Raw genomic sequence first — 141197 nt, forward strand, 5'->3', positions numbered from 1 at the left:
AAGTTGGTAAAACATCAAAAGTTGCCCAATTTTTTTGACCACAAATAATAAATACCCAAATAATTATTCATTGAATTATCGTTTTCATAATCTATTTTTTTGTACTTGAACTTCTGCATCACTTTCTCCACCGCCACCTTTTTCTTTTTTTCTTTTTTTTTAATTTTTTCCCTTTAAATTCAAAAATATTTGTCATCATCTGAATGTAGTATATGGTATGAATTTTAAATTCAACACCTATATTGAATTCTATTGATATAGGATTGAGCTAAAAGCATAGAAACCTGTCACAACATTTGCCAATTGGTAAATTGATAGATCAACTAAATGAAATTGAAATGACATGAAAAGGATAATGATGCTACTTGACTGGACATGCAATCCATGTTGCAGATTCAATATTGATTTTATTTTTTCACCCCACCATTAATATCCTTATCTATGATGCCGTCAAGAATCAATTTTACATTACTGATCCAACGATTCATATGATATTATTAAGGGATTGAATAAAAGAACTCTTTTGATTATGTATGAATGATGAATAATTAAGGAGAAAAATAAAGATAAAAAGATTCCACATGTGTGCCAAGAATCTCATTTTCGTGGAAAATTTCCCATCTGTCGTAGTTTCTTTATCTCTATATATTACAGTATGATTGAAATGATCACTAATTAACAAAATTGCCTTATAATAATTAATTATTTATAGTGGTAGGTTGCTTGTACTAAAAATATGATCCACACAAGCTTAGATTTGAATTCTAAAATAGAATACTCTCCGCTTCACTTGCTATCTTTTAATATGGAATAGGGCATATAGGTCCATTCCAGCTGCTTGCCAACCAGGCTAAGCACACGCTTGACAGGATCATCCATATGTCATAGACTACATTGGAACTCTTGAAAGAGTTCATTTTTATCTGCTATTTGAATTTGATTACCTGTTTAAATATTACTACACAACAGACACCACCTCGTAAATTGATCAAACACATGCCCTGCAACTCTGCAGGCCTGCAGCAGGAAACTGATCCTTTGGGATCTTCATTCATTTCTGCTGGTGCTAGTTATTGCATCAACTTGCTTGCTCATGCATCTCACAGCCTCCTGATTGAAGAACCAGGACAACAGAGACACACTTGAAGGTTAAATTAATTATTAGATGGACTTTGGTGTGTTGCTCAGAAATATATAGTTTCTGCTACATCTCAGTATTAGTTTACTGGATCCATATTTGTGAAAATAAATATTGATATGCTTTATTTTATATGGGAATTTTTTGAAAGAAAGGGAAATGTTAAGAATAATTAATGTGAATTTAATTCAAATATGCTTTCTGCCACTGAATTAAATCAAGGCAGGTCTATATGCTGTTGTTACAGAGTTATTAAATAGAATGTGTCTGAGCAGAAATTTTGAAGAGGAAATTTGTAATTATAGAAAAACCCCATAAAATCATGATCCTTTGCCTCAGAAGAATCCATCAGGCTGCCAACTTGGCAATGCATTTTGCTGCCCTTTTCTGCGGCATGCGGCTTTGGCCTTAGGCACAGGCACCTAACTGTATGAAATACAACTAAAGTTAAAAGGCAATAATGGCATTGGCCTTCTTTAGCCTGTGAAATTATTTTCTAGATTTTATAGTTCATCAAGAAATGAATATCTTTAATTTACCATTATAGAGAGTTCCATTAATATAAAATTCTTATCTTTTTATGATTTTCTTGTTTTCCTAAAACGAAGATAATTTCCTATGTAACTTTACCTATAATGTTTGTTAATATTTCACATCAGCTTGTATTAGAATTATGACTCAAAACATCCGAACAAGATTTGGAGAAATTTTTTTCTAATTTGAGTAGGAGAAATATTTCTATATAAAGTAAAACTCTTATTTTAGTGTTATTCATATATTGAATGAAATTTCTAATTAGATTAGATTTGAGGGAATTAACACTATAAATTGAAGAATTGTGAAAAAAGTTATTTGGCTTTCTGTTCATGGAATGAGGCTGTTGCCCATTGTAGAGAGGGGCTTTGCTAATTGCTAAGCGGCTCCTGCCCATTGCAGTCCCATTGAGAGAAAGAGGCTTTGGGCTAAGGTGAAGAAAGGGAATAGAATTCAAGAGAGATTAATTCTTATCCATTGGTGAAAGGACTCTTGCCCATATAGTTAAAGACACCTTTTGTGGTGTAACAGTTAAAATAGTAAATATATTATATTATGTCTAAAAGAGACTAAGATGAACTAACTACTATATTTACGATAAGCAGTTTGATATAATGTGAGTTTTTTTTAAGTGTAATTGAGTTTATGGGTAATATAGTTTTAAACTTATAATGATGATTTATTATTGTTGATAGTGGAAGATAGGATGCCAGTGGATGTAACCCTATATTGAGAGGGTGAACCATGTAAATATTGGTGTTTTATGTGTTTACTTTATTTCTTTACAATTTACATACTTCCGCAGTGTACAACAGCTTGAGATACAGGTAATGTGTCTTTGTCCTTATAAGACTTTGGACACCCTTCCTTTCTTTAACTAGTATTTGGGACAGAAAACAAAAGACATAAGACTATACCAACTATACAAATTGATGTTACCAAATTATATAAATTTATGTATTTTTTATTTTATTTTATTTTTTAATTCTGTCGTGTGATATATTTCTTCAACAAAGTCAACTTGCCGATTATCTACATCATCTTTGGCTTTCCGACGTAGACATAAAATTCGTATGGAAAAATGCATTAATTTTTATGTATACATATATCCAGGCGAAGTGTTGTGAATTTCTTGATCTTTAACTATGTTGTGAAATCAAATGGACAAGGACTGAGACAACGCTCAATTAATGCTCATCTATTATTTATTTTCCAAGCTGATTTGAGTACAAGGCAAGTGATAGATCGCTTGAATGTTGGGCTTGGAGCCTTGTATTGAAAGAAGTAGACTCAGCAGGCCGAATAAAAAACATTGGGCTTGGAAGTTGAAACAGTAGGCCTAGTTTTAGAAACCCTCCCAAGTCCTTTAAGATGAGAAATGTCTCTTGCCATCTTTAATTATTTATATTTTAATTTTTTATTATTTTCAAATAAAAAATTTTAATTTTTTATATTATATATATATTTTTTATTTTGAAACATTTATGTTAATTTACAATTTTATCCAAACATTCACATTCATTTTACCTATAGTTCATTCATCAATTTAATTTTTCTTTTTTCAAAGCAAAAGCAAAAGGAAATCATGAATCTAACCAATTAAAAAAGGATTATGTAAATTAAAATTTACAGTAATTCCTTCTTAATTTTTGCTTTAATAATATTGTTAGGTGTCGATACTGGCCCTTCTTAAATAAATTTTCACACTCCTTCTATTAATTTTATTATTGAAGTTTACCATTTTATTTTTATAATATAAAAACTTTAAAATACGAGACTTCACATTTTTAATCTAAAAAACTTTTAAAAAATCATGTTTTGAGTTTTCTTTTTTATTATAATATTTGACTTAAAAAGAAAAAGAAAAAATAGTAATGGCCGGCTATGGTTTAAAGGTTCTTAGTATAGTTTTTAGGCCATTTAAAAAAATAAAATATTTTATTTTTCATTAAAAAATACCAATAATTAAATACTATGCCAAGAATTGATTTTAGTTACATACATAATTTTAATTTAATTTAGTTTTTATATAAAGCATGCCGTTTTCTTATTAAAACAATTTTTAAAAAATAAAAAAAAAATGAAAATGATGTTTGGATGCGAAGTTAGGTGTGTGCTAGAATTATGAAGGAAAAGAAGCCTTGAAGGTTAATTTTTCTCATTCTTCCTTTAATTTTGGAGTTTGTTACATTTTTGTCTCTCGTCTTTATTTTGTTATTATAAAATCTCTCAATTTAAAAAGTGTTATATAAAAATTTTTCAACTTAAAAAAAAAGTTAAATAAAAGTCTCTTATACAAAAATCTTATTATATCTCTGACTAATTTAATACGTGGTAATATCACATTGTAAAATAATAAAAAAAAAAATTAAAGAAACGAAAGTGTTAGATATATGAAATTCATATTAGTCTCTCTCCTGCAACCTATACCTCATGTTTATTAATTCTACTCAAAAGTTAAAAATATTATATTTCTTATTCAATTAGAATTGGGTCATCAAATCACTCGAAATACAGACATCAATTGAAATTCTACAATTTCATACCTAAATATATAAAATGAGATATATTTAATATAACAAATCGTTCAACCCATAAAAATTCCAATATTAAAATTAGAAAACCCATATAATATTCTTACCTCATATTTTTTACACTTAAAACAAGTCTTTAAACCTGTTTGTCAGAAAGCGCTTTTTAGAAAAAAAAAAAAAACGTCAATCTAAATATTATTGGAAAAAGTAGTTTGAAAAATTTTGTTTTGTTTATTTTGGTATTCTTATGCTAAAATATGTCAAATTTATTTTTAAATCAAATTTTAATACTCTGTAACTAATATATATATAACATTTTTCTTATATTGATGGACTTTTATATAACATTTTTTAAGTTGAGAGATTTTATAGTAACAAAATGAAGATAAAGGATGGAAGTGTAATAAACTTTAAAGTCCTGAAGAAAAAGAATAAAAAAGTCTAAAAAAAAACAATTTTAAAAGTAAAAAAAAAGGCGTTTTTGTGAACAATAAACATGGGTATTGGTTAAATACATTTAAAAATAATTAAATAATTTTAAAAAGAAAATATATTTTTTTTTCTGGAAAATTGAATTTTATAGATTAGATTGGCAAAGGGCCAAAAACATACATCTGTTGAGCCATTAAATTGCAAGAAAAAAGAAGAATCATGGAGAAATCTAGTAGCTAGAGCATGTGCTGCATGATTAGAAGATCTCTTAACAAAGGAAAAAGAAAAAAAGTTAAAAGATCTTGCAAACTCTTTGACATCATGAATCGCTGCTTGAATGCCCAATAGAACAACAGTCTCCTTCAGGGCATTAATCATTCCCAAAGGATCACCTTTAATAATAACTGAATCAAAACCTCTATTGACAACAAGTTGGATTACATCTCTACAAGCTAAGCTTTCCAAAAGCAAAAGGTCTATCATAAAATCATAAAACTTACATACCCAATCCAAAGGCTTTCCATTATAATCATGAACTACCACCGCAATAGCTCCCTTATTTTGCCTTGCATCAATTGTTGTATCAAAGTTAAGCTTGGTGACATGAGGAGAAGGGGGAAACCAGGCCTCAGAAGTGATAGTAGGGGCAAGACCTATAGGTATGGATTGTCGAAATGCAGTAAAATCTTGAAAATGGTGAATAGCTAGTGCAACAATTTCCTATGGAGTTCGCTGCTCCTGTTTGAAAACTAAGGCATTTCTTCCCTTCCTTAGGTGTTAGAGAAAAAAAAACAATCATCCGTATAAAGAAAAGCTTCTCTGGATGATTAAGCAGTGGATTCATTAAAGCAGTCTAACAATCCTGCATTGTCACACCTTACCCCTCTGTAAGGTATAACATGATCCCGTAGAATACCTAATGAACTACCGAATTTCACCTACCAATAACTCATTAAGTACCCTATAAGGGATTTTAAAACAATTTTCTTATTTTTGATAAGTGGTGAGCATTTTCCAATAGGTATTTAAAACATATGATTAAAAGTAAATCTAGTTAATATTTTTGGTCTATTTTGTTTTTACGCAAATTTTATAAAAATTTTGACAGAGTTCTCTCTGTATTTTGAGAAACCAGTTCTTCAAATACCTGAAATAAAAGCACTTCCAATAATTTTCTAAGCACTGCTTCAAATTCATACTCAATCTCAACCAATTTCTCAAATTCACAAGTTCAATAATTCTCAAAATACTGTCAATCAATATCATTCATATTTCCTTAGAAACAAAACAATTTAGATACATCATTACAAGAAATTTACATTAAGAAAATCCAAACTAAAATTTATTACAACTTTATACAAACTTTATACAAATTTGCTCAAGACCGATTTTACATGTCCATACTATTACTTGCAATATATACATCAAAAAGAATATTTCTGATCGTGGTATAAAATTATACCCGATAACTTCTAGCAGGTAGCTCCCCTGTCCTCAGCAGCTCAATCTGCTGCTCCTCTAGTCTCTATATCTGCGACAGCATAACAAGCTATCGCTGAGTAGTGAACTCAGTGGTACACAAACTAACAATTTAAAACTTAATACAATTTATGCTTGACAATTCATAACAAATAGAATTTTTAAATTTTTAAATTCTTCAAAATCCATGACCTTCAGAAATCAACATTTTCATTCATGCAAATTATTCATTCGAATAACATTTTGATCAAATAGTAACTATTTATTTACATTTCTTTTAAATTCCGAGACAATGCAAAAATTTTTAAATCATTGACAAATTATTTATTTCAATCACAATTTATCAAATCATGTATAATTTAAAGAGCGTTGCCAACAATATACACAGTCGAACCCATGACCCAAAATTCGAATAGATGCCGTGTTGTACACCACGACATTTCACATACTCCCAATAACCGAGGCTAAAAGGGAGAAACAAAGACTAGCTAGTATATACGAGTACTCATTCACATCATTCCCCAACTGGCAAGCCAGAGAGGAAGAAACTCGCCCCATCAAGTGGAGGAGTTATCTCACTAGACAAGCTAATGAGAATTCACAACATATTTTGTCATGTCAACTGTAGTTTCAAATCATATTCAAAACAATTTCTATTTATAAAGCATTTACAAATCAACATTTTTAATCATCATAAATTCATGCTCAAGGTTGGCAACACATCAAACTTAAAATTTACAATCCTCAAAACAATGCAATAATTCCTTAAATGCATAAGAAAATTTGTATTCAAATTATACAATTTTATTCAATAAGTTAAAATTCTCAACACAACAAAATCATAAATCATACAATAAATTTATTTCAAATCAATTTGGAATTGAAAAGTAACAAAAGTGTTAGTTGTGCACAAACCTCAAGCGAGTCGCCTGTTGGCCTTGACTCGACTCCTCGGGTTCTGTTCCGGTATTCTTTTCCACTGAAACACACAATTTTATAGTGTTTCAGTATCATAATTTAACATAAATCCAAAAATAAATTTAACTTCACTTATACCTAGCTCTAACGTGCTAATTTCGACGTTCTTGAAATTTTTGTGTTTCAGGTTACTATTCACTGCACTATTCAAGTCAAATAGTTGACTTTCTAAGGCTTAATAGGTATGGGAACTCCAACTTCACCCACATACCATATTTTGGTCATTAAACTTGTTGGTTTTGGTCATTTTCTCCAAGCTTAAGTCATTTTGGCAAAATTGCCAATTTTCGGTTTTGGTGCTCCGAAGTTACACTGTTCCATTGGTCAATCTACTGTTGGAATTTGGCAAAACTTCCTTCATAGAAAATGTTCCTTATTGTCTTAAGTGTATTCTCATTTTTGGATCACCCCAATCGGAGTTTTGTAGCTCAAGTTATGGCCAAAATACAATTCTTGCTCACGCAATGCTCATTCATCGTATTTTGGTTCTGCATTTTTGGTCCAACTTTGTTCAGTAATTTGATCAAGTTAAGTTCATAATTTGGTCTAACTTTCTTCATATGAAATGTTCTACTATGTCTTAGGTTTCCATCGGTTCAAGAATCACCTAAATCCGAGTTTCCTAGAGAGAGTTATAGCCCTTCAAACATTACTGCTAAATGGCAATTCTGCAGAATCACAGGTACAGTAACTCAACTTTGTTCAATGATTTGAATGGGTTAATGGCATAATTTGGGTTGGTGTTCTTCATGAAAGTTTTAGATCTATATCATATCTAATTGCTGGTAAAATTTCATGTCATTTTGACCTTCCTAACTCGAGTTATGACCAAATGAACAGTTTGGTCAGTTTGGTGCAGTGGCAGCCTGCTCTCGTTTCACTTTGGTCAATTGGTTCACCCAGTTTTGGTCAGTTTTTGGGCATGGTTCCTTCATGAAAATTGTGCCCTTTAATGTATATTTTCATCCCCAATTGGTGGCATATCAATTGGGCTTGTAAAATTCCCATTTTGGTCCTTCAAAGTAGGTTTGGTCATGCTGCCATTTGACCTACGAATTTGGTTTTCATTCCAACAATTCCCACACATCTCTTTTGGTCATTATTTATTTTTCATCTCATAATAGACCAAAGTCATCATTTAAGCATTTCTCCAAAATTTGGTTCACAAACCCTAGCCTCTTAACCCTAATCTCACTTAATTGTTTCATTTAACCAATTCAATGCCTATATACATGCTTCTTTAACTCTATCAAGCTCATATACACCTTAAAGTCCATCAAATTCATGCACACACATCAAATCCTAGCTAGCCTAAATTCAGCTTTGATCCCTCACAATTATTTTTGTTTCATTTTAAGTTACTTTCTAAGTTAATTAAACTAAGAACATATAAATTTAGTAAAAGAATTCAAATTTATATACTAACCTTTGTTTGATTTTCCAATCACTAATTTTCTTCTCTTTTTTCTTCTTTCTTGCTTCTTCAATCTCCTCTTCTAGTAGCCCAACCAAAGCTTAATCATAATTTAGTAGAATTTTTGGGGAATTTATGGGGTTGATTCAAGCTTTGAAAGCTTGAATTTCATGGTTATGGAGAAAACTAAAGAGAAAAGAGAGAGAGAGGAGAGATACACGTTTTTGAAGAAGAAGAATGATTTTTTTTTTCTTTTCTTTTATGTTTTTATCCCTTTTTGAAGACCAAAATTCCCAAATTAATAAAATAATTTAATTAATCTTTTATGACATCATTCATGATGTCATCACCTTTGACTTTTCTAACTTCTTTCTTTTTTTTTCTATTTATTTTTTTCTATTAGTTCTTTAATTTAATTCTCGATTCCGAAATTTTCTTTTCTCTGATTTTATTTGACAGTTAGGTCAGGAGTCAGCTCTCGGGGTCAATTGACCAAATTGCCCTTCGCCGGTTCAACCCGGTTTGCAAATAATCCAATATTTCTTTCGGCTCTCTGACCTAATTATTTGACTGGCTTAACAGTTCTTTTTCGTGATTTTCTCTTTTTCACTGTGTTTATAAGGGTCCTAAGGACCGCAGCGTCACTTTTTACAGTTCAAAATTTGAGTTTAAAACGACTAAACGACTTCGCAGTCGTTCCCGAGGAGGTCACTCATCGCTGTGACTCTCGGCTCGTTTAACCTCTTATGTTCTGTTTTTCTTATTTATAGTTAACTAATTAAATATTACTAATTATTTGTGTTTATGGCTTCTCTAGTTGTCTTAAGTATGGTTCTAATCTCCTTAATTGTCCGGACCGACACCGGTCACCGGAACAGTGAAATATACTAGGCTATACAAATAGGAGTGTTACATGCATATTAGTCCCATTGATTAAGCTTGATCTAAAATGAAAGAGAGATTCAATCCACACAGCTGCATCTCTAGGACTAGTAAAAAACATATGCTTTGAAGATTTAGTTTCACCACAGACATAACATTCAAGTCCTATGTGAGGGCTTCTGCTATGTATTAGCTCATTCTTAGGTAGTTTGCCTTTTAACAGGGTCCATAAAAAAGATAGAGAGTTAGAGGCTAGGCAATTTTCCAAATATTATTCCAAAAGGATTCAGTTGGTGTTGATGAACTAGGAATAGGATTGTGTTTGCAAGGATGAAGATAAAAACCTCTTAATGCTTTGAGCTATATAATAGCTCGATTTAATAGTATAAATGCCTCATCTATCAAAATTCCAAATAGGTTTATCCTCTTGCCGAAAAAGAGCTAAAGGGATGGATAGCATATTTCTAACCTCCTCCTCTTTAAAATTTTCCTGCAGGATTCTTATGTTCTAAGAAGGGGATTGCTCGTTAATTAACTGACGAACCCAAGCAATTTAGGATTGTGATCCCTTTTCACTCTAGGATGAAGAGGAAAAGAAGTAGGAATTTAGTTTTCCTCCAACATAAAATCGAATCCCCCCTTCCTACTTGCCATCTAGTGCTTTAAAGCAACACTTGTCTACCCCATAAAATGCTCTGCCATCTCCAGGATGGTTTACTACCAAGAACTGCTTGCATGAAGATGAAAAAAGAAAAAAAAATTGTTATCAAACACAACCAACATAAATATTATTTGAACGAGCTAACAAGGAGGCGATAGGTGGCCAACTGATGAATTTAAGTGACAGATGACAAAACTATGAAAGAAGCTCATAAACTAATTTGGGCTCATAAATATTTAAAATTTTAAATTATTATATATTTGGTTAAAGTATTTATAAGTAACTGCTAAACAGTTAATGTGTTTAGGAAAAAATAACTTATAAACATATTTATTATTAAAATAATTAAAAAATATATTAAATAAAATTTATGATTAAATTTTAAAAAATAAATAATGATAATATAGTAAAATACTTGATCAAATTAGTTTAAAGTACATGATTTATAATAACTAAAATGAAAAATTAAATCTCCCAACTTATTTTTTTAATATACAAAATTTATAAATTTAAAAATTATTAAAAATAAACTAGTCAACTTATATTTAAAATTTATAAATTAATTAAATTAATTTATAAATTAAAACAAATACCCTTCTAATTTAGGCTTCTGTGGGCAGGCTGCCTCTATTAGGCAAGGGAGGTCGGGAGTCACAAAAATAGAGGAGGAGATGGAAGAGGAGAATAAAAAGAAAAGAAGAAGTGGGCTTATGTCCACAAGAAGAAGAGGAATTGAGCAAGAAAGTGAAAATTAGGTTTAGGCTGACACCAGCCATTTGTATGAAGAGAAGTGAGCTGGGCTTTAAAATTAGATTAGGTTATAGAAACAAGCATTTTTGATTTCGACTTCTGGATTGGGCTATGAAAGGCTCATTAATTCTTTATTCAAATGGTTTATATATATATAGTAATTAAATCGAATCAAAAATTAAAATCTTAAAAAAAGTTATAATTAAATTAAATTAATACAATAAAAAAAATTAAATTAGATCAATTTGGTAAAAACATAATTTTTTTTTATTCGATTCTTTAAAAGATTTATGCAAGTGACGCTGGGAAAATTTGAACTTGATCATCGTTTTAGTTTTAAGGTTATTTGAATTATATAATATTAAGTTTAATCATTTTATATTATTATAAAATTATGAATAATTATTAATTAAAATATCTACATAACAAATGATTTCGAATACTATTATAAATAAAATAGTCATTACTATAAAATAAGAAATTAATTATACTTAAATTGAATATTTATTAATAATTAAAATTATATAATATATTTAAAAGATATTAAATATATATATATATATAATTAATTTCTATATATGCTAGGCTACTTTAAAAAGGCCTTTGCATTTTTATTAGGCGAACTCAAGGGAGCGAAACCAAACAGGCTCGAGTTGCATCATCAGACGACGAGAGTGTATAACTAAGCAAAGCGGGCACTCCTGTCAACGGAAATCGGTAGAGAAAAGCCGTTTCTATGGCTTCATCTTCGTCTCCGTCTTCTCTTTCTCCCCCTAAAGTCCCGACGGAGCTTTACGTCACCAACCGCGAAAAGCTCCTTAAATCCCTCCGTCAATACCTCATCGAAACCTCCCGTCCTCTCCACGGCTTCGTCTTTCTTCAGGTGCATACATACGCTTCTACATATTGATACATTTAAGATGCAATCGTCTTTTGATGATTCTTTTTGTGTTTATCTGGGTTGATCTCATAGGGAGGCGAGGAAAAATTTCGCTACTGTACTGATCACATCGAACTCTTCAGGTACTAATGTTGATGCTTTTGAATTTTTCTTTGGAGTTCAGTTTATAGCTTATGATATTTGTAAATGGACGATTCATTCTATTTTCTAGGCAGGAGAGTTATTTTGCTTATCTTTTTGGAGTGACGGAGCCTGGCTTCTGTGGAGCAATTGTTAGCTACTCTCCCTCTCTCTGTCTCCTGTTCTTTAATCTATATATGCAGTAGTTGTTTACTTATTGAATTGAATTTCTGTGGTTTCTCGGTGGTGTTCTGTTGAAGGATGTTGCAACAGGGAATTCTATTCTGTTTGTTCCTAGGCTACCTGCTGATTACGCTGTTTGGTTGGGAGAAATAAAGCCATTATCTTATTTTCAGGTTTTCTTTCTTAGATGCTATGGTTTGTCAGCATTTGAAGCATGTTTTTCAAATCATGTTTGCATCTTTCTTTTGCAGGAAAAGTACAAGGTTAGCATGGTCTATTATACAGATGAAATTGTAGGAGCCCTGCATAAAATCAGCAAGGAAGTTGACAAACCTCTACTGTTTCTCTTGCATGGACTCAATACTGACAGCAGTAACTTCTCTAATGCAGCAGGATTTGAGGTTCCTGTGTCTTTTACGATGTTCTTCCATTATCACTTGTTTGTTTCTTTTCTCAGGCATTAACATTTGTGTAAATCCTTGTCCAGGGGATAGAAAAGTTTGAATCAGATTTGACTACATTACATCCTATTTTGACTGAATGTCGTGTTTTGAAGTCCGATCTGGAGCTTGCTGTTGTTAAATTTGCTAATGACATCAGCTCTGAAGCACATGTGGAGGTAACCATTCGTGCAAAGTGCAAACATCTCACTGACTGGTGACTGCATTTATTTGACATGGCATTTTACTTGTTCTTGCACTCTTCCTGTTATGAATTTAAATTGATAGATGGCAATTTGCATATGTTTCTCTGCATACCATTCTAGGTTTTTACTTTGTGATCAGCTACTTGTGCTTGCAATTAGGGTTCTTATCTAATAACAATTGCCAGTGTACATTTTTAGTTTCATTTCACACACTCACATGTCTGGAATTTAGCTCTCTTTCTGATGATCAGTTTTCTTCTGAAACTTCTTTATAAATATTCCAAAAATAGCTGATAGTTTTCTTTTTGGATGCTGAAATTTGTAAATTTGACCAGGTTATGAGAAAAATTCAGGTGGGCATGAAAGAGTATCAGTTGGAAAGCATATTTCTTCACCACACATACATGTATGGTGGCTGTAGGCACTGCTCATACACATGTATATGTGCTACTGGTGAAAATAGGTGAGGTTCATGAATAGCTTTCAACTATTTCTGTGTAGCTTATTTACAGGTAAAAAGGACTAAATTTAATTTAGGCCATTATTTAATAGGACCTTAATGCAGATCTGAATTTTCTTTAGCTTTAGCTAACATCATTGCTTTCTCATAATTCAGCGCTGTACTCCATTATGGGCATGCAGCAGCTCCAAATGATAGGGTACGGTAAATTAAAAATATTTTGTCCTTTAATGCTTTTGATTTATAGCCGTTGTTCCTTATTTCTGACATTTAATTATTGAAAATAAAATCAAATAAGCCCCTATATTTTCAGTTAAGATCCAAATAAGCCCAAAATCAAGTTTTAGGTCAAATAAACCCTTTACTTTCAAATTAAGGCTAAATAAGTCCATACCTAACAAAATATTATTTTTCTAATAATAAATATTATTTTTGTGATTTTTTAAATAATAAAATATTAAAAATAATAATTTTAATATTAAACAATATTTGTTCACTATGTTTTCAATTTCTTTTTTTTTTAAATTTTAATGTGTAAAATTATTAAAAAAAATAATATTTTATTAAGTGTAGACTTATTTTGCCTTGACTAGAAAGTACAAGGTTTATTTGGCCCAAAATTTAATTTTGGCCTTATTTGACCCTACATTGAAAGTTCAGGGGTTTATTTGGTATTTTTCCTTTAATTATTTGTTTGTGCAATTAATTATATTTTTAACTTTGAATTTGTGACAGATGGGAATGTGTGTGAGAGGTAAACATGTTTGGTTAGATGTTCTATGCATGTAACTGGAAGTGGCTCGTGGGACTGGAAAATCTGTTCATGTTCAGTGTGTGCTTTTTGGACACCTATTTGCTTGTCATGATAGTGGTAGAGCCTTTGTTGTGGTGTGTGGTAGTGTTGGCTAATGGAAGCCAATCCATTTAGGATTGAAAAAAATCACGAAATAAATTAAATGTTTTAGGCATTTATCATTAGCCTTCATTACATCATGTATATTGGTTATCTTAACGATTGCAAACTTATTAGCTCATCTAAAAAAACTGGAATTTCACTGCTTGATTTTTACAAAAAGATTGCCTGGAGAGCAAACAAATAGTTTAATCTTCTTTAAATGTGTGAGATGCAAAAAGAATTCATGTTTTCTGATGAATATCCTAAATTTAAGAACTCTCTGTTAAGTCCACAAAATCTTCATGATGTGTTTCATGCAGACTTTGGAAGATGGAGATATGGCATTGTTTGATATGGGAGCTGAATATAATTTTTATGGGTCTGACATAACTTGTTCGTTCCCTGTAAGTGTACATTTTTCTAGTTGTAGCGGCTTCTTTTTTTTTTTTTTTTTTTTTTCTCTGCCTTTTGAATGATATATATGGTCTCTTTCTTATTACTCCAATTGTTATTTGTTATTATTATTTCCAATTGTTCTAGTTCTCCTTTTGAGAGGAAGTAAATGCAAGCAACATAAATGATATGAGCTATTTTTCTTATTTGAGGATTGAAATCACCAATATCATTGGATGAATCAAATATTAGCAAGCCAATAAGAACTATCTTTTTTCCTTTTGCCCCAGTTGTAGATTTTGTTCTGAAACTGCCCTTTTCTACATGCAGGTGAATGGTAAGTTTACAAGTGATCAGTCTCTCATATACAATGTAAGTGTGTCTAAAGTTCATGACAAAAAAAATGCTCCCTTCTCTTTTTTTTCTCACTTCACTTCCTAAAGGGAAAAAACTATGAGGCAAGAGCGCTATTAAGACCTTTCAAAAAATTTAATCTTATGTTACTTGGCGTGTTTGTTCTTAATGTCTCTTAGCAGCTACATTGTTTAGAATTCTTGTTTCTAAATGGATTTTGCAGGCTGTGCTTGATGCTCACAATGCTGTCATATCTGCAATGAGACCTGGAGTTAGCTGGTTAGACATGCACAAGTAAGGCTGACACTGAAAATATTCTGTATATGATTGCCAAATATTTTATTGTGCCATGTGAGTTTTATGTACAATAGCTTTTCTTTTGCAATAGTTGCTTTATAGAACAATTGGTCATGGGTTGCAGCTGATTGCCAATGTTGTTAGAAAAAATATGGCTGTATGGTACAGGTAAATTATTTGGTTCATTTCCCTGAGAGAGCAAAGTGGGGAGGGGGGGGGGGGGGGGTGGGGTTGGTGAGAGATGTTCATTTATCCAAATAGCATGATGTGACAACATGATATGTTCGTTTTATGATGCTTTGTATTGTGAAAAACAATTCGGATGGAAGAAGAATAATCAGGACACAAGTATAAAAAAAAAGGTATTATGAAAAATGACTTCTTATCAAAGTGCTTGAATGGTTTCTTCGATTAAAAAAATGTACAAGAAATACTTCACACTGGCAAGCAGAAGCACAATCCAGAAGCTAGGACACAAGAAAAATGTTTACTCATAGATGGTAGACACCGCAATACCGTTTTTGCTAATCCCAAATGGCAAGTTCAGAAACTTGCCTGGGATGTTTTGCAGGACTCAACATACATGCATTACTTGGATATATTTCATAATTGCATTATTTTAGTATATAAATTGTGGTTTTAATTTAAAAAAAATTACAACATCTAAAGGTCTGATTAAAGCTTTTCATGAAATAAAGATGGTGTATAGAATATTCAGTCATGCCAGTGATCCTTCATTGTGATTTTTGTGACTTTTCATTGTTAATCTACTGTGCACGTTTATTTTCATTTGCTCCTTATTATTTGCAGATTAGCAGAGAAAATAATTCTGGAGTCATTGAAGAAAGGGTGCATTGTTGTTGGGTAATTTTGCTTGCTTGATAACATATTCTCTTTCACTTGCTACTATTCTTCAATTATCAGGAGGAAAAGAAAAGTCAATGTTAATGTTGGTGCTTTTCCTTTGTTCTAGCAATGTAGATGATATGATGACTGAGCGGTTGGGTGCTGTTTTCATGCCTCATGGCCTGGGGCATTTATTGGGAATTGACACCCATGATCCTGGTGGCTACTTAAAGGTACCTATGACAAATCATTTGTAGTTGTGGTTCTCTTCAAAGCATTTGGGCTTGATGGACTTCAAAGAGGTGGCATGATTTGCAGGGACCGAAAAGGTCTAAGGAACCAGGATTGAGGTCTTTACGCACTGCCCGAGAACTTGAGGAGGGAATGGTTAGTGGTGACCCTTTTAGTGAAAGGAAAACTGTATCCTTTCTGTTTATATTTTTGACATAATATGAATTATGAACACTCATGGTTCTTTCATTTGTATTTGAAATGAGTTTACATGGTGTGTACATGAATGATTATCTTGAATAAGTTTCAGCCTTTATCCATCCTTGCTGTCTGCTGCTTGATGTCGCTAAGATCACTATAAAAAGTTGGAAATGAAATTGGGATATGGGGTCAAAATACATGCATTTTTTTTGTGTTCCATTTGTTTTTTGTTGTGTTCTCTTAACCCCTAATGCTTGGGTACCCTTATACCCTTCACAATCAAATCTGTTAATTTTATAATGCTATATGCTAGAGTGGTCTACTTCACTATTTATGCCATTAGTGTGACGCAATCTTGTTATCTGCTTTTCTGCTGCATTGTGATCCAGGTCACTTTTCATGGGCTTTTTCTATTTTTGTTTCTTGCTTTGTAGTTGCATATGGTTGGTTTCTTGTTTTTACTTTGCATTGCACAGGGAAGTTTATTCAGAGTGTGTGATACTTTATATATGTCCTGGTATGGATGTTTGATTCTATCTTGGGTCACTGTTCTATGTAAATTTGGGGTTGTTTAATGAGTCTGAGCCATCCTGGGAGCCTAAGCTGTTTAGGTTGTTGCTAATTTGCAGGCAACAGCGGTTACATGATTTAGGGGGTTTGTCTGCTTGAGAGTCCTATAATTATTGTAATTGAGAAAGGAATTACGTCAGTAAAAGTTTTATCCAATTATTTGTGTCTTTGGATGTTGGTTTCCCTCGAAAGAAACTGATATTCCTCTTCTATCATTCTAACTTGGTCAGACTTTGACCCGACGCTCTATTAACCGTTAATCTGCTTTAAGCTCCATGAATCAAGAAAGGCCTAGACAATTGACAAGAGGCACCTACATGAGTTGCATATTAAAATCTTCAATTTGGGTGTTGTTGGCATTTGCTATATCTGATTGGCTTGCACGACTGTATGGCAGATATAATTCTTAATGATGTGTGATCTATCAAATATGATTATTTTCATATTCTTCATTCACTGATAGATGACTATTTGTATCTTGCGCCATTAGTCACATTTTTATGTCTGGTATGAATCATATTTGTTTTCATGGAATCCATTAGATCTAGTGCCAGTATAAACTCATTTGACTAGTCCCATCAGGTGTGCTTCTTTTTTTATTGGGAGGAGAGAGGGTTGCCAATTGATACAGATTTGTGGTTTTTCATTGAAACTGATCACATCATGTTTAGTTCAGTTATTCCATGTTGTCAATCCCTCATAATCATTGAGATTATTCTAAACTTGAGATGTCTTCTTTGAAGGTGATAACCGTGGAGCCTGGTTGCTATTTCATAGATGCTTTATTGGATCCAGCCATGGAGAATTCGAATACTTCCAAGTTTTTCAATCGCGAAGCAATTGGCAGATTTAAAGGTTTTGGTGGAGTTCGAATTGAAAGTGATGTGGTACTTTGCTGAAGCCTGAATCCCGATAGCTTTTACTTTTGTGACTTGAATATTTGCAGTATGATACTCTGATTTAGACTTTAAAAAGGGAAATCATATAACAAAATCTGAGTCATTACAGTAACACTACTTTCTCAGCAAACTTAAGACTACAGATTTATTTTTCCTTATTTTTGAAGATTTGCTGCAAAAATTGCTTAAATAATTCCTTTTGTCCAGTTCAATTCTAACTGGATTTTTATGAATCAGCAAGATCTAAGAGTTAGTTTTATGTACCTGTTAAGGAGTACAATTTTAAAGACTAATGACACACAATGTAAGAAGTATCAAAATTCACTAGTAGTGTTGAGTGTAGTAAGCAAATTTGTACATCAGAGGCAATTTGCTCCTTCTCCCCCTTCTCCCCCACACATCAACACACACACACACACACACACAAAAGGATAGCCTTCTAAGGATCATGATTTAAATCATGTTGACATTTCCTGTCTCAAGGAATTAAATGTTGTTATGTTCTTCTCTTACACATCATTTTGTGGTAGTACATGTTGTGTATTTGCTTCTCTCATGCATCAAATCTGTTGTATTCCTGTATTTTTTTCTGATATTCTGTCTTTTCTTGTTGCTTGTGGAAGCATGTCACTGCCAATGGTAGTAATAACATGACTAATGTTCCCCGAGAGGTTTGGGAGATTGAAGCGGTGATGGCAGGAGCAGCATGGCCTCTTGATAAGGCCTCAGCGTGCAGTAGAGAGAACAAGGTTAACAATGGACCATCTTGTTAAGGATTAATGAGGGTAAGAGCAGTCCTCTCAGGTCCTGTAATGTCTTTGACATGAACTATATGTACCAGGCATGACTCAAAACATTAGCTTGAACCAAACGCTTGTAGACGTTGAAGACATATTGCTGAAGGCGTTTTGCTGCCTGGCTACCTAAAATAAATGGATTCTTGGAGGCTGCCATCTATCTTTCTTTCATCTATACAGCCACTTTTCTTCTGTGAGAATGTGTGCTGTGCTGAATTATTATATATGAAAGCAAGTTACATGGTCATTTTTCCCCTATTCTACTTCGCATACTGTGGTAATTGAGGTCTTTTTTTTTTTTTTTTTCTCACTTCGTGGTTGAATGGATTATTATAAGAGAGAAGAAAAGAATTAATATTTTCATAATAATTAAAAAAAATTATATTTGAAAAATAAATTATATTTTATCAATTTAAATCAGTCTTAATATATTTCTTGAATTTAACTAAATAGATGACTATTTATATTTAAAAATTTCTTTTATGATGATGTAAAAATGAGAAAATTTTGTAGTAATAGTGTAACAAAACTAATTTCATATTATCAATTAAAGTCATAATTCATTTCAATTAATTTTTTAATCTTTATATATATTGCAAAACTAACGATATATTTTTTTTACAATTAGTTTTAAGTAAAACTTAATTCAAGACTTCAATTTCGGAGATGACTCCAATTTCCAGTTTCTTTTTCTTTCTCTTATATATACTCTGGTTTTTTTTTTATTTTTGTAGTTAAGGAATTAGTTAGGAAGGCATAAATAAGGTAAAGCAGGGAGATTAACAAGTTATGTTGAGTCTCAGAGGTATTTTAATCCATCGTTGATTTTTATGGATTGATATGTAATTTACCTTTTTATTTGAATATTGTATTTTTTTTTTGTCAAAAAGATAAATTCATTGATATGGATAGTGGTATAGCCCTGTGTTTCTAATACAGCAGGCAAGAAAATCAAGCCAACTGGGTCTAGGTCTCTAAATAAACAACCCACCCAAAAAGCACAAATCCCAAGCCCCAAACCTAGAAATCCTAGTCCTGCCAACCTAACATTGGCATCAAGCAAAAGTGTCACCGGTGAGCCTAGCGAAGGAAAAAAGGCGCCAATTGGGAGAAAATAGTTAAGGCTTTCTCTGGTAGAAGAAAATATGCATTTCATCTCAAAGACAAAGAACCATTAAGCTTGCTGCTCAGAATCGACCAATACATAACCTACAAAACCATCAAGGTGGGATCCAGAAGGGGATGAAGGCAGCTTGCCGGCTTCTCTCCTGAGCCTTGATGGTTAGCCACGTAATGTTTGGAAATTTTCCTAAATGAAAAGGAAGCTACAAGGACGAAATTCCTTTGATCTAGTTCATTATGTACTTTATTTAATTCCTTTTCCACCATTAATCATTTTGATTCTCGAGACAAAAAATTAACATTTAAATAATTTATAGATTAAAATAACACTATAATAAATAAATATATTTCATAAAATAATTAAATTATTTAAAATATAATAAAATACTCTTTAATTTAATTGAATTATTTTTTATTTTTTATAATTATGAGAGTAAAGAAATATAATAAAATGTGTTTTAAGAAATTATAAAAATAATTATTATATTTAATATAAATAAGGATAAATTAAAAAAAATAATTAATATTCCTTACAGAAAAATATATTCTTGTTTTATTAAGAAATTTCCTAATGTAATAGCATAAACAAAATGCAAAAGCTAAAGCTAAAAAGCCTCAGCTTCCTAAACCCATACATAAACGCTATTTTCCCTCTTCCGCATCCAGAACCAAAAACCCTAATCCTCAGAATGGGCCATCGAAAGAACAGCAACAATAACAATCAGGGCTCTACGGGCTTCACTGAGGCGCAACAGCAGGGCACCACGATTCGCTTCCAAGATGAAGACGAAGAGCTGACCAAAGAGAGAGCTCTCAAATATTGACGAGTCGACTGTAGCCAACGACCAAAAAGCCATTGCTATGGTCGACGACTCCATGTGCAAGCCTGATGTGTCCTTTGTCGATGATGATGATAATAAGACTAGCGCTGATTATTACTTTGATTCCTATTCTCACTTCGGTAACTTTCTTAACCTTTGCCTTTTGTCTTATTTATACTGTTTTCTTTTTTGTTGCTGAGATAAATTTAGTAAAGTAAGTCCCTGAATTGTGGATGCTATTTTTTTTTTTCAATTTACATATTGTTTGGTTCAATTCTATTACAAGTTTTGGAATTCATTTGAAATGAATTCTAGCTAGAAATGAATTCCACTATTTGATATGACACAACCTAAAATGCAGAATTGAATTGAATTACATGTGATTCATGTTTGATATATAATTCATTTCTCCTCATTTCCTAAACTACCTAATCTACCTCAAGGGTAAAATTTATAAATTATAATTTTCTATAAAATTCAAAAAAATATTATACCCAAAAATTTATAACCATTAACAAAGATATAAATGAACTAACAATATAGTAATATATAACTAACTTCACATGTCTCATTATATAAGAGATTTATAATAACATGTAAATAATATCATTACTAAGTACATAATAAGCTTAATATTAAAAATTTAGGAAAAATATAATTTGACCAAATAGGATCATCCAGTTCCTATAGAACCTATCACTAAAATACCCTAAGAGGGGGATAGAGCTAAGTGGAGCGAAAAGTGTTTTTCATGAGATGGGAAATAAAAACTATTCACTTTGTGAATAAGTGGTTGTCTGATAATAAGTAAGGAATATGATAAATTTTTTGAAATTATTGGTTTTAGTTATAACCAAATTCTAGAATTGAATTCTATTTTTTTTTTCAAACCAAACACACCAAACAATGAATTCAATTGAATTTCATAAAATTTTGTGTTTTGAAATTGAACCAGACAAGCTCTTACTAAAACACAAAGTGGACTTGGTTTTGCTTAAAATTTAGAGCTTTGTTCGAAAATAGATATTTACACTAGGTTCAGATTGATTGAAAGTTTCAAGCTTTACACTTGTTAGCTTATGAAGTGTCTCTTGATACATAAGGTTTTAAATGAAATTTCAAGTTGTACTCAATAACTTTGTTCTTCTTCAAATGGCTCTGTGTGGCGTTTGGAATGTGTGGTAAATTGGATCTGAAAATGTATTTTGGGTTTTATTTTAATTGTATGTATTTGATGAGCATATCTTTACCAAAATTAAGTTTTGTTTTCTGTCTGTTATTGTGTTCACAGGTATTCACGAAGTAAGTGTGTGGCCCCTGCATGCAAAATGTCACCTATTGGAAATGCAAATGGCTGATTTATTAAATTCCTTAGGGCCTGTTTGGTATCAATTTTGTTTTGTGTTTCCGGTTTCTGGTTCCTATTTTGAAAATTTATGTTTTTGAAAAACAAGTCGATGAAACCAGGAAAACCATACCATTTTATGGTTTTCTGTGTTGCAACAACCTGTTTTTCTGTTTTAAAACACCAAAAACAAAAATAAACATATTTTATTTATATAAATTTCTTTGATAATTGGACAACAAAAACCAAAAACAAAAGGGATACCAAACAGGATTTTTTCTTTTTGATCTTAGTTCGGATTGGGATTAGCTTTTATGAGAGTATGCATATACAATATGGTGATGCACTCATAGTACAGAAGTACTTGTAGGTTTGTGCTAGCAAGATTAGCATTTATTGGTCTCTCGATTAGTACCTCACAGAAACCACTCCAAAATTAATGCTTCTCTCTCTTTCTCTAACTCTCACTCACTGTGATAACTGCTTTTCAAATGATGATTGGGTTTACTAATGAATTCCTGGCTTCATTACAATGTATGTGTAAATTTATTGTTTAATCTTCATGCATATGTATTATTTCAATATTATCTGCTGAGGACAGGTTTTCTTGTAGTATTTCTGTTGTATGTAGATGACTCTGTAAACTGTGACATCTGGATTTCTTGAGTATTCATGGAATAGATTTATCTTATGTGATGTAATTTTCCCTTGTTACTTAAAATTGGTTATCAATTGATATTCACTTAACCATCTTTACATTGCAGGAAATGCTGAAGGATGTAGTGAGAACTAAGACATCAAAATGTTATTTATCAGAATAAGTTTCTATTTAAGAATAAAATAATACTTGATGTTGGTGCTGGAACTGGAATTCTATCCCTATTTTGTGCAAAAGCTGGGGCTGCACATATTTATGCGGTATGTGTTCACTTGTTTCCCTTTGTGTATTCAGTAAGGAATTGACTCAATCAATTTGCCACTTTTTTTTTATTTGATAAGCAATCAATTTGCCACTTATCATGTGGTTTGGTTATTTTTCATTAAATATGGTTGCTGGCGTCTCCATTTTTAGGTTGAGTGCTCTGATATGGCTGACATGGCGATGGAGATGGTTGAATCAAATGGATTTTCAGAAGGTAATGTGTTTGTGTTATGGTGTTTTGCTAATTCTACCTTGTTTCAATATTCCTGCAAAATTAATTAGTCTCTCTAATTTTTTTTTTATTATTACAGTTGTGACGGTTTTGAAGGGAAAGATTGAAGAGATTGAGCTACCAGTTGCTAAAGTAGATATTATAATTTTAGAGTTGATGGGATATTTTTTATTGTATGAGAATATGTTAAACTTGTTCCTCTATGCATGAGATAAATGGCTTGTGAGTTGTACTTACATTTCATTTTTCACTTTGTTCTCTGTGCAAAACATTGTTATCAGTTGTAATTCTTTGATATAAGTCAACTTTTCTTATCCTTTGCTTGTTTTCAGGTCAGTGATGGAATTCTTCTACCTGACAAAGCTTCCCTCTATTTGACAGCCATCGAGGATGCAGACTACAAAGAAGATAAGATTGAATGTGAGTCTATTGAATTTTTCATGCATGCAAGTAGATTTTTTTTTCTTTAGGATCCACAGGGTGTGTACTTTGGGAACTCATTCGCTCGCATCAGTTTCGTGCATGGGGTTTCACTTGTTCTTTGAATTTCTTTTCCTCACATTTGTTTCCGTAGGACTGACAAGCTATTGTTTCTTGATTATAATGTTTGTTTGTTCCCCTTGGCCGTCATGCTACTCCAGTTTGGAGTAATGTCTATAGCTTTAACATGAGCTGTATCAAGAAGCAAGCCATGATGGAACCTCTTGTTGATACAGTTGATCAGAATCAAATTGTCTCAAACTGCCAGCTACTCAAGGTGGGATAGGCATGTGCTTGAACACACACACAGGCATAAACATGAAATGCATATTTAATCAATTTTTCTCTACTATTGTTGGATGTCCTTCACCTTTTGGCTTATGTGTGTTGATTTACTTCACCTCATTTCAGACTATGGATATCTCTAAAATGGTTTCTGGGGATGCATCCTTCACAGTTCCTTTTAAGCTTGTGGCAGAATGTGATGATTACATCCATACTTTGGTAGCCTACTTTGATATGTCATTTACCAAATGCCATAAGTTAATGGGCTTCTCTACAGGTCAATCTTTTTGTTCTTTATACTTTATGTTCTGCTTGTCTTTTGAATTAGAGGCTTGTCTTGGTAAAATTCAATGAACTGGGAAGGTTTAGGGAGGTCTGTATAACTTGTATTTGCCTGGCATTTCAAATCTTACCATTCATGCATTTGCTAGTGCTTCAGAGTAAATTTCATTACTTTGAGCACCATGGTTATGAGCCAAATATAAGCTATAAGTTAGATCAAAATAATGAGATTTAGTGTAGTTCTGGTGAATTGGTTAGTTTTGCAGTAAGTTCAAATTGGTTTTATTTTATTTAGAATGACAATACAAGGGGGATTGAACTAGGCCTGATGGGGTGTACCTGAACACTGCTCTGTCTAGTGTCTGCATTTCAGTCTTGGAAATAGCATATTGGGAAAGATTTGAATGCTTCTCTGATGATCTTGAAATAATGCAGGGCCAAGATCACGGGCTACACACTGGAAGCAAACATTTCTGTACCTAGAAGATGTGCTAACTACATGTGAAAGGGAAGCCCTAACTGGGAACATGACTGTAGCACCAAACAAAAAGAATCCTCGGGGCATTGACATAATGATCAAATATGCATTGAATGGGCAGCGTTGTGTGATCTCAAGAACTCAATATTTTAAGATGCAATGAATTACATCTACATGTTATCCAAATTTCGAAGAATCAGTGGCAAAGATTGATGCTTTACCGCTACCAGCATCTAGTGAGTTGCTTCTATTTGGAAGTTGAGTGTATTTATTATCTGAGGGAGTTGTGGGGTTGGGTTCCCTAAATTGTATCTTGCCTGTAGTTCTAATCCCTTGTGACGCAAGTGCAAAGGTGGTTATGTAGTGCTGAAATTTTGAAATTTAATTTTCAGGACCTTAAATTGAATTGTTTTTAAGTAATTAGAAAACTGAATTTTACAAGAATTGCAATTGAAGAAGTTTTCTTGGTGTATCAAAATGAGAGGAAATTAGGCCTCCTGTATTTGTATGTTTTCTTTTCCATACAAATGGAAGGGAATTGAATAATGAATATTTAAACTACAGATGAGTTTAATTAATTAAAGACCCAACAAAAAGAAGCCCCTGAACCAGTAAAACATGGCTGCAAGTGGATCATTCTGGTTGATGAATTCTAATTTCTGGTCGCAAAATTATTATTTATTATTCTTTAATGTGGATAATTCTGAAAAAGACAATGCGTTTGATTAGCCAAAAAAATAAAAAAAGACAATGCATTTGGTTTTTACTCAATTCCTACAAGCTAACCTCCACTTTTTCTTGGTGATCTTAAGCCTAAAACAACACAATAATAAAACTGTGAAGAGATCTGTTCAATAAAATGGTGCCTAAAGCTCTAATTTGCCAGCATTTGAATTCTTATTTGTGCGTGCTGCCTTTATTCTTTTCCACCATTGTCGCAACCTGTTGGAGACCTTGTTTGCATGCCTCTTCAATGTCTCACCCGTGTTTTTTAATCCTTCGGTGATCTTCTGTTTCCAGTCATCATTTCTGCTTTCCTTCCCTCTCATAACTTTTGCCTGCAAGAAGTTGGTTTTTTACATTAAGTGAAGTTGTTAGATTTTGAAAAGAAAGTTTAATGCGTTTAGTTGGTTTATTGTACCAAATTTGAAGGGAAGTGTCTATCATCAACCTCATCTTCATCGTCATTTTCATCGCCGTCTTCATTACCAAAATTTTTCATGTTCATCAAATCTTCCCTTGAATACATTTGCATGTTAGGTGCTCCTGGCATACCCTGAAGCAAATTAAAACAAATCAGAAGCTAACTCAATGTATCGCATACACCGATGGAGCTTTGGGAAAGGAAACAATGACTACCTCCATGGATCTCAAAATCTTCTCCATCTCAGCATCTTTGGCTGGTTTTGGCACAAATGGTTCTCCTGGAGTTCTATCCTGGAGAGAGAAAAAAAAAATTAACAAGGATTGAACTTGATCTTTATTTTTCTTTAAATGGGATTTGCAAACATATGCAATATTGATAAGAAATGGTCATATAAGGTCATGAGTGTTCTGCACTTTAGGAAGACGATAACATCTTCAGCTGCGCATAATTTTTGTTGATATGGGATTCATGAGTAACCAGACAAGCACAGCAGATGAGAAGCAGAAAATTTTAATACAGCAGATGAGAAGCAGAAAATTTTAATACAGAGAAAAAATGAATTGGATGAAAAAGTAAATGCACGGAGAATTAATAAAATTGTCAAGAATATAGAAACTGGGTTGATAATTTCTTCACTAACATTTACCATATGGTTTTCATCTTCAATTATTACATTCTAATCACATTTAATCCCAAACGCAATATGAGAACTTCACAAGATCGGTATGTTAAGATATTCTTTAAATAATGATCCTCTTTAAATAATGATCCTTAAAGATACCTCATATAAAGAATTGAAACTATCTTACAGCACATATGGTTACCTTGGGAACTGGAGGTGGCTTCTTTCTACATGAATTAGTCAAGTCTTTGCACAAATAGTTTACCAACGAATCAATATCAGGCTTGGAACTAAATATGTATTCAGCAATATCAGTATCAGAATACCCCACAACCTGCAAAACCCCCAAGTGGTTATACGATTATGTTAAAACAAAGAAAGCATTCAACATTACAATCTAGAGAATTTATATGCAGCCAAATTGACCTGCCATGGAAACCCACAATACGAAGTTGAAGTTCCAAAAATTCACCTGCTCACAAGCCTGCTCTATTGTCTTGCATTCTGAATTGCATTGACCATCAGTGTCTTGTTCTACCAGCTAAAAGATGAGCAAATAAGTTAGCAAGTCAATGAGACATTGAACAACAGAACGAAGTATCTAAATCTGTCGATTGATTTTCAATACAAGTAATTCTCCTCAATTTCCACTTATTTTACTTGTAATTTCAGAATTGCGAATCCATATACAAATAACAACCCCATGAATTATATTCACAAACTATTTTGATCAAAACCCAATTGAGTTGCGCACAAATCTCACCTCCAACTTATCCCCTTGCTCCACTATATCAATCTTCATAATCCAATCAGCTTCTTCCTTCTTCAAATTACAAACATTCTCCGCCAACTCAATGATTTGATACTCTGTGATCTAGCAACCCCAAAAAAACACAAAAAACAGACGCTCAAATCAACAATCAAATCCGACCAAAACCAATAAACCCCAACATAATTGAAACCAAACCCAGTTGATCAAATTACCTTCTTGGGCGAGATCTGAGCCTGCTTTTTTGCTGCTTGCTGGGACAACTCCTTTGCCAACTTTTCACATACTTGGCACTTGATGAATGTTATGTCCTCTTTTCTTGCAGCAAAAACAGGTTTCTTGGCGGAAAAAGAAACTGGCACCCATGTTGAAACTACCAACAAAGTCACTAAAACGATCAGTATTTGCTTCATATTAGCCATGGCTCCCTCTTTATAGCTTCAAAATCACAGAGTTGCTGCTTGGATCCTTGAAATTGTATCTCTTATGCACAAGGAAACGTTATGTATAATTATATATGTAATGGAAGGGGGTGGAAGTCGGTCAATTTCCCTTGTTTCAGACTTCAGAGTACCGGCTGATACGTGTTTCGCTGTCTCTGATTGGTTCCTTAAGGGTTTGTTTGTGGGCCCACAATTTTTCTACCAATAGGATGAATGATGACACGTACTTCCAATTTGTATCTGCATTAGCCTATTAGGATTAACGATAATTTCATATTGAATTAGGAAATTAAGACGGGAAAACGATGTCGTCTACGTTTCTGCTAAACCCTACAAGGGCTCTGGCTTGCACTGGAAACGGATGGCTTAGGGTTTTGAATTGGCAGGGTTACTCTCTTGAATCTGGCTGATCTCATCGACATCGACACAAAATTCCGAAATGTTCAAGAATGAGCATGGCCTCGTCTCCAAAACCCAGTCTTTTATCGGACAAAACTACGGGCTTGTACTACACCAAGCAATGCAACATCTCGCAGATGAAATCTACGAAGAAACCTTAAATTTGTCTCATTTCGTCATGTTCTACCAATTAATGCAATAAAAATCGATCCTCTTGTAGAACCATCTGGGTTTACTCTGCATTGTCCTTCAGGAGCTGGAAAACAACAAAAGAGGATCTTTCAAATCATATTTGATTGCAAAGTAGCTGTTTCCACCTATATCGGGACGCTCAAGTCCGTGTAGTGCTTCAAAAAGCATAGCATTGCTAGCTTCGGATGTTTTCCAAGTATATAAATTGGTTGCTGAGTTCTTAAGCAAAGATTTGGGAGCTAGGAGAGTGGAGAAAGCCACTAAATAGGTTAATTCTTTGATTGGGTGATTCTTGTATGTATACAAGTGTGTGTTATTGCAAGGAGATGAGTGTGAAAAGTGATTCAAAGTTAATTTATCGTTTTCAGATTTGGTTAGTGTCTGGAAGGATGGGCTTGAAGGCTTCTTGACCACTCACGAGTGATAAAATATGTAAGGAGATTAGTGTTGGAGGGTCAACAGTGATATTCTTGGCTGGAGTTGTTATTTCTGAGATATTCTTGTTGAAGCTGTGCTTGGATTTACGGATGGGTAATTGGGGAGTGGAGTTGGAGAAGGAGCTGAGGAGTTGGATTGTTGGCTGGGGTTGCGGAGCTTCTTCTTCTTGGGTTAGTATGGCTTAATCTTCGGTTTGAATTTTGAGTTGTTTGTTAGAAACTGGTGAAGAATAATGTTAATATTTATTATAATTTGGTTTTTGGTATGGTCGAATAGCATAGAATTTAAATCAAACTGAAAATGTAGATTGATTATATTCAAATGGCTAAAGAGGAATTCTGCTGTTCAGATGACATTAGCCTTATCTAGTTTGTTCAAGCAATGCAATTAAGTTTAGAACTCACTATTTTGGGTGTTACTTTCACTGGCTTTATTTTTTATGTGAGACCCTCGTGTGGATTCTGTTGGAGCCAACCTTACCTGTGACTTCACTGTTGGCTATTAACATTTTTCCCGTGTTTAATACCTTAGACTAGCTGTACTGCTTGATTGTTATTGTAAGAGCACCATGTGGGAAAATTTTCTATGCACAGATTTGAAGAAAGTTCTTTGAGAACAGTTCTGTATGATGCTGCTATATTGGTAGAATATTCTTTCCACAGTCCTGATAGAGCAATCAGTGTGCCAGGCAATTGGGAGAGAGATGTTGCAGTGAAAAGATTGATCACTACAAATGAAGCCGTAGAGCTTTTCAGGTAGGATTAGTATTTTAGTTGGTGCTGTGGGTGTGTGTGTGTGTTGTATAACTAAAGCCAACTCTTATTGCAACTCAATACAGGACAAATAGGGACCAAGAAAGAGCTATTGCTTATACTATTTCATTCTCCATTTTCCAGACCATCCCAAATTATCAAGTGTGTCAACAGCCAGGTTGGAATGGAGGAAGAAGCAAGTAGATTGAAGAGAGCATCACCTAAAGCTCTGATAAGTTAGTTATTGTTTCTTATTGTTATAGGTATCTGCATCTTGTAGTTCTTGCTTCAAAACAATCTGTTCCTGCATCTTATATTTCATGCTTACCTCAACACTTCAACACTAAGAATCGAGATTTGAATCAAAATCAGACCTTTTAACCAAATTGAGAATTGAGATTTTGTTGAACTTTCAATCACTGTGATTCTAATTTTGATTTAAAATTATATAAAAAAAAAAGCGAACGATTCTTGTTCATCCAGGAGCCGAACGCAACCTAACTTTGACCCCTCTTACCTATCAGATGTCACATGACATATTAAAGGATTTTATGTATCGTACATATCTTCTATTCGTCTTGTCTAATTCTGGATATTAGGCCCATCTCTTTTTTTTTTTTTTTTTTTTTAAATCATTTCATTTAAGGTTTTGAATTTTCTTTATAAAATCTTAGCTAAGCTTATATATAGAGCTATCTCTTCAGTCTTCTCTCTCCACTCAATATGGCCAATGCAAGCTTTGACCTGGACGAGGCACTCTCTTCTCTCGCTCTGAACTATATGGCCAATGAAAACTTTGATTTCGAAGAACGTCCAACTTTGCCGCAGGAGCGAATCACAGCGTCAAATTCTCTGGTGGATGGGATGCCAACGGTAGTTACAGATGATGTTTGTATGGTTTGTATGGAGGGTTTCGAGTCAAGTATAGGTGGAAAACGAGTCCCATGTGGCCACGTCTATCATTCTGTGTGCATCTCCTCCTGGCTCTCCCACAGTAATTCTTGTCCTTTGTGCCGCTGCAACATCACCGGTGAGCAATGAGCATATGTTATTTAAGGCTGTGGCAGTTGTTAGTTTAATCGTTGAATAGAAGTTTCAGTTTTGCTTATGTAATTGAGGGTTTTGTTCTAAAATAAATCTTGACACAGTTAAATTTGATACAATTTTTTCCAAATAGCAGAGGTGAGCACTGGAAAGTGGAATAGTGGCTGATGCCGGTCCTTTATGTTTTCAGTTTATTTCCATTTTCTCACGTAGACCCCAGAACTTTTTACTTTATTTTTAGTTATGTACTTCAATAATATTATTTTAATTTTCTAACTAGTGCTACTATTAACATTTTTAGTCTCCTTTTCTTTTTAATTTATTAGGATTAAAGGATATTTGATTCACCTATTAGATATAGCTGATAATAGGTAAGTTTAAAAAAATAAAACTGATAACTGATAGTAATTAGTATAATACTTATCAGTGTATCAATTCTATTTTTAAAATTATTTCTCATCATCTAATAGTTGATTTTATTTTATTTTTTATTTTTATCATATTATTTTTTATTTAATTTAAAAATTAATATTATTAATATTTTTATTTTTTTATTTATAATTTTAATATTTTAATTAATACATTTTAATTTTGTTAAATTATTTTTTATTAATAATATAAAATATAAAATATTTATATTTATTTAAATAATAAAATAAATTATATGATATATATTTTTATTAGATATTTTATATTATAATAATAATAATAATTAAATATAATTTTATTAAATATTTATTATAATTAATTATATAATGAATAAATGATGTGACATAATTATTATTTTTATTTTTATCTTTAATATTTTTTTTAAAATAATTTAATGATGATATATTTCATTGGTAAATAAAGCAAACGTCATCGTTAATATCATTATCGGTTGGTTGACTAAAGGCATACACCGACAGAAAATTTATGGGCAAGTTTTTTCATATTTACAATTTAATTTAATTTTAAACTTAATTTTATTTTTTAATTTACTTTTTAAGTTTAAATAAATTTTAAAAAATAATAATTGGTGGGCAAATAGTGAATTCTCAAACTTGAGGAGAGGCTTCCCTTTCACAGGGAAACCAATAATTAGACTATATTTACCACTTCATTTAGCAATATATAATTGTTGTCGTTAATGATTCCCTAACCATTTCAACGATCAATTGTTAGTAATTATTTTTTTTAATTTATTTTTTTATTAATGTTAAATTACCTACAAACATTTTTTAAGTAATTTGATATCAATAAAAAAATTAAAAAAATAAATATGATTACATTTTTATATATTAAAATTATTATATTTAGTAAAATATAACTAATTATATAATATAATTATAGTTTTATTGTATTAAATTTTTATTATATAATTAAATAAAATAATAAAACATATAATATAATAATAAATTAATTCCATATTCTTAATAAAATTCGACTTTATAGTTTGGACACAATAATTCTCTAGATGCGTTATTTTTTATACATGTGAAATTAAATAATTTAATTTAACAAATATATTGAAAGAAAAGTATATAAAATTGGGAGTATCTATTTTCACGACTTAATTGATTAGGGCTACAATTAATTTAATAAATAATTCATAAATAAAACATCCTTACGTAATTTTTTTATTAATAAAAAAAAATTTTAATCAAATTTAAAATAGCTCTCCACATTCAATATCCCATATTATCTCTTCTTTAATTTTTATTTTTAAATGAAAGAAAAAATAAAAAATAATAATTTTTCTTTATTTATGTTTTTTAAAAAATCTAAATTTTATAATCCTTCAAAATAGTTGTTTTTAAGTAATACGGATATTTTATGATCAAATTTTATAAAATATATGCATCAATTTCTAACTTATTAACGAAGTATGTATATATATATAACCAGTTAATTATTGATTAAAGTTCCCAATTTGTATATATTTATAAAAAAAATTAATATAAATATCTTAATTTCTTTAACCAGTAATTAATAATTATGTAATATTTATTAAAATATTATAATTTTCATTCATTTTATGTTTTTTTAATTTTTTTAAAGGATTATTCTAAATTTTTTTTTATCATGAATGATTAAGGGTCCGATTGTTTCATGAAAAATATTTTCCTGAAAAATATTTTTCATATTTTTTAATATTTAGAGCATTTAATATTTGATTTGTTAATACAAAACTTAAATTCATGCAAATCCAGAGGGATTTATGCTACTACTAGTACATGCAGGTTCTATAAATTATAAATTTAATATAATATATAATTATTATCATTCATTTTTCATAGAGAAAAAGGGACAATAGTTTAAAAAAAAAAATGTCTCCTCACAAAAAATATGAAAAATATGAGCGCTGGAGTAGAGTAAAATATCAATTTTAACCATAATCTCTATAACTATCTAAAACTAATGCAAGTGAAATGCAACATAATTTCACATCATAACATCAAAAGGTAATTTGGAGCACTCACGATCAATCATAATATATTCTCTTAATTCCAAGACTTCCACTTAATAACCAAATCAAGAACTCAGCGTGTCTACCCCCAGACCGACCGGTCCAAGAAGATCTCTCAGCTGCCGTACATCCATCCATAGTCCACACCACATCACACCCAAATTACCACAACAACACACATGGCACTTTCACGATTATGAATGCAACATAAATACATACATATAAGTGATTCATGGGCATGCATATAATAATATCGAAATTACAATTAAAATTAATATTTTACTCATTTGTTTTAATTGACTTGGTAGCGGCTTGGGAGAGGAGGAAAAATATTCCACCGATCATACTATATATTACAATCATTTAATAAAATAATAAAAAAGAAAATAAAAAAGAAAAATACGTCAAATTCGCGCGAAAATCCAAAATCCTCCTGTAGTCTGGTGACTACCTACCCCAACCCAACAAAAAAAACTTCTATAAACACATCTATATATCCACAACACCAATCCATCTCATCATCCTCCAAATCCCCCCTCACAATCAATCAAATCAATCATCCATCAAAAATTGTAAAATTTCTATTTTTTTTATAAATTTGCAAAAAAAAACAAATCAAAAAAAAATTCTAAAACTTTGCCTCATTGCCAAGCTTAATTAAACTATATTATAATAAAAGACCAAAAAATTGAACAACGAAAAATATTTTTTTATCAAAGAAAAAACTAAATATTTTTAAGGAGTCATTTTCCATTTTTAAACTTTGATAATCTTATTAAAATATGAACGCACTTGAAATAAACATATATTATTAATTTAATATTGTAATCAAACAACGAAAAAATATTTTAATGAAAAATATTTTTTAGAAAATATTTTTCATTAAAATATTTTCTATATTAAATTATTTTTCTAAAATAAATAGAGCCTAAATATTTATTAATATTAAAAATAATTATATAATGAGTTAGTAATCCAAATATAGAGTGTATTATTAACATTTATTGTGGTAAGAATTATCATTTTGTATTTTTATGAGTCATTTATCAATAGTTAATAATTTTTTTTTTAAATATTGGTAATTTGTCGCGATCCAATTTCTAGGCTGAACCGGCATTAGAACTTAGGTTAACATAAAACCCCTAGTAAGCCTAATTATTTCTAGTCGAAATATAAAGCCTATAAAAGTAGTCCAATTCTAAGAAAACAAATGGATAGAGTCTAGTCATAAATTAAACTATCCAACCGGGAGCATTACTCATCCGGCTTGTAAATAAATAAAGACAATAATATGGAGAGTTCAGCTCATTATCACAATCCTCAATATAAGTAAATCAATAATTGGGAGTTCAACTCCTTCTATCAACAGTAATAAATATCACATGTATCCAAGCATTCTCACATAAATAAGTTTACAATTCCAAAAAATTTAGTTATTACAAATCCATATAAAAAATAATACAATTACTGGTACATACGGAGTTCTAGAATTATACGAAAGATAATAAAAATAAAATTGAACTTTTCTGGTTTAACCTGCAAGAAAAGAAAGTATGTTATTTTCAATAAGTCTACCTGTCACCTGAGGAAAAATAGTTGAACAGGGGTGAGTGTTCGACTCATAGAGTAAGATATTGATTTTAAATATAATTTCTATAATTATTTAGATCTAATGCAATTTTTATGTATGAAATACAGAATAATCACATAGTATCAAACAATTCAAACAATACTTGCATAAAAGATAATTTGAAGTATTCACACACTTGTGTGCTACATCAATATATATATATATATGTGTGTGTGTGTATGTGTGTGTGTGTGTGTGTGTGTGAGCTGATCCCCTATACAGCTCACTTAATTCTAATGCTTGCCAGTGAGGTCAACTTAATCTAGACTTTCTCTTAATAATCTAAGTGCAAGGGTCAACGAGATTAATTCAAAGTTGTATTCAACCCGACTTATCTATATATAAGGATCGAGTCCCAGCGAGTCAAGCTCCAACCTCGACTACCCGTCCTACTCAAGTCCACATCCATACCATTAATATATGCACACAGCTCCAAATTACCTTAGGCAAAATTCACAAATTAGTTCAATAAAGTATGCAACAAAAGAGCGTACCTAGCATTTAATTATATATATATATATATATATATATGAGCATGCCTTGAATATAAATTATTAATATTAAAATTATAAATAAATCAATATATACTCACAGATTAACCGAAGATTACTGAGGCGACTGAGAAGAAGAAGAAGGATGACTAAGATCACCTAAACAATTATATTTATGGATTATCAATAATAATACCAAACAAAGAGCTTAAAGAATTAAAGACACTATAAATTTTATACCAGAAATCCAGCAAAGTTTTTCTGTATCTAGGACCTACCCAACCTGCAAAACAGTTCAAATAACACTTCCTAATTCAAAGGTCTCAAGTTCACAATACAACAACAACATACTGCCCCTCCTAGGCCTGTCAAACCAATCAAAACTCATATAACTACACTATTCAGTTATTAAGCTTAAAAATAATCATTTTGCAGAAACTATTTAAACTAACCCCAAAAATTCTGTAATCATGCCCCGCAGTCCTTAGTAATGCTATTATACTAATATAATTGGAATCATAATTTTTTAGCTACCTACGAATATTTTATGAATTTTATTCTAAACTCAACTTTAAGTAAAATGGTGTATTTGGAGTTTGGATTTACCTATGCTAATTCTCACACCTATAACTCGTTCAGGGCATCTGAAAATGGTGGAAATCACTGTAATATTGACCCACTTCTGAAGTGAATCCGGCAGCCCGTGTGTCTAGCCTGAAAATGTAGTCCTGATCATTAGTGGAATTTTCTCAAAACAAAAATATCTACGCGAAGCCTACAACACTAGGAGTTAAAATATAATTTTATTTTATTAAAAAGACCCATTAAAGACCTGAAAAATCATTGGCAAGCTTATGAGATCCACCAAATTTTTGGTGTCAAAAAAATTCCAAATCGGTGTCGTTGCGAAGTTCTCGACGAGTGGAGCGTGCTGGTGGCCTAAGAATTTTAGTGGAGTTTATGGTTTAGGAGAAATCTAGCCCAAAGTTGAAAAGTGCTAAAACTTTTCGGGTTCGATTCGCACAAACCGCTGGATGAAAATTGGTGTTTGTAGAAAGCTCTCGAGGAGAAGAACACAATGGGGACTGGACCTAGTCCAATTGGTGGTCGAAATCACCGAAAACGGCAAAAGAAGTCAAAAGGTTGAGCATGAAAGGAGGGAGACTTTGGGCCGCGATTCTGGCCGGACATAAGAGTGGCGGCAGTGGGGTAGGCTTACCAGAGGGGCGCTGCTGAGGGAGGAAGAAGGGAGGAGGGGTGGTCGGCGATGGGATAAGGGAGGAGAGAGAAAAAGAAGAGAGAAGGGAGGGAGGTGCAACGCACGAGTAAGAGAGGAAAGAAAAAGGATCAGGATCGATTCGATTTGATTTGATCGATTCAATTCAAGACACAAAAAATTTATTTTTTACTTGCTCTGTGACTCAAAATGAGACCTAAAAATTTTAAAAAAATTATATAAAACTCAAAAAAAATTTATGGGGTCCAAATATATTTTTAAACTTGCTATGTGGTCTTTAAATTAATTTTTAAAAATCATTACAATTAATTATCTTAAAAAATAAAAATCCAGTTTTAAAAACTCAAAAAAATTCAAATTAAATATCATAATATTTAATACATTATAATATCAAAATTTACATATAAAATAATTATTTAAAAACTCGAGATGCTACATAATTTAAATAAAAAATTTAATTTATTTAGAAAAATATTAATTTATAAGAATAAAGGTGTAAGCTTATTTTTTTTAGGCTACAAAGTTTTATAATTTAATTAATTTTTTTAATAATTTACTTGTTACCATATTTATTTTATTTAATTGATAAATATATTTAAATTTATTATAATAATTACTAATAAATTTTAACTTAATAGTACCATAATTATCTTTAAAATTCTGAGGTTTTCGATCTCGGTCACCACAAAAACAAACTATATGAAAAAAAAAAAAATACCACAATGATGCATATATGATTATTCATAGATTGCATAAATGCTTTATCAGGAATTTGTAGAGGTTCTTTCTAAGCAAGTTTGTTCATGGTATCGGAGAGCAAGTTCAATTCAGTTTTTTTTTTCTTTAAAGAAGCAAAAAGAGATTGAATTGAGACGAAAAATGGAATTATAGTATAAAAAAATAATATCTTTTAGAAATTGAGACTTTTAGTAAACTCGGTTTTAATTAAAATGTAATTAATTTTTAAAAAATAATTTCGTTAGTTAACAACTTAGGAAGATGAAATCTACGAAGAAAGCTTAAATTTGTCTCATTTCGTCATGTTCTACCAATTAATGCAGTAAAAATCGATCCTCTTATAGAAACCATCTGGGTTTACTCTGCATTGTCCTTTAGGAGCCGGAAAACAACAAAAGAGGATCTTTCAAATCATATTTCATTGCAAAGCAGCTGTCTCCACTTATATCGGGACGCCCATGTCCGTGCAGTGCTTCAAAAAGCATAGCATTGCAAGCTCCGGATGTTTTCCAAGTATATAAATTGGTTGCTGAGTTCTTAAGCAAAGATTTGGGAGCTAGGAGAGTGGAGAAAGCCGCTGAACAGGTTAATTCTTTGATTGGGGTGATTCTTGTATGTAAACAAGTGTGTGTTATTGCAAGGAGATGAGTGTGGAAAGTGATTCAAAGTTAATTTATCGTTTTCAGATTTGGTTAGTGTCTGGAAGGATAGGCTTGAAGGCTTCTTGACCACTCACGAGTGATAAAATATATAAAGAGATTAGTGTTGGAGGGTCAACAGTGATATTCTTAGCTGGAGTTGTTATTTCTGAGATTTTCTTGTTGAAGCTGTGCTTGGATTTACGGATGGGTAATTGGGGAGTGGAGTTGGAGGAGCTGAGGAGTTGGATTGTTGGCTTGGGTTGCAGAGCTTCTTCTTCCTGGGTTAGTATAGCTTAATCTTCGGTTTGAATTTTGAGTTATTTTTTAGACACTGGTGAAGAATAATGTTAATATTTATTATAATATGGTTTTTGGCAAAGTCGAATAGCATAAAATTTAAATAAAACTGAAAACGTAGATTGAGTATATTCAAATGGCTAAAGAGGAATTCTGCTGCTCAGAAGACATTAGCCTTATCTAGTTTGTTAAAGCAATGCAATTAAGCATAGAACTGACTATTTTTGGTGTTACTCTCACCGGCTTTATTTTTTATGTGCTTTCATCCTGATAAACGATGCCATTCAGAGACCCTTGTGTGGATTCTGTTGGAGCCAACCTTTCCTGTGACTTCACTGTTGGTTATTAACAAATTTTTCCTCGGTGTTTAATCCCTTAGACTAGCGGTATTGCTATTGTAAAAGCACCATGTGGGAAAATTTTCTATGCACAGATGGGAAGAAAGTTCTTTGAGAACAGTTCTGCATGATGCTGCTATATTGGTAGAATATTCTTTCCACAGTCCTGATGGAGCAATCAGTGTACCAGGCAATTGGGAGAGAGATGTTGCAGCGAAAAGATTGATCACTACACATGAAGCCATAGAGCTTTTCAGGTAGTATAAAGCCAACTCTTATTGCAACTCAATACAGGACAAATAGGGACCAAGAGAGAGCTATTGCTTATACTATTTCATTCTCCAGTTTCCAGACCATCCCAAATTATCAAGTGTGTCACCAGCCAGGTTGGCATGGAGGAAGAAGCAAGCAGATTGAAGAGAGCATCACCTAAAGCTCTGATAAGTTATTGTTTCTTATTGTCATAGATATCTGCATCCTGTAGTTCTTGCTTCAAAACAATCTGTTCCTGCATCTTATATTTCATGCTTACCTCAACACTTCAATACTAAGAATCGAGATTCGAATCAAAATCAGAACTTAAGCCAAATTGAGAATTGAGATTTGGTTCAATTTTCAATCACTTCGATTCTAATTTTGACTAAAAAAAAAACGAACGATTCTGGTTCCTCCAGGACCCGAACATAACCTAACTTTAACCACTCTTGCCTATCAGATGTCACATGACATATTAAAGGATTTTATCGCATATATCTTCTAATCGTCTTGTCTAATTCTGGATATTAGGCCCATCTCTTTTTTTTTTTTTTTTAAATCATTTCATTTAAGGTTTTGAATTTTCTTTATAAAATCTTAGCTAAGCTTATATACAGAGCAATCTCTTCAGTCTTCTCTCTCCACTCAATATGGCCAATGCAAGCTTTGACCTGGACGACGCTTTCTCTTCTCTCACTCTGAACAATATGGCCAATGAAAGCTTTGATGTCGAAGAGCGTCCAACTTTGCCGCAGGAGCGAATCACAGCATCAAATTCTCTGGTGGATGGGATGCCAATGGTAGTTACAGATGATGTTTGTATGGTTTGTATGGAGGGTTTCGAATCAAGTATAGGTGGAAAACGAGTCCCATGCGGCCACGTCTATCATTCTGTGTGCATCTCCTCCTGGCTCTCCCACAGTAATTCTTGTCCTTTGTGCCGCTGCAACATCACCGGTGAGCAATGAGCATATGTTATTTAAGGCTGTGGCAGCTGTTAGTTTAATCGTTGAATAGAAGTTTCAGTTTTGCTTATGTAATTGAGGGTTTTGTTCTAAAATAAATCGTGACATAGTTAAATTTGATACAATTTTTTCCAAAGATTAGAGGCGAGCACTGGAAAGTGGAAATTTGGCTGATGCCGGTCTTTTATGTTTTCAGTTAATTTCCATTTTCTTACGTAGACCCCAGACCTTTTACTTTGTTTTTAGTTATGCACTTTTCTTTTTCTTTCCTTACATAAAAGACACGCAAACACTGATCAGTGATAAAAATAACTTATTATTAAAATTATGATAATTTTAATAAAATTTTTAATTATGCACTTCCAATCCAACAAAATTTTAATTTTTCTAGCCAGAACTATTATAATATTTTTAGTCTACTTTTCTTTTTAATTTATTAGGATGTGATGTTGCCGTTAATTTTTCATGACTAATCGTAACACAAACGAGAAAATGAGGTCGGAAGCCTATTGGTTAGTCACTTCAATGCTCAAGTTAGAAATTGATCTAGGTGAAAATATTAAATGACAAAATACTTTTAACAGAAGTTTTAGTAGAGTAGACGTATCTAATTAATATGTAGTTCTGATATTTATAAACTAAAGACTAAAGAGTTGTTGTAGCTAATTGTAAAAATCTCGGATGCTTGATTGTCATTCCGAGATTTCCAACTACAAATTTACCTTAATTGTTGACTGGTATTGCTAATACTCGACAAGGGTGATGCTCAGTTTGTTAGGCAAGCATCCACTCCCATTCTTTGCTCTGGTATCTTCATTCGTGTTTATTTGGTTTCAACCAGTCCAAGCCTTTCTATGCTCGGCCTGCATAGTTCGAGCCTTGGACATTCGGACTGGTTGATCCAAGCCACATGATGCTCGGACTGCTCTTTAATCATAGTTTTTTTCTTTGTTTGACCTTAACTCTTTGACTGCCAATTGGCTCTTTGAATGAGCGTCTTTAACTTAATTTTAGATGGATTGTGATTTTTATTCAAACTCAAAATCTTTATATATATATATATAAAAGGATGGCCTCTGAGTCAGTTTGGACTGATTTTGAATCAGAATCAGTGATCTTAATTTAAAGTTGAAGAAATCGAAATCAAATTGTAAAATTCCTTTGATTCTAGTTTCAATCAAGCTTTGATTCAATTTTTATTTTGATGAAATTTAATTATTGAGATATTTTTAAATTTATTTAATTCTTTTGTTTTAAGTTTTATCACTCTAAATTTGATGCTGAAAATTATTTAAGAATTAATCCAAATAAGGAGGACATTCCTTTGAACGACTCATCTATAAAAATGAACTGATTAAAGTCCGTATAAATTTAATCAGAATATCATTTGAAGTAATAAAAGAAATTCAATGTTCAAATCAAAATCTCGAAATATCAAAGGGAAGACGTGTGAAACTCTGGCTTCATCACTGCATTTGGTTAAGGCTATCCATTCATGAATTCAATTTTAGACGGCCCTTAAATAACATATCATCAATTTTTAAGCAGCGGGACAGTGACATATAACCAGTTAATTATTGATTAAAGTTCTCAATTTGTATTTATTTATAAAAAAATTTTAATATAAATATCTTTATTTCTTTAACCAGTAATTAATAATTATGTAATATTTATTAAAATATTACAATTTTCATTCATTTTATGTTTTTTTAAAAATTTTTTAAAGGATTATTCTAATTTTTTTTTTTCATGAATGGTTAAAGTTCTATTTATTTCACGAAAAATATTTTTATCATTTTCTGGTGTTTGAAACCTTCAGAAAAATTAATTAATGAAAAAAAAAATATTTTTTTTAAAAGAAAAAGTAAATCATTTTTAAAAAAATGACTTCTAAAAGAATAAATCATTTTCTGTTTTTAAATTTTGATAATTTTATTAAAATATTAACACACTTATACATGTATGAAATAAACACATATCATTAATTTAATATTGTAATCAAATAAAAAAAATATTTTCATAAATTTCTATATATAAATTATTTTTCATGAAATAATAAGAACCTAAATATTTATTAATATTAAAAATAATTATATAATTAGTGAGTAATGCATATATAGAGTGTATTATTAACATTTATTGTGGTAAGAATTTTCATTTTGTATTTTTATAAGTTATTTATCAATAGTTAATAATTTTCATTAAAAAAAATATTGGTAATTTAAATAAAAAACTTAATTTATTTAGAAAATTATTAATTTATAAGAATAAAGGTGTAAGCTTTTTTTTAGGCCACAAAGTTTTATAATTTAATTTATTTTTTTAATAATTTACTTGTTACCATATTTAGTTTATTTAATTTATAAATGTATTTAAATTCATTATAGTAATTACTAATAAATTTTAACTTAATACTACTATAATTATTTTTAAAATTATGAGGTTTTTGATTTGAGTCACCATTAAAATAAACTGTATAAAAAAAATACCACAATGACGCATATATGATTCTTCATAGATTGCATAAATGCTTTATAAGGAATTGAGACTCAAAATGGAATTAAAGTATGAAAAAATAATAATTTTTAGAAATTGAGACTCGTCGTAAATTCGATTTTAATTAAAATATAGTTGTTTCTAAAAAAATAATTTAATTGGCTAATAACTTAAGAATTGTGAGCGTATCAGATACTGAATGTATCAGATGTGTGCTCTTCTGACATCTCTCAAATGATGGTGGGAACTTGATTAAACTGAACGCAATCCCATCAAAATCTCACTTCAAATAAAATAATTAAAATAATAAAAAATTATATTAATCTCTAAAAATTTGAATATAAGATTTAGAAAATAAAAATATAAATAAAGTTAAAGATAAATAAATTATTAAAATTTGTTGTTGATTGATTGATTAAGTGGTCAGAGTTTTAAACGTTACACAATAGAATATATTTATAATAACACGTGACTGATTTTGTAAAAATTTTAGAACTAACACTTGCTTCACGTTGCACGTCCAGCCTATTTTTGTAACTTTCAAATACTTATTTTTTAACCGCTGATAACTTACTCATTATCTAGTAACTTTTTATAATTTAATTAACTCCTTATAACTTCCTTCTAATAACTACTAAAAATAATATTTAATTATTTAATTTAGCCTTATAATTAAGTTAATATAATAAAATTAATTAAATTAATTTTATAAAAAATTGATTTAATTAATTATAGACTTAAAATAATTAATAAGCTAATTAAATTATTTTTAATGTAAATAATAATAAATTTGTTTTTAATTATGAAATTAAAATTCAAATTAATTTTTATTTTTTTTAAAAAATGAAATCAAATATAACGTAATCATGCCATCTAACCTATATATTTGTATAATGCATCTCACATCAGCATATAAATAAGGTCAAAATAGCATGATTTATGAATTGAGTCAAGTCAATGGCAAGCAACAACGATTTGTGACTTCAATGGCCTCTCTTAACCAAAATAAAGGAGCATGGGCCCATGTGAGGGCCCAAGAAAACAGCATCCAATGACAGATATACAAATCGTTTCAAAGCATACAAAAGCAACAATACACATGGCAGTCAAAGCAAATGATATGTGTCGTATGCCCACTTATCATTTCTTTTTTTCTTTTCATTAAAGCTGTCCTCACCGTCACTGCAATAGTATTTCCTCCACGTATTTATCAGAAAACAAAGTTTTTATTTTACTTAAAATAAATACTTGAAATAATTTTTTTATAAATAATTTATTTAATATTTAAATATTAATATAAATATTATGTAGTAAAATAATATAAATAAAAAAAAAATTAACAATTTTTTACGGAAACGCTTTCTTAAAATTGTTGCTGCACAGCACCTAAGACAGCCAGTCGGTTAATATTGGCGGTTTTGACCACGGTAAAATTTAAACAAAGGTCGGAAAAGGTTAAAAGTCTGTTAGTACGGACAACAAGAGCGTCGGTGGAGGTTGACCGCTACCTTATTTTTGCAGTTAGAGAGAGAGAATTTTGGGGGAGCGAAAGAATCGCTTGGCATATAAGCCATTGAAGCCAAGCCTAACCAGAGAGGCTTCTGGAGAGAGAGAGAGAGAGAGAGAGAGAGAGAGAGCGGGCTCTGAGGTTGGGGCTTTGTCGAGACAGAGAAAGAGCCTCGGCCATGGCAGAGTCAAAGGATTTCGTTTCCGTCGATATGGAGAAGATCTATCTAGGTGGAAAGGTTCGATTTTCGATGCTGAATAGACGAACTGAGAACACTTATTTTTAATTTTTGGTTCTCGGTGAAACTTGAACTTTTTTTTCCCCCTTTCCTTCTGTTATTAAGCAAATTTTTTTGTTCATTCAATGTTGCTAGATTGAAATCGGGCAATAATGACTATCAGATCCGTTCATTTCCTTATTTGTTAAATATGCCTCTCGTTTTCACCTACTTCTAAACATTCATGGATTCCATTTTGGAATCAAATTGTTATTAGAGGAATCTGGGTTCGGTTAACTTTTTTTATGGGTATTTTTGAATTTTATCAATATTTGGTTCACTTCTTGTGGCGCAGCTGTTTTGGTCTTCTCCTTGTTTTTCTTTCTCCAGTCGAAATGGTATCCGTGTGTATGCTTAATTTAAAAGTGATGAATTCATGTTATCTATTCGTTTGTTAAGATTTCAGAAGTTTATTTTGGTTTGTTTTGTGCTTTGTGAAAATCAGATTTTGGAAATTTTAACTTTTCTAATAATCTTTTGTTGTTGTTGTTATCGCTGGTAATTTATCCTTCTTTGATCTTCATTTTTTTTGGGGTATCCCTTAATTGGTTGATATTTTTTATGGGGAAACTTTTTGGAATTTTTGTTGAATGCATTTCTTGGGTTTTATTCAAAGTTCACTCCATTGAAGAAAACTTAGCTATACTTTTCTTGTCTTATTTCTTCTTATTATATTAAGATATCCAGCTGTTGATTTTTCTTTCTTTTTTTTATTCTTTCTTTTAAACAGTTTTAGGTCAATGTCTTCTTTTAATACACGAGATTCCAGGCTCTATCTTTTGAACTGTCATCCCTTTTTTAAGAATGAAATGATTGAATTTGGGAACAACTTATTATTTTCATCCTACTTTCTGCAAAAGGTATCTTAATACAATGTAGCAAGATGGTTTGGCATGTTACTTGGACAGGGCTAAGGGCACATGGGTAGCCTTTCTTGGGAATAAATTTATCTGGATAAAGTTGGTGCTTTGTCTATTGAAATGGTGTACAGGAAACAAACAATTGCTCTTATATTATCTGAAGGCATTTCTTGTTGAACGAACAATGAGTTATTGGAAAATATTATTATGGTGAAACATCTCTGATTGCACCTTTACGACAATCTTTTAGTAACTTAGCTTTGTCACTTAAAAATTTTCTATTATCTGTTTATGATGTGTTCTGTACAAACTCTTTCAGGAATATCATGTAAGAACTGGCCGTGGTTCTGTGTCTGTTATAGTCTATGGAGACCAAGACAAGCCAGCATTAATTACTTATCCCGACTTAGCTCTAAATCGTAAGTGCAAAATGTAAAATCCCAAAGCTTTGTTAAAATTCCTCTCTGTTCCCTTTTTTTTTTTTTTTTTTTTTTTTTGCTGTCTCTACATACCATTCACCCAATTGTTTGGAAATCTATAATGATATATCTGGAATTTGTGTTTGCATATGAGAAGTTTGCTCCTTTCCTTTCTTCAATTTTTCATCATCGTTAGTTTTCAATGTTGCATTACATTTTAGATACATGTTCACAAGAAAGTAATATGTAGTTTGAGTTACTGTTCTGCATAATTCTTCTCGTGTTTTGTCTATTTTCCTTTGGTGTCAAGGTGCATCATTAGCCAACATAAGTGCAGCATAGTACTAAAAGGTTTTTTTGTCCTCCCTTTCAATCAGTACATTTTGGCAATCTAAAATCGTTGTTCTTTATGTTTGTTTATCAGATATGTCTTGTTTCCAAGGATTATTCTTTTGTCCTGAAGCGGCTTCTTTGCTGCTTCACAACTTCTGCATTTACCACATTAGTCCTCCTGGACATGAGGTCAGTAAATGGTCGACTGAATGGGATTGCATGATATATTAGCTGTTATCATAAGTTATTTTACCTTTTAACAGCATCATGCATCCTGTAACTGGTAAATTAGTCACATTTTTTTCTTTTCTGGCACTTGTACAAGAGTTCTTGCAGTTGGGAGCTGCTCCAATTTGCCCCAATGATCCTGTGCCTTCTGTTGATGACTTAGCAGATCAGATCATTGAGGTTCTCAATTTTTTTGGGTGAGTTTATGGAATTTTTTTTGTCCTTGTTAATTTATAGTATTCAGAACTTTTTCATTGGTAGTTCTATGATTATGCATGAACTAATCCTCGTTACTAGCTTAGTAAGGAGGTCATTTAAGTCATGATACTAAAATAGTTTTTGGTGGGGTGAAAATTTATTGTTCAGGCTTGGTGCAGTGATGTGCATGGGGGTGATGGCCGGTGCGTACGTCCTTACCCTATTTGCCGTACGTTCCTTCCTGGAATGTTGTGAGTAATATTTTCTACATGTCTCCTACCATTTTTAATTAATCAAGATTTTGCATTACAGATGAAATATAGAGAGCGCGTTCTTGGATTGATACTTGTATCCCCTTTATGTAAAGCTCCCTCTTGGACTGAATGGTTATATAACAAGGTTTCTCTTCCTAAAAGTTACTGTTAATTTAATACCGGAAACCAGTAGCTTTTCATTTCTTGATTGACATAGTTTATGTTCCACGTGTGATTGACATAATTAATGTTCCACAGGTGATGTCGAATTTGCTATATTTCTATGGCATGTGTGGATTGGTTGAGGAGTTTTTGCTTCAGCGGTACTTCAGCAAGGTATTCTAGATTGCTAGTGCTTCAAGACCTAGTAATGTTTATTTTTCAATGCAATAAAATAGTTGCTCAGTTTAGATTGGTTGAGTGATGAGATAGAAAATTGAAACAGGAAGTTCGTGGTACTGCAGAAGCTCCGGAATCAGATATAGTTCAAGCATGCAGAAAAGTTAGTGCTGAATTGTGCATTACCTTCGATCTAATTTTTTATCTTTGTTTTTTTGAAGTCATTTTTATATTATGGTTTTTAGAAAGGTGGCAATTAGTTGATTCTTTGATTTGTTTGTTTTTTCAGTTGCTTGAGGAGAGGCAGAGCACAAACGTTTTGCGGTTTCTCCAAGCAATTAATAGGTATGAAATTTTGTGAAGGATTACTCACTTGTATCTGCATAATTTAGATATCTGAAGTTCTACTGTCTTGCTAACCTGCAGGAGACCTGATCTCACTAGCGGGTTGAAGAGATTAAGATGTCGCACTCTTGTTTTTGTTGGCGATAACTCTCCTTTCCATTCTGAGGCTCTTCACATGATCTCAAAGTTGGATAAAAAATTTAGTGCTTTGGTTGAGGTGCGTGTCACAGTTTTTAAGAATGTTTGTATAATGCTTAAGATGCAAGGATTTCAATTCTATGCTTGATTGATGATATTTATTAATTGGTAAATTTCATGTTGTATCCTTGTTTATGGTAATTCTTTGGCTTCAAAGTAACTGCTATATTGAAAATTGGATGTTTTATTCTGATGATTATTTGAATAACTATGCAAAAGATCCTGTATTGTATAGGTCCAGGCTTGCGGATCAATGGTAACAGAAGAACAGCCACTTGCAATGTTAATACCTATGGGGTACTTCTTCATGGGTTATGGGTTGTACAAGCCATGCCAATTCAGTGGGAGCCCAAGGAGCCCACTCAGTCCATCTTGCATCTCGCCAGAGCTTCTCTCTCCTGAAAGCATGGGTTTGAAGTTAAAGCCAATAAAGACCCGTGTTTCGCTTTAAGTCAGAAACTTTAAGCGATTCAAAATTACTTAATTTTTTTGTTCTTTTTTTATTTTATTTTTTTAAAAAGTGCAGAAGTTGAAAGAGTTGTAGATAAGGGAAGAATTGTAAGTGTCGTAGGGAGATGACTTGCATTCATTCTTTTGTAGTCGGCCATAAATGAATCATGGAGATATCTGTAAATTCTAAAGAAAACTAAAATTTATTTATAATGACGATCAATTAATAATAATGATGAAATCTCTAAAATTATATAACATGCTTTCATATTTTATTTTATTTGTGCACTGCTCTTAAGACACTTCAATTAGCAGAATATTATAGAATGTCAAAAAAAAAAAAAAGAAGTAAATCTCAGTATCTTAGAGCATTTATTTGGATCTAATTTTGTCTTTGGAAATCTAATTTTAATGAATATATCATTTGGGTACAAAAGGACATCAACTGGCAATAGAAAGAAAAGAAATAGAGGCAAACATTAATTATATGAAGTTGGTTTCCATTTCTTCACCTGTATGCAAGTCACCTAAAAGAATAGTAACTTCAGCCAGTGCAGTTGTTGAATTGCAACATTCATTGCCCTAAAGCCTCCTTCACAAATCCAAATTCAGGTTGTGAACCTCCTTCCTCCTAACCTCTATCGCAAACCCAACACCCCCGCACAAACCCAAGCCCAAACCCAACAACCATCCTTTACATCAAAATTCTGCCATTTAGCAAGACTTTCCTTGCCTGTAGCCCCTCCCAATGCTTCTTTAACACGTAGCCTTCTCTTCAACGACACATTGTTTTCTGCTTCAGCATTCTTGTTTTACCCCGCAAGCCAATAAACCCACTTTCTTTAGAATTCTCTCAAATTTTTTTGAGAAAAACTTTTGCTCCGAATTTCCGTCGAAAGCTAATGCTAGTTGTTGGAATTGCAATGCCCAGCATCAACACTCACCGTTTCTGGTAATTATGTTGAACCATCCAACTGGTTGATCACTTTTATAGCTAGTATGGGAAGAAGTTTTTGGAGGTAAAGAATGGAATTTTAAAGTAGCACGGTTGTTGGGAAGGAAGGTTTTTTTAAAGAGGTAAGGTTTTTCAAAGGTTAGGAAATTTCTAAAACTCTTACTTTTTCGATTCACTAAATTGATAGGTCTTACTTTTCATTATCTTACTTTACTTTATAAAACATTTTTTTATTTGATCCAAACATGCAGTTAGTATCTAGAGGGAAATACCATTTAAATTTGTTTGAGTTTTGGATTTCGATTGTTGACATTTGATTTTGGATTTGTTGAATTTTTATTTGTTGATTTTGAATTTTAGAGGTTAGAGTTTATTGATTTCAAATTTTAATTGTTAATTTATGTGAATTTGACCACAAATTAGGTATATTTATGTGAGTCTAACAGAGAAAATATCCACACAACAAACCCTAACTAGTTTGCGATAAGCTTGCAATTTAGGTGCATTTTGATAGCCAATCAAATTATTGAAATATGGTAACAGAAGGAAGAATCATGAGGAAATGATAAGAGTAGAATCAAGAGGAGGAGAGAAAGGGAAAAAGAGAAGGAAGAGGGAGAGAGAAAGAAGAGAAATTACAAAACGATTGAGAATGGGAGGAGACATCCAACAACAGAGAACGAGATTAGGAGAGAAATCTTATTTTATATATATAAAGAGAAATATGTAAATAATTTTATTTTATTTTTATTAAATAATATCTTAAATTAATATTTTTATTTTTTTTAATTAATACATAATAATATATATAAAAAAATTAATAAAAATTAAATTATAAAAATATTAAAATAAATAAAAAATTTTCAAATTAAATCCAATCAATTTATTATAAAAATTAAATATATATAATTTTATAATTTAATTTATTAATTTTAATTTAAATATTATTAAAATTAATTTTTTCAATTTAATTTGATAAAACACATTTAATCCGCTCAAATCGACTTATATATATTCTCGCCGCTTGCGCAACAAAGCAGGACGAAGTCTAGTGCAAAACGGGTCAGGTCCGAACCGGAACAATTGCCCTCCTTACCGACCAAACTCGCACGCAACGCAAGCTTCTCTCTCTCCCTCTTTTTTAAATAAAGAAAAAAGAAAAGTTTCCCTTTGTCTTTAGTCATCTAAATCAATCGAACGGCTAAGATCACTTGAGTCCCGCTGAACCGGTTCACTGAATCACCGGAGGACAGAATCGCAACCAAACTTTTGTCTTCCGAGGAAGTTCCATCTTCTTGTTGGGTCCATTTGTTGTTGCGCGGCAGCTTTCTTGATGACCGTGAAACCACCTATAGCGGCGGAGATGGCACGAATTGTGGTGGTTTTCGATTTCGACCGCACCTTAATCGACGGCGACAGTGACAGCTGGGTGGTGACTCAGATGGGCCTCTCCTCACTCTTCAATCAGCTTCGTTCTACTTTGCCCTGGAACTCCCTTATGGTTTGTGCTTTCAACTTCTCCTACGCAATATATATGCACGTAGAAAGATGTTAAATTAGGCGAATTTTGATGGATGGTTTCAGTATTTATTTTCTTTGCCAAAAGGTGAACTTAAAATGAAACGAAAAGTATATCTGTGTCCTGCGGATTGTTGTTTTTAGGTCAAGAAAATGTTCTTTACGTTTTTCAGGATCCATTTAGATCATCATAGAGATAGTTTCGAGTGAAATTTTGCCTTTTTTTTAAATCTCTAATTCTTGAAGGGTAAGGGTGGGATTGAAGCAGTAACCTCATGCACTATGAGGCAGGCATTGAATCACTGGAAGTAGTGAAAATTCCTGATTGTTGCTTTTAATATATTGTTCATTGCCGTTGAAGAAAGTACAGTGATTTGATTGGACTAATTTTTAGGATAGGATGATGACGGAGCTCCACTCACAAGGGAAAACAGTTGATGATATTGCAGAATGCCTACATCAGACTCCATTGCATCCACGAATTAAAACAGTCATAAAATCAATCCATGCCCTTGGGTTTGTAGTTTCTTCACTATCTTCTTTACGGTTTTTCTTTCCTTTGTTGAGTTCTTCTCTTTACTGGTGTGGTGCTGATTGAAGGTTCTATTCCCAATGTCGTTATTTCAGATGTGACTTAAGAATAATTAGTGATGCAAATCAATTTTTCATTGAGAAAATCTTGGATCATCATGGATTGTTGGGATGCTTCTCACAGATCAGCACAAATCCAGCCTTTGTAGATGATCAGGGAAGGCTTAGGATTTTCCCCTACCATGACTTGAACACACCTCCTCACTGTTGCCACTTATGCCCGTCAAATTTGTGTAAGGTAAAAACTTTTGGTTATAGTGACCATTTTAAGCAGATAGCTATTCAAAAATATATACTTGACAGCAGTTGATTGGTTGAATGATTGTAACTTCACTTGTTTGATTGAAGTTTCTAGTTGGTTTGGCATGATGGCATGGTGACCTTCATTTGGCCTACTGCAAGAAATGCGAAATAAAGTCCTATGGATTGGATAGAGAATTGATGTACAAACCCTTATAAAAGGAGATGGGGCTCATTTTATAATTTGGCTTTGTTTCTCTTGTCAATTGATATCCTTGGTTAGCCATTCGCTGAGAGGAGCTAGAATGGAATGTTACAGTCGCCAGTGTGCACTTCAATAGGTGCGGAGACTGGAGACTTGCAAAAAGCCGACTAGATTTATAGAAGCATGAAACCTTGCTGCTTTATCATTAAGATTTTTGTTTAGGATATTTTTTTGTTGCCGACAAAGTTATGTCCTGTAAGGCTTCTTCCTGCCTTAAAAAATTTTAAAGCCATCTCAGGACCGCATGGAACTGTACCCATTCAGTTATTTTCCAATAGTCTTCTGAGTACAACATTTAATTGCATCAACTTCAACCTCTCTTTCCCTTGGCTAGCGGGTTTAATTCGTGCAATTAACAAAACTGTATTGTTTAATTCATTTTTATTCATTTCTGCATGCACTACGTAGTGATTTACTAAGTAATCGTAAGAAAATGTATACAACATAATGTGAAATTAGCTCCTTATTTTATGCTGCCATCATTCGCTAAATTTTAATCTGTGTCTTCAATGTAGGGCCTGGTAATTGACCAAATCCGTGCTTCCACTACTCAAAATGAGAAAACAAGACTCATCTACCTCGGAGATGGGAATGGTGACTTCTGTCCATCTTTAAAACTTGTTGAAGGTGATTATGTGATGCCAAGGAAGGAGTATCCCTTATGGAAACGCATTTGCAGCAATGCAACTCTTGTCAAGGCAGAAGTTCATGACTGGAGTAACGGCGAGCAGCTTGAGAAGATTCTTCTCCACCTTATCAATACAATCTCCACTGAAGACAACATCAGGAGTAGGCTTTCCAATCAGTTGAATTCATCAGAACGTAGGATTTCCACTCATGAAGATGCATGTCCTCAAACTCTATCTATTCCTCATTGATTATACAACAGATGTGGCATTAACAATAGAAAGATTCCAGCTAATCAACATTGGTACTACATATAAATGAAAGTAATAAATGGTTTGGGAGAACATTGGTACTACATATATCCGTTATATTAGTCCGTTATATTAGTTCACTTAACAATAAATTACAGTTTGAATCACATTTGCTGACTTAGTATAATATAAGATATCAATTTCATAAAAATTAAAGGATAATTCTTTTTGTCTCAAAGCACAAAATTAAAGGGATTTTTGTTTTAGTTTTCCTTTTTAATTAAATCATGTGTAGATAATGATTTATTTGGGCTTATTCCATGGTTATATAACTGTCCCTTTGTTTAAACTAATGTTTTAGGATATTGCTTAAAAAAGCATTGTTTGAAGTTTTTGGGCGAGTGATGAGAGCGTTGTGTGATGAGTGGCTGTGGCAAAATGCAGGCTGATGAGGCATATCTTGACTGCTTAATTTTGGACCTCCCTGGATTTCTCCTGGCATATTCCTGTAGTGCTTATTGCTTAAGCAACTACTGAGAGCAAGGGGATAGATGACTCAAACTGAAAACACAGATCAATTGCTTATGTTAATGTAATTGCCTAGTTGTCCTCATCATGTTCCTTGTCCCTATTTTCTCCATTAAATTAAACCTTGCAATGTCAAATTTTTTTATATTTATAGTCAAAATTAATTATATTTCACACAATTATTATTTTTATTATATTAAATTTATAAATTAAATTAAATATTTATTTAATACCAAAATTTAATATATTTGAAATTACTTTGCAACCAGCAGCAATTTTTATAAGGTATAGTTGCTATAAATTTACCCTCATATAATAATAAAAACGATTTCAATAATTTTTAAGTCAAATATTTACTATAAAATAAATGACTATATTAAATTTATATCTCTTATAATAAATATTAAAATACACATAAAAGATTCCTTTCGTATGGTTAAATTTTAAGTAGAAAAGTCCACCAAAAAAAAATTAAGTAGAAAATGAAATTCAGTATTTTTTTTTCAATAAAAAAGGACAAAAAAATGGCACATCTTTCAACTGAAGTTTCAAGGCCAATAATAATTCTCCACTCTCTACTCTCATGAGACATAGGAATCTAATGTGTGCGTGGGCTTCTCTGACTTGTCGGCTGTCCAAAACATATAAAATGGCCATCTAAACAAAAACGTTTCTCTGCTTCTTTGTGTGCCCAGACTCCTTTCCAAGTTTTCCTTCAGACCAGTCAATCATGGCTTGCTATTAATAAATTTCAAGTTTCTCTCTTTCTTTTCTTTCTGTGGAATCATGGCAAAGAAGAGAGAGGAAAGAGAGACGGGTTTGTTTTTGGATGGGGTAATAGAGGCCATGCCTGTGTTTGCAAAGGAGTTGGTTGCTGGGGGTGTCGCTGGTGGCCTTGCAAAGACTGTTGTTGCTCCCCTTGAACGTGTGAAGATTTTGTTTCAGGTAATCAACGCTTGGTCCTTGGTTTAGAAATTACAATTAACTTCGAATCCGATTCTGGGTTAATTTTGTGTTTTCTAGAGATTTATGCTGGTTCTTGTCTTCTTTTTATTTTTGTTGGTTATGATTATGTTTCTTTCTTAATGGGTGTTGTTATGAGAGAATTAGGTTTTCAATTGAGCATGGACTTGCTTTGACTTGAGTTGAATTTTGATTACATAAGCTGAGAAAATTGTGTTTTTCGAAACCCAGTTTATTGAAAATTGTCAATATTAGTTGATCTCCTAATAAGATATATTAGGAAATCAATTGATATCTAATTCTATATAATAAATGATGGTGTGAAGTGTCAAAACATTTACATTGGCTAAAATAAGAATGATGGTGTGTTTTATAGGGTTCTAGGATGTGAAGTTGTGAACAGCCCTAAAAATGAGGCATTTAGATCTTTGATACTTCTGCAAAAAGATTGCATGTCTTCTAATGTTTCAGCTGAAAATTTACGTTTCTATCTTGTGGTTTTCTGTTGATGGACTTGATTCTTTCCTTTCTCTGTGCCCTATTTGCAAAAGTTGATACCAGAAACTGTTGTTGTTGGTTTTATAGTTTTGCAATTGGTCTTCAATAGAGTTGTATTGGAATAATTCGTGAGTGTGGTTGGATGTTTCTTTTTTCCTCATTCTAACCTACATGATTTTGGGATGATGGACTGCAATCATTGAGATGCAGGTTATAAGGAGAATGTAGATTTGGAGAAAGGAATGGTGTATTGAATCTGAAGTGATTATATGGAAAAAATCACTTTTGTATGTCTTGTTACTTTTATTCTTTCTGACTTTAACTCTTTGATAAGTTCTCATGAGTTGATAATGGCATATTAGACCTAACAACTATGAAAATTATCGGTGAACTAAATCAAGAATATTGTTCATTATGTGAATGGACATGGATGGAACCCTTTATGGCTACCAATAGTAAACCAATTAATCAAGATATTTCTAGGGGCATAGTTAATTATAAATGACGTAGATCACAAGGCTAACTGCCTCACCTCAGGAGAAAGCATAGTAATTCCTGTCAAGTAATACTTACAAGCAATATATTCGTACCACTGCCTCTGTTTCTTACTTTTCAGTGTGGGTGAGTGTGATTGACTGAAGCAATACTTCTGCATCAAAATGCATTCTGGAAGACTTTTGGCTAAATAAGACTACTTTTTGAAAAGAAAGTAGTAACTATTTTAAGTGAGCGGAGAATCAAGTGAAAAGGTCTGTAGTGGTATATTAGTTCAATGAAAAGTTGTGAAGTAAATAAATCGCTTGTTGGTCTGCAGGAAGAGGACTTATGTTGCAGATATATGTGATGCATATCTGGATTTTTTTTTTCTCTGTTATGGAATTCTAATTACTTCTAGGGTTCACGTTGCCAGTAAATAAAAGTTGTATGCTATTTAGGTAACCTTAGATTCCTTAAAGACTGAAACAAGAGCTGATTTATCTGTCTTTTTTAGACCAGAAGAGACGAATTCAAGACTATAGGACTGCTTGGATCCATTAAAAAGATTGCAAAGACAGAAGGCATTATGGGTTTCTACAGGTGGATCACTGAGTCATTGTCTTTTTTTTTTTTGTTAAGATCTATGTTTTTCTTTTTGTGGTTTTACTCATTCATGTTGTGGATTAATTTTCTCCAGAGGGAATGGTGCTAGTGTTGCTCGAATCGTTCCCTATGCAGCCTTGCATTATATGACCTATGAGCAATATCGTAGATGGATCATCCATACTTTTCCTAATGTTGGGAGGGGTCCTGTACTTGATCTTGTGGCAGGATCATTTGCTGGAGGAACAGCTGTGCTTTTCACTTATCCTCTTGATTTGGTTAGAACTAAATTAGCTTATCAGGTAAATATTTTAAATTGGGTGCCCCAAAAAAAAAAGGAAAAAAGCGCACACACAAATAACATTTACTCAGTGACAGCATCACCATCCCCAGGGTTTGGCTTGTCCCAGTAAGCTCCATGTAGCTAAGAGGATGCCTTTCTCTCCCTTTCCCACTCTCCATATACACTAATTATGTTCACCTAGAATGAATTGTATTTGATAAAGCAGGTTGTCAATTCATCAAAAGTGAATGTTCAAGGGATAGTTAGTACTAAACAAGAATATAAAGGAATCTATGATTGTTTCTTGAAGATTTTGAAAGAATCTGGGCGAAGAGGTCTCTATCGTGGTGTGGGTATGTGTTACAATAGACCTTGTATTTAGTTTTTCTGTTGTATGTCTCAATGGCTGCTGTAGATTCCTTTAAGGATTTTACAATTAATAATTGTAAACCATTGTCAGCTCCATCCCTTTATGGAATCTTCCCTTATGCTGGTTTGAAATTTTACTTCTATGAGGAAATGAAGCGCCATGTTCCTGAGGAACACAAGAAAGATATTTTGGTGAAACTGGTATGTGGATCTGTTGCTGGTTTGATGGGACAGACCTTCACATACCCTCTTGATGTTGTAAGAAGGCAAATGCAGGTAATTTGCTTCTAGGTGCAAAGTCCACTGAATTTGGAATCATAATTGAAACTGGGAAAAATCATGAAATCATGTTAATAGGTACAAAGGCTTGCTACGTCAAATTCGGCAGAATTGAAAGGAACAATGGAAACCCTGGTTATGATCGTCCAAACACAAGGGTGGAAGCAGTTATTTTCAGGGCTGAGCATCAACTACTTGAAGGTGTCAAATCCCTGCCTTTGTTTTATTTTCATTACGTTTTCCTGTGTCCTCTATTTAACTAAATGCTTTACAAATTTTCTGGCTTGCTCCTTGTCAGGTTGTGCCATCTGTTGCAATTGGTTTTACAGTTTATGACCTCATGAAATCATGTCTAAGAGTTCCATCTCGAGATGTTATAGAAGTTGTGACTGACAATAGAAACAGTCAACCATCCATTCACTCTTAATTGATGTATTTACAAATTCTTAACCCCATTTAATATTCTTAAAGTAATTCAGATTCTCATTCAATTCTTTCAAGCTGTATAATGCCACCAGCACATAGGTAATATCCATCCCCTAGGTAATATCCATCCCCATCACCCTTCAATAACCTTGTATAATATGTAGTTTCACAGATACTGTGGCGGCAAATGTTGTATTTGAAGTAATTTTTTCATAAAGATATGAGCACGTCCTCTCAAGACAGGTTCCAAATATATAGTACATAAGTTTTTTTACTTTTAACATCGATAAAGTCCACATTGTACAAATACTTTCTGCATGGTGAATTTATGCGCAATGATTATATACCTTTCTCAGGCTTAAGTTTCGGTATAACAGATTAGAGGGATTTTTTCAAGTAGAGTCGATAGATTAGACAGTGTAGAAATGTCATTATAGGTGGATGTCACAACTTCTTGTCCATTTAATATACTTTTGGAATCTACTACAAGCAAAATGCCCACCTCAATGGTGGCTATGTCACCTCAAACCCACCGTTTTGAGGGTTAGGGTTAGGATTAAGGAAGGTTGATTCGAATCTTTCGACTTCTGATCCATCCATGGCCAACCGCACCGATCCTGCGGCCAAGAGCATAAGGGGCACGAACCCCCAGAACGTGGTGGAGAAGATTCTTAGGTCTAAGATTTACCAGAACACCTACTGGAAGGAGCAATGCTTCGGATTAACTGCGGAGACGCTTGTGGACAAGGCTATGGAGCTCGACCATCTTGGTGGTACTTACGGTGGCAGCCGCAAACCTACACCTTTTATGTGCTTGGTCATGAAGATGCTGCAAACCCAGCCCGAGAAGGACATCGTCGTCGAGTTCATCAAAAACGACGATCACAAATATGTGCGAATACTTGGTGCTTTTTATGTGCGTCTTACTGGGACTGATGTGGATATGTGCCGGTACCTAGAGCCTTTATACAACGACTATCGAAAATTAAGGCAAAATTAAAAAAAAAAAAAAATGCCCACCTCAATGTTCTGTAATCCCTAAATGAAAATCAAATTTTCTTGCCCGTAATACAGTGATAAAATACATGTGTTACTTAAAGGCATGTACAATCACAACAGTATAGCATCAAAGAGTAACATTTTCACCAGTAATCCCCACAAGAGCATTTGCCGTCCTTAAAATGATGAAACCGCTTGTTATCCCTGATAATAAGCTCCCTCCCAACAATCCTTGACATAATTTTTATTGCATTGTGGCAGTCACCGCATATACGAAGATTCTTCATGATCCTAAGAGTTTGCCTTGCAGGAGTACTAATTAAACCATAAGCAATTGCCAAGCGCTCACTGTGATACAATAAGGCCTGCTCTTTTGCTTCCTCATCAATGTCATGAAGCACATATCTTGTGTCTGGAACATAGCCTGCTTCTCTCATCTGCCCATTTAAACCTTTCACCATCTCGTACCCCTCTCCCCTGTAGGGTTCTGTACACCGATACTCGGCCAGCCTATTCTTCTCCTCCATCATATTTGTAGCAGATTGTTTCTTCCTCGGAGGCAGCGTGATTTTGTCAGCACTGGCCTCAGAAGAATCTACAGCAACCAACAACTCCTCAGCATGATCTTCAAGTTCAATATCTCCATGAATTTGCGCAAAATTCCTCAGAGCCCTCCAAACTTCTGCTGTGGGCTCAAATGGCATTCTCTCAATGAACTCCTCAGCTTCCCACAAATGACCAGCACTCCCAAGAACATTAATTATCCCAAGATAATGGTCAATCCCAGGAATGATACCATACTCACTCCTCATTGCTTCGAAGTGTAACAAACTTTCTTCAACGGCTCCTGCACTAGAACATGCTGCAAAGACAGCCAAAAAAGTCTCCTCATCGGGATGATACCCCGATTTTTTCATCTCCTCAAACAACAACAGACCATTTTCGCCCTGCAAATTCGCTGCATACTCACTTATCAACAAATGCCAAGAACCCATGTTCCTCTCACGCATTCTATCAAACACCCGGTGTGCATCTCTCATACTACCACATTTCCCATACACTCCAATCAATTTGTTGTTCATTTCGATATCACCAGCAAACGGTAAGTGTTTCAATAACTCATGTGCCCGTTTACCCATATCAAGCGACTTCAAACTCCCACATGAATCCAATAGAGCACCAAAGACATTATAATCAGCAAAAGCACCCCGACCAACATACTCCAATGCTTCCTTAATCTTGCCTTGCTTGCACAAACTCATCAAATCAACGGTTGGAAGGACAATTGAGGAGTTTCCACGCAATGGGTCATCATCATTTTGATCATCATTGTTAAATTTCCTTTCATTTAGAGGGTTTTTGTGTTTCTGGCGGCGATAAACCTTGGCAGTGGAGTTGCTCGCCTTGGAGGCCGCGTAGAAGCACAGGGGTTTGAGTTTACTTGGGTTTAGAGAAGAAGGTGGAGAGATTTGAAGGCTACAATAGAAGTAAGAAGAGTATGGGATTGTATTAGCAACTCTAGGTCCACTTTCAGGAGGAAATATCATTGGGTTTCTTGGGTGTTGAAAAGATACCATCGAGGCCATTGATTTGAGCTCTCTCTAGTATAAAACTATACTGAGCATCTTCAGGAGGTTGATGAATTCCTTAAAATGGCAACTGTTGGGTGTTATGTTATGGGCAATTAACGGTGTCGTTACGACAATATCCCATCCAGCCAATTGAATCACTTTTTCTTAAGGAAGCCAATTGAATTCCATTTAGAAAATATTGTCTAAATTAGGTCCACGTGTATTATGAGACTCATTATACATTGTAAAATTTATTTATTAAATAAATAAATTAACATAATTTTATTATAAATATTTAATTATTTAAAAAAATAAAAAATAAAAACTCAAATCTAAATCTTTATATATATATTTAATCATTAAATTAAATTAAATTAAATTAAATTAAATTATAAATATTTAATTTAATAATTATAAAATTTATATATTTATATTAAATACATCTAATAAAGTTTATCATCTGAATTATTTATTGGGAATGCATTCTCATTAGGCAAACATACAAACACAAACACACAAAGTCCTAAAATCCAAAAAAAAAAAAAAAAAGAAATAAAAGCCCGTGATAAAAATAATAGTAAGTCCAACCTATCAAATTGACTCAAATCAATAACCAAATCCAATTCACAAAGCATCCCCAATCTAAGAATCTAGGGTTACAGCAAAAAAAGCAACATTGATAAACCACCGACGTCCCTTAGCACTTACCTCAACTAGAATTTTTGAGCCAATGACCGGAGCCAACAACTTTTGCCAGCAACGCAAGAAAGCATAAAGACGTCCATCAAACGCACAGCCACTCAATCCACCATGGTTCTCCCTTCTTCTAGACAGATACTTCAAGCTTGACTCAACTACGATAATCGGGACTGTCGTAGAGTTCTCTAGCATACCAAGTCAAATGGGAAGATCTTCTCAACTGTGGTAGAAAAGTAGATCTTGGAGTTGCATTACAGTCGGAGCAAAGAGACTCACTTATCATAGAGAGCAGACTCATCTTTCCACCAGCAATACAGATCAATCGAAACTATATTAAACCCATATATAGACTAACCTAGCGGACGGCTATCCCTCAACCTAGGCCAAAGCCAAAACCAAAAGCAGCATCTAGAAACCTTCCCGTACTCTAAGGCAAGGGAATCCGATGAGAAAACATGGAAGATCAGTGAGATGAGCAGCGAAATCTCCCTCTCCTAAACAAGAGAGAGAAGAAAGTTTTATGGTCCACTCTTTGTGTATTTGCACGCTTTATGTAATTAAAATTACATTTGGCCAACTTTTTCATATTTCACTCACTTGTAAAAGGAAGTTTAATTCTATAAGATATTCGCATGAAGATTTTGTCACGTTCAATAGTTGCTTATAATGAAAACTTAAAAAGCCTTTTTTTTTTTTTGAAAAATATTGGATGGACATGATGCAGCAATTTAAGCCTTACAGTACATTATATAAATATGACAAATATTGCGCATTATATAAACATTATCCATTGGAGAGCTCATCACCAGCCATTTAAGTACTTGCAGAAAACCAAGCCTAGCATGTGAGCACTACTGAGTTTGCTATCAAGTCTAAAATTCATTATTAGAGTGCATCATCGGTAATTATCAATCACCATCTCCTAAAAAGCATTTAATTAATTCCAAAATAAGTTAGGACACTACATACCCACATGCCATTTCATCATACTACGCAAGTTGTAACAACAACAATTAAATCTTAACTTCAAATTAGTTGAGATCAAATCTCCTTTCACTCTTCACCTATGATAACACTAAATATGCTAATTCATGAAAAATGAAATTTTCTTCAACACTTCCTCAGTTAGACAAGCAAATTCTTCCTTAATGGAGAATCCGGTTCTCAATCAAAGGCACGAACCGAATGTCCCATTTATGTGGATTGATATATGATACTACAAATCTGTAGGAACTTGTCGGCAACCATGGACATGAGATTGAGAGGTACGAAAATGCCTACAAATGAATTGGTCTATACTTCAGAATGATGAATGTGCCATTACCACACCTAATCCAGAAGCAAATGGATTCAATCACAAAACAATTATCAGTCAGCCATTATCTGAACATCTTAACGCTAACCAGGTCATCAGAAAGCTACGTGAATCTTTATATCCATGCACTACACTACCAGATCTTCGCTCAGTGCAAAGGAAGTCTGCATAGTGCTAAAATGATACCCACATACAAAATGAATGGAGAAGAAAAGTATTGATCAAAATGCAAACATAAAAAAGTAAAATAAATAAATAAATAAATTTAAACAAAGGATGAGATATTCAATTCAGAACTGATTTTCAATTCTTGAAGTGAAACACTACAGGAAAAGTTCATTATTTTGAAACCAAACATCTCATGGAGAATTGTAGCATCACCAGAATGGAGGGAATATCAAAATCTTTTCTAGAAAGGAAAGAGAAAAAAGTCCAGGCCCAGCCGTAGTCAAATCAAATCAATTCTGCAACTTTCAAAGGACAGTTTACTGCTTTAATTATATTAGCTGCTAAAACGTATTCACCGTTCAATACAAGCAGGCAAAAGTAGGAAAAATATCAGTTTTATCCATCGTTGATCTAAGCCATCGAAGCCAACCAGTAAAGGGAGACTTTGGAAATACACAGCAACCTATAAAGATATGAAACAGATATAGGACAAATATGAGATCAAATCAGCAAATCAAATAATATAATCTGACCACTCTGAGATAAAAGAAGTATGATCCATAGATTCTCCAGGACATTCCTCATGCTTCGCTGGTGTTCCTTTTCCTCCCACCAACCTTGCAGGATTTCCTACTGCTGTGGTCCGAGGGGGCACATCAATAAGTACTACAGAGCCTGCTCCAATCTTTGCACCAGCCCCAATCTTCACATTTCCTAGAATTGTTGCGCCAGCACCGATTAATACTCCATCTCCAATCTTGGGATGTCGATCCCCACATGCCTTCCCTGTTCCTCCAAGTGTAACATGGTGCAAAATGGAAACATTGTTCCCAACCACTGCCGTCTCACCAATCACTACACCAGTTGCGTGATCGAACAATATCCCCTTCCCAATCTTTGCCGCTGGATGTATATCAACAGCAAAAACATCAGAGACTCGAGAGTGTAAAGCTAGTGCCAGTGGCCTACGGGACTGAGTCCACAACTTGTGAGAAACTCTATGAGCCTATTCCGAGGAGAAGAATAAAAAAGAGAAACTTAGTGGAAATTTTGTCTTGCTAGATGTTTGCATAGTAATTCTAAGAAGATAAGGCATAATTTCAATCCAATTTGTATAGATTAAACATTCTCAAGTTCAAATTGTGGTAAATTTTAGTTACGTACCTGGCAAGCCAAGAACCCTTTGTAATTGAGAAGACAATGCGAGAATGATATGCAAGCAGGATCACGGACGCGGTAGGCGCGAAGATCAGCGACGGCAGCGGCGATGAGAGAAGGGTCGGAGGAGAAAGTGTCGAGGAAGAGATCGTAAAGGAGGGTGGAAAGAAGGGTTGAGGAACAAAGCTTGTTGCCTAAATGGAAGGAAAGAGATCGCTCCAGCGAGGAGTGAGAGAGGATAGTGGAGTAGAGGTAGCTAGCCAACGCCGGCTCTGACTCCGCGTCGCGGCGGGCCTCGGATTTGATCTGGGTCCATACCCAGGCCTCATCGTTGTCGGTGATGCAGGAATCATTCACCGTTGTTCGTGGCGGGGATGGGCAGCGTAGCTCGCCGGCAGGCATCGGTTTCTTCAGCTGGTGAATAGAGTAAGAGATTGGCACAGGCTAACGAAAGAACCAACCGTGGCTACAAAGACAATATTTTATTTAGTGGCGTGAACTAATGAACTTATGATGGCCGTTCGATGTTGATGGGTTTTTAATCTGGGACGTCGATGGTGATAAAAAGTGATAAGATCGGTGAAATTATACAAATAAAAAAAAATTAATGTGCATCGGAACATTAAAATATAGTGTTCCATGTGTGCGTTTATTTTTTATAGTTTATAATTTAATTTGCATGTGAAAAAATATTAATATATAAATATAAAAATATTAAATTTATATAAATAATTAATTAAATTTATATAAATATAATAAAATTTTAAATTTTGAATTCATTTAATAATTTTTTTAAAGTTAATAAGGTATTTCACTGGATTTTAAAAAATTATTTAATATATTTACTTATAGTTTTATTTGTAATTATTATTTTTAATTAAAAGGAAATTATTTTTTTTTAAATAATGTTGCCCATATAACTTTTTTTTTTTGTCCAATTGCCCATACAACTAATTTACCCTGAGTTTTTGCTTTTTTTTTTTTTTCTTTATTTATGCGACTTGTCGTCTAATGACAAAAGAGAAAAGATTGAGGAGTTGCTGATCTTTTTTCACTATGAGGGGTTAATTTCACTCATCCAATCAGTGCGCGCATAAAAGTCCATCCAACCAACGGAAGGCTGGTTCTCCTCTCCCCTTTCAGTAGGTTGTATAGTTTTGGGTTGCGATTTGTGATTGGTCTATGAGATTATGGGCTTCGAAGTGAAGGTTATGGATTGATTATCTGAGTAGACTGTTTATGGGGATTTTTTTTTTCTTGGGCTAGCTTCAACAGAAGTGTTGGTACTATGAAGGGTCCCGACTCCATCTTCAATTGGGCTACACAGAGAATAAGATGTCGTGATATGCTAAGCTTTTCCAATTTTAATCCGGCACTGGTTCCTAACATTGGATGATTTGTGTTTTGCTGCAAAACTTGTTGACCCTGTGTCCTCCGAAGAGAAAAGTGTGTGCTTTAGATAGATTGGTTAAAGGAGAGAAGGCATTTGTTCTTTCCTCTTTATTGATGTGAGCTTTCATCTGTGTTTTACGTTGATTTTTACATCTCATTTCTTTGCCAACGCGTTTCTGCTAAGGAAAGAGGCATCATTGGTCTGCTGAGGCGGCTAATGTTTGAGATTGGGGTCACAACCCATTATGTAGTAGGGCTCCAATATGGGTGGATCTGAGTTCTTGTATTGGATTGGGTTTATGAGTTTTTATGGCAATATTGTGTTTGTGTACATACTTTTGGGCCCTTAGTGTCATGATCTTTAATGAAATACCTAATTTTCCTATTAAAAAAAAAATCAGTGCATCCATAACTTTAATTTATATTAAAAAAATTTTAAATTTTATTTTTAATATTATTAAAATTTTTTGATTTATTGTGATTTACTATTATTCATTTATAAATCAAATAATTAAATAAATATATCCTAAACTGTTTCTTAACTGCTATTTATAAATAATTTTTAACAAAAAAAAGTTAAACAATAATTTAAAATAAAAAATTATTTTATTAACGTTAGGAAAAAAATAATATATATATATATATATATATATATATTAATTTATATAAAAAATTATTTATACTTATTAAAATTTGAATAGCATCAAGTATCAAAAAAGAATTATCAAAAAAGAATTTAAGTATAATTAAAATAAAATAAAATAATATATATTATCAATTTTTATAATAAATTAATTTAAGATTGAATTAAAAATTAATACAAATAAAAATAATATTATTAATTTTTTTAAAAAAATAAAATAATTAATTAATTATAAAAATTTTAGACATTTTTAAAAGTATAATTTTTATTTTAAATAAATTGAAAATAAATAAAATTCTAAATTAATTACACAAAATTGAAAAAATATATGTTCATAATTTATGATTTATTATGAATATTTTATAAATTTTAAAGAAAAATATCAATTTAATTAAATTTTAAAAGTTTATTATATAAACTGAAATTAAAAAATAGCTATTATCTAAATTGAAAAACTATTGATAAACTTTTCCGGAGCATGAGAATGAGTTGCAGATGATAATCCGGATCTTTTCAACAGCTTTGCCCTGATGGCCACCTACAAGGGATGCCATCATTCATGAAGAATCCACATGCGTGAATGGGGTCCTGAAATTGGCCCAAGAGCTTCTCCTGCTCTTGATAGTGTGCACCCTCGGCCCAAATCTGCCTCATTTTCGGTTTTGTACCATTTTCTCCCAAGTCCCAGCCGAGTGTCGCAACCTTGTGGCATGTCAAGCAGTTCTCCTCAATACGCCAACTGTTTAGACAACACTCGTTATTCTCCTCAATACGTCACCGTAAGTAGAGATTCTTTGATCTGTGGAAATTCTTAATACTTAACGGTCAGTTTTTTTTTAATTCATTGTCCATCTTATTAAAGCTGAAAGAGCACATCGTATTCAATTGTTAATATCACATATCAGATAAAAAAACTGGCTCACTGGGCCCTTGCATGGCATATGCAGAGTTTGGTCACCACACCTTTTTGAAATTGATGATTACCCATTGAAAATTTGACTGACTAGCAACGAAATGGTCCTTCAAAGTGGGAGACCAATCAACCCCAGCAGTAGCCCATCACTGCTCGTGCTAGTTGCTATCTAGATGTACCTACCTAAGAAAATAAAGACTCAATCTTGCCAAATCACATGTGCATGATAAGTTAATAACAACCCAAATCTATATCCTACAATGTGTCCATGAATTATTTTCCTACCGATAGGGTTGGTCAACAATCTCAAGCTGATGACTTTCAGATCTCCAAATTAGAATTTTGTAAAGAATTCAATTTATTTTAATTTAAAAGAATTTCTATTCTGGTTCCTGTCAAAATTGGACCTTGGTGAAAGAGCTAGAAAAAGGGCGATAGCATCTTTCATCACTTCTTTTGTTGCAGATTATAAGAAAGAAATTGTAGAATTCATGTCATTTTGAGATTGTGGAACCCAGCTTTCAGCTTTTTAATTTCCTCCAACTGCAAATGGAAAAAAGCTCTGTACCAGTTCTGTTGTTGGGTGCTTCTTGTCTCTTAGTTTCAGTTTTCAGTGTCTCATCAAACCAATTTAACTTTATCGAAAGGTGATGATAATAAAACAAAAACTTTCATTTACACACAGCTTTCATAGTAGAAAAAATGAAAAAGAAACCATCCATCCACCCCCCCTATAATAATGCGAAAGTCCCTTCATATATTACAGGTTTAATTGAAGTCTTGTTTGGTTGACAATATTTTTATATATTTTAAAAAATATACTTAATAATAAATTTTATAATTATTCTAAGAAGAAAGCTTAGATATATATATATATATATATATATATATATATATATTAAAAAGAAAGGTTACAAATTGAGATCGTATTACAATGTGGAAGTTTGACTTTGTTTCGTTTGCGTATGGATTTTGTTATACGTGTGAAGACATGTGCAGGTAAGCAGGGGCCCACTTTTCTCGTATCGTCAAATTTATCTTTATGGTGGACCCAATTTCTACTCAAATTCACTTAAAACCGTTCTGATTAAGTTAAATTCAAATCTCAAATCTGTTGTGATGGACTTTAGATGACATTTATTTTAGTTTATAAATTTTAAAAATAATTTTATTTATTTACTTTTAATAATTTTTTTAATTTATAAATTAAGTTTATAAATTAAAAAAATAAATTAAATAACTTAATTTTTTATTTTAATATTTATAAGTTAATTTAATAAAATATTTTATTATATTATTTTTATTTTATTTTTAAAATTTTATCATAAATAAAAATTTTTATTTAAAAAATATTTAATTTAATTTATAAAAATCAACTTATAAATTAATTTAAATAAAAATATAGTTTATTTTGGGGCCAAATTTGAAAAATAAAAATCTAAACATTCGTGGATCCATGCGATTTCTTGAATTTCTTATTGTCGTTTAGTCTGTTCTCTTTTCTGCTTTGGCGCTTTGCCTCTCGTAATTATCTAAAAAGTGAATTATTTTTTATTTTAATATTTTACAATAATTAATATTTAAATTTTTTAAATAAAAATAAAAATTTAATTATACAATTAAAAATATATCACTTGATAAATATCAAAAAATTATTAAATATATTAGATATACATACACTCCCATTTTTAAAATATAAATCTCACTTTTTTATAATTAAAAAAAGTTAATTTTTTATATATAAAAAATATTATTTTTTAATACTTTTAATATATTTCATATTTAATACTCAACTCAACTCAGCCTTTATCCCAAAGATTTGGGGTCGGCTATATTGATTTGCTTTCTCCACTCTAAACGATTTTGGTTGAATCCTCAAAAATATGTAATTCTTTTAAGTCATTTTACACTACTCTTCTCCAAGTCAATTTAGGTCTATCACTACGCTTCACATGACCAAAACATCTCAATCTTCCTTCTCTCAATTTATCTTCAATTGATACCACTCCTACCTTTTCTCTAATATTCTCATTACGGACTTTATCTAGTCTAGTATGGTCACTCATCCACCTTAACATTTTCATATCTGCAACTCTTATCTTAGACGCATACGACTCTTTCAGTGCCCAACACTTATTACCATATAACATACCCGGTCGTATGGCTGTACGGTAAAATTTTTCTTTCAACTTATTGAGAATTTTATGATCAAATAAAACTCTCGTGGCACGTCTCCACTTCAACCATCCGGCTTTAATCCTATGACTAACATCCTCCCCATATCCCCCGTCTATTTGAAGGACTGAGCCTAGATATTTAAAGTGATTACTTTGAACAGTACCACTCCATTCAAACTAACTCCTTCTCTATCATCAGTTTGACATTCACTGAACTTGCAATGCATGTATTCTGTCTTCGTTCTACTTAACTTAAAACTCTTTGACTCTAGAGTACTTTTTCAAAACTCTACCTTTCTATTGACTCCTTCTCGTGTCTCATCTATCAGAATAATATCATCTGCAAACAACATGCACCAAGGAATATATTATTGTATATGTTTCCTCAATTCATCTAAAACTAATGTAAAAAGGTAAGGGCTTATGGTTGATCCTTGGTGTAATCCAATTAAGATCGGAAAATCTCTTGTGTCCCCTCCCACTGTGCGCACAATAGTAGTTGCTATTTCATACATATCTTTCAATACTTGTATGTACCTAATAGATACCATCTTTTGTTCTAACACATTCCATAAGACATCTCTTGGAACACTGTCATAAGCCTTCTCCAAATCAATAAAAACTATGTGTAGATCTTTCTTCACATCTCTATATTTCTCTATCAAGCTTCTAATAAGAAAGATCGCTTCCATAGTTAAACGACCGGGCATGAAACCAAATTGATTGAGAGAGATAGAAGTATCATGACGTAGTCAATGCTTTACAACTTTCTCCCACAATTTCATTGTATAGGTTCATGAGTTTAATTCCCCTATAATTTGAGCAACTCTGTATGCCTCCCTTATTTTTAAAAATAGGTACTAAAATACTCATCTTCCATTCATCAGGTATTTTCTTTGAGTTTTGAATCTTATTAAATAATTTAGTTAGCCATGTCACTCCCGTATCTCCCAAACACTTCCATACTTCAATTGGTATTTAATCAGGTCCATAGGCTTTATCCACTTTCATTCTCTTAAGTATTTTCTTTACTTCTAAAGATCTAATCCTTCTAATATAATTCACATTAGTATATTTCAGATTTAATATAAAATAAAATTTATAAATAAAATAATAATTTATGTTAAGAGTATCAAAATATTTTTATTGAAAAAAATAAATGAATAAATAATAATGTACGGTAAAATTAAGAATAAAGTATATTTTAATTTATTTTTTAAAATTATTAATTATGATATAATGATAAAAAAAAATCTGAAAAAACGTTGAAGGAGAAATTTCATAAACTCCACGTTCCGTAAACTGTGCCAACCCTGCTTTTTCGCACCGGAAAAACCAACTTCTGTTCCCTTTAATCTCACGCTTTCCACATGAACATCAAAAAAAGTAGCCTCAGTTTCAACGAAAGAACTTGTGCTTGCAAAAGCTCATCTGGGTTTGCTTGATCCAAAGTTGTCTACAGTGTTTTTTTACATGTAAAAAGAGAAGTACTCAGTTGGGAAAGTGACTGGAACTGAAAGACCTCTTCTACTTTTACCACTCGTAGCTTTTTTATCAGGGCACTTTGAAAGCATCTTGGTTTCCGTGCTTCAACTTGATAATGCAGTCCTTTTCATGCTCAATAATTTGTTTGATGAGGAATTTTGATGTGGTTCTTGGCTATATGGTGTGTTGAAGAAAAGAAAGTTGAAGTGGGGGGTGTTACAGGTTAGATTTTTTGGTTGATGATATGAATGGGAAGGGTGCTTCAGATGTGGTGGTTGGGAAGGTGGTGGTGGTTGCTGTTAAGGCATCAAAAGAGATACCCAGGAGAGCTTTGGTCTGGGCTTTGACTCATGTGGTTCAACCAGGGGATTGCATTAAGCTAGTGGTGGTCATCCCTGCTCACTCCACAAGTAATCTTCCATGGATTTTTTTTTTTTTCATTTCTTCTCCTTCTTTTATTTGCCGTGTCTCTTCCAATCACATTAGAATGTTGACTTTATCTGTTAAAATTTTGATATCCCGTTGACTGTCAGGGATTAATTTCACGTGAATTGCCCGCCTTGTTTAAACAGTTCTGCCTCCGTAATACTTCATTGAAACTTTGCTATAATGCTCTTCTTGTACTTCTTTTTGTTGCTTTGAATTTGATGAGTACATGTAAGGGTCAGGGCTTTTTTGTAATGAACTTGGTTGACTCTTCACAAAATTATACTGGTATTAAATTTTCACTCAACACTCCAATCACTTTTTGCAAAAATTCCTTCTTCAACTTGAGAAAACAAAAACAGAATTGTTCATCAGATATATTCAGTTCCATTGTGTTCTTGGTTTGGTGAATCCCTTCAATCCCTAATTTTAGGACAGTGCACAAATGAGTTGCTGATTATTGACTTTTATAATAGGAAAATTTCTCATCTAGTGTGCATGTTTTCTTTCATTTTAAGGTCTTTATTGTAGCATGTGAACATCTTAAGAAAATAGAAAGAATTTTAGCAAATCTGCAATGTGCAGCATAAGCCATAAACAATTTATTGCCAAAGTTAAATGCACAAACAATCGTTGAAACATTAAGTTTTAAGGCCCTGAAATTTTTATTTTTCCCCCTTTTCCCTGCCCAGTTATAATGATTTCAAGGAGGTCGTTAAATGATATTTTGAATACTTTTCCAGGTAAAAGTTCTTGGGGCTTTTCAAGATTCACCAGTGATTGCACTAGTGGTAACCGGAAATCAGGAACCGGGTTAGATCAGACAGATGATATTTCAGATTCATGCTCTAGAATGTTGCTTCAAATCCATGATGTTTATGAACCTGAGAAGGTCTGGGAAGAATTGATTTCTTTGCTTTAAAATGTTTAGGTTTCTCATTCTCTCTTTCATCGAGTCTTTTACACCTTTTGATTCTTTTTCACAGGTAAAAATCAGGATAAAAGTTGTTGCTGGTTCATCATGTGGAGTGGTAGCTGCTGAAGCCAAGAAGGCTCAATCAAACTGGGTTATATTGGACAAGTAATAAAATCAAATAAACCTTGTTCTATTGCATGGCATATCATGGACGTTGTCTTAACAATCTAGTATTCTGGGGGCTTGCAATTATATGGTGGTTGATTTTTGATAATGGTGCTATAAGTTTAATGTTTGCATGATTGTCGTGCTTCCACTTGTATTTGTTCAACTAAAACTTCTATTCCTGTACAGACATCTGAAACATGAGAAGAAATACTGCATGGAAGAGTTACAATGTAATGTTGTGGTGATGAAACGATCTCAGCCAAAGGTTCTTCGTTTGAATTTGATTGAATACCCAGTGATGCAAACCGAAGTATGTTGGCCATTGCCATTTGTTGGAGAAGAATCTTCAAAGGACTTCGAGAGCAAATTTCACCAGCTAGATATGTTAAGGGGGCCATTTGTAACTCCTGCAAGTAGTCCAGATCATGAATCGTCACTGACTGCAACAGATGTTGGGACATCATCAATATCAAGCTCAGATCCAGGGACTTCACCATTTTTTCTATCTGGAATCTATGGGAGCCAGAAGAAGGAGCATTTGTTGTTCACTGAAGAAAATGAAAGTCTTTATGAATCTGAATCTGATTCAGACAGTGACAAACGGGCAACTTCTTCCACCAGATCATATTTCCATCCGTGGATGGATGATAATCTGAGTTCCAGTGGTGAACTTGCAAAAAATTTGCTGGATGGCTTCCAAAGATCCAAAAATATAGCTCAAACTTTCACATACAAAAGTTTGCTGGAGAATTTATCCAAATTAGACCGAGAACGTGATATTGGAGTCGTGAACTATGGAATTGATTTGAACTTAAGCAAAAGTGTCAGGAAAGCAATTTCCTTGTCTACACATGTCCCTCTTGGTCCTCCTCCACTGTGTTCACTATGTCGACACAAGGCTCCTGCATTTGGAAATCCTCCCAAGTGGTTTACTTATGCCGAACTGGAACTTGCTACAGATGGATTTTCACAAGAAAATTTCTTGGCTGAAGGTGGATTTGGTTCTGTTCACCGAGGTGTCTTACCAGATGGGCTGGTGGTTGCTGTCAAACAACATAAATTGGCTAGTTCTCAAGGTGATCTAGAATTTTGCTCAGAAGTTGAGGTTTTGAGTTGTGCACAGCATCGTAATGTTGTGATGTTGATTGGATTCTGCGTGGAAGATGGAAGAAGATTGCTGGTTTATGAATATATTTGCAATGGATCTTTAGATTCACATCTTTTTGGTAAATTCTCCCATGGTGCATTGATTTGTTCTGCATATTTGATATTAATACTTTTCTTGGAGATGTGGAAATAATTCACTGAAATCCATTGAATGTTCCTAGAATGCATAATGTTACTTCACCTTGAAATTTCCACTCAATTGCATATAGATTTTTTTTTTTTAACAAATGAAATAAGATATCCCTTCTACAGCCAAGACAATTTTTCTTGCTTCCATATGCTTATATATAGTTCTTTGCAAATGAAAATTTATTGTCTTTTCTATATCCAAATTTAATTGCAGTGTTTGAAATTTGTAGGACATTCTCAAGATCCATTAAACTGGTCTGCACGTCAAAAAATTGCTGTTGGAGCAGCTAGAGGACTGAGATACCTTCATGAAGAATGTAGAGTGGGTTGTATTGTCCATCGTGATATGAGGCCTAACAATATCCTCATAACCCATGATTTTGAACCAATGGTATTTCATTCTCTTGCCATCTCTCTATAACAACATTACCAGATATATATCTGTAATTGATTCAGCATTATCATTGCCTTCTTTTGTTTCAAGTCACAGGCTCATGAAATTTCATGTAATTTTATTGCAAAGTATCTGTTTGAATTGACTCCTACTTTTCAATGTCAGGTTGGAGATTTTGGACTGGCAAGGTGGCAGCCAAATGGAGACGTGGGAGTTGAAACAAGAATAATTGGGACATTTGGGTAAAACTATTGGCAGGTTTTCTTTTCATCCTCCATTTTTTTTATCTAAATAATGATAGATTAAATCTTTCCTTAATTTAGGTATTTGGCTCCAGAATATGCTCAAAGTGGCCAGATCACAGAAAAAGCTGATGTCTATTCTTTTGGGGTGGTATTGGTGGAGCTAGTTACAGGACGGAAAGCTATTGATATAAAACGACCTAAAGGCCAGCAGTGCCTAACTGAATGGGTATGAGCTCAGGAACTATAGACTATAGTTTTGAATATGTGGCAATATGATGTGATGGTGAAAATTCATTGTATCTCTGATAAAGTTGAGTGTTGAACTGTTACTGTTAAGCGGCAGAATAAATTTCTTTCTGCTTTATCTTGTTTCTTGGTCATCCCTTATGTCATGAGATCTGGAGCAGGTGCGTCCACTTCTAGAAAGGCCTGCCATCCAAGAAATCCTTGACCCACGCTTAATGAATTGCTACTCGGAGCAAGAGGTGCATAACATGCTGCATTGCGCCTCATCGTGCATTAGCCGGGATCCTCATTCAAGGCCTCGGATGTCTCAGGTGAGAGAATTATTCTAATTCAAGAAGTTTCTGAGACTAAATCCCTCATTGGCTCGGTGTTATATGCATACAATCTAAACAATCCATCTGACATTGTCTCGTCTGCCTCTGGATAGTAGTGAATCTCAAAGTTAATGCCATCTAAATTTCCCTCTTCAATTTATTATGTTTCTTATTGTTCACACCAGAAGGTTACAAATTCATGATTAACTGATATCTAAGTTGTTTCATAAAGGTGCTTCGGATGTTGGAAGGTGACATAGTCATGAATTCAAGCAATCAATTTTGAAGTTCTGGCAGTCATTCTGAAAGCATACTGGAAACAGGTTGCGCAAGAACAACATCAGAAGTAGCGAAGAGGCCCTGCAGCTGTCCAGTTTGGTAGAGTGGAAGCAAAGAAGAGCTTTTATTAGCAGTATTAAATTACTTTTATGTGTTAGTCAATACTTATTTAACTTGTGATCATAGGTTCTTGGATGTATAGTTGTAAGCTGTAACAGCAAATGTGAAGGTTTGTTCATCCACCACCATGTGTCATATCCTCCTAATTCAATATTGAATTTAATTATTTAATTATTTTTTATGATAGTGAGCCACTAATTGAATAATTATCCATCTGCTAAGGCCTGTTCGGTAATATTTTTTAAAATAACATTTAGTGTTTCGATCATAATTAAAATATTACAGATTGAGAGAGTGTTTTGATCATACAACTATTTTTATATTTAACAGCTAATCTAATTTAATAATTATTTTTATCAAGCATTTTTACCTTAAATCACTATATAAATCAGCTGACTATTAATAGTTAATATCTAATTGCTAAATGTTAATAGTTAGTAAAAAAATTGATGGCATGGCATGACAAGCCTATTGGGATAATATTACAATAGCAGTTCATGCATAACAAATCAAGAGGCACACGTATATAAAGAACAAGCTATTTTTTTTATTTATATGTCATAATCAATATAATTAAATTGATTGTTCTCACATTACTTACAGACAGAAAGAAAACCTACAAAGAGTAGACAGAAACTCATAATGTCAGTGACTAGTTGTACTTGTCACTTCACAGTAATCAACTAGTTATTCCCCTAAAGAGTATTAGAAACACAATGAGGTATGACAAGAGAAGACATTACTATGCTTGACTATCATACTTGTAAAATTATATAAATAGAAATAAATATAAAATATCCCTTTTAGTCTCTAAAAATTAGATTTTACTTTTCAAACTTCCTACCCTTTGACATTACAGCTAACAATTGCTAGAATAGTTAATATTACAGAACATGATCTAAATCTCTCGATCGAGTGAATTAAATTTTTGATCTAACCTCATTTAATTTCCTATAAGTAATTTTAAAAAAAAATCTCACTTAATTTTGTGCAAATCTCACTATCCAAATGTATGAGGGATAGATTTGAGATAGAAAAGATAATTTAAATATAAAAAGATTTAGTCTTGGGATTAAATCTTCATCATTTTTGCAAGTAATTTGTTCAAATTTATAAGATAAAAAATTAAATTAAAGAAAGGCTTCAAAATGAAATCCACGGACAAAAACGGGGGGCGCGAGTGTAAAAAGTGATTAATTTTGGGAAGATGCAATAAAATGAGAAAAGTTGGATACGCAGCGTCAAATTCAAGTGGAAGGACGCTCGTGTAATGATTCTGACTTCCGCCATGAATTCGATGCTCAAAATACGCAGGCCTATTTGTTCGCTCTCTCTCTGCAATGATTCTCCACTGCACCTACATGTATCTCCTTCTCTATTAACTCTAGTTCTCTCTCCATTGCTTCCAACAAGAATAAGACAGCTTCATCAATGGAAGTCTTTGTTCTTGTGTCACAGATGCATATAAAGAGAGGAAATCAGAAGCTTCACCACTGGAGAAGCCCACCTTGGTTCACCCCCACAGCTGTCGTTCACCCACACACCTTGATTGGCCAGGTTCTCTCTCTGTTTCTATTGACTAGTCTTTACTGATTTCTTTGTTCTCTTGTTTATAGGGTGTTTCGATTGGTCCCTTCTGCACTGTTAGATCATCTTCCAAGCTTGGGAATGGTTGTCAATTGTATCCTGAATGCCATGTTTTTGGAAATATACTGATGGCATTGGACATACGCTTATAGGCATGATAACATAATTGGTAATCATGCTGGGGTTGGCGTTAAATGCCAAGATATGAAATTCAAGGTTTGTTTTCCTTCTAATTATACGCATTATCTAATTTAGTTTATGTCTTCTTGTCAACTTTTGTCACTGCATTTGGTTGTCTATATGTCTTGTTTGTGAAGCATGTTTTGTATGATTTAGAGTACTTCAACTAGTTATAAGGGGACAAATATACAATTGGGCTAGGGAATTTGAGAATCTGCTGCTTTTTATGTCATTTTTTGGTCCCTTTGAGTAAAAAATTCCAGATGACTTACTTATTCTTCAGTTCCTTTGGATCATTTTGGTTGCTAAGAAAGCAAAATGCCGTCTTGCAACATTGACAAAGTGTTGCTTGTTCCGGATATTTCAGAATAAGGCATGTTTACTTTGCTTGAATTGGTAAGAATTTTGCAAATGGCGATATTCCCTGTTCTAGTTACCTGTGGTTTCAATTCTATTAACATCTCATCTTGCTTACATTGATCATCTGCTGACCTGACTTATAATTTCTATACTTTATGGATAACATCTGCAAATATTTGCAATTCCGGGTAACATACTTACAGAAGCATGGCGTTGGATGCATATGGCCAACTCTTTTCCCTTGCTTTTCTGTTGCTTGTTTCAGATTTCTGTTGCTTATTTTTGTTCACCTTTAAGAAGTTGTTTCGGTTAGTTACTGGTTTGAAAGAGTTGTAATCATGCACATATGTATTATGTACACCAAAACATTTTGAGTGTATTTCTGTTCAATCTTCATATATATGTTTGTCATCATCATTATCAGTTTTTGCATTTGCATTATCATGTATATACTTTGCTCATGTATAGCAGAGTCTGCCCTGTTGCAGTGATTTAGAAATTTAAGAATTGTTTTCTATTTAAAATAGCCTCTTTTTGTTTTTTTTTGATCCTTGCATTTAGCCAGGGCCAGTGGATGAATGTTCTCTTGACATTGTTTATAACAATGAAATCAGTGAGCATTCTTCAATTCACCTATCTTCAAAGTCAAGTGAGAGAACGTTATGGCCAGTGTGCCAATGTATTTTATATGCCATAGTCATTTTTTGACATTCATGGGGTCTTGTCATATTGCCCATGACTGCAACATTGGCAACAATAACATGTTTACTAATAATACTTTTCTAGCTGGTCATGTTATTGTGGAAGTAAGTCCTTAGCTTATCTAGTTATCTCATAACAATCAGGATTGATAACATTATTCAACATGTTAATTTACTAATATTTCATATCTATTGTTTGATTAGAACTTGATTGAGGTGCTGCAAATGCAAGACTATATTCACACTGCTGGTGCTATTGTTGTTCATCAATTTTACCATATTGTTTGGTTTTCTTTTATCAGTGGTGGAGCTGTGGTATGATCTTTTACTATTTTTTGGTTTTGATTTTTCATTTTGCAATGCGGACATGTGGTGTTGGACAAGTCTACCACTGATATTTATACATATTGGTGTGTCCAATAGGGAAAAAAATGCCAGACTGAAAGTCCATGTTGCATAATTGCGTGTTTTGCTGAATGTATTTGAAATGAGTATATTAGAACATATAAAATAGAAGAAAATTTTTCTGTCATGAAAATGTATTTGTTATGGCTGAAGGTTTCGCAAGATGTCCCTAAATATGTAATGGTGGCTGGAGAAAGAGCTGAGTTTCATGGTCTGAATTTGGAGGGTCTTCAACGACATGGATTCACAGCCACAGAGGTCAGTCGTTACTTTCATTCTGATGGCTTTGCAAGGCAGCTAAAGTGTACCACCATGGTTTCTTGAATATAACTTGAAAACATCGCAAAAGAGATTTTTAGCGAATCTTGATGAAGGTTTGCAAGTTTTTATATAATAATATGAACTTGCATATCACAGCCTTGAGATGCTGCACTGTTTCTTTGGCAGAGAGGGATTTGGCATCTGGGGTGAGACTTGAGAGTCAGATTTGATATTCTAGTACTTGTTTGGCTTTCATGGTCTTGGCTGGAGTAAGTGCATGATTTATGCGAGGAGCCTTCTTTTGATGGGATGGAATATATGCTCAAGGTTGTTGATATAGATAAATGAGCTTATTGTGAAAATCATCATTTGAAAAATTATGATGGTACAAAAGGAAGTCTGTAATAAAATTTAATGTCTGCCTCGTGTTGTTTTTGGTGGATGCATCAGCTGGTTTTTGAAATTCTTTTTATTTTGATGCAACAAGATTGAAGACATTGGTGAATTTCTGATTAATGATTGACCTGATATTTCTTCTTCCTCTTTCCATTTTTGTTCATTCTCCTATTCTATGCTTTCTATATCTTTAATACTCCATATTTTTGTTTGTTGTTTGAATGACCTGCATATATTTTTGGGGAATGATATTAGGAGTCTGAGATTGGCTTACAGAAAGATATTCATGTCCGTTGATGCTAATTCTGTGAGTTTTGAAGTGTGTCTTGCCGAACTGGTATGACATCTCTCTTTCTCTCTTTTGCACATGCATAGCAATGTGCACACACTGCACCAAGAATGATAAATAAAATTTTCAACTGCAGGATGAAGAATTGGGTAAGATTCCTGTTGTATATTTCATGGTGCAGTCTCTTCGTGATTCTTTTGCAGAAAATCAACGTGGAATATGCAGGTTTAGACATTGGAATGGCTCTTGAAGACATTTTGTTGTGAGTTTCTCCTTCTCTTCCTTCAGTTGAAAATAATTTCCTATTTGGAAAATATATTTCATTTTCTCTTTTATGATTTTGGTCCTGTAAATAGCCAAAATGATTCAGGGGTCCCTTGGCTTTCCCATTCCTGAAGTGTGCAAGTTTTTATATTATTTTCTTTTATTCGTAGTGTCATTCGGGCTTTTTTGTTACTGTATGAATAGTTTTGGTATTTATAGATTTGCTGTTGTGTATTTTCAAGCTGCGTAGACTTCATTTCATTGTGAGAGGCATTCCGAGCGGCTTTGGGTAGAGTTCATTATTGAGACATGAGAAGCTGAGAAATTAGGGAAACAGAAACAGATTATTTTATTAGTTAATTCTTGAGCTATGGAGAGGCTGCAGGCGTAGACTATTTGTGTGAAATGAACAGAAGAATTTTATGTTTTGCTCAATGGAAATGTGTTTAGGTAAATTCTTCACCATGTTGGTCAATACATTACTGTCATTTGCAATAATAACTGGTACCAATTCTTGACTTAAACACGGTTGAAGATTGATTCTTCTAATCTATTGACCATCATGTTTTGCTATATTTCTCTGTTTTTGGTTGTTACATTATTAGAATTTACAAGTTTTACTTGAAAAATAAAATTTTGGTTGGTAAGCGAGATATTTACTTCTCTTAAATCACCTCACACCTACCATAGTTCATGTGGCCTATTCAATTACCTAAGGTCCTATCGCCACAGTTTGCTATCATTAATGAACTATGAAACCCTGCAACTGCAACAGCAAAAAAAGTATTTGACTTGCTTGGAGAAATAAATATTTAATGAGTTGTAGGGTAGGCAGCCTTACCTGTTGACTTGCTTAAGAAAATGTATATTTGACTATTTGTCACTTTGATGGCTTAGAATTTTTCTTGCTTGGAGACAACCAAGTGGACAAAGAAAATATAGAATGAAAAGTCCATTAGAACAGTTGCCACACACACATATTCATATCCTATGGTGTATAGAATGCTAAAAACTACCATATATAATTAAATTCTATTCAATGGGCCATCCTTCTGTGTATTTAATTTTTAATTCTCCTTTTTTAATTAGTTGAAAAATGTATTCCACTTCTTGTACACTCAATTGCTTTCAGGCCATTTCACTTCACATTCAATCATTGTTATGGAAGTAGGATACTTTCTAAATACAAAGCACCTTGTCATGTGTGGTGTGTGTGTGTGTGTGTGTGTGTGTGTGTGTATGTGTGTATATATATATATATATATATATATAGAGAGAGAGAGAGAGAGAGAGAGAGAGAGAGAGAGAGAACTTTAATTCTGCTTTTGAGAGGCCAAGTTCCATTAGCACTTCCTGTATAGGTAAGGACTCACTTTCTCCTCTTTATCTTTTCTTCTTATTTAAATGTTTGATCTTTTAAAAAAAATAATTGGCCTTTCTTTCTTTTTTTTTCTTTCTTAAGAAGCAAGATGAGGAAGGGAATGTCAGCTTTGTGGAACTGGGTATTTTTTCAATTGCATGGGATGATAAGTCAAAGTTCACAAACTTAAGATATTGTGTTCTTTCACCTGCTAACACTAGCAAGAACTGCACTCCTTCCCCACATAGCACCTGCAAATGAGCATAATTAAGTGTTAATTATTATCATTAGCCTTGCCTTTGAGGCAAGATGACTGAATTGTTTTTAAAAGAAAGATGCAAAGTGCCTGTACATTGGACATTCCGCAACTTTGAGGTACAATTGGGTTTAATTAGTAGCTTCATTATTTTTTTTTCCTTTTTTATATAATGATATGGAGAAGGGATTTACAGGCATATCTGTGATTAGTGGTTGAGGTTCTTTATGTGAAAATGACCTGTGAGGTGGCCTTGTCCATTCATTACTTTTTCCATGTTCAAACTTGGAAAATAGATTTGCTGTCTTTCCATGCTATCAAGGGATTTATTTGTAGTTGTCAGCCATTTTGCAAGTGCTATTTGGATCAAATTCCATTGATTCTTCTTTTATGCCAAAATTAATTCAAGAAAGGCTTTTTTTTTTTTTTTTAATCCTATTGTGTATTATATTTGTGTAGATGCTTGAGATGTGATTTTACAATTTCTTTTAACGAAAAAAAATGCTACTAATATGGTATTTAACAACAATAAGTTTTAACTCAGTAGTATTGGAATAGTTTATCAAGCTCGTTGAATTTAATTGTAAAAAAAAATATATTTTAATTTTGAAAATAATATTAATTCCCTGATCTTCTACTCAAATCTAGAATTCACCCTAACAATCCAATAATAAACTCTGCAAATAAAGGTAGAAAATTGCTAAGAGTTGAATCTGCCTTCTCCCTAACCCAATTATTAAAAGAAAAAAAGAAAATAATAATAATAATAATAATAATAATTATTATTATTATTATTATTATTATTATTATTATTATTATTATGTTTTCCTTAATTTCATTAATGAATAATTCAATGATATTAAAGTCATCTACAAAACTCTAAGTTCTCAAATTCAAGATTTCTTATTATGTCCATTGAAAGCTGATCACATAAGTTGGAGAATGGAGAAAGAGAACTTATGAATTGGTTTCACTAATGTCAAAAACTGTTAATTTATAGCAGCCTCTGCAGCAGCCCAACGTCACCAAGTTGTGCTAACTGTTGGTTTTGCCATTTTAAGATTGGAAGAACTGCACTTTTTTTTTTTGGTTCTTTAGGAGTAGGTGAAAAATTAATGGACCAATTACAATTTGTGCTATCTGTGGATGAACCCATATTAAAAAAAAAAAAAAAAAAAGCACTAACAAGCACTAGCACCAAATTTATAAATAAATTTGATCAAAACTGGGCTGTAGAAATTGGTTCTTGTACTTTTGAGTTTCAAAAAGGCTGATCTAGCAAATCAGGTGCAGTTTCAGTGCTCTAGTTATGGTTAAGTTGGCAAACTTTATAACCATCATCTTTTCTCTTAAAGTTGTTGCTTTTGGTACCAAACGTGAGAGAAAGAACGATTTCTACACAATCGTACATTATCATCCTTTAAAATCATCAAGTGGCTAATGCTTTTGAGACACATGGGAAGAAATAAACAAATAAATTTCAACTCTTATATCTTATCGACCTTTATGACATAAAGCCACAACTTTTCATTTATCATAATTTTTTTTTTATTCGCATAATTAATTCCAATTGAACTTTAAATTCAAAACTTTATAGTTATGAAAACGATTAATATGCATTATAAAGTATTTATTATTGAGTTTTTGAGTTGTTTGATTAAAATTATCATGAACTAATGTCCCTCGATGCTTAAGATCACACAAATTTCAGGCGTTAACAAACATAGAATAATGTTAAGGAAAATTAAGATCATGACATTGTTTCTTGTTAGAGTCGAACTTAAATTGGAATTAGGAAATTAGATAAAATAGGAAGTTTAGTAGACTATAAATTATGAAGTTTAATAATTAGAGTCTTAAAAAGAGTAAATTTTTAGTGGCTTATATATATGAGTAGTTGATTGATCATTATATTATTGTAAAGAACTCACGAAATGGAGCGGTGTGTTGAATTTTATAAGTTTTGTTTAAGTGACTTGTAAGGGTGAGAAAATTAATTAGAGTGTGTAATTATTTTTTCTTAATAGTGAATTTATTTGATAGAATAGATTTATGCCGAGTCATATTAAATTTTATATTATTTAATTTATGTGATGTAATTTTTCACAACAATTCTTGTTAGTTACTTTGTTTTAATTCTGTGGGCTAGGGCAGCCTCATGAGTCTAAACTCACCTGGAATGTCAAAACAAGTAGCCATGAAAGTAGTATTAACTTCTCAAACTTTAAATTAAAAAAATAAATTAAATTAAATTCTAAGCACTAGTCAAAGAAAGTTAAAAACTTTTCTGATAGCACTATCTTCTTCTTCTTCTTTACAAGGGGAGATTCCTTTCCATGATAATGCCAAATGTATGCACATTATCTCTATCTGGCTCAACTTCAGCTCCACATACATTGGATTAAATAAACCCATTATCTTAAAATCTTTAACAAGTTGGTCCTAATTATAATAATAAGAATAAGACAAGACAAATCTAGTTGGGGGAGATTTATTATATCTCTCTTTGTCTCTATCAATATCTCATTTAATTACTTGTTTATTTATTTAGGTTTACTAATAAGGAAATAAGAATATTCCTCTCTCTCCTTCATCTATTTTATTCAAATATGAGTTTTCAGTTTAAAGCCATAGCATAGATAGATTTATTTTTATAGAATTTTTTTTGCTTAAATTCGATTCAGCATAAATTTAAGATATAAAATATATGAAAAGATTTTGTATTTTAAGTTCAATTGGGTCTAAGTAAAAATTTTCTATTTATTAATTTATATGGGATGTCAAGCAATTTATTTTTATTTTATTTTATTTTTGTTATTTTCATGGTATAAAAATCAAAATAATAGGTAATAGATTACAAGTCCTTAAAAAAATTTTATTATTGTAATCATTTATCTATCCTCCTTTCTCTAACTCATCATTTAACTAAAAGAAAATTCTTTAATCTTTTATTTCTATTAGCATTTGATGTATGATGAATATATTAATTAGGCCTTGATCCATTACTAGAAAATTAAAATAATGAAATTTGTTGTATTTTGAAAAAATTTGATTTGTCATAATTATTGACTTAATCACCATTAAGAATTTTATATCCACGTTAAGAAGGTGTTTAATTTGGCTCAAACTTATTTATAAGTAAAAAATCATAGGTAAATTAGTATTTGATTTGATTTATAAATTAAAAAACTGCTTAAAATAAGTCAACAATCATAAATAAAGTACTTACTTATGACTTATCTATTTATTTTAAAATTATATTTTAATCAAATATGATATTATATTATCCTAATAATTTTTTAAAATATTGATATTATCCTCGATGACAACATTCAATGATATATGTTTTTTATTATTTTAATAAATTAAATTATCTTTAAGCGTCTTTTAACTAAATATTTAAATTATTTAAAAATTAATTTTAAATAATTTTATTAAATAATTAATTATTTATTTTTAAATTAATTTATAAATTTAAAAATATATTTTAAATCAAAAGTTAAAAGTAAATATCCAAGCAAACACCCTCTAATCTTTGGCTAACCAACTAGGAAGAAAAAATCAAAGTAATTCTATAAACTCTCTTGATCAAAGTCTTTTGCACAGTTTTTTTTTTTTTTTTTCAATTTTTGTGAAATTCCTATGAAAGAGGCATTGGTTGATCAACACCAACTTTCCAACTTCTCATTTTCTAAGATTCTTCAACCCCTTCTCTTAAGTCATCTAGTAACCAAACCTTCAAACCCATTGGAGGATGTTTTTTAAAAGATTTTTTAGAAAAATGATAAGAATTAATATATAATTTTGATTAAATATTCTATATTACATACAGATACAGGCAATTAATTAAGGTTCTTCAAATTCAATTACCAAAACCCTAGCTAATTAAGGTGATGAATTTATTCTCCAGAGGAAAGATACCATTACCCAGTATAAGATAAGCCTTCTAAAGAGAGAGAGAGAGAGAGAGAGAGAGAGAGAGAGAGAGAGAGATTGATTTGTAATTGTACCCTGCATTTCAATTCTTTTGTTTATAACCCAAGTTGGAAAAATATCCAAACAATAAACTATGTCTATCCAATCATCTTCTCTTGGTGTGCATCCATTTTCATGAGCCCCACCTTACCCATCATCATATATCCCACCAAACTATTCGTTATTTCTGCTCTTTCTCTCTCTCTCTCTGTGAGTTTGTTATTTGTGGTTTTTGTTGGTTGTTAGTCCAAGAAGCTGAGCTTTGTCTGGGCGGAAATGGGCAGGAAGTGCTCACATTGCGGGAACATAGGCCATAATTCAAGGACCTGCACCAATTTCAGAGGCACTGTTGTTGGTGGACTTAGGCTATTTGGAGTGCAACTTGACCAATCTTCTTCTTCTATTGCCATGAAAAAGAGTTTTAGCATGGAGTGTTTGTCCTCTTCTTCTTCTCCGTCTTCTTCTTCTTTGTGTTCTTCTCGAGTTTCCGTCGATGATAATCCCGATAGAACATCCACTGGTTATCTGTCAGATGGACTCATCGGCCCAATCCAGGAAAGAAAGAAGGGTGAGTTTTCAATATATATCTATATATATATATATATATATATATATATATATATATATATATATATATATATATATACACACACACACACATCCATCCATAAAAGAATTCTCTAATGTTCTTTGCAAAAGAAAAAAATTTCCATTTAGGGTATTATTGATAACAATGATTTTCTTTTTTTATTTTATATAAAGGGAAAAAAAGAAAGATTAATCATATTGCAGCCCATTTATTTCTATTTTAATCATATTGCAGCCCATTTATTTCTATTTTTGTGAGTTGCTTCCACATTTTCTAGGCCAATTATTTCTAGCCTATTCTCATCTGGAGAAATAGCAAAATTCACATGATTTGATGATTTGATCTCAACAGCTTTATAGTATTTCATCTTTCTACATATCTTCCTTACATTCAACAAAAGAAAAGGAAAAAAAAAAACATATTTTTGGATGATTATAGGAGTTCCATGGACAGAAGAGGAGCACCGAACATTTCTAATCGGCCTTGAGAGGCTAGGAAAAGGAGACTGGAGAGGCATCTCCAGAAACTATGTGACTACGAGAACTCCAACCCAAGTTGCTAGTCATGCTCAAAAGTACTTTCTTCGCCTTGCTAGCCTCAACAATAAGAAACGGCGTTCGAGCCTCTTCGACATGGTATCAATAACCTTCGAGTCCTATATATCTCGGCAGCTATATATTGATCATGGATTATTAGTTTTCTGATTGATTTCTGTTCATATAGGTTGGGAGCAGCCATCAAGCTAATTATAATACTTGCAACTCCAAGCTCTGTGATCCTGTTCCTAGTCATCAATATTTGAAGCCAACAAGCTCTCAACATGACACCATTCTGCCTCCTCTTCTGGTAGGCCTTAACTCCTATGATAATAATCAAGAAACTGACTATCCTCATCAATTAGCTTCTTGCCACCATTCGTTACCTCTGCCAAAACCTTCAAACAGATCAAAATCAACATCTTCAAATGTAGCACACGTTGATCTGGAGCTCACTCTCGCTGGTCCAACTCCTCTGGAAGGAGATAAACCTTCCCCAAGTTCCTTCCTTATCTCCATAAGAGCTACCTAACTAGCTTGCTAATTGACTGACATCTAAGCTGAGATGATGAAGCTTTACAAATATATGATATCAATGTTAGTGCTATTGATTTCCGGTGTAGTCATCCTGTGTTAATAGAGAAATTAATATTTCTATCAAATTTTCTTCTTGGAAATTGATCAATAAGTAGATCGATCTGTTAATATGCAGCTATTGAAGTTGTAAACTAGCTCATACATCTAAATGAATTATTTATAATAAGTATAAGAATCTATTAAAGTATTCATAAACCAGATCAATGGAACCTTTCTCATTTCCACTTCTATTTGTACAGTAAATTTTCAGTATCATTTACCTAATCACTTCTCTGTCATATTAGTCATAATTACCTGTTAAACCTAATTAAAATTGTAATTAATTATAAGAAGTATAATAACAGTATTAATTTGCTGTATCCAGCTTCCATGCATTTCCTCATTAGCATTAAACAAAATATCAGTGGGGTTTCCATTACTATTATTATTTTTCTGCTTCTTGAATGGGTTCATTTCAGTTTCCTTTCCCTTCCTATATTGCTTGCTTCATTCCAAGCAGCGAATTCGTTCCTCAAGAAACTGCATTTTTGCGCATGAAAATCATATGCGTCACTCACCATGTAATAGCAGCAGTAATAGTAATAATTGAGGTAGCTGAATAAATACAGTTACAGATACTAGCAGCTCAAGCCTTATTTTTTGTCCAATCATGGCCTTATGGGACCATGTTAATGGCATCTCAGTGAACAAAATCATAAATCTGGAGCTGGGGCCTTTTCTGGGGTCCTACAATTTCAATGGAAAAGATGGATCGCCCAAAGTTGGAAGGACGAAGTACAATAGCCAACAAAGCCCACATAGGATGTAGCCTCTCTCTTACACATATGCAAGCATAATCCTCTAGCTAGTTAATTTCTTAAGCTAATTCATGTACCTTTATCCTTCTAGATGATTTTTACCAGTTCTATTAGGATCTTCCATAACAAAGATTTTGACTTTTGAAGTCAAAATTTTCATGATAAGGATTTATATGTTTACACCTATGAATTGAACAAGACCAAAAGCAGATAGAAATCATCAAGCTTGACCTATATGTATGTAGAAGAAGCAGCCAGTATTTAAAACCATTTACATCTTTGACTTCCAATTGCCTAGTTGGAAATTTTATGTTTCTGAAACTTGGATCAATTAATCTGTTCTTTAATTTGACCTTTTATTCCATATTTCAACTTTTGACTGCCTTAATGATAAAGATGAGACTTGTTAGAAGTTTTTCAAGTTTTGAAGCATTAAAAAGAACCATGTACGTACAAGAGTTTTTTTAAAGACTGTGAGGTCTAGAGCCATTTGTACCAAAAAAAAAATACTTGAAGTGTTGTATTTTTGTCATGTAGCTTGCCAATACATGTAGCTTAATTATACATATATCATATGAAAAGTCCTGATATGGAATCCCTGTTTATTTATAAAAATGGGTGACTAGAAAACTGGCAGATCTCCATGCATTTTAGCTTTTAATTTTGAAGATAAGGAAAGAAGGGAATGAAGCTTGTCCACAAGCTTATTGTATATAAAAACAACACATATGCATATATTATCACCATCTGGGCACCTCTTGTCTAATAATAACATATTCAATTCCACCATTTTCTGTTGCTTACTTAGGGAACCATTTGGAAAAGGTTAGAGAACAATTGAAGATGAGGGCTGGGGGACCCCTTCAACATTAAGTACTAAAAAGAAAAACACTAGGGATTTTATATATATTAACTTGTTTATAGTACAAATACATGCAGCAAAAAAGAAAAAGATTCTCAGGGATTCTGCTTGCAGTAAAATTTAATTCAATTAATGATATAATACCCGTGTCTCTGTGTGCCTGAATTTGTCTGCTTAAACTTGTATCGTTTGTCACAGTTATGATCACTTTTAAGCTAAAGTGACCTTTCACCCAACTAGTACGTCTTATTTACATGCTGTTGCTATCAATGAGGTGTCAAATAATTTGTATATATCTCTGAAGCATCCCCTTCAGTATCCATTTTAATGCTCAAGTATATGTTTTTATGTTGTGGAGTATATTTATATCTAATTTATGCTTTCCATGATATTTATATAAAGAGATAGGCAACCTTCCCCTCATATTTCATTAGTTGCTCACAATTGCAGATTGAAATTGCATAAGTACTTCTGGGGATTTCAGTTTTAGCCTAATTAATTAGTGGGGATTGAAGTATTTATTTATTTTGGTTTACCTACTTGTGATGATTAATAATGATGTGAAATCATGCACTGATCAGCTTCTTTTTTATCAATGAATTTGTTTGACTTTTTCTTTTGCTTGCATTTGGATAAATGGATTTGGTAGAGTGACAAAAATTGGTGAGCCAAATGCACTTGCGAAGGACAATTAAATCTGTCATGTCCCCTTCAACAGTGCAGACCTCTGTGACTAATTTACTCCCAATTCACTCTACAGATTTCAATTCTCTCATCAGCCTAAAGAAGATTATCTGATAGATATGCAAAAATTTAGAGTTGATTGTTTTCTTGCTTGCATCACTTTAGTAATAAAGTAATATATGTTGAGAGGTAGAATTTTTATGCGGCTAAAGGATTGGCAAAATCCAAAAAAAAAAAAAGCCTATATGATTTTCCTAAAGACATTGTGAGATTGGAAGTGACAAGAAAAGCTGCATTATAAAGATTGAAAAGAAAGGAAAAGCAAGGTACTTTATAATATTAAAAATATTTTAATATTATTAAATTAAAGCTAATCAATGTTAGCGAAAACTAATTTAGTTGATTAGACTCAATTAGTATTAATAGCAAACATATAGTTATAGGGTATTTCCTGCCTAGTTTTGGCCTTCAATTATTGGATTTTGGTGTGTAGGGGGGGATCTGTCGACAAAGGGCCGTTGTTGGAGGCAACCATCAGATAGTGCCTTTCTCTCAATATGTACCATATTAAAACTACACGTATATGAGTTTCTATTTTTACATAGAAGTATGAATATTGAATATACTATTTTTAGATTATTTCCTTTTTTTTTTCTCAAAAAACAAAATTATTATTTCACCTTTCTTCAAAGATTGCAATGGCCGATTCTCATTGTTATTGAGCTGTATAATCTAATTATTTTTTTCTGATAATAACCAATTTTTCAAAAAAAAAATTATAAAAAATTAAAAATTCTAGTATTGAAGTGTAAAATCCAAAAACAACAATAATAAAAATAAATAATCAGTTTCAGGGCATTTTGTGCGGTGCAAAATGGATCTACCACCTTATAAGTCTTTGAGTATTTAATAAATTGAAGGGCTTAGCCTGTATTTTCTTTGGATGAAAAAAAAATTGTTTAATTCAAATAATTCGGGGAATTTTTTTAATAATAATAATAATAATAATAATTTTGAGATTTGATGCAAAATTTGATTCAAAATTAAAGAACACTTTAGTTCATTCTATTTTAGCTCTTAATTAATTTCATAAAATTAAAATTTTAGTCATTTTATAAACTAAAATTATATCAACAATTTAGTTATTTTATAAGATAAAATTATATAATTTTTTATGAATAAGACACAGTTTGTATAAAATTGAGAAATCAAATATCAATTTTATTTTTTTTCTTTTGAAAATTTTCATGAAGGCACAAAGATTAGGAAAATGTCTAATAATTACAAATGAGTTATAATGACATTTGAACTACCATACAGGTATAGGCACCCTAATTTATTTTTTCTCAACCTCAACAACCTTTATGCTATTTAGTATTTAGAGCCTATGGCATTGTGAGATATATATATATATATAAAATACTTTCTTCATACCTTTATTAATTTATTAATACATGTATTGAAAAAAATAAAATTTATTAATTTTAAAAATAAAATTTTCATAAAATCATATAAATAAAAGGTATATTAAAAAAGACTAAGCAAAATTTATTATAAAATAAATTTATCTTTGTGAGAAAAAATATTATTTTAAATACTATTAATATATATATATATATATATATATATATATATTTTTTTTTTTTTTTTTTTTTTCCTTTTGATATCCTTAGGAAAAAAACATATCAAATTTAATTTTTTAATGGCACGTACTAACGAGACGGATGCATCTAGTGCCATAAATATGAATGGTACACTATTTGTGAAACTATGCAGAACTTGTCTATACACAAAATCCATATTAAAAACCAGAGACTAGCATCTAAAAATTGAGATAAAATCTTGTTTACGTTGTGTGGTTATCATTACATAAGTTTTTTTTTTTTTAAAAAAAAGGGTTGTCATTACATGGAACAGAAATAGCCATCCCAAAGTTTAATGACTGCATTGGATTTTTACTTGCAATTAAGGGAAAAATCAAAATTGAAAAAGAAAGACTATGAACTAATTATTAAACAAAGAAGGGGAAAAAGAAGATTGGATTAAATCATATTACAAAAATGGATATTTTACACAAAAAAAGCCATCTTGGAGAGTACGGAGATGACCTGGATCAAAAGTTAGAAGTATCTCGGCATATGAAGCATATCTACAGAGCTCTTGATTTCAATTGGCATGATCATCCACCATCGCTGGTCAGAATTCATGTTAACTTTTGGCAACATGAAGGGCTTTGCACTGGAAAAAAAATTGCTCACTGTCAAACCTCCTATGCACTCTTAAGCACCTGTCCTCCAGAGTATAAGAAGCCCATCAGGTAAATGCTGAAATTCGCATGATTCATGTTCTACTTAATTTCATGAATCATGAGAGCCTTCGACCATCAAAGTACTACGCTTAGCACTGTCTGCGCGAAAGCTATCTCCTTTATATCCAATCTGGAAGGAGAAATCATATCCAAAAAGAAAAAAAAAAAAAACACCTCAAATCTCTTGCTCTCACTGGAATTGGCAAAATTTAAACCATGTGCCGTCTGCCTAGCGTGAATTAGAGAAATATGCACATTTGCATTAATGCTCGCGTGTATCCATGCATGTGTGAAAGCAGATAATTACCTCTGTTGGACTATCAGGGGGAAACCAACGCAATAGTACTCCAAGATGTATGACAGCAGGAATCAACTTGAATAGCAATGGCGTAGTCACCTGTAACGTTACTTAGTGAGAAGAGTTAATAATCTTAAAATACATGATTTGGTAAGCCCATGGCAAATACATAAATTCAATAATGTACAACTATTCAGTTTAACCAATTCTGTGACATCTACAGGCTTTTAATACATCTTTTAACGCAGCTAATTCAGGGCAAGGCTCGGTATTGCACTCTCAAGGATATGGATTGATGGTAGTATAGGATGTTTAGAGTTTTATTTAAGAATTTTAATTATTATAGAATTAGAAAATTTAAAGAATTTTTATTGTTTAGAATTTTATTATTATTAGGTCTATTATTTCTTAGTTTATCTTATTTAGTATTGGGTTTCTATTCCTAAATTGATTAAGGTTGTAAGCTCTATAAATAGAGCTAATTTTCTATTATCTAGTAGCTTTAAACTGAATATTACTGATATTAATAAAATTGTTGAGAATTAATTCTCTTTTCTGAGGATTGGTCCTTATTTTGTTCTTATTTATTCTACATCATGGATGTTGCTTAAGTAGTAAAACATTGCTATAACATAAAGGCAAAGCATAAATAAGAGTTTAATGTCGCTGTAGTTTCCATAATTTCCCCTCTTCACATTGTATCACTATCTAACTGAAAACATGTAACAACGTGTTGTACTTACCAAACTCAAAGCTGTTGTTCCAAGAAGCAGTAAATACAATTTACCCTGCAAGCCACAACAAACTTCAGTTGTGCTGTTAAAAAAGACACTACTGAGAGTAAATATGCCTAAGCAGAGTGTAATTTTTTGGGTTTAAAGCAAGTGTAGTCGGTTTTATGCTGGAGAGAGAGAGAGAGAGAGAGAGAGAATTAAATATTAGAATATCTGGAAAAAGAATAAAACAAACATAAATTTCATATTTAGGTTTATAGGGTAATTATCACACACAGTCGCTCAGCTTTATTAGTGTTTTCATAAAAATCACCGAATTTTAATTTCTACTCACTGAACTTCAATTTAATTTCATAAAAATCACTGTAACTAGAAATTAAAGATTTTCATATTAATCTACCGACCTATCAACTATTTTACAAATAAAATTACCTAACTAGTGATTGTTGATAAGTAAGAAACGGAAAAAAAAGAGGAGTTTGACGGCTAGAGGGGTAGCTGGATGAGTTTTATGCGTCCTATTTTCCTTTTATTAAGAAACTAAAAAAATAAGGTAATTTTATTTGTAAAATAATTGACAGGTCAACAGGTTAACTTAAAAACCTTTAATTTTTTGTTATAATAACTTTTATAAAATCAAATTAAAATTAAGCGACTTTAGTGAAAACTCATAAAGTTGAGTGACCGCATGTAATAACAGCAAATTGTGGGGTTGAATTTCAAAGAGTATCTGTGTCACCATGTGCACAAAAGCGCAAACTTTTTAACAAAATGGATAGGATGAGAGGCCCAACACGGATGCACCAAATGAATGAGCAATGCACAACCACAAAATTTCATGAGAAGACATGACTATTAATTTTAGTGGATGGACTCACTCTGTTAAAAAAACATGCTCGTGTTGAAAGAACTAACCTCAACAAGATGAAGATTAGAAGCACGACTTAAGAGAACAAAAGCAAATTCCCCAATTTGTGCCAGAGACATTCCAACCTACACATATGAATAAACCTAAGGCCCTTCTGTCAATGGCGCATCTAAAATGGTTTAAATAAATATATAAAAATGCCAGTAGTCCCTCAAATCTTACAAGAAGCGAAGTTTTATTGTTGTATCGAAATCCCTTGACAACAGTCACAACCACAACAGTTTTTATGATAATCACCAATAATACAGCTGCCAGTAAAATATCAACATGATTCCATAGGAAATGAACATGTATTAGCATCCCAATGCTGGCAAGAAAGAGAGCCGCAAAGAAGTTGCGAATGGGTTCAACCTAAAAGAAAATTAACTCCAAATGAAAGCAAACAAATGAGACTTCTTTGCGTGAAGGCTGAAATATCCAGCAAGAATAACAAAAATACAAATGAGGCAATAAAGCATAGTAGGATATCATATATTGGTTAGGATAGAAGGACATCTTATCCCCCAAGCTATAATCTCTTCTGTTTTCTTTCTTATGATAAAAGGACATCTTATCCCCCAAGCAATAATCTCCTCTTTTCTTTCTTTCCTTCTTAAGAAAGCCTTAAACAATTAAAAAGAAAAGGGTACGGATATTGTGCAACTTCTGAAACCAAATACATGGAAGACATACTTGTTCAAGTGTATGTTGAGCAAGATCAGTTGTTGATATCATAACTCCAGCAGCAAAAGATCCCAGTTCAAGGCTCAGACCCAGCTTATCACTACACTGAAATGCAAAATCAATCTATCATATGCATGGTGTATACATGTGCATTAGTCTGGTTGAAGCAGGCAGGAGCATTGGTAGACTAGACATAGAACTAGGATGACTAAGAAATGTTTTCCTTATTTTTTTTTTCCTTTTTTCCTCATTGCCAGAGAAACTAAATGTTAAAATAACTACATAGAAAAAATTAATAAATTAGCCTGTCACTTCTGTACATAAAATGGGTTGCATTAAAAATGCATTAATAACAAGTGAAAAATAGGGACATGAGGCTAACCCAAGCCACAAGTAAGCAGAATGCCACTGATGCCAATTGATAGAGTTCATTAGTCTGCACAAGTAGAACTTAATCAGTTTGTCTCCACCATAAAGTATAATATTAAAGCAAATAGTTTATTATTATTATTATTATTATTATTATTATTATTATTATTATTATTATTTTTTAACCTGCGATGATAGGCTTATCATAAGCTTCAGAAACCATGGTACACAAGTACGAGATAATATTGTCAAGACAGCCAAAAATGTTACTAGAAGCACCAACCTGAAAGCATAAATATGTTGTAAGTGAATAGGAGAAAATGAATCCAAAGATTTATGCATGAATAGTTTACAATACATGTGCACAAATGTCTATATTAGAATTCTGCAGTTGCATAACATTTTAGATCCTACAAATATTGTTCATAGCATCAGCATGATCAAGTGTCCTTTTTCAAGTCATTCTATGTACATATCTTGAACCTTCATAGTGTATATCCTCTTATAATTAACAGCTAAATTTCATCAACTAAAGGGAAAAAAAAAAGATATACTGCAGAAACCAAGGACAGGAAGAGTGGATGTTTATGTAATGAAAATTGCAGAAATCAAATGAATAAACAGATTTAAATTGATTAGATTCTTACGATTTAGTCATGGACATGACTCCTTGAAGAACACCAGAAGTACCACCGAGAACAGGAAGCAAAGCAAAAAGCAAACCAACTGCACAATCCTGGCAGGGCATAAAGCTCAAAACTTAATAGAAAATGTCTAGACAAAAAGATATTAAGATCAAAATAAATACTATGAGTGCAAGGTTCTCTTTCAATTTTTCTCAATCATTCAAATATGATATAGCAGTAACGGAGCATCTCTTAACACAGATTTGATGAGTAAGCAAAAAAATACCTGCAAGATAAGGGTGCCAATAGTGACTTGACCATGAAGGGAATTAATACTATTCTTCTCCATCAAAAATTTCAAAACCTGTGACCAAGTAAGGGAAACAATAATTAGTGATAAAGCAGCATCAAATTGTTAAGCTAGAATAAAAAGATAAATAATATACGCTACCTAGAATATGTTCCAGTCCCATAGACAACTAAGTCAACATGAGCATTTATTTTTTAATTTCATTATTTCAAAAAGTTCAATCTGAAGCATGTTTGAAAAAGAACCAGAATCAGAGACAACAACCATATTTAATGTAGATCCATTGATCCTAGAGACCTGCAGTCTCCATCAATCATATACTACAAGCATTCATTTTTCCTAGAGAACAATTAACTGCTAAAATTATAAACTTATGAATACAGCAAACAGGATACGAAATTACAATAGATGTGATAACTGAATCTATAAACAGAATGAAAAGCACTAAAAACAAAAAATAAAATATGGCAAGACATTCAAAGAGAACAAGCTTCAATACAATGGTATAAAAACTAGAAAATAGCAAAAGCATTACAAATTTTGACCTTTCAAACGTACAAGATATATAAACATAATTAAGAATGCCTACGATTAGAGTTTTACCACAGCAGTAGATGACATAGACAGTAAAGCACCAACAAACACTCCCTCTGAAGATTTGCCACCACATAACTGCAAAAAGCATGCCGCTAGACACATCAAAAACTAGTAGCCAGGAAACAGAACAGTATAATGGTTAAACAATTAAGCTGCCCTTTGATTCAACTAAATTTCAGTTACTTAAGTCCAAAAACATCAATGCAAACTCCAGGCTCAGTCAGGGGTTACCACTGAAAATAGTGATATTATGCTACGCCAGCCATGGAGACAACCCAAGCACTGCCCTCCAAAACAAATTAAAGTTTGAATTGGAATCCCCATACCACATGCTCATACATGCATATCAATCTAACATCTGCATTTATAGATGTGTAAGTGTATGTCCACACATAACATTCACATCATTACCACATATATATCAGCTAGAAATGTGCTAGTTTTCTACTAGTGTCAAATGTTGGTTTATATTAGACAAAGCTAAGCCACAGCAGAGGTTGTATCCTTGGATTTTAATTTCATATATTAATTTATCTTTTAAACTTATCCCACATCAACTGAAAGCAAAAACAGAAGCATTCATCAAATGAGTTGAACCCCACAACCAAAAAAAAAAAAAAACCCAACAAACACACACCACCACCACCACCAAAATGCACAAAATATGGCATTAATGCTTAGCAAGAATAGAAAGATGGATGTAGTTCAGCATGGTAAGCTCTAGAGATAAAAACCTGCCCTTTGAAATGCTTCACACATGCACACATAAACTTAAAGCTGATATTCTTGAGCATTATCCCAATGCATGCTGAAAGCAATATTTTAAATTTGGAACAGTTTTTTTTTTTTTAAGATTAATTTAAAGATCTTTCAACAACTCTCAAACGTCACAAGAAACTAACCAAAAATTCTACTCTGCATTAGTGTTTCAATTGTCTTTTGCTATACAAGGAAAGAAGTCTCTATCCTTACAAAAGTAAAATAAACACTGATGGTCTTGTTAAAAGAATACAAAAAACCCAAGCAAGGAATCTAAACAAAGATTTCCTTCTCTTCCATACAATATGGACTTAAATAGAGACTTCGAGCAGACATGATCTTCATGAGGGATATTGTTCTATACCATAATTGAATCTAAAATTCAAAAGATTATGGTAACATACCGAGACTGTTATTCCACACAAGCACATAAAGAGGAAAATCTGGAGAAGACCACCTAGAACAGCAACAGCTCGAACAACACGAAGCTGCATTTTTTAAAAGTAAATAATTTCACAGCTTATGTTTGTCAATTTGAAGAAAAATAACAAGAAAATGAAAGCAGGATGGAAAACACAAGCAAACCTTTGTTGTTGAGAATTCTAGGCCCAACGCAAATAGAAGAAATACCACGCCAAACTGAGCCACTGTTTCAACCTAAATTTCACATCCAAATGAGAAAATGAGTATGTGTATTTAGCATAAAATATTACCATGAATTATCCCATGAAAACAAATTAACCAAAGGCTAAAACAGGGAACCAAGCACTAAGATGCCCACACATACATCTGTTTGCTAAAATTTTATGCATAAATTTGCTGTAACCCATTAATGTTTGAAGTTTGAATCCATAAAATGACAATGAGAAAGTTGAAAGAATCACATTTTAACCAAAGTTGACCTAATGAAAACATAAAAACAATATGAAAGAAAAAAAAAATAGAAACATCAAACTTCTGGTAAAAATCAATCCCAAATCACTAAATTGTTACAGAAAAAGGAAAGTAAAGGATAATTTGTAAATCAGCCAGATGTAAAAAATTTCATACCTGCACCATTTCACTAACAAAGCTCAAGCCCCCAGGCCCAATAATAGATCCTGCTAGCAGATATCCAGTAATAACCTGAAAAAACAAAAATGGATGAAAAAAGTTCAGATCTGTAGAAATCAGTTCATCATAATTCATAAACAGCATAGTAGCAGCAACTCTAACCGGTTGTCCAACACAGGCAAATGCAATGCCACCACAAGTTGCAGATACAATGACAACTACCAGATCCGATATCAATCTGTATTTATAGCAATTTGAACAGGTAACATCAGTTAAAAGATTGCTGTTAGTTGGTGTGTATGGAATCATGAGAATAAGAGGAACTGAGCTAACCTTAAATCTAATTGCAACACAGGGTACTTGGATTTTGGGTTTGATATGATAAAGACATTGTCCTGACGATAAAATATTTAATAAAGGTCATAATTTTCATCAGCTTAAAATATTTGTTCAAACATTGGTATCAATTTCAATACTAGCTAACACCACCAGAAGAATAGCAAAAAAGTGAGTTCCAAATGGTGTTTATTAGGCATACCTTTCTGTCAATCAACGTTGGCATATCCTCTGCTCGATTCTCATTGTCCAAATTGAAAACATCATGAAACTGAAAAGACCTAACATATGGTAGACAAATGGGTCAGCACAGCAGTTCTCAATTTTGAGTTGGTGAAGTTGAATTCAATATTCATGAAATTGCTTCTAACTAAATGTTTATCTCAACTTTTTTCAAGAATAATCACATACTTCTCCTCCTTGGTGTCATTTTTCTTTGATTTAACTCTAGCAACAGTTTCCAAAACAGCCTGGTAAAATCAAGCAAGTTATATTCAGCATCATATAGGACCAAAAGCTTGTTCAAGTAAAACAAAAAGTAAAGAATCAGAAAGCTTATTAACAGACATATCCAATATATATTTACATCCCCAGCCACAAGGATTTTCTTTTCCCATTTGGGGGAATGATTTGTCTCATTACACCCAGATATCAATAAGCAGTTTTTACCTTATCATAACTTAAGGTAGCGTAAGGATTAAAAAAAAAAAAAAAAAAAAAAACTTGATCTAATGGGTAGTATAAGGTCCAACATGCACTTCACTTATAACTGCCCCCCAAATGTATAACTTCACACCAGTCTATCAATTAATAACTGTCACTGGACTTTAACCATGGACTATTTGTCTCAATAGCATTTTCACTGTTCCTAAAACAACATATGACTTGGCAAATGTCCGTTTGCCCAGTTGCACAAAAATCAAATGCATTAAATAATTGTAATTGGAGCCACTGCTTCTGAAATTCACATTGTACAGCTCCGGTGATTAAACTTCACAACAACACAACTCTGGAAAACCTCTAAATAAAACCTGCAATCACACCTTTTAACCTTTCGAAGGGATTTACTTGTCTGTCTCTTTTTATTCAATCTTTTAGGTCCCGAATTCGCCTCGACAGTTACACCACGATGCTATTAAAGCCTATATGCGATGGATAGACTCCTGTAACCATGACATATTTGCTTACTTGATTATAAACATAGCCCTCATCATTTTGATGTATAAAGGGATTCAACTTTATTTTACTTAATTGACATGAAATATTTCAGAAAAGAAACTAGATTTTTTTCTGTTTACCTAGATAAGCGAATCCTACACTTCTATCCTCATACATTCTGCATTTGTTTGCAAGCAAGTCTCTAACAGCATCAAAGTACATGTGTACAGTCAGATTTAAGTGTTTATTAACCTATAAATGGTTCACATACACAGTTCTATAATACCACTCATAAGTCATAAGAAACAAATAAGCAGTACAAACTACAAAAAAAAAAAAAAAAAAAAAATTAAAAGACTTTCAAAAATGTAGTGCAAAACAAAAACAATAAGTCCATAAGACAATAACCCATCCGTGTGTGAATAACAGAGAACGCAAAACACCCATTGCTTTAAACAGCCAACAGAGAACTAAAAGAAACTTCAGAATTAATAATAAAGAGTTCCGAACCTGCTGTCCAGCAACACTGTTATTGAAGCTACCAGGATCAGCGGCTGCAAGACAAAAGACGATAATTAATCCTAATCTGTATTTTGTCACTCAACCCTTTCACAATATACTGCTTCAACGCGAAGAGAAGATTCAAAAAATTCTCTAGCTTTCGTTTCATTAATTAGTGTTCTAAGAGCCAAAATAGCTTCACATTCCCATTGAACTTTAAACAAAAAAGAAAGAAGAAAGATCGCCCACAATTGTCAATAAATTTCAAATTAAATATTTCCCAAAAAAAATGTAGAAAAAGCTCCAGTTACAGAAGATTTTGTTGGAGACAAGCTAAAATTAAGAGGAAATTTAGTTAAGCGTTGCTAAATTTCTGGAAATTGAGAAATCCTGAGCTGATCCATAAACTGAAAACCATACTTTCAATAACTACATGAAATAAAGGCCCAAAAAAAAACCGAAATGCGGATGCCCATAGAAACAGAGAGCAAGAGAGGAAAGCTCAGATCTAGTACGGACATTCATTCTGGTCGGTCTCGTTGAACTCCTTCTCCAAAGCCCGATCAATCATGTCAGCGAAACTGTCCTCTCTGGATCTCGAACGCGTGGCGTTCGACTCAGTTGTTGCATTCATCTCTACCGCTGAGTCGGATTCGGTGACGGAGAGCGAGAGAAAGAAAGCACAAACGAACAACAGAACTAAAAGTAACCTCATTGCAGAGAAAACGCTCCGAGAAAGAAAAGGAAAACGACGGTGCACCAGTGGCACCGACAAGTTAGCTAACCGGCGCTATGGTTATTAGATTTTGTTTCACTGTATGATGAAGCACGAGAGGGAAAGTATTTTAGTAAGCTTACAAATGGAGGATTTGATGCGTATTGGGTGAAAATATTCAGTGTAGCTGCTGCCCACTGTCTCTGGTTGAGGATTAGAAGGTGGAGGATGAAGATTTAATCTTATGATCGCAAAATGTAAATGCAGGGTCTACATATTTGGCGGTAGCGATGATTGGATCGTGTTGCGTTGCCGTCTAAGATACTTAGTGGACCAATTCCGAATGTGGGCCACGCATATTTTGAGCGATTTGACTGAACAGAGTCATGATCGAATTGAGTTGGAAATTGGAAGGGAATTGACCTAGTTAAATAAATGGTTTATAAACCAAAATTAATAAAATTGGATATTGAAACTGTTAGTTGTCATTTATTTTATATTTATTTAAGGTATTTATTTAGAAATTTTTATGTGTATATCTGTTTTTACCTTTTATTGTATGATTCTGATACAATTTTGATAGTTTAGCTTGATTAGGAACCTATTTGTTAGCTGTAATTTTTTATATATATCTTTGATTTCTGGGGCAATAAAGATCAGAATTCTTATTCCAAAATTTCTTAGTTCTTTTATATGGTATCAGAGCCATGACTGATGAAAAGAAAAATGAGAGTTCTGGATCAGGGAAGAAAATTTCTAGTTCTTACACACTGAATTCGAATGACAACCCAGGTAACTTGATTATCCAAGTTCAGTTGAAGGGCGAGAATTACGAAGAATGGGCGCGAGCTATGCGGACTGCATTGCGGGCCAAAAAGAAATATGGTTTTATTGATGGATCTGTCAAGCAACCAGCAGATGACTCACTGGAACTCGAAGATTAGTGGATGGTTAACTCTATGCTGGTTTCTTGGGTGTTTAACACTATTGAACCAACGCTTCGCTCGACCATCTCTCATATGGAGAACATAAAGGATCTGTGGGAGGATATTAAACAGAGGTTTTCGATTGGGAATGGTCCACGAATGCAGCAACTGAGATCAGATCTGGTGAATTGTAGGCAGGAAGGTCAACCGATCGTGTCCTATTTCGGAAGACTCAAAACGTTATGGGATGAAATAAACAACTATGATCAGATACCAGTGTGTATCTGTACAGGCTGCAAATGCAATCTTACCATTGAATTCGAAAGAAAGAGTGAAGAAGAGAGAGTTCATCAGTTTTTGATGGGCTTGGATGAAAAAGGATACGGAACAGTGCGCTCTAATATTTTGAGCACTGAACCCTTGCCCAATTTGAATCGTGCTTATGCTATGGTTGCTCAGCAAGAGCGGGTGCGAACTATGACACGAACAAAGGAAGAAACAGGCAATCCTATGAGTTTTGCAATTCGAGCAGGTAGTCGAAATTCAGGGGGGGATAAAGACAAATCCTCAATTTGTTCTAATTGCAACCGAGAGGGACATGATGCTGCAAGTTGTTTCCAACTGATAGGTTATCCAGAATGGTGGGGTAATAGACCACGTGGAACTTCTGCTAGACGAGGAGGTGGTCAAATGATACGGTGTGTCCGCAAGTGCACGGGTCACAGTAGTATAGTTTTAAAAAATGATATCGATCCCACAGGGAATTGTGCTTAAATTGGAAATAAAAGTATAAGCTAATTAGAATGACAAAAATTAAAGATGTAAAATGAAATTTGGAATTAAAATTGGTATTTGAGGAATTAAAACTAAATCAAACAATTAACTAAAATTAATTAAACTAGATTACCAAAAATTAATTTGAAATTTCTATTTATGAAATTTGAGAGGAATTAAATCTAAATTCAATAAAAAATAAAGTGATTCTAGAGATTGGATTTTTCAATATTGTTTGCATGTGGTTTATCCCTAATTTAGCCAAACACATGAGAATTGCAATTTTGAGGGAAATCAATTCTTAAATTTTTGAAACCTTTTCAAGCATTTCAAAGTTGGTTTTCATTAAATCAAACCATGAAAATCCATTTAAAGCTCTAATTGATTTTTGGAAAGTTCCTTAATCTTCTTAGCTTATCTCTAACACCAAGAAAATAAAGTTTATTGCATGATTATCTATGGCCCATTCATCAAGCAAGGCAACAAGCTCACAAGCAATAAATCAAAATGTAACAAATCCCATTTAAATGGCTAAATCAGTTCAAACCACAATACAAATCAATATTTACAAACCCATCTCTAGAATCTCAATCAACTACTCACTATTCATAGTTTTAAGACAAACCCAAATGTATAAATGAAGAAATAATGGAAATGTTCTCTTTCTAATCTTGCCAAAAATGCCTCCTTTTCTATGGAAAGAAAATGATAAAATGAGACTTTATATAGGTGAGGGACCGCCCTAGAAATAAAAGGGAGGGGTCAGAAAGAAAGTGAAAAAAAAAAAAAAGTAAAAAAAATGCCCGTCAACCATTTTCGCGGGTTGTGTAGCTCTCGGCTGAATATACGACGACGACATAACGGTCGACAGCTACTCCAAATGGCTACTCTGATCAAAATACATCAAATTTCTCCAAATTTACCCTACAAAACAAATAAATTCCAAAAATTAAACTAAGAAAAGTGAAAATTGCAAAATTGACTAAATATATACTAATATCTATAATAATGACTATGAAAAATGCATGCATCAAATTCCCCATACTCAAACTCTTGCTTGTCCTCAAGTAAAATTTCATTAAAACTCATTTGGAAAAAATCACTAATCCAAACCATCAACTTACCTCTAGCCACCAACATTCCAAGTTAAAGCACAAAGAATGAAGCAAGCACTCTCAACAATTACAGAATAAGCTAAGAATAACAATCAACCCAAAACAAAAATACCAAACCCAACAAAAAGAGTCAATTGTGCCAAACAAACCTAAATGAAATAGATAGCCAATGTGTCTCAAATAGATGGTGAGTAATGTATGAAAGATTATATTGCCAAACCCATATGCAAGCATAAAAGATCTAACTCTACTAATGTAACAAGCATTTTTAAAAGAATCATTAGGTCTTTTTAAGGGTTGTAATGGGGTCAAATATAAAAGAGATTGTAGTTAAAAAGAAAGGGAATAAGGTAAACAAAATATGAGAATAATATTAACCATGAAACTCAAAGTGCATCCATTTTTTTATAATAGTAATTTTATCAAGAGGAAAGAAATTCACAATGAATCTTAAGTGCTAACACAATAAAGGGACTACTTTTATAATATATTTTTATTTTGTAAAATTACCTTTGAGATATTTTTGTGACTATTTTTTTTATCAACTTTTCACAATTACTCTAGCACTTTTCAAGATGTTTCAATCCTCCAAGTTTTTTTAATTTTTTTAAATTTTTATAAATATTATTCTCATAAATAGGTGGTAGTGTTTAGGTTTAATGGCTAGGTAAATGATTTTGAGGTTTAAAATATGAAAGAATGCCTAAATCATATTCTTATCAAATGCAAGTTAAAAATTTCTTTGAAAGATCTAAGATGTTTCTTCCTTAAAGGCTTATCCAGACACTAAAACTCAAAATAACTAACTAGATTGATATATTAATTTTCACTATTAAGTAAGAGAAAGAATAATGCTTAAGACTTTGTACCCACCGAACTTTCATTCCACTAACCATCAAAATCCAAAAATTTTAAATGAATGAATGAAATGCATGAGTGTATAAATGTATATATACATGAATATGTACAAGTATGAAGTAATGAATGAGTATGTCACTATATGCAAATGAAAATAATTTTTGCAAAAATTTACCCTCTCTACCAGGAATGAACATTGTCCTCAATGTTGAATCCATTAAATCAATTAAACTCAAAAAGTTGAAATAGGAAGTTAAGCTCAAAAAAATGTATTTTATGAGGAACTAAAACAACACAAGCAAAATATTAACTAAACAAGTTCAAAATACTAATTAATTAAGCAACTAAAATAAAGACATGAAATGTAAATAGAGAATAAAGCTGGTAAGAGATGATGCTCAAAATTTTGTTTCGATCTTCTCCGCTTAGCTCGCATGACTTTCAACTGATTCTCCATGAACGCCAAAAGAGTTGCTATGGATGGGTCGTAATGTTTTGATGAAGCCTGTTTGAGAGGTAGAGAGAGAGCTCTGTAGGTTGTAAAAAAAAAGGCCAAATGCCGCGTCGCGATTGGGAGAACTTTGATACAAATTTTTGGTTGGCCAAATGAGGTCCATCCAAAAATAACAAACCCGTTGGAAGAGCAGGACACTTGTGCATTTGAGGATTAAAGCCAAAATAATGGGCAATGGGTGTGACCAATCCTCCAAAGACAATGTGTAGACTTTGGGTTTTAGTCGGTTGGTTTTAGGTTTAATTTTTGGGGCTTTGGGTTTCTTCTTTGGCCCATTCCGTGAAGGTATCGCAGTTGTGCAAATCACTTTGCCCAAAATTGACTTAAAAATTGAAATAAATTAGATTTCAAATGATTAAACCTTCATAACATGAATTCTAATTGTTCAATTTGTCATGTTCATCAAATACTCATAAAAAATAATTTTTTCAAAGCACCAATTCACACATCCACATTCAAATAATTGTCTTGGTAAACCAAGATGTCAAAATTTGAAAAAATTTTCTTTTAAAATTAACAAAATCACCAGCAAATACTCAACAAAAGAAAGATGAAAATTATAAGTGAACAAATTTAAAACTAAAAATTTTAAAGCTAAAATTTAAAGCTAACACAAAAACAAAATTTTTTATGCTCATTTACTTGCAATGAATTGTATCCCATCTGCACAAGGAAATTAGAACAATGTTAAACTCTGAATAAGGAGTATGGAAAAACTTAAAACAAATATATATGTGAAAGAAATAAAGAATCAATGAAAAATTGGGAGTTATGCACAAAAATGCTAAGTTTAGGTCTTTAGCTTGACCATACTCACTCAAGATTTTATGGAGAATGAGAGAGATAGCAAGTTGCTATCTTCTCAATTGGCTCACCAACTGAATAGTGCCTTAATCTTTGCCCATTTACCTTGAAGTTACCAGATTTTTCACCAAAAATTTTCACAGCACCATGAGGGAAAACTTTCATAATTTTGAATGGACTTGACCATCTTGATTTTAATTTTCCTGGAAAAAATTTTAACCTTGAATTGAATAAGAGAACCAAATCTCCTTCTTTAAAGTCCTTTTTCTTGATATGCTTATCATGCCATTTTTTAGTTCTCTCTTTATAGATCCTAGCATTTTCATAAGCATCAAGTCTCAATTCTTCTAATTCATCAAGTTGCAAAAGTCTTAAATCAAAATTGATTGCTCTAATGGCCCAATAAGCTTTGTGTTCTAACTCTACGGGCAAATGGCATGATTTTTTAAATGTTGTTCTATATGCCCAAAGAGTGTCATCTAATTTAAGGGACCAATCTTTTCTGGACTTATTTGATTTTTTTCTCAGATTTGCTTGATTTCTATTTGTGATTTCTACTTGGCCATTTGTTTGAGGGTGATAGGGTGTGGCAATCCTATGCTTTACCCATATTTTCTCATCAATTTTTCAAATTGGTGGTTGCATTTCACCACAACTTTTGCATCATTGGTAGGTGTAGCAATAGCTTCTACCATTTAGATACATAATCCACCCTACCAAGATATATTTATTCCCATAAGAAGATGGAAATGGCCCCATGAAATCAATTCCCACACATCAAATAATTCAACTTCTAATATGGATTGTTGGGGCATCTCATCTCTTTTGGAAATGTTGCCTACCCTTTGGCACTATATCACACTTTACAAAATCTCTCACATGTTTAAACATTTTAACATCATTTATTTCTTCCTCATTATTCCATCATTACATCTGAATAAAATTTAACATCATGCAAGCATCATTCATGAAAAATTCATCAATTGGCACAATTTCATCATCTTTATTTTTTTATCCTAGAAAGGTGATCACCACCACATTTTCAACACTCTTTTTATCTCTTATTTCCAAATCAAATTCTTGAAGTAATAAAATCCATCTAATCAACCTAGATTTTGATCGGTGAAAACTATTACCTTTGAGTTGACCAAATAAAACTCCTTTTCAGTTGTAGCATAATTGACTTGAGCTTCATCAGGTTTTTGCATATAAGTAAAATGGCATTTAACCTGCAAAAGCAACCATACAATCTTGATTAAAATCAAATTTAACATCATGATTCAAAAGATTTGTTAAGGGTTTAGCAAGTTTAGAAATATCCTGATTAAATGCTTGAAAAAAACAGCATGTCAAGAAACTTTTTCAATAATTTCTATTTTAGCTCTATCCTATTTGAGATTAAATGCCTAAAGCGATTCCCTCTTGGACCATAAAGTGGCATTTCTCCCAATTCAACACCAAATCATTATCAAGACACCTCAAGATTTTAGACAAATTAGTCAAGCATGAATCAAAATTAGTGCCATATCTTGAAAAGTCATCCATGAAGACCTCCATAATTTCTTCAATAAAATCCGCATTACACAATCAGAATGGCATCCTTCGATATAAAAGGTGTGCCATAGGAATGTAAAGGTTTTTTCTTGGTCATCAAGATGTATTGTATCAATTCATTATTCTCATTTTTAACAACCTCACCCCCCCTTTTTTTTGGTACAACATGCACACTCACACACTCACTTTTCGAAATGGGGGAAATAAATAATTCCTAGTAATTTTTAATTTTTCTTTTTTGCATATAAACTGTTGGACTAATTCCCTTATATCATCAATTTTTATAACCAAAATTCTTCTATATTCTCTCAAAACTCTCAACAATTTTTCATTCTCAATATCAATCAAACATGCATTAATTATAACGATATATTGTTTCATCGGTCAGAAAAAAAGCATACGAGGTTGGAAGGAAGAGGTTTAAGATCTACCTTTGGGGCATCCTCTACTTTAATGATGGTGGTTTAATGATGTGGTGGAGAGCTCTCAGTGCACCATGGACTAAGCAATTTTCAAGAGGGTCTTGTATAGCTTTTTTCAAATGTTGATGTTGAATATCATTTGATCATCTCTCACTCTAAGCGCAAATTTCTCCATTTGGGATAGTGCCTCAATGAATGGCACATTGATATACAACTTCTTTAGCACTTCAGAAATTTGCCAAATTGTTTGTTGATGAATCTTTGAGGGTAGGGAAGGGTGGGCTTGTAGGGGTGTGTGGGATGTATGGTTTCTCTGACTTGTAATTGATCCATAGTTTGTCTCATATGTTGCATTTCTTCCTCTAATTTGCTATTCATCTTGCAATTTCTCCATCATGCTTTCCAAGGTTGGCTTCGTTTCATGAGGTGGAAGGGATTGTTGTGCTCTCTTGATATCCTGAGTTCCATCTGTGAAGGCAACTTGTTGCATAGTTGTAGGAGAGTTGTTTGTTGCCTTTGTGCAAAAATCAAGCGAGTCAAGTTCATAAATCCCAATTTTTCTTTGGCTCAAGCTCTCTAGGATTTCCATTTATGAGCAATCTTCTAATAAATCATAATCAATTGTGTTTCTTATGGTGGAGTAACTCTGGTGTAAAAATTCAACAATCAATCATTTCGGTTTTTTTTCATGATGAGGACATTGCTTTCAAGCTCTTATAGTCGCTCCCAAGTAGCTATAATAGCTTGTGGAAGGAGAATGGAAATAAGGTGAGCCAAATAACTTCATCCAAAACTCAGTCGCCTTTGTGTGCCACATATCATCAAAAATTTCTTCAAATGAGAATGAGGATTTTCAAGTGGACTACCTCCAATTTGTGATTTAAACAAGCATAATCCAACATGGATCTTCTCTGAGGATCATTTCCTCCATTGTCTCCACAATATTTTGATTCTCCTTATCCCTAATTTAGCCAACACACATGAAATTGCAATTTTTGAGGATTCAATTATTTTTTTTTTTTTTTTTTTTTTCAACAAAAACCATTTTAAAGCTCTAATTGATTTTGAAAGTTCCCTCTATCTCTTTTTTTTATCTCTCTAACAGAAAATTATTCACTTTTCAGTCCATCTATTAAGGATTAAGCTTAACTTAATGAGGTCCATTCATCAAGCAAAGGCAACAAGCTCACAGCAATAAATCAATCTCAATCAACTACTCACTATTCATAGTTTTAAGACAAACCCAAATGTATAAATGAAGAAATAATGGAAATGTAAGCTAAGAAAATGCCTCCCTTGCTCTCTATGAAAGAAAATGATCCCTAGAATGGGTAAAAGGGGGAAGGTTCGAAAAGTGAAAAAAAAGTGTAGTAATTAAAAATACCCCACCATTTACTTCAAAATTTTTGCATTACTTTTTAATCTCCTCCAAATGCTACTCTGATCAAAATACATCAAATAATGGCTATGAACAAGGGTAAATTATGTGCAAAAATTACACCTAAATGACGATTTAAAATGCATGCATCATCAAAAGCGTGGCAATAGAGCAGGACGTAGCAAGAGAGGAGTTGCTCGTGCCAACGCCACACAAGCAACTGGAGTTGATGGTGGGCGTGGAATTGTGACAGATTCAGATCGAAAGGGTCTTAGTGGATTAAATGAAGAGCAAGGTCGCTTTGTCGGCATGTTGAATTCTTGTCAGAATGGTGGCAATGAGAGGCTGACAGGCACGCAGAGGATATTTCCTTGGATTATTAACACAGGAGCTTCCCATCATATGACAGGAACGTTGGCATTTTTTAGTGAATTGCGTGACATTGTGCCATGCTCAGTCGGGTTACCTAATGGAGAAAAGACCTTAGCGGTAAAAGAAGGAACTGTATTGCTTGGAGGAGACTTGAAATTGCAACGAGTCCTTTATGTGCCAAATTTGAATTGCAATCTGATCTTTGTATCACAACTACTTAATGATTTAAATTTGGTTATTCAACTCACTAATAAAATTGTGCTATACAGGACCTAAATTCGAGGAACCTGATTGGAGCGGGTGAGCAACGCGAGGGGCTGCACTTTCTCAAGGGAGTGACATCGGTACATGCTTGCAAGGTAGCTGATGTGGGGTCTTTTGAGCTTTGACATAAGAGAATGGGTCATCCTTTTTATAAGGTGGTAGAGTTAATTCCAGAAACTAGTAGCATAGTTAGGAAAACTAATAAAACTTGTGAAGTTTGTTTTAGAGCAAAACAAACAAGAGAGATTTTCTTTTCTAGTGACAATAAAGCTGATGGTTGTTTTGAATTGATACATTGTGATTTGTGGGGACCTTATAGAGTCCTAACTTCTTGTGGAGCAATTTACTTCTTAACAATTGTTGATGATTACTCTCGTGCTATTTAGATATATTTATTGAATGAAAAACAAGAAGTAGCTTGTGTTCTTAAGAAATTTGTTGTGATGGTTAAACGCCAATTTGAAAAAAATGTGAAAATTGTTAGAAGTGATAACGGAAGTGAATTTATGTGCTTGAAAGAATATTTTGATGAACAAGGGATGTTGCATCAGACTTCCTGTGTAGGAACACCTCAACAAAATGGCCGAGTGGAAAGAAAACATCGCCATATTCTTAATGTGGCAAGAGCCTTGCGTTCCAAGCAAATTTACCCATAGAATTTTGGGGAGAATATGTACTTGCAGCGGGGTATTTGATTAATAGGACTCCATCTATGTTATTAAATGGTAAAACCCCATATGAGATGCTCTTTGGGAAAGTACCTCACGTTCGGTTTTTCGGTTGTTTATGCTATGCGCATAATCTGAATCGAGATAAAAATGAATTTGGTAGTAGAAGTCGTAGGTGTATTTTTGTTGGGTATCCATTTGAAAAGAAGGGATGGAGATTGTATGATTTGGAAACTAAAGAATACTTTGTATCAAGAGACGTGGTATTCGCTGAAACAGAATTTCCATATGCAAATGAGAAAACAATGGGTGATGAACTCATTAAAAATGGAGTTGAGGAGTTGGGTGATGAAGTTGATGGTTTAGAGAACAACTTGGGAAAGAAGCACGATGAAAGTGTGGGTAGAGAAAGTGAGGTGAATCCTGAAACAGAATAATTGATCCATGAAAACAATGAGGGAGTGGATAGAGGTGAAGTTGTTGAAGAGCAACTAGGTAGGGGACAAAGGGCCAAGCAACCTAGTGTTCGTTTGAAGGATTATCTAACAAATGCCATCAAAACAAGCCCCTCAGCATGCTCACCTTCCCAATCTGATTCCTCAGGTACGCCTTACTCTATAGCACATTATGTGGGTTATGATAAATTCTCTGCACAACACCGATATTTTTTGGCAGCCATTACTACAGGACATGAACCAAGCTCTTATGCAGAAGCAATTAAGGATGAACGGTGGAGAGCGGCTATGAGAAAAGAAATACAGGCTTTGGAGGATAATGGTACATGTACAGTTAAAAATCTGCCATTTGGGAAGAAAGCAATAGAAAGCAAGTGGGTATACAAAATTAAATATAATTCTGATGGAAGTGTTGAACAATACAAGGCACGGTTAGTGATATTGGGAAATAATCAAGTTGAAGGCATAGATTATCAGGAGACTTTTGCTCCTACAGCAAAAATGGTTATTGTGCGCACCTTTCTTGCCGTTGCGGCTGCAAAGAATTGGAAACTCCATCAGATGGATGTCCAAAATGCTTTCTTACACGGTGATTTGGAGGAAGAGGTTTACATGAATATGTCGCCTGGATTTGCTTCTCAATCACCAGGGAAGGTTTGTAAACTCTAGAAATCTCTATACGGTTTGCGGCAAGCACCTAGATGTTGGTTTGCGAAATTGGCTGCATCTCTGAAAGCTTATGGATTTCAGCAATCATATTCAGATTACTCTTTGTTCACTTTTGGAGCTGGGACTGTTCAATTGAATGTGCTTATTTATGTGGATGACCTTATTATCTCCAGCAATGCTGTTTTCGCTGTACAAAAATTCAAGAACTATTTGAGTCATTGCTTTCATATGAAAGACTTGGGGAAGCTGAAATTTTTCTTAGGGATTTAAGTAGCCAGAAATTCGAATGGTATTTTTTTGTGTCAACGTAAGTATGCGTTGGATGTAATTTCAGAAGTTGGATTACTGGGTTGCATGCCGGCTAAAACTCCTCTTGAACAAAATCACAAGCTGGCCCTTACCGAGAGTGATGATGTGGATGACCCTGCTAAGTATAGGCGTTTGGTGGGACGGCTTATTTATCTAACAATAACTCGGCCCGAGTTGTCTTATTGTGTGCATATTCTTGCTCAGTTCATACAACAACCGAAGAAAGCTCATTGGGAGGTAGCTATTAGAGTTGTACATTATTTGAAAGGAAATCCAAGTCAGGGTATACTACTGCATGCCAATTGTGATCTCAAATTGTCTGCTTACTATGATTCTGATTGGGCTAGCTGTCCTTTGACGAGACGGTCTTTGACCGGTTATTTTGTTCTTTTGGGTGAATCCCCTATCTCGTGGAAGACTAAAAAGTAACAGAGAGTATTGAATATCGGTCTATGAGTACTACAACTTATGAACTTAAATGGTTGAAAGGATTATTGAATTCTCTTGGTGTGGTGCATACTGAACCTATGAATTTGTATTGTGATAGTCAGGTAGCTCTGCATATAACTGCTAATCCTGTCTATCATGAACGTACCAAGCATATTGAAGTGGATTGTCATTTTATCCGTAATGAGATATTGAATGGTAACATTCGAACAGATTATGTATGTAGTTCAATGCAACCTGTGGATATCTTCACAAAGGCGTTGGGAAATGATCAGTTTGACTTTCTTCTTCGCAAGTTGGGCATTTGAGATCTCCATGCTCCAACTTGAGGGGGGTATTGGAAAGGCAGCTGTTAGCTGCCACTTATTTTGCATTTATTTAGGACATTTATTTAGAAATTTTTGTATGCATATCTGTTCTTACCTTTTGTTGTATGATTCTGATACAATTTTGGTAGTTTAGCTTGATTAGGAACCTATTTGTTAGCTGTAATTTTTTATATATATCTTTGATTTCTGGGGCAATAAAGATCAGAATTTTTATTCTAAAATTTCTTAGTTCTTTTACATTGGATCAAATTAAAATTAATAATTTAATTTGAATTAGTTATTTAAGAAAAATAAAATTTTAATAATTTAATTAACTTAATTTAAATTGACTGAAATAAACTAAAATAAAAATTAAAACAATCTTCAAATTATAATCAAAATCAAACGAAACTAAAACAAAAACTGAACCGGCTTCTTTTCCTCTGCAGACCGAACCGTTCCCAGTCTATAGAAGGAAAGGGGACACTGTGAAGATGAGTTGGATCGAAGGAGAACCAGAGAGGGAGTAAAGAATAAAGAAAGTATACCTGCAAAACGGGAAAATATTTTGTTTTCTTATGCGAGAAGTCTGGAATTGCCTTTCTCCTTTTTTTTTTTTTTTTTTTTTTTTATTGATTATGATTCTCAAATTCTTTTAGTGGATGTAAAGAAAACCCTATGAAATGTATTGAAAAATAAGTTTACTTTTTGTTAGTCAAATTAAGATGAAGTTTACCTTTTTTTAATTTATATATTTCAAATTATAAGTCGCTTTTTTTAAATAGTAATTTATTTATTAATTTATTAATATATTCTTATTTAATATATATTGAAAAAAAGTAAAATTTATTAATTTTAAAAATAATTTAATACTATAAGTTATTTAATTTTTAAGGAAGCAATATGGGCAAAGAATATATTAGGAAATACTAATTAAAATTTATTTCTTAACTATATTTATTATATTTTCTTAATTTTTGTGAAAATAGGCATATTTTTACACCAAAAAAAAATTTCTGATTATGTCAAAAACAATGTGAAATACATGCGCTTATTTTTAAAACAAAAAATAATTAGAACACAAGTGAAAAATGCAAAATGAGAATTTTAGTGGCGTTCTTCGTCCACCTTCACAGCTGCACATCACGCCTTATGCATTGCGCACGAGAAGATGGCTAAAGTTTTGGTTTTACAGGCATAAGTAGAAACAAATCAAGAAAGCCTAGCTGCTCCATGGTCTTTAGTGAAAAGCCAAGGCAAAACCAGGGTAAAAAAAAACAAAGAGAGAGATCCAATGGAAACTTTTTTTTTTCGGCTTCAACACAATTTGATTTGAAACAAGATCTTATAGCATCTCAAGCTCTATATTACATAGGCTACTTTAAGGATGGAGAAAGAATATATTAGAATTATGATACAAAATTCTAGTAGGATTTTGAAAGATATTTTCTACTTTTTTCAATGGGAGAAATATTTATAATAGGTGGAGAATTATTTACTATATTATGTAAAACTCTTATTTTAGTATTATTTATAAATTGAGTGAGATTCTTAATTAATTATGATTATGAAGAAAAGATTTTTTGCCAGTGAAGAGAGTAGTATTTGCCTACTGCAATCCTATGTGGAGCGAGAGATTTTAGCCTAAGGTTTGTAGTCCTATGAAAGAGAAGATATTTCCACAAAGGTGGAGAATGACATAATTGTAATTGAAAATGCCTTTTTATGGTGTAATAGTTAAAATAATAAATATATTGAGTTACATCTAAAGAACATTGATAACTGATTAATATATTTAGCCTGAGCATTAGTGTTTTATTGGGTATGATTAGGTTGATGGATAGATGGTTTTATATATCCTTATGTGGAGAGGATAAACCATATAAACCTTGTTAATCTTGTTGTTTTACATGTTTACTCTATTTCTTTATAGTTTTATACTTTTGCGATGTACAATAGAATATGTATGTGTAAATGCTTATATAATTATAAAATTAATTGATAAATTAAGCTTTATACTTGCATTTCTATCCCCTCTAGTTAAATTATGTTTTTCTTAATTGATAATTCCCTCCACTATGGGATGGGAGGGGTAGCTGAGTGATGAAAAGAATGTGAAGTTGGTTAGTTAAAGTTCCTCAAGCTGTTCAGCAAGCGAGCCCACTTGCTGTGGAAGGTATACAAACACTTGAGTGGGCGAGGAGGCTTACATTTTAAGTTGTATAATATTAAATAATGAAATTTATTTTAAATAAATTATAACATTTTAAATTGTACTAAATAATGAAATTCATTTCAAATAAATTATAACTTATATTCAATAGAATTTCATAAAATTTTATAGAATGGAATTGAATCCAACACTCTGCTGGCACAAAGTTTTTAGGTAAGGTTCCATATTCTAGTTCATGAGGAAAATGGCCCACGGGCACCATTGGTCTCAATGTCTAAAAGCAACAAAACTAATGATACTTCACAGGTTCTCTCTCAGTTTGTAATAGTATTTTCTACATGAGAAATGGCAATTTTTGTGTAATTAACAAATCTTCCTTATTGTCTTCCAATTCATTTCTGATAGTATCTCTAAAAATGAAATGACCTAAACTATCTTATACAGCTATTATATTAGCAAAATCATCTACCTTATTTAAATTAGTTTACAGTCAGTTTAGTGTTTCCCCATCTTACCCTACGTCTGGAAAGGGCAGAAGAAGAAGGTAAAAAAGTGAGAAAAGAAAGTGGGGAAATAAAAGGTTGTGCAGTTTGTATAGCACAGAGACTTAGTGCAGCAAGAAAAAGAAAATCATTAAAAATCAATTTAGCGGCTAGAAGGTAGCCAATTTTGATAATATAGATTTGGTAACAAGAGTATTGGTCTGCTTAACTGCATCTGCCAATAAGAGTTTATGTGACTTCAACAATAAAGAACATTTGGTAATGAAACATAACAAAAAGTTCCCAAATCTTAGAGATTTTGAGAACCTTTGAGCTAGTTCCTGAACCTGGAGAACAAGCAGATCAACTGAATCTTGACTTAACTTAACATTAAGATTTAAGATATTATGAAAAAGGCTAAATAATGATTCTGTCCATACCAGTTCATGGGATATCAGACATTGGTGGCAAGGAAGACAAATGAATCTTTTCTCATCTTCCCCTGCACATAGCAGTTTTTGGCAGAACGAAGAAACATGAACAGGATGCAAGCATTCCTTAACAATTCTTGTGATGACATCACATAGAGGGTTATTGATACCGCCAATTCTCATTATAAGTGGAAACAATAGTGCATATTCAGCAGCTCGTTGATAAAGCTTGCAGTAGTCTATCGTTGCAGTCACAAGCACACGAGAGGCTGGCTCTTCAAGAATCAGGAACCTTGGAAGGATAATTGAACTGAGAATTTGGCTTGGCCAAGCAAGCTCATCTTGATCAATTACATTTGAAAGATGAGAAATAAGTAAGGAAGCAATCTCGTCATCCGCTTTCCAAGGTTCAATCAGACCAAGAACTGCAAAAGAATCCACTCCTTTTTCTAGACAAAGCTGGCAAATTTCATTTGCTAATTGTACTGTTTTAGGTCGAGACTCAAAATTCAATACTTGGGCTCTCAAACTAGCTGCCCTGTTTTGAATTTCCAGTGCCAAAGGAGCATTCACAGGACGATCAACCTCCATTTCCACTACAACTTCCTCCAAACCTCCACCCTCTCCAGCTTCACTCAATGAATGTTGTTCATTTTCATGACTACCGAATAATTCTCTTGAATTCAATTCATCAGGCGACAAAGGCAGCCAAGGGAAAACCGAGTCATCAGCACTTGCCATGCTCTTAAGCCAACCTGGCAATGACTCAAACTCTTCATCCACTTTCTGTTCTTCAGAATCCAAACTCAAACCAGAAATCCATTGGTAATTTGATTCGGACACTTCATCGAGCAGATGGCGGGCAGACCTCTTGACCCAGAAATCGACACCCTTATTGTCTGTCAACATACTCCTGGCCAACATAGACAAGTCCCGCTTGCAAAACCTCTCGTGATCAAAGGCAAGAAAGGATAGAATTCTGGACTGCACCATATCCGGCAGTGTTTGTATAAACATGACCCTGTTTACAATCAAGAGTAAGAGCCATTGACATCCAGCGTAAAAAAGAAAATAATAAAAAAAATTGACAAATCAAATGAGTCTTTGGAGTCAGGATTTAACCTCTTTGCGGTTGGAGGAGATGAGCTACTGATAATGGCATCGATAGGTTTGGTAAGTAGAGAGAGGAAAGAGCATGTGGTGATCGGATTTGATGATGAGGCATTGAAAGATTGCTGTAACCACAGAGATGCTTCGGTTTCAGGCGCTGAGGAGTTGAGAAAAATGTCAAAGAGGGGAACCCATTGCTCCATTTCTGTGCGATTGTCTTCTCCGTTGCGAAGAAATGAAAATTTCGTGAAATTCTAGTAAGACGCGGGAAAGTATAACCTAAACCGTTTTGTATCGACGATGAGAAAATTCTGTAATTTCATTTGCTGTGGAGGATTTTTTAAGAGAGAGATTATCGGGTAAACCGTTATCATTTTTTTGAAAACATGAGTTTTATTTTCTTATAATTTAAAAAAAAATTATTTTATTATATATAAAAGAATATTATTTTTTAATATTTTTAATATATTTAGTAATTAGTTATTTTTTAAATTTGGTCTGCATGGGCTCATTACATAATTTATGATGGGATCATACATAAATTTCACATATGTTGATTTTATAATAGAGATAAAAAAATGTTAAATAAAAGAAAAAATAGGACAAGAGCAGAATAAATGAAAAATTAATTTTTTAAATTTTAAGCATTTAAAATATGAGATTTATATTTGATAATATATATTAGGGCTTATAAATGTGTAAAATATTTTATTTGAGTATGAATTTAAAATAATTTATAAAATCGTGTTATTTGAAATTGGTTATAAAATTATGTTATTTCAAATTTACTCTAAGTTCTTAATCAATAAAATGATAATATTGGAAATCTAAATTTATTAATAATTTATACTAAAATTAAGTCCAAATCCCTTTATTTTAAATTTTGATTTATAAGACATAGCTAATTTTAAAATTTTTTTCTTAAATTAAAAAAATGTAAAAATAAAAATATTATTTATATTAAAATTACCTAAATATCCTCATACATTAAAAAAAAAAGATATATTAGTTATTTTTCTTCTTTTAGGGAAATGGTATTCCTTTATTATTATAATAAGCCATCCAAACAACATAAATTTATAGTATTAATAAGCATTCATTGAAACCACACGCCCTTGCTCGCATGAGTTACCATTTCTCCATTTGAAGACTTGTAGTCCCAGGGCTCAACTTACTCTCTTACTCAATTTTTTCCTTTCTTCCTCCAAAACCCACCATCATGGGAGTAGCCAATAACATAACAGCAGTTCTAAACTTCGTAGCCTTCCTCTGCTCAATCCCCATAATTGCCTCCGGCACCTGGCTTGCCTCCAAACCCGACAACGAGTGCATCCACTACTTCCGCTGGCCCCTCGTCCTACTTGGAATCTTCGTTCTCCTTGTCTCCCTCGCTGGCTTCGTCGGCGCCTATTGGTACAAGGAAACTCTCTTCGCATTATACCTCTGCTGCATGGCCATTCTCATCGGACTTCTCTTGATCCTACTGGTTTTCGCGTTCGTTGTCATGCGTGCCGATGGCGGGTACGATGTTCCCGGGAGGGGTTACAAAGAATACAGGCTGGAAGGATTCTCGTCTTGGCTCAGAAATCATGTCGTGGATTCCGAGAATTGGATGAAGATTAGGAATTGTCTGGCGGAGAGCGATGTTTGTTCTAAGCTGAGTCAGAATTATCTCACTGCTGATCAGTTCTTCATGGCCCATATCTCCCCTCTCCAGGTACTCAAGTTTGATTTTATGCTCATTCAAATCCACAGTCCCACTTAGATGAAACCTGGAAATGGGCACTTTTTCATTGGAATGAATTTAAAAGTTTGATTTTGAGCATCTCTTTCTATATATTTTTTTATTCTTTGCTTGAACTGTCACATTTATGGTTACGGTGGTGGTTACACGAAGCTGCTGGAGTGAGAGGAGTAGGACAGAGCTAGATGGGAAGGTACAAGGGGTTCAAGACAAGACCCATTTTTCCTATAAAACTTTTAATAGGACCCAGATTGGGATAATGATTGTTGAATTAACACTTAAGTCGGATCAGTGCTGTGTGCTCCATATAATCAGAAAGGAACTTTTAAAATTTTCAGATATTTAATTATAAAGAAACAGAGACATGTAATGCTGTGTGGGGCATTCTTGATGCTTTAATGATAAGGAAAATGATTCTTGAAATCAATTTAGATCAAAGTAAGGTAATCGCTTTGCATTAGTAAGATCACAGGTTGTCCTTATTGCAGAAGATAAAAATGGACATTGTGGGGCTTTTATGCTTGCCATCTGTGTCATGTATTAGTGTCTGGTGAGAGCTTGGTGGGATGCATTCTTTGCTTTGCTTTTCCATTTTTCTTTCTTGTTCTAGTTTTAATTTATTTGCTCTCAAACTATTTATTGACTGCAGTCAGGGTGTTGTAAGCCCCCAACAGTTTGTGGCTACAATTATGTGAACCCAACATTTTGGTTAAACCCAACAAACCCAACATCAGACCCAGACTGCTACTTGTGGAATAATGATCAAAGCCAGCTCTGCTACAATTGCAATTCTTGCAAAGCTGGTTTGTTAGGGAACCTGAGGAAAGAATGGAGAAAAGCAAATATCATTCTTATTGTGGCAGTGGTGGTGCTTATATGTGTCTATCTCTTAGCCTGCAGTGCCTTCAAAAATGCTCAAACAAAAGACCTTTTTCGCAGACACAAGTAGTGTTGGGCTTGATCTTGCCAGAAACATCCCCATTCCTCGCATTGTTGATTCTGTTGTGCAAGTGTCCCTGTCATTAGTGTATATATTCCTTCTTTTTTTGTGCTTCGTTCTCTAGAATTTTATGGACCAACCGTGAACACTAATTGGGGAACCCGTGCTTTTGATTTGATTACTTGTGAAGATGATAATAGAATTAGAATCTCAATTATATATCAGCTTTCACGAGAATTGGATTCTTCTATTTCAATTGTTACGCTATATATATATATATATAGTGTCAATAATTTATTTTAATTTAAATTATTTGATCTATTTTTTAATATATAATATTTTATTAATAAAATCAGGAAAATTTTAACATATTAAATTCATTCTAACCTAGACTAATAAGGCTCCTCGATACACCCAACTTAAAACTCAAAATTTTAAATAAAAAAAAATCTAGAAGCTCAGACTAATAAATGAAACTAGCATAGAAGATAGCAACTCTAATAAAAGACTGAGCAATTATATTAGTTTGTATCCAAATCTAAGTCAAGTACCAATTAGAATTAGACTTGAATTAGAATTAGACTTGTGTGATGATAACTATATTAATTTGTCTCTAAATTCAAGCTAATGTCTAATCAAATCCATCTGGTAATAACTACTTACAATAAAAAATAATTTAATCAAATTCAAAGAAATTCTCTTGTAAAGAAAAAATAATGTCAATAACACCCTTTAAATTTATCTCAATATCTGCACAATTAACATGTTGTAGTATAAAATTTTGTTTATATTAAAAATTTACTTTTATTGATATAAATGAATTTATTATTATAAAAAAATTTTAAGTATTTTTATTTCTAAATTTTATTATTTAAAATTTCAAATAAATATTATAAAATATTTTTAAAATATTACATATTATAATTTAATTAACTTTATTTTAATACTGGGGTTTGTTGGGCCGAGAACACCGCCCAAGTTTTTTATGACTGTGCAACAGTGTGCCGTAGTTTGGTGCGCCGTCGACTTCCTGGGGCAGGTTTATTGAGTTCAAACTCAGCGAAAGACTGAATTATGGATGATATTCAAAGTGCTGAGATTCGTAGAAGTGGTTGTTTGCTAGGCAATGATTTAAAAACAATAATAATAATCTATCTGTCAGATAAAATGATTTAAAAATAATCTATATGTCATAAAATGGCTGCGCCTTTTTTAAATAAATAAATATGCTCAAAATTTTATGGTCATCAAAGAAAGAAAATGAATTTTAATTTAAGGATTTTTATAATAATAACTTTTAAAATAATATTTAATATTTTAATTTTAATTAAAATATTATTTTATATTATTTATTAATATAAATATTTTTATAGAGAATAAGAAAAGGATAAATAAAAGTAAGGAGGAGCAAATAATTATTTTAACTCTATTTGAAAAGATGTAAGTTAGAAATGAGTATTATTCGGTTCAAACTGAATAAATCAAATTGAATCGCCTTAATTCGATAATTCGGTTTAGTTTTTAAAATAATTTAGTTCGGTTCGATTTTATATTATAAAAATTTCGATTCGGTTTGATTTTAAAGAGAAAAAAATCGATTAAATCGAACCGAATCGAATAGTTTTATTGATTTTTGTATTGATTTATTTTTATGGGGAATTTATAAATTATATGTAATTTTATATATATAAACTATTTAATTTCATTGATTAATGGTTATTAGGTTCAAACTAATGTCAAAATTAAATCAAATAACTTGAAAATCAAGTATAAATTAAAAAAATAATTAAAAATCAAAACCGATCGATTTGAATCAAATCAAACCAAAATGGAGCAATTCGGTTTGATTTGATTTTTTATCCATTTTGATTCAATTCGGTTTCTAAAATATGTAATTAGGTTTTCATGATTTAATTCGATTTAGTTCGGTTCGGTTCGGTTTGAACCAAATGCTCACCCCTAATGTGAGTTAATAAATGATAAGGGTAAGTAAGGATAAACCTTACTTTTTCTTATCCCTCAAATCTTAATTTTTTTTACACTAAGAAGAAGAGATAAGAGTTATGAATATTTCTATTTATATATCCCTTAAATTTACCCCTATTTCACCAAATATATATATCTCTCCTTACATTTTTATTAATTCACTCATTCTCAAACATGACATTTTTTTCCATTATAATTCTCCTTATCTTTCCCCTTCATTATTCTTTCTTACACTTCCATTACTTACACTTTTCTCACCTATCTAAACAGACCTTAGAAATTAATAAAGTGGTTCATTAAAAGTCACATCTATAGCTTTTAAAAGGGTCAATAGGATAATACTATTATTTTTACACTTAACAGTTAATTCAACAACTATAAAACTTATCAATGAGGTTTTATTGAATTTATTTTACTTTTATAGTTATTTTGATTTTATTCTATTTTAATTTATATATTATTATAATAAAAAATTTTTAACTTATAGTCCGTCTTAATTTCAATAAAAAACTTTAACTAGTTAAAAGATTTATTTCAAACTTACAGTCCGTCTTAAGTATGTTAAGGGTTTCAAGTTTCTTGTAAATTATTATTATTTATCAAGCTTTTAATTTTTTTTAATTTAATTATCAAAATGAATTTTTTAACTAAAATTAAGTATTCCCTTTAAAATTTCACTTTTAATTATAAATACTCATTTTTAACTGGCTAAAAATTCAATTTCACATATCATTTATCATATTTTTTTATCAAAAAAATATATTTCATTAGATGAAATAAGAGTATAAGGCATAAGTCCACAAGAGATAATAGTGTTACAAAACTCAAACCCAAGCCCCAACCCTAAAAGTTATAAAACCCCTAGAACTTAATATGGTATGACCCGATTCCATCATCATCCTCAGTTGACTTGAGCTCCTCTTCATCAACAACTTACTGCTACGACCACAGGAGATCTGCAAAGAACTCAATGGAGCATGAGAAAAGGAAAAAACATTACAGGGAGTGCTTAAAAACCCTACGCATTTCATAATTCTCTCATGCTTTCAAGCTCAAAGGAAAAATGAGGAGATTTGCAATAAAACTAGGAAATAGTAGGGACTAGGACCAATGCCGGATGAACTGGGAACAAGCTTAGAAAACATAGGCCTTTCATACTTACCTTGACGGAAAGACGAATTTGGTATCACATCGACTGCCAGTTGATGCTCTATAAAGTTTAACAATGAATCACAGGGAATACTTCAACATGTTAAACAATCTTCTAAATACCAACAAAAAAAACTCATCTTAAGACAATACTAAAACTCTAATAATAGAAACTAAAAAAAAAAAAAAACGGCTAAAACACTATCAAAGGAGCTTTAATTAAATCATAAATTCTATATAGAAATCATTTTCTTAATATAATGGGAACATTTGTTGTCAAATTGCCTTCTTTCATGGAGTTGAACAATGTTTCTGATATTTTTGGCTTTGTTGTGGACTCCTTTTTGGATAAGCAATTAATAGATCTTATAAAGAGATATGATTCAGACTGATTAGACAAGTAAATTCATAAATGGAAATCTCATCATCTCCCTTTCTTTAGTTTCAACCCTTTAGATATGACTTTTGAAATTTGGCAAATTATTGAAAGAAGTTGTCATCCAAAAGTAATTAAAGGCCAACATTATTCTTGTAATGGAACACTTTGGTGATAATGCTCTCAAAATGGGCACAAATTAATAATCAATGAAATTTATTAATTAAAAAAAATATAACTTATCCTAATTTATCTGATAACTAAAGAGTATATCATTCATTTAATAGATTTAAATTCATATCTTTATTTTTTAATTTTTTTATTAAAAAATAAAAAATATAACTTTTAATATTTTTATATAAATATTAAATAAATATTAAATAAATATATTTTAAATTAATTATATTTGAGTGATTTTTAAAATTATGAAATTTAAATCTTAATTTTTAATTAGAGTTAAATAAATAAATGAGATGGAAATTATTAAGTTTTACTAAGTTCTTAATATTTTATAGATATTACAAGAAAAATATCTAATTATTTAAATATATATTAATTAGTTTAATAATTAATTACTTAAAATCATAATTATTTTAATGTAAAATACACCAACTTTTTTATATATTAATTATCATAGCATAGATTAGAGCGTTGACGTTAACTTCACTAAGTCTCTGTCGGCCATTTTTCACTGTGTCCACTGATAACACACACAGGACAAAATTATATTATATGATGCATGACCTTTTCAAGGCAATTGATGGGGTAGGGGTAGGCTTCCCCTACAAAATTTAACTGCATCGCATGTTGCCATCATCTTCCATCTCTAATATAATAGAACAATTTTGCTATGCAAATGGAATTCACAATGCTTTTCAACCACTATTGATAATTTTATTTTTTATAATAATATATAGCATACAAGATTTGTAGATGATTGAAACTCATTTGGGTATGTTTTACATTGATACTAAAATTGTGGTAAAGGGAAAATTTTTTAAAATATGTTAGTTTAAAATATTAAAAAATAATTTAAAATTAAAAAAATAATACATTTGAATATCTTGTAGTTTCTTTATTTTGTGATAATATGTATAATTATTGTGATAATATTACATTAATCATAAATAATTATAACTATTTTTTCAACAATCCTTGCTCTTAATGTCAAAATAATCATAAATATTACAATTGAAATGACTTACCAATTATAAACACTCTATTTATAATTTAAACTAATTTTAATTATTAAAGATGCATTTAATGCAATTATATATATATATATATATATATATATATATATATATATATTAAATGAGAAAACCAATATGAAACTATGGAATGTGTTAATATACCTTTGAACATTATTATTTAAATATTATTTAATTAACTTTTTATAATATAAAATATTTATAATAATTAAAAAATTATTTATTATAATTAGATAAAATATTTTTGTATAATTACTTAAATATATTTTATTAAATACAAAATAATAATTATTTATTAATAATATTTAAAATGATGAATTTAATTCTAATTTATATATTTATGTAAATAAAATGAAAATCAAATTAAAATTTTTTTAGAATATTTGTAAATTAAAAATATTTTTATACGATTATGTATTGTTAAATAAATTACATTAAATTACTTAACAAGGAAATATTTTTATATAATTTTTTAATTGAAAATCATATTAAATATGAATTTTTATGATTATTTATTGAAAATTATCACTGTACAAAATTAATTCCTTTTATAAATTAGAAATCATGATATAAAAATTTAAGAATCTAAAAAAGCCTATTGTTTTTATTAACTATTTTTAGCTATTTAAAAAAGTATATTATTTAGAATTTGGAAAAGATATTTTCTAATTAAAGTATCTTCTATATCTTAATATTTTATATTTAAAAAATATAATATTATTTTAATAGTATAATATATATATATATATATATATATATATATATATATATATATATATATATATATAAAACTATATATTACTTGAATATAATTAAATTTAATATTATTTACATATAATTATTTAAATATAAAATAAATAAACCTTAAGGAAATAATTGTTTTAAATTAAAAGGGAGGTAAGAGAATTAATGATAAATTGAACGGAATAAGTATTATTAATGAAATTAAATTTTAGTAAATAAATCGGTTCTTATAAAAAGAGTAGAGGTTAACATGTCATTTTTGATATATCTTAAAAATTTAATTATAATTTATTTTAAAAAGCTAAGAGTAATCTGATTTTTCTTCCTTTATCTTTATGGTGTGAGTAAGAAAAATTCTAAACTTTTACAGTGAAAAAATGGTATCCACCCAATAGACTTCCATTTAAAAAAATAATTCTGAAAATTAAGAAATTTCTTAGTTTATAAACTAGCAAGGACATAAAAACTGTTATTTCTTTCCAATGGAGTCACAATGGAAAGAACCAAGTGCCTTTGAGTCCTCTACCATAGTTTCTCCAATAGGGGTTCCTCCATTTTCAGTTACTCCATTGCATAACTCAAATCAAAATGGACAAAAACTTTTTGAGCAAGGAGATGAAGAACTCCAAGATACTCTCCGATTAGATCTAAATCTAACGCTATCTGGAAGCAATATTTCCAATCATGGGTTAGGCATCAATCCAGAGCTCAACCTTATTGATTGCTTCAACATGGATTCATCTAAAACTTCATCAGAAAGTACTCCTGGAGCTGCTAATAATGCTAGGCAACGAGTGTTCTCATGCAACTATTGTCGAAGGAAGTTTCTTAACTCACAAGCACTTGGAGGTCATCAAAATGGCCACAAAAAAGAAAGGACACTTGCAAGAAGATCAGGACAAGGAATGATAAGGAAGACTCCTTGGCGACCTTATTTGCACCACCAATATTATCATTCAACCTCAACCATGGCCCCTTTTCCTCTCAGTGGTGCATATGGAAACTCTCTTGGAATTCATCACATGCATTCAATGATATCTTCCATTGGAATTCATATGAATGGACATGGCAGCTGCTTGTCCACGCCATCAATTGAGCAACAACCAGCAGCTGCCATTGGAAATCTTCCATTGGAGAATTATCGTGCAACTGCAACACCATCTTCATTTGTGAAAGTGGGTAAGTTCAGCTTGAAGAGGAGTATTATGGATTCCCCTGCTGAATATAGCACTTCTGATAATCCTCCGGTGGGCTGCAGTGATAATTCAAAGACTAATAATCCAGATGGCAGACCAAAACTTGACTTGTCCCTCTAAAGCTCAAGGTAAGATTTTCCTTCATAAAATGTAAATATGTATGGAATGAAATCCAATCAACAGTTTAATGTAATTAATAAATTGTGCTATCAGTTTTCTTCTCTGAAAATGTTTACTAAGTGAAAATTGAGTTTTTGTGTCACCTTGAATCTTAGCAAATATTAGAATTACCATTACTTCACTCTAGAGTACGCAAAGGTATCTACAATTATATTCTTGATAATGTCTAGAAGCATTCTTCTGGTTGGAACGCAAAGCAACTCTCCTTGACATTGAGAATGACTTTAGCCCAATCTATTTTATCTATTATGCTACTCTACGCCATGCAAACAACAACGCTTTCCATACATGCGGGCGACAAAATTGAGAAAGTGTGTCGCAAATTTATTTGGGGCCACTCAAGAGACTAGAAGAAAATCCACTTAATCCAGTGGAAAGACATAATACAACCTAGAAATTGCGACGGTTTGGGATTCTGAGATATCCAGACTCTTAACTAAGCCATTTTTTTCCCAATGAAGTATTGTGATGGAGATTAGTCTCGGATAGGCAGGCTTTGTGGGTGCAAGTTTTGCGTTCGAAATATAAACTTGGCAGTGATTTTATTCCCCCTGATGTTGGCAGCAAAAGTGGCTCCCAAGATTTGGCGGAGTATTCATAGAGTGTGAAGCTATATATTCGCAAGGTGTATGTTGGTCAACTAGATGTTAGAACTGTCAAGTTCTGGTTAGACACTTGGTAGTCGGAGATGAGGCTCTTCTTGATATAGCAATCAGACAAGTTCCCCTACATCTTTTCGATGATCATGTTGTTTTTTATGATAAGCAAAATTTTTATTAAATAGGAAATTCAGGAAAAACTTAGCATGGGAACATTTTTTTAATTCAGGCCAACAAGCCAACCCCAATACACTCAAATTAGGACCAATTATGCTAAGTGAAAAAAACCCGAAATAGACAAAACAAATAATCCAAGAGCAAAACTAAGAACAAACCAAAAGGTTGACAGTGTTGTTGACAATGTCTCTATTTCAGGAGGTTGGCGCAAGGCTCATTTTCATGATTTCCTCCCGCAATGCACTCTCTAATTGGCTATTGCAGCAATTCATTCCCTCCACCTTCTCCATTACAAGGCCCGAATGAAGTGTTCTGGGGAACTGGCTTCTCCATCAAGTTGGCATATGCGTCGATAGTGGAAGATTGTGGGAATGCTGCTCACCCTATGTGGAATATAGTTTGGTGGTGGCATGGTCTGATGGTCTCCAAAGGATAAGAACAACTCTTTTCTACGGAATGCTATCAAAGGAAGGTTATTAACAATTTGCGAACAAGTGAGGCGCCAATTGGCGCGTCCAATGGATGTGATCTTTGCATAGGGCATACAAAGACAACATTGCATCTGCTTCAGGATTGCCTTGCAAACCCGGTTTGGTGACAGTTGATCCTTCCTAGTTCGTTGGTCTCCAATTCTTTAGCTCCAACGAGACAACTGCAGATCGGTTTGTTAATAATCTACAAAAGGAGGTTGTGGGTGACCACAGAGTGGGTTGGGCTACTATTTTTAGAGTTGCTCTATTCTGTGAAATAGACAAAATTATAAGATGTTCATGGATACATTTATGGGTAATGAGGAGATTGTGTTTTCTGGTTATCATTAATCGGGCTAAAGATTATAACGTTCACAGCTTGTTGGACAATGAGGGTGCCTCTATCAAACATAGGAAAGAGACTTGGATCCATTGGCGGGCTCCTCCTCTAGGGTGGTGTAAACTGAATAATGATGGGAGCGTTTAAATGGGGTAGTGGCCTTGCATTAATTTGGTGGGGGTTCATTATTTGATGCTAATGGCCAGTGGCGTGGGGGTTTTGTCACTCTTTTTGAGAAGTGCTCGGTCGTTGGTGCCTAGCTATGTATGGGCAGTGTATGAGGGACTTCATTAGCTTGAAGCAAAGGTCTGCATCGAGCGTGATAGCGCCTGTGTGGTAGCATTGAGTTTTGATCAAGGACAGTGATATGCCTAACAATAGTTTTTGTTCTCTTGTGACATCTATACATATGTAGAAAGGAAGGTGTGAGGCAAAATATCTATATAAAATACACCAAGTAATGTTCAAGAAAAATGGTAGAGTCACAATAATCTACCACCTCCTTAGACGGCATTTCTTAGACATGCACTTCATATAATCCTAATAGAATTAAACCACCGGTAAGTACTATCTTCCCATAACACTACTACGGTACTAAGGATTTAAGTCACGAAGGCATAGATAGAAAGGAGTAGCCACCCAGGTAATAACCGGGATATATTCAGTATTTCTTTCGAAAGTCATGGATGACAACTTACTCCTTGTAGAGTTTCTACAACCGTCATTACCATAGCTCAATGTCTAGGTTCGGAATAGTGGGTACGTAAAGGAAAGGAGTTAGGCACTCCTTACTCTTGGTCTAACCTCGTTAATTCGAGTGTCAGTCCTTTACTAATGTTTCTAGAAGTCTTGTTTATTATTCCTTTATTAAACTTTATCCTAAAAATGCAATTCGCAAGTAATTCACCAAAGGGTTGTTGTTTACAAATAATTTTCATGCACAAGTAATTCCTATTTATGGAGTTGTTAATTATTTAAATGATATTTATCGAATAACTAAAATTAATTTATTATTGAGAATTTAATTTACAAACAAATTCAATTTCAAAAGACCCTAAGTTTCTATTTAACCTAATTAATTAATTTTTCACCAAATTACTATAAGGATAATTAAACTAAATTAATTATGTACATGTGTAATTTATTCTAAAATCACATAAAGCCCAAACAATCACAACCTAATAAAAATTTCTAATATGCAAATTTATTTTACAATTATTAAGTATTGAATTAAATTTACTTTACATGTCAATATTAGTTTAATTTACAAATAAGATTAATTTTAATTTATAAAGTATTTATTTAAATTAATTACATGTAAAAGTCAGTTAAATTAAAAATAAAGTTAATTTTAATTTACCAAATAAAAATTATATTATTACTCCAATTTCATGCCAATGGTTATTCTAGTAATTTATGATTACTTACTTGATAGTAATTGCAGTTACCATTGGGGCAAGCTACCCTTAAAAAATGATCTTCTCTTTTAATATGGTAATGATATCCTTGACTTACTCCCGTTTAGTTCTATGTAAGCTCTATGCAAATGCCCTCTTTGGTAATTACCTTAGGGTTACTTACCAATATTGTTTATAATAAAAATAAAGAAACTAAAAAGTAAAAAAACTAAAGAAGATAAGAAAATACTAATAACAATTCATATTTTATTTTAACTATAATCTGCTAAGGGGTTAAAATTTCTAATTAGTTACAACTACCTAAGGGTCCAGGTCTTCTAATATGATCCAAACACTTCTTGAATTAAGAGAACTCAGAAAAATAAATCAAATATCAATTAAAACTCAAGAATACATAAAAACATACATAAATATACAATTCTTAGATTCTGACATATTGACAGTAGTAAGAAATTTAATTTTTGAAAAATAGTTAGACACTCTTAAAAATCATGAAAAAATTACAGAAGACAGTAAAAACATCATACAACATCATAAAATTCATAGATTAAGTAAAACCCTAGCCAAATAATTTACACAAATCGTAAATTTTCCTAATAACAGAATCACACTACTTTTTTGTAAAATCCATAACTCACTAACCATAATAGATATGAATGTGAAACTAGTTGAAAAAGATTCAAAAGATTCCAAACTTAATTTTAGACACTAGATTTGTACAAAAATATTAAGAAACAAGGGAGATATGGGCTCCACAAGTTGGGTATCCTGTAAATCGGATTTTACAGAAACCCTAACTTCAAACAGCCATAACTTATAAAATATTAAAGTTTTTTAGTAATTCTTAAGCGTAAAATTAGTAGAATTTCATGTAGAATATGAATATAATTTTTTCAAATTTTTTACATATTCAAAAAATAATAAAAAATAATAAAAATATAAGAGATAGAAAACTGAACATGTGCAGAATTATGTATTCCCTCAAATTAAATATGATTACATGATCTATATGAACATAAAAAATAAATTAAAAACAAGGAATATAGAATTAAATATTACATGACATAGATTTAAAAAAATAAAATAAAATAACTAACATTCAAGAAATATTGTAAGAAAGAAAGAAGAACTAAAAAAATTTTGATTATTTCTCTCTTTAATTTTTTTTTTGTCTTCTCCTCCTCCTCCTCTTTTCTTCCCTTCTCCAGCAGAGTATTTATAGGGTTTTGGGAGAGAGGTGTGATAGGGTTTGGAATTTTAGGGTGATAAAGTTCAGATAACTTAAACAACTAAAATTACAGAATTTGGGTGAGACTGAGATATGGATAAAATGTTTCAACCAATAGCAAGAGAGGGGAAGGGGTAGGCACAAACAAGGAGTGAGGAAGAGGTGTGGTAAGGTTTGAAATCCTAGTGTGATTAGGTTCAAGTAACTTAAACAACTGGGATTGAAGAATTTTGGGATGACAACAACAGGGAGTGATGAAGAGAGTGGGGCCAAAGGGGGAGAGAGAGTTTATATGGAAGAGGAATAGAAAAAAAAAATATTTTCTTATTTTAATTTTTAAAAAATAAATTAAATGAGTCATATTTAAAATTTTTAACTAGGCTTTCTTAGACCGTGATACCCAATTAAACTTAATTAGGTATATTTAAAAACTATCTATATTAAATATAAACAAAATAAAATTTTATTTAAATTTAATTAAATTCATTTTCAAAAAAATATATTATTATTATTATTTTCAAGATCATGAATAATTCAACTCCATACCTCCAATTACATTTTACAGTTATATAATTTTTCATCATCATATTTTTTACAGCCTCAATGCACATACTCATCACAAAATACGAGTCTACAACATCAAGTAGCTCATCTCTCATGACTTGAAAGTTCAGGTGAGTTATATTTATAGAAGAACAAATTTACGTGTGGATTGACTGGTTATTACTCAACTTCAACCGAAAAACTATTCAAAGTTAACGCCTTGAACTTAATCCTTGATATCAAAGGGTCCAAAGTTTGAAGTCTAATTTTGATTAAATGGATAGAACTATAATAAACATATTGAAATTAGACAAAATTATTAAAATTAGAATGATTAAATTAAATTATAATTTTATAAAATATTTAAACGTTTTATCATTAGATCAACAATGTTCAATATATTCTTACTGCTATATTGATTCCACATTAGAGAGGGTGGGAACTTGAGTCTATTAAGTAGATTATATGCTTTCAGCCGCAGTTAGACTAGGCAATGATTATTCTAATTTATAATTCAAACATAAATATTTTTATTTTATAAATTTGAACCAATTTGACAAGAAACCACGGGTTGAAGTTTTCTTAATTATAATTACTTTGGAAAAAAAAAACTTTTCTTAATTAGATTTTCTCCCGTTGAGAGATGCTTGCAGTATTTTTTTTGGATGCAAGAATAGTGAAATATGAAATCGCAGTATTTAGATACGTTTAAATGGAACTCCACACACACAGGAAAAGTGAAGTACAGCAGTGAAAAAGGGGTCTGCCGCCAGCGCGAATATATATATATAGAGAGAGAGAGAGAGAGAGATAGGTTTGTTTATGAGGATAACATACACTATCTCTAATAAAGACAAACAACCCTATAGATATAACCTATAGTTGTCCCAATGACAATGCTTCAAATGCATTGAAGGAAATTTAAGAAAAAAAGAGAGAGAGAGAGAGAGAGACCTGCCGACACAGAGGGATGGCCACTTTCCACTGTAACACCAAAAATGGTCCTTTCACGAGTGCCCATCAGATTCAGGCCTAGCAAAAGTTGTTAGTGAAAAGCTCAGTAGGAGTATTAGGGTATGTTTTTAGCATTAATTATTGCAGATAAACATCAACATATTTATATCTCTGTCTGTAGTCTTATCAGAAGAAACAGCGTATGGTTAGTGTGATTTGTGAGTGGAACAAAAAATAACCATATCTCTCTCTCTTATTTCTGTTCCTCTAGGGTTCCTGATTGTTTGTCTGGTCTTTTGGTTCTGGCCTTGCTCGAGGGACAGCACTCTGCCAGCTGGGTTAGATTATATATGGGTTTGTGGTGCTTGTGTTTGGTTTGTTTTGTAAGCAGGTTTTGTTTCTTTAGTGAGAGGGCAACTTTTCAGAGACCTGATGTGCAGGGTTTGCCTCAGCTTGTGATGGGTTGATCGGTGTGGTGGATGGTTGGGTGTACTTTATGTGGCGTAAGGGTTCCTTTGCTTCAGCTGTAAAGCAATTTTGAGTTTTGTTTCTACACCATGGTCACGCCATAGTCGGAAAGGTCTTCTTGTTGACTTTGAGTGACAGAGTGCTCGACCATAATCCTCCCTTGTCAAATTGAAAATATAAAACCCTAACCACCTATTTGTAAATTTAAATATCAAATTGAACAACTGAAATTTAAAGATTTAAAATCAAATTTGCCTCTTGTTTGCTAATAGATGCTATTCATCATACCATTACTCCCCTCTCCCCCCCAACAAACAAAAAAAAAAGAAGAAACTTTCTAAGAGCAATAACCATTGATGTGACGCGCTTAAATGCTTCAATGCAGACTATTGCAAACTCACCTGAATACTCATTGGCCTCATTGATTAAGGAGACTTAAATCAGGAGAATTATTATATAACCAGAAGTACTAAAAAATACTAATGACGTTAAATTTCATTTCCAATAAGAGTTTTAAAGTTACAAACATCACAGACAGAAGAATGACAAAGAATGAGAGTAGGATGACAACTTTTCCTTAGATTCTTATACAATGAAAATATACAGAATAACAGTGATACCTAATGATTGAAGTTCATTAACATACAGCACAACTCATGTTATATAGACAAATGCTCCTATATTCATGCTGATCCTGCTGGCTTGTCTTTTGGAGTAGACAAAGATTCAAGAGTAAGCTCCCCGACACCCTTTGGTGGACTGATGCTGCATTGGGATGTGTTATGCATTGCAATTGCATCTTTTATTTTTTGAAACTGCAGATGGTTTAGAGAAGAAGAACATGTCACAAATGGTAAATCTCAGTAGTAAGGAGAAATTGATTATGTAAACTAGCTGCATGCCTCACCTGTCAAAAGGTTTTAATAGTTGCCCATTAAATGAAATCCTGGTATCCTTACTGAAATGCACTCAACCTTATGATATTACAAAGTTTCATTTTTTATATTTCCCACCACATGGGTTTACTCCATTCAGTTGCAGCAATCAGAGCTTGCTTTGTGCAAGGGTTTCAAATTTTCAGTTCAATTACATGTCCTAAGATAAATATACAGCTTCTGACAATAGATTCAATCTGAACAAACTAGATTTAACTCCTCCCCACTTCAATGGCATGCAACCAAAGACTGGAGAAAGGGAGAAGATTTTGCTTTTCTTATCTGATAGTATTCTTTTACATTTGTCTCTCTCCCAAAACCAACATATATGAAGAAGTATTGGTTCTAGGGTTTAAAACAGTTTTTTTTTTTTAATTATTATTATTTAAAAAAAAAAAAAAGCAGGTTCGGGCATTGGCAAATGAAGATGTGTATCAATTAACAAAAAAAAAAAAAAAAAGCGCAGGAGAAAATGCCAACCTTAGCAAGCGAACATGAAAATGATTCCAACTGTCCATGAGCACCGCGATAGAAGTGGAAGTAAGGAAGCACTTTAACATTCAAACTTTTGCACATAGGCTTGTTTTCATCAAAATTCACTTTAAGGAACAAAATCTCAGGATGTTCTTCAGCTGTCCTGCAGAGCTGTCCAATCCATAAAAAGATTAAAAAAAAAAATCAGTAAGATACACCTGGAACACTTAAAAAAAAAAAAAAAAAAAAAAAGAGCACAACATCTAACTGTTTTCCTAAATTTCTCTTGACAAATAACACTTCCTGCTAAATTTCTAAAAAAACCCACCCACCCACCCACCACTGAAAAATGGGGAAAATATTGATCTCTATTGATATGCCAATGTGAACAATAAAATACATTTAAACAAGATCAGTCCATGATATCCTGAACTACTCTCATTCTGTTTCACATAATAAACAAAGATGTCAACATTTACTCTCTGAGATTTTTAATTTGCAAGCTATAAACATATAATAGAAAGAACGTCAACTATGCCTTTCTAATTGTGTCCAAAATCAACCACTCAATTTCAATAAAAAATCAACAATGCAAATAAACAAATGTCTAAAGAATTGGTGATGCAGTACATTATAATATCATTTCTAATCAGATGTTACCAAGAATAATATAAAAAGAAAAGTATAATGCAGTGGCTATCATCATCACTGTAGGAATTTTTCAATATATCCTGCAGCTGCTTCTTAGATAGGACACTCATGATGGACAGACCAAATATTCTAATTTACTTTTTTAAGGTACTCACAAGGGATGAATCCGCATATATGCATCACAAGTAATAGAACCTCATAATCTGTGTGTCATATCCATCCTGGACTAGTCTGTGATTAAGTTGTGGATTCATCTCTCATCAAGTAACTTAATGTGGATATTGTCATACAAGCTTTCAACCTAAAGCTTAGCAATTTTTTTCTCACATGACTGTAGAGCACTGCTTAGTGAATATTTAAAGATGGACAAGAAGTGCTGTGTTTGATACTGGCTGGATCTTGTATAATCAACTAGATGTAGGGTTTTAAACTTTTATCATAACCTAAATCACCAGCAGGCTAATAACTTTGTTTGCCTGCAGAAAGGCATTTCCACAACAAAATGACCTCCAGAAGCCGGTCAGCACAAAGATAGAGGTGTTAGTGACTTACAGCCATGATACCTTGTTACATAATCCAACACCAAGTGGCAATTCACGAGCAAAGTTAAATCCACTTACAATGAACAAATACTAAAATAGTTATATCATTTTCATAATTTTAACAGAAGCACTGATTGATTAGATCACTCCAGGGGCTAATTAAGGTGAACTCAGATGCATTTTCCCCCTGAGGAGCAGGGATTTGGGAGAAATTTCGCAAGAGAGAAGAAGACGCAAAGAAGAGTTTATTGAAAAAACACAGAAGAAAAATTCTTTCGGCCGAAGTTGACATGGGAAATACAATAAAAACAATGAATAATAGTAGAAAATCAAGAATGAAAAGTCAAGTACCAAAGCAATATTACCTTGGGAAATAACGCTCGGCATGATGCACACCAAGTTCCATAAAATTCAACAATAACTAATCTATCTCCTGCTTGACTTAAGGCACTCAAAAATTCTTGTGTAGAATGAATGTCAATCATATTTGGTCCTGCATTCTTTTCCCACCATTTTGGCTGGTCAGTTTCAGCAATGGTTGCGTGTACCTGCATAAAGTATTGAAGTTTAAGGATTATTAACTCTAGCCCACAGGGAAACCAACCAAGATAAATTTTACAGAACACAAAGCAAAACTTAATAAAAGAATAATTTAAAATAAATATCGGGCAATTCATGTACTTTTGAGAAAGCAACAACCTAATACTAAAGTAAAATTTATATATCAGTGAACATCATTGTTTCAAAACAAACTTCTCATTATCTGAAGAATTATACAAAAGAGCTTCATTGAAATACTCAGTAATAAGACACGGAAAGATCAAACACAATTAAATACCCAAAGTACAAATTATGACTCTAGACAAACGCCACTGCATTTCATTTTTCGTTGACTGGTAAATAGTTAAAGACAATGTTGCCATAGGCATTGCTATAAAGAACAATAATGAAAACTAAAGAATATGACAGAAAGAAACCATACATACAGAGCCAGAAGTCCTCTTTGCTTTAAGGGTATGCCGAGATACAATAAAAACCAAATAAAGCAATCAAATACTAAGCATCATAAAAGCCAGCATCCATAAGCATCCAGTCAAATCTAGAAGATTTTATGGTTTAAACCTGTGCTAATGACCCCAACAACAAACCACTGTGAAGAGTAAGCAATCAGAAGTGCAAAGCTTTGAAAGAGGAGAGGAAATACGGCATAAAGCTTTGAGCATCATGTCTTACTCTACAACGTAGACTTTGAACACAGCAACATCAAAGTTGGATTGTACAAGGCAAAGCAAGCGCAAATAGAGAATCATTCCACATTATTGTAATTGATTTGCCACAGGAAATACTCTTAAAGAGAATTATCGTGAAAGGGATAATATATCGGCAGCGTCCAACAACCATAGCAGGAAAATTCTCATGAAAGACTCGATTAGCATAGGAAAAAAAAAATCAATATGTGAATCCTAAATATGAACAAAAATTGTGCAATTAACATGAAACTTGCAGTGTTCGGGGTTGTAAGAGGCAAGGTAAATAAAAACCCTGCATTTCAATTCTCACCCCAAAAGAATTCAAAAGCATATCACATAAACAAAATCAAGTTCAGGAGATGGGTACGCGAAAATTCGCTCACAACACATAGAAACACAGAAGTCGGATATTAAAAACAAACAAACATTTTAAACAAAAGGATCCTCGTAATTTTCACTTAAAACTCTAGTTAAATAGATGGCCAAAGTTGGTACCTTAAAAGAAAGCAATTGCTTCCTGGGTGTGGGAGCGAAGCGAGAAGCATCTCCAGCAGAAGAATATACTAAAGGGTAAATCTTTTTAACTGAATTGTTATTATTCCGAGTTGGTGGGAGAGCCGGTTGTAGAGAATTCAAGGTAGAGGAGAAGGAGGTGAGCAGTGAAGAAGACAAACGAAGTGAGTGAAAAGACGTTGATTGAAAAACATCAGCCATTTAGAAATTGATTGAAAGAAGAGGGCAAAAAAATATTTCTCAAATTGCACACTAGCAGAAGAAATTGAACTACACGAGGTCAAAAGCACAGAAGAAAAGCCATAGATGGAGGAAGAGGAAGTGAGGTCAGATGGAGTTGTCCTGGGTGCGTGATTAAGAGAAGTCTCTGGCTGCCTCCTCTCCTTCCCGTGTTTCTGTGAACCAGATCGTACGCAGAAGATACTTCCACACTTGTATATCTGTTGGTTTCGGCGGCTGTTGCGGCATTGTAGTCCCAAATTTCTGTTTGGCTTCGGCTTTAATGGAATTTTATTTTTATTTTGTGTTTTATTACTCTTATTTTTTTAATTTCAAGTAATTTTTAAAATATTTTATTAAATATTATAAGGAAAAAAAAATTTTGCCTATAAAATTTATATAGAAAGTAATAAATTTTATAACGGAAACCAAAATTTATTTAAGAAGGGTGGCTTGAAAATTACACATTAAAAAAAAAAACCCTATAATTTTGAATGCTTAGAAAGCTACTCACCCCCTAATAAAATTATAATAATTTTATAAAAATATGTTAATTCTTATAAGTTAATATTTGTGTATATATATATCCATAACTAATGTGAAATTATTATGTTTATTGGAAGAAAAAAAAATTTTGTTTAGATGAATGGCATGAGCAATGAATTATGTTTTTTATGAATGAAAATTGGAAAAAGAAAGAAAATCTTTCAATTTCATGGTAATTAAACACGTTGGTTGAAAGCAATTTATCAGATTCTGAAATCTATAAATACCACGAGAAAAAGGCCAAACCCATGTTGTTGAACAGTCTAGTCCCGCCCAAGACTTGGTCGGGGCTGGCTACCGAAAACTGCCAATACGTCTTCAATCCATAGAAAACCAGCCTAAACTACCCCTTCTCCTCTTCTTTTTTAGATGTTGGCCACATATTCTTGAATATCTTTTCTTGGAAGGTATTCCAAGCTGATCTTTCTAGCCTCATCTTCGAAGAAAATCCGCATTTTCCCACTCCGAATTCTGGAAAGGAAGTTTGGAATATTAATTTGTCCATCAAGAAGACTGGTCAGGCATGGTAATTTGTCTGGTAATATGGCAACTAGGCTCTCTTGAGCTTCAGGAAACTGCTTTGATGCCTCGCCTAAGAAGAAAGTTTCATTTCCAATTTGAATGGTAGTAATGAAGAAATTAACACGAAGGTAGAGAGTTCGAAAGGCTGCAAAGCCTTGTTCATGCAGAAACAGCGTATTCCAATTCGATATTTTCAGACCCTATTATCAAAATCCAAAATGTAATTATCAATTTCTAACGTACATGCAATTAAACAAGTACGCTCATGCCTTTGTACTGTCCAGCCAAGGTCAGATCACCTACTACTCGGAAAAGGAAGTTCAGAAATCTAAGGTATAATTTCTGAGCTCACCCAACAGCAATAAGATATCTTTGATTATTCTAGTAAAAAAAAAATATATATATATCTTTGATTAGAAGTGTCGATACCATATTTTGGCCGACCTTCAAAATTAAGGGACTTTAAAATCGACTTCATCATCCGCTCTCAACCGATGTCATTCGATCACAAATGACTTTTCCGAACTCACCGATTGCTCGACCACGGAATGAACGAACCGATCCCATGTTTAGTTAATTGTTTCCGATCTCTTATCAGATGAGTCCGAATCAATATTGGGTTTCCAGGATATCTAGTCTTGCCAACTAATGCTCTCAGATCCCTCCGTACAAATATTATAGAACTTCATTTGACTATTGAGGTGTTTTGAATTTCTCGTTTGAAGACCCACGATGTTTTAAAAATAAAATCACTGTTTCTTTCTAATCTAATGATGATTCCAATCTTAAAGGTTCAAGTCAATGATTCTAATGTTCTAAAGTTTTATCCCGTGTTTAGTCGCGATTTAGCTCGATCTCAAGCTTACATTTAGTTCGATCTCAAGCTTACATTTAGTTCGATCTCAAGCTTACGTGTAATGTCTTGCCGATCTCTCATACTCTGATTAATGGTTGCTTTCAAGTTTAATGTTCAAATATGTGCAAACAATTAAGTACTCATATGATTTTGGCGCTTTCTGATCCAACAAAAAAAGTAAACAAAAGGACTTCTATTCATTTTAAGGAAAATATATACAAGTCACTCAGCAGGTGGATCACCCCCAACCTGCTCCCCAGATACATCCTCTCTCTGATTCTCTCCCTCTCTCTCTCCTTGGCTCCTCGTCGCTCTCCTCTTTGGCATCTGGGGCGAGCTCATTCATCCAGGAGAAGTCCTCTTCAGGATACCGCTTCCTCAGCTCTGCTAGAAGGTCATTATGGGCGTTAACATAAGCCCCGGCCTCCTTTGTGGTGCTCTCCTCTTCCTTAGCTTGGAGCTCCTCATCCTTGGCTCAGAGCTCTTCCTCCTTCGCCCGAAGGTCTTCAGCATAATGAGCGAGATCGGCAGACCAACCAGCTCGAGAGTCTTCAAGTTCTCATTCCACCTCTGCTATCCTCTCCTCATAATGCTTCATCCGATTCCATTCTGGCGATGTAGTCATTAGCAGAGGAGAGCTGAGCTTGTACAACAGAGGCGTCTTGGACTGCCTTAAGGATCTCTTTCTTTAAGGCGTGGGCTTTCTCTCTGAGTGTGTACTGGTTTGCAATGGCCTCTAAGCCTAAGCTCATTGTCTGAGCTAAGATATCATCAAGGCTCTCCTCTGCCAACCTGTTCTGATCTTCTTGGAAGCAAATGGAAGCTCCCATGACTTTGGCCAGGCCGAGATTCCTTCTAGTAGAGCGGTTCCTTTCCAGCAATTGGATTAGGAGTTGAGCGCCCCAGGAAAGTGTCCTGCGCCCCAGGAAAGTGTCCTAACCGTAGGACTGAAAGACTCCCCTTCCACATTGGAAGAGATCGGAGGAGGAAGGGGAGGTGGAAGCTCAATTTGCTGAGGAGCAGGAGTGATGACCTCTACCTCAGGGATCGGTTGCTCCTGAGATCGGGGAGGAGAGCTCGGCATCTCTGCTAATTCACGACGAGGGGTCTGAGCATCAGCAATGGTGGCCCCCCTTCATAGCCCGTACTTTTCTGGAAACCTCCCTCTTTCGCTTGTGGCTTTCCTTGGAAGCATCGCCGCCCGCCATACCTGCACAAAGAAGAAGTCAGTAAGTTCGCTAATATTCAGAGACAAAAAATATGGGTAGTACCAGGGCCGAGGTCAGAGAGCTGAAGCTCGTATTCTTCGTCATTGATCAGTCGCATCATCTAATACTTTAGTTCGGCCATAACTGCATCTAAGCACGAGAATTTCTGGGTAGACGCCTGAGATTTTAACTCTTTCACCATGGTGTCTTCATCCTTGTTTAAGGCGATCTTCTTCGGGATCGGAGTGACCAGGTGTTGCCAACTCCGTGGGATACCCTCAAAGCTGTTTCGGATTTTGCTCCTCAAAATAAAGAACCGGTTTTTCCAATTCTTTAATGAAGAAGGGAGATCAATAAAGAGGCAGCAGTTAGGCTTACCTACCAGAACTCATCATCCTTCCTTCCAGCGAGCCTATATAGCTCGGTAAAGACTTTGGCCGTGAGTTCTAGTCCCTTAGCTTGGCAGAGGCCTCGGAAAGCTATTAGAATCCGCCAGGAGTTCGGATACACTTGAGCTACCGAGACGTGGTGGAACTTTAGGATAGCCTTGTAAAATTCGTCCAAAGGGAAACGGAGCTCGGCCTTCAGCTGCTCTTCATACACCATGATGAGATAGCTCTCATCGAAGAAGTGATCGGCTCGATGATCGCCGTGGCATTTGATCAGTTCAAAGGAGTCAATCCGCAGATTGTACTCCTGACTTATAGATTGGAGATCGGTTTCTCTCAAGACTGAAGGGAAATCATCAATTGGCAAGTTTTCTCTCCTCAAAGACGCCCCTCGCCTCGATCTAGTAGCCAGTCCAGTAACAAAATGATGGCCGTACTGGTTTGACCTCCTGATCTAATCATATCGCCCTCTTCCGAGGTCCACAAAACATGGACAGAAGGCTGGCTCGTAGCTCTCTAACCCATGGCGCCGCTCATTTTCAGAAAAGCAAAAGAAATTAACCGAGAAAAAGAATCAAAATCTTTACCGAAATGTAATCGGTGTTGGAAAAACGTGAAGAAACGAGAGAATGCCGAGATTGCTAGCAAAGTTTTGAAAATGATATAAGGGAGCAATTGATTGACCCTCCCTCTATTTATACCCATCTGAGCATTTAATGCTCACAAAGTCCCAAGCGGCACATCGATTACCGGAATCGGCCCGCTTTCCTGACGCGTCGCGGAAAGGTTCCAGAAACGCAATAATAAAATCGAATAAAATGAGATCGGTTAGCTAGGGTTATCGGATTGGGCAAATTTTCAAAGCCACAGATCAGCTAATGATGATTTAGTTAGAGATCAGATCGGATATGCACATCAAAGATCGGAAAAATAACTGATGCAATAAATAAATAATAACCTTCAAATAAAATTTCATTTCATTTCCAAAAGGTCAGATTACATCATTTGGGTGATCTTAAGAGATCGAATTACATCATTAAGAGAACCTTTAAAGATCAGATTACATCATTTGGGCAATCTCGAAAGATCAGCACTACATCTTACCTAGTGAGGACCTATGTCAAAGCCTAGTCTTGTGGCTGAATCAAAAGATGTGTTTGATCAGAAAGCCAGCCATAGGTATCGAATAGATGTGCAGCTCAGATGGGGTGACAATGACTCTCATGATGGTGAGTGGAGTCATCGTCGATGTCATCGACTAGAACCGAGCTGCAGTCAGGACGTCCGATGTGGTGAGGAACTAAATGAACCTCAAGAGGCGGTCACCGACATTAAGATTGAAATTAGCAGTACTCTTGCCCAAGATAGGCCCACCAGTTATACTAGTGGACCAATTCGAGATTGACACGATCATCATTTTCGATCTTGATCAGTAAATTAGTCCGGTTCCCTCACTTTCATCAAATATTGTTCTCATGATTCTTCAATCGCCGGGATCATAAATTTTCAGGCGAGGGGCAAAAAAAACAGTAGAAAAAAGATCAAAAGCAGTCACCATAGTCAGAATTATTACAGGAGGAACTAGAATCAGAGAAATCAAGAAACTGAAGGAGAAGTAAAGTATGAAGAGGCTTTCTCGCGGGTGCATATATATAGGGCCTGAGCATTTATTGCATACAGAAACCGAAGCGGATGCATCGGTAACCGAAGAATTAATTGCTTTGACCTAGGCAGGATAGATAAAGAGGAAGAATCTAGAATGGGAGAGAACGGGAAGCGATGGGGGACCCAATGTGAGGAAGATCGGAAAAGGAAAGGGTCATAATAGAGAGATAGGAAGGAATAGAGATCAGAAAGCACGAAGAGGATAAAATAACCTCCAATCAACTCTCTTCATAATCAGTGCCGAGTTAGTTAAAGCGTTGCAGGTGGATCAAATCTTCACCGCATGCCTTATCTGCAGAAAAGCCCACCTAGTTGACAGATGCCAAAACAGTTACGACAGTCCTGTACGCCTTGATCTCAACCGTTGATCATACTTGTAAGGACGAACCCGGAGCCCTTGGATCGAAAGGTAGACGACAGGATCAGTGCTTTTTATTCCTTTTTATTCCCAGCCTTCGGATCCATCTTGTAGGCAAGACCCTGAGCCATTGGATTAAAAGGAGAAAGGACGGGTATTCTGAATAGGATCCCAGCCCTCCATTTTGATTCCCTTTAATTCTCAGACATCGAATCATGTACCTTTGAATCCAAACCCTCCGTCTCCCCCAGGGAGATCCTGACCCTTCTTTAAGAGCACTTGTTCCCTATAAATACTTGCATATAATACTGTATAAGGGACGGACGAAAAAAAGTGGTGGTGATTATAGTAGAAAGGCTCTGAAATTTAATTCAGTCTTGTTACTTTGCCGTTCTAAGCTTTCATAAAATCGAGAAACTTCAGAAACCAGTTTTCTTAAGTATCTCCATTAAAGGAGTTTTGGAGCCTGAAATTCTTCATTTTCAGTTTGTTCATTACTCTGCGATACCATTTTTTTTCATTTTCGTCTTCATCACCCTAACATCAGCATATTATTCTCCAAGCTTGATCTCATTCTGACTGCCATCGCCACTTGGCTCAATCGCATTCTCGACCGTTCTCATTACTTCGAAGTGAGCATTAGTCCCTGGACCATCAGCTTTTAACTCTATAATATTTGTGGTCCCAGAGTTAGTTCAATAGCCTCAACCTTCCACAGGTAAGTGTCGAGACTGTCACTTTACCGAATG

General features: G+C 32.9%; 16 protein-coding genes, 2 long non-coding RNA genes and 1 pseudogene across 52 annotated transcripts; 13 read left to right on the forward strand and 6 right to left on the reverse strand.

The window, feature by feature from the left end:
* Positions 1-11401: 11401 nt before the first annotated feature.
* On the forward strand, positions 11402-18853 carry LOC110635909 (uncharacterized). Its single transcript, XM_058129706.1, has 16 exons — positions 11402-11685; positions 11776-11825; positions 11915-11975; positions 12084-12179; positions 12258-12407; positions 12494-12625; positions 12988-13115; positions 13269-13311; positions 14328-14411; positions 14731-14772; positions 14978-15048; positions 15862-15915; positions 16025-16130; positions 16216-16284; positions 17643-17786; positions 18422-18853. Exons 1-16 carry the CDS (start codon positions 11539-11541, stop codon positions 18569-18571), a joined length of 1527 nt encoding a protein of 508 aa, XP_057985689.1. The 5' UTR covers positions 11402-11538; the 3' UTR covers positions 18572-18853.
* A 1434-nt stretch (positions 18854-20287) lies between these two features.
* Positions 20288-25040, forward strand: LOC110635864 (probable protein arginine N-methyltransferase 1.2; annotated as a pseudogene).
* A 178-nt stretch (positions 25041-25218) lies between these two features.
* Positions 25219-27654, reverse strand: LOC110635866 (uncharacterized). Of its 2 annotated transcripts, none has more exons than XM_021785353.2 (7): positions 27316-27654; positions 27095-27205; positions 26804-26872; positions 26534-26665; positions 25922-25999; positions 25734-25838; positions 25219-25620 (listed from the first exon to the last, which is right to left on the reverse strand). In XM_021785353.2, exons 1-7 carry the CDS (start codon positions 27520-27522, stop codon positions 25429-25431), a joined length of 894 nt encoding a protein of 297 aa, XP_021641045.2. In that variant the 5' UTR covers positions 27523-27654; the 3' UTR covers positions 25219-25428. The 2 variants fall into 2 exon arrangements, with proteins under 2 accessions (XP_021641045.2, XP_021641043.2); XM_021785351.2 differs by having other exon boundaries at positions 25704-25838; positions 27316-27642.
* Positions 27655-27801: 147 nt separating this feature from the next.
* Positions 27802-30500, forward strand: LOC110635867 (uncharacterized). Of its 4 annotated transcripts, none has more exons than XR_002491230.2 (4): positions 27802-28742; positions 29166-29327; positions 29411-29587; positions 30029-30500. It is a non-coding gene; the product is annotated as an uncharacterized LOC110635867 (long non-coding RNA). The 4 variants fall into 4 exon arrangements; XR_002491229.2 differs by having other exon boundaries at positions 29411-29560; XR_002491231.2 differs by having other exon boundaries at positions 27802-28402; positions 28503-28742; positions 29411-30500.
* Positions 30501-37317: 6817 nt separating this feature from the next.
* On the forward strand, positions 37318-39582 carry LOC110659277 (uncharacterized). The gene is made up of 3 exons (XR_009141289.1): positions 37318-37836; positions 38140-38446; positions 38535-39582. It is a non-coding gene; the product is annotated as an uncharacterized LOC110659277 (long non-coding RNA).
* Positions 39583-43422: 3840 nt separating this feature from the next.
* LOC110659279 (protein NDL1) lies at positions 43423-47571 on the forward strand. Its single transcript, XM_021817156.2, has 11 exons — positions 43423-43650; positions 44869-44968; positions 45393-45490; positions 45638-45726; positions 45896-45956; positions 46040-46126; positions 46240-46317; positions 46427-46483; positions 46610-46665; positions 46747-46882; positions 47099-47571. Exons 1-11 carry the CDS (start codon positions 43591-43593, stop codon positions 47312-47314), a joined length of 1038 nt encoding a protein of 345 aa, XP_021672848.2. The 5' UTR covers positions 43423-43590; the 3' UTR covers positions 47315-47571.
* A 469-nt stretch (positions 47572-48040) lies between these two features.
* LOC110659280 (thiamine phosphate phosphatase-like protein) lies at positions 48041-51864 on the forward strand. Of its 2 annotated transcripts, none has more exons than XM_058129707.1 (4): positions 48041-48265; positions 50186-50302; positions 50414-50615; positions 51398-51864. In XM_058129707.1, exons 1-4 carry the CDS (start codon positions 48216-48218, stop codon positions 51758-51760), a joined length of 732 nt encoding a protein of 243 aa, XP_057985690.1. In that variant the 5' UTR covers positions 48041-48215; the 3' UTR covers positions 51761-51864. The 2 variants fall into 2 exon arrangements, with proteins under 2 accessions (XP_057985690.1, XP_021672853.2); XM_021817161.2 differs by lacking the exon at positions 48041-48265 and adding an exon at positions 49309-49769 and having other exon boundaries at positions 50181-50302.
* Positions 51865-52870: 1006 nt separating this feature from the next.
* Positions 52871-56439, forward strand: LOC110659282 (mitochondrial carrier protein CoAc2). The gene is made up of 7 exons (XM_021817163.2): positions 52871-53233; positions 54741-54826; positions 54924-55131; positions 55339-55465; positions 55573-55757; positions 55839-55961; positions 56059-56439. Exons 1-7 carry the CDS (start codon positions 53075-53077, stop codon positions 56185-56187), a joined length of 1017 nt encoding a protein of 338 aa, XP_021672855.2. The 5' UTR covers positions 52871-53074; the 3' UTR covers positions 56188-56439.
* A 165-nt stretch (positions 56440-56604) lies between these two features.
* Positions 56605-57186, forward strand: LOC110659283 (pre-mRNA-splicing factor 38-like). Its single transcript, XM_021817164.2, has one exon. It carries the CDS (start codon positions 56785-56787, stop codon positions 57184-57186), a length of 402 nt encoding a protein of 133 aa, XP_021672856.2. The 5' UTR covers positions 56605-56784.
* A 25-nt stretch (positions 57187-57211) lies between these two features.
* LOC110659281 (pentatricopeptide repeat-containing protein At2g15690, mitochondrial) lies at positions 57212-58852 on the reverse strand. Its single transcript, XM_021817162.2, has one exon. It carries the CDS (start codon positions 58769-58771, stop codon positions 57329-57331), a length of 1443 nt encoding a protein of 480 aa, XP_021672854.2. The 5' UTR covers positions 58772-58852; the 3' UTR covers positions 57212-57328.
* Positions 58853-61241: 2389 nt separating this feature from the next.
* LOC110659284 (serine acetyltransferase 5) lies at positions 61242-62572 on the reverse strand. The gene is made up of 2 exons (XM_021817165.2): positions 62103-62572; positions 61242-61944 (listed from the first exon to the last, which is right to left on the reverse strand). Exons 1-2 carry the CDS (start codon positions 62496-62498, stop codon positions 61453-61455), a joined length of 888 nt encoding a protein of 295 aa, XP_021672857.1. The 5' UTR covers positions 62499-62572; the 3' UTR covers positions 61242-61452.
* A 5939-nt stretch (positions 62573-68511) lies between these two features.
* LOC110659285 (inactive protein kinase SELMODRAFT_444075) lies at positions 68512-73291 on the forward strand. Its single transcript, XM_021817166.2, has 9 exons — positions 68512-69116; positions 69876-70024; positions 70119-70213; positions 70403-71442; positions 71743-71903; positions 72072-72148; positions 72230-72377; positions 72559-72708; positions 72944-73291. The coding sequence occupies exons 1-9, from the start codon at positions 68951-68953 to the stop codon at positions 72995-72997; spliced, it is 2040 nt and encodes a 679-aa protein (XP_021672858.2). The 5' UTR covers positions 68512-68950; the 3' UTR covers positions 72998-73291.
* A 945-nt stretch (positions 73292-74236) lies between these two features.
* LOC110665126 (uncharacterized) lies at positions 74237-79475 on the forward strand. 26 transcript variants are annotated; one of them, XR_009141302.1, is made up of 6 exons: positions 74244-74913; positions 75161-76601; positions 76791-76873; positions 77256-77337; positions 77493-77551; positions 77796-79475. XR_009141302.1 is itself a non-coding variant. In XM_058129709.1 (5 exons), exons 2-5 carry the CDS (start codon positions 76582-76584, stop codon positions 79101-79103), a joined length of 249 nt encoding a protein of 82 aa, XP_057985692.1. In that variant the 5' UTR covers positions 74246-74913; positions 75161-76581; the 3' UTR covers positions 79104-79475. The 26 variants fall into 26 exon arrangements, 2 of the variants coding, with proteins under 2 accessions (XP_057985692.1, XP_057985693.1); XR_009141306.1 differs by having other exon boundaries at positions 74237-74473; positions 74569-74913; positions 75161-77337; XR_009141297.1 differs by having other exon boundaries at positions 74242-74913; positions 75161-77337; positions 77796-78914; positions 79016-79475.
* A 3715-nt stretch (positions 79476-83190) lies between these two features.
* Positions 83191-85066, forward strand: LOC110659288 (transcription factor MYBS3). Of its 2 annotated transcripts, none has more exons than XM_058129711.1 (3): positions 83191-83712; positions 84187-84368; positions 84457-85066. In XM_058129711.1, the coding sequence occupies exons 1-3, from the start codon at positions 83421-83423 to the stop codon at positions 84799-84801; spliced, it is 819 nt and encodes a 272-aa protein (XP_057985694.1). In that variant the 5' UTR covers positions 83191-83420; the 3' UTR covers positions 84802-85066. The 2 variants fall into 2 exon arrangements, with proteins under 2 accessions (XP_057985694.1, XP_021672859.2); XM_021817167.2 differs by having other exon boundaries at positions 83203-83712; positions 84172-84368.
* Positions 85067-89192: 4126 nt separating this feature from the next.
* On the reverse strand, positions 89193-98825 carry LOC110659289 (K(+) efflux antiporter 4). 4 transcript variants are annotated; one of them, XM_021817169.2, is made up of 20 exons: positions 98369-98823; positions 97859-97902; positions 96602-96660; positions 96393-96471; positions 96188-96249; positions 96017-96092; positions 95852-95926; positions 95387-95458; positions 95206-95289; positions 94049-94117; positions 93422-93499; positions 93157-93245; positions 92696-92792; positions 92523-92576; positions 92150-92245; positions 91640-91828; positions 91465-91542; positions 90559-90603; positions 89825-89914; positions 89193-89496 (listed from the first exon to the last, which is right to left on the reverse strand). In XM_021817169.2, exons 1-20 carry the CDS (start codon positions 98562-98564, stop codon positions 89479-89481), a joined length of 1650 nt encoding a protein of 549 aa, XP_021672861.1. In that variant the 5' UTR covers positions 98565-98823; the 3' UTR covers positions 89193-89478. The 4 variants fall into 4 exon arrangements, 3 of the variants coding, with proteins under 3 accessions (XP_021672861.1, XP_021672860.1, XP_021672862.1); XM_021817168.2 differs by having other exon boundaries at positions 89193-89647; positions 98369-98821; XM_021817170.2 differs by lacking the exon at positions 92150-92245 and having other exon boundaries at positions 89193-89647.
* A 14364-nt stretch (positions 98826-113189) lies between these two features.
* On the reverse strand, positions 113190-114988 carry LOC110659290 (uncharacterized). Its single transcript, XM_021817172.2, has 2 exons — positions 114610-114988; positions 113190-114508 (listed from the first exon to the last, which is right to left on the reverse strand). Exons 1-2 carry the CDS (start codon positions 114798-114800, stop codon positions 113227-113229), a joined length of 1473 nt encoding a protein of 490 aa, XP_021672864.2. The 5' UTR covers positions 114801-114988; the 3' UTR covers positions 113190-113226.
* A 637-nt stretch (positions 114989-115625) lies between these two features.
* Positions 115626-117518, forward strand: LOC110659292 (tetraspanin-2). The gene is made up of 2 exons (XM_021817173.2): positions 115626-116314; positions 116991-117518. The coding sequence occupies exons 1-2, from the start codon at positions 115817-115819 to the stop codon at positions 117288-117290; spliced, it is 798 nt and encodes a 265-aa protein (XP_021672865.1). The 5' UTR covers positions 115626-115816; the 3' UTR covers positions 117291-117518.
* A 5711-nt stretch (positions 117519-123229) lies between these two features.
* Positions 123230-124063, forward strand: LOC110659216 (zinc finger protein 1-like). Its single transcript, XM_021817077.2, has one exon. It carries the CDS (start codon positions 123230-123232, stop codon positions 124061-124063), a length of 834 nt encoding a protein of 277 aa, XP_021672769.2.
* A 6724-nt stretch (positions 124064-130787) lies between these two features.
* Positions 130788-135174, reverse strand: LOC110659293 (thioredoxin-like 2, chloroplastic). Its single transcript, XM_021817174.2, has 4 exons — positions 134668-135174; positions 133288-133470; positions 131736-131900; positions 130788-131135 (listed from the first exon to the last, which is right to left on the reverse strand). The coding sequence occupies exons 1-4, from the start codon at positions 134884-134886 to the stop codon at positions 131004-131006; spliced, it is 699 nt and encodes a 232-aa protein (XP_021672866.1). The 5' UTR covers positions 134887-135174; the 3' UTR covers positions 130788-131003.
* Positions 135175-141197: the final 6023 nt, after the last annotated feature.

This window comes from Hevea brasiliensis, chromosome 11 (assembly GCF_030052815.1).
Source record: "Hevea brasiliensis isolate MT/VB/25A 57/8 chromosome 11, ASM3005281v1, whole genome shotgun sequence".
NCBI lineage: Eukaryota > Viridiplantae > Streptophyta > Magnoliopsida > Malpighiales > Euphorbiaceae > Hevea > Hevea brasiliensis.

Bases quoted from the DNA above. Each gene is read 5' to 3' on its own strand.
- LOC110665126 (XM_058129709.1), top strand. From the start codon at position 76,582: ATGGATTCACAGCCACAGAG. The intron at 76,602-77,255 runs GTCAGTCGTTAC...GAATGATATTAG, and splicing joins ATGGATTCACAGCCACAGAG to GAGTCTGAGATTGGCTTACA. The intron at 77,552-79,015 runs GTGAGTTTCTCC...TTCTTTCTTAAG, and splicing joins GCTCTTGAAGACATTTTGTT to AAGCAAGATGAGGAAGGGAA.
- LOC110659284 (XM_021817165.2), bottom strand. From the start codon at position 62,498: ATGCCTGCCGGCGAGCTACGCTGCCCATCCCCGCCACGAACAACGGTG. The intron at 61,945-62,102 runs GTACGTAACTAA...TCCTCGGAATAG, and splicing joins AAGGGTTCTTGGCTTGCCAG to GCTCATAGAGTTTCTCACAA.
- LOC110659283 (XM_021817164.2), top strand. From the start codon at position 56,785: ATGGCCAACCGCACCGATCCTGCGGCCAAGAGCATAAGGGGCACGAAC.
- LOC110659216 (XM_021817077.2), top strand. From the start codon at position 123,230: ATGGAGTCACAATGGAAAGAACCAAGTGCCTTTGAGTCCTCTACCATA.
- LOC110659290 (XM_021817172.2), bottom strand. From the start codon at position 114,800: ATGGAGCAATGGGTTCCCCTCTTTGACATTTTTCTCAACTCCTCAGCG. The intron at 114,509-114,609 runs GTTAAATCCTGA...GATTGTAAACAG, and splicing joins TCTCCTCCAACCGCAAAGAG to GGTCATGTTTATACAAACAC.
- LOC110635866 (XM_021785351.2), bottom strand. From the start codon at position 27,522: ATGGCTAATATGAAGCAAATACTGATCGTTTTAGTGACTTTGTTGGTA. The intron at 26,666-26,803 runs GTGAATTTTTGG...GGGGTTTTGCAG, and splicing joins TAGAGCAGGCTTGTGAGCAG to GTTGTGGGGTATTCTGATAC. The intron at 25,839-25,921 runs GTAGTCATTGTT...AATTTGCTTCAG, and splicing joins AGATTTTGAGATCCATGGAG to GGTATGCCAGGAGCACCTAA.
- LOC110659282 (XM_021817163.2), top strand. From the start codon at position 53,075: ATGGCAAAGAAGAGAGAGGAAAGAGAGACGGGTTTGTTTTTGGATGGG. The intron at 53,234-54,740 runs GTAATCAACGCT...TGTCTTTTTTAG, and splicing joins GTGTGAAGATTTTGTTTCAG to ACCAGAAGAGACGAATTCAA. The intron at 55,466-55,572 runs GTATGTGTTACA...AACCATTGTCAG, and splicing joins AGGTCTCTATCGTGGTGTGG to CTCCATCCCTTTATGGAATC.
- LOC110659285 (XM_021817166.2), top strand. From the start codon at position 68,951: ATGAATGGGAAGGGTGCTTCAGATGTGGTGGTTGGGAAGGTGGTGGTG. The intron at 70,025-70,118 runs GTCTGGGAAGAA...TCTTTTTCACAG, and splicing joins ATGTTTATGAACCTGAGAAG to GTAAAAATCAGGATAAAAGT. The intron at 70,214-70,402 runs GTAATAAAATCA...ATTCCTGTACAG, and splicing joins AACTGGGTTATATTGGACAA to ACATCTGAAACATGAGAAGA.
- LOC110659281 (XM_021817162.2), bottom strand. From the start codon at position 58,771: ATGGCCTCGATGGTATCTTTTCAACACCCAAGAAACCCAATGATATTT.
- LOC110659280 (XM_021817161.2), top strand. From the start codon at position 49,602: ATGACCGTGAAACCACCTATAGCGGCGGAGATGGCACGAATTGTGGTG. The intron at 49,770-50,180 runs GTTTGTGCTTTC...ACTAATTTTTAG, and splicing joins TGCCCTGGAACTCCCTTATG to GATAGGATGATGACGGAGCT. The intron at 50,303-50,413 runs GTTTGTAGTTTC...TCGTTATTTCAG, and splicing joins AAATCAATCCATGCCCTTGG to ATGTGACTTAAGAATAATTA.
- LOC110659293 (XM_021817174.2), bottom strand. From the start codon at position 134,886: ATGGCTGATGTTTTTCAATCAACGTCTTTTCACTCACTTCGTTTGTCT. The intron at 131,901-133,287 runs GTAATATTGCTT...TGGATTGGACAG, and splicing joins GCCGAGCGTTATTTCCCAAG to CTCTGCAGGACAGCTGAAGA. The intron at 131,136-131,735 runs GTTGGCATTTTC...AACCATCTGCAG, and splicing joins TTTCATGTTCGCTTGCTAAG to TTTCAAAAAATAAAAGATGC.
- LOC110659288 (XM_021817167.2), top strand. From the start codon at position 83,421: ATGGGCAGGAAGTGCTCACATTGCGGGAACATAGGCCATAATTCAAGG. The intron at 83,713-84,171 runs GTGAGTTTTCAA...GGATGATTATAG, and splicing joins AATCCAGGAAAGAAAGAAGG to GAGTTCCATGGACAGAAGAG. The intron at 84,369-84,456 runs GTATCAATAACC...CTGTTCATATAG, and splicing joins GTTCGAGCCTCTTCGACATG to GTTGGGAGCAGCCATCAAGC.
- LOC110659289 (XM_021817168.2), bottom strand. From the start codon at position 98,564: ATGAGGTTACTTTTAGTTCTGTTGTTCGTTTGTGCTTTCTTTCTCTCG. The intron at 92,246-92,522 runs GTTAGCCTCATG...TTTGCATTTCAG, and splicing joins TCTGCTTACTTGTGGCTTGG to TGTAGTGATAAGCTGGGTCT. The intron at 89,915-90,558 runs GTAAGTACAACA...GTAACGTTACAG, and splicing joins GAACAACAGCTTTGAGTTTG to GTGACTACGCCATTGCTATT.
- LOC110659292 (XM_021817173.2), top strand. From the start codon at position 115,817: ATGGGAGTAGCCAATAACATAACAGCAGTTCTAAACTTCGTAGCCTTC. The intron at 116,315-116,990 runs GTACTCAAGTTT...TATTGACTGCAG, and splicing joins CCCATATCTCCCCTCTCCAG to TCAGGGTGTTGTAAGCCCCC.
- LOC110659279 (XM_021817156.2), top strand. From the start codon at position 43,591: ATGGCAGAGTCAAAGGATTTCGTTTCCGTCGATATGGAGAAGATCTAT. The intron at 44,969-45,392 runs GTAAGTGCAAAA...TTTGTTTATCAG, and splicing joins TCCCGACTTAGCTCTAAATC to ATATGTCTTGTTTCCAAGGA. The intron at 45,491-45,637 runs GTCAGTAAATGG...GAGTTCTTGCAG, and splicing joins TTAGTCCTCCTGGACATGAG to TTGGGAGCTGCTCCAATTTG.
- LOC110635909 (XM_058129706.1), top strand. From the start codon at position 11,539: ATGGCTTCATCTTCGTCTCCGTCTTCTCTTTCTCCCCCTAAAGTCCCG. The intron at 14,773-14,977 runs GTAAGTGTGTCT...TGGATTTTGCAG, and splicing joins ATCAGTCTCTCATATACAAT to GCTGTGCTTGATGCTCACAA. The intron at 15,049-15,861 runs GTAAGGCTGACA...TATTATTTGCAG, and splicing joins AGCTGGTTAGACATGCACAA to ATTAGCAGAGAAAATAATTC.